We start from the raw sequence: 144,179 nt of genomic DNA on the forward strand, positions 1-144,179 counted from the left end.
ATTTCTAAGCGATGTGAAACTATTGAGTGTGGTAGGAACATAATTCTCTTGTCTAAGTTTAAGGAGAATGAGTGAATCATCCCCAATGAAGGACCTAAGGGACAAATAGTTCAGTTATTGACCCCACATGGGTGTCAATGTTCTGATCCCATGTCTGATGACAAAATCAATGTCAATTACCATATATTCGAGGTATTGTTCGTTTTGGATGTGTGATCCATCACGGTTTTGTCACTAAAAGACATTTCAAAGGGTGTAAGGAGAGAAGGGTATCTAAATCGCTTCAGGACTCTACTTCTAAGCGATACAATATTTTAAGAATGAAAATGACTAATGCAATATCATATTAAATAATATAAAAATTATTAAATAATATTGTTACATAATTAAAAATAAAATAAAAAGTTAAACTTTTTGATGATTATTATTTAATTATTTTAAGTACAACTAGCTTAAAATTATTTTATTATTTAATTATTTTTTAACTTTTTTTGTGTGCATAAAATAAATTATAAATGACAGTTGTATAATCCTTATGAGTATTTTTGTTCTCTAAATAAAATAAATCAATATTAATGATTATTTAAGTTAAGATATATTTGATGTCACAATTAATTATGAATTTTTGTAAGATTCAATTAATTATTCTTAATAATTGTCTGGTTAACAAGACTCTTATGACCCTCTTAATAAAAAATGTTAACCAATATCTTAAAAATACTTGGTTAAGATATAATTAATGATCATCAACATTATTTTTATATTGAAAATTGAAATAATTATTTTCATTGGTTAAAATAATATAAATTAACATAATATATTTCTTAGAGACAAAAATATCTTTTAAAATTTTTAAGCAACATATCTTCAATGAATGAAGTCCCACATTCATATTTAATTTTTTTTTTAACTTTTTAGATGTTTAACAATATTTTTTTATTAATTTAATTTTTTTACGTTTAATTATATTTTAATTTTTAACAACATTAAAATTAAGTTATTTAATTATCTTTTAACTTTTTATATGTGTATATTAAATAAAATATTAAATATAATTGTATAATATTTATGGATATTTTGTCTTTTAACTAGTAAAACTACATTAATAATTACTAGCGTAACACAGGTGCTATCGCGTCTGTGTATGCATTTTTTAAATATACGTGATATTATATTAGTAGGTGATAATATTATAATGTTATTAAGTTAATATATATATATATATATATATATATATTAAAATTATATTTATTAAAAATAAAGTGAAATATATCAGAACAGATAAAAGAATAACCGTTGATAAATAAAGAAGAAGAGAAGAAACAGAGACATATGATTTTATAAAAAGTTTGTAAAAGTAACGATCAATTTTTAAAAATTTAATAAATTGTTATATTTAAAGAATAAAATCGGTATTTTGAAAAGTGAATACAAAAAGGAGAATTCCTTTTATATATTATTATAGATTAAGTAAGAATTTATTTAATATCATAATTAATTATGAATTTTATAAAATTTAATGGTAAATGTACTTGTTAGCGCGATCCTATTTTAATTTGTATTGCTAACTTCTTTTTAGTTTAATTCAACAATTATTAAAAATAATACAATAACTAATTATCTTTATAAAATATAAGTAATAATAGTTAAAAGAAATAAAAAAATGATAAAAAGAATATTAAAATATAAACAATAATAATAAATTAAACAAATTACATCCTAGCTCAAATAAATCATAATATATATATATATATATATATATATATATATATATATATATATATATATTAAAAACTCACAAATAAATATTTATAAAATAAAATATTAATCAAACTATCTTATAAATTACATAAATAAATTAATAACATTTTAAATTAATTTATTCTTTATAAAAAAATATAATACAATGGACTTGGTCAGGTAGACACGTAGCGTTAAGACATAATAAATAGTTATAAATTTTGAGTTTGTCAGTTATTTTTTTTTTCATTAACTTCATATAAATACCCACTATTATTTAAAAATAAATTAAAACGAGGTTTTTCTTTTTTCTTTTTACCTTTGTTTCTCTCTCCTCATTCATTATTTATCTTTATCTTTTATTTGTATTAAATGTTATTAATAAATAACTTTAATTTTAGAAGAAATAGCATGACAGATGGTTTCCTGCTGAGTTTCTAGATTTCAAGAAAGCAGATTATTTTGAACAAATCTACCACTCAAGATATATTAGGTGACACTCATTTTCTTAAATTCAAGAAAAGTTTTTTTTTTCAAAAGTGTTTCTTTAAAACATAATTATTTTAGACATTATTCACTGAAACAAAAAAAATTATAAAAATATAATTTATTTATTTTAAAACAAAATTGAGCATGAATTTTTGTTAAAAAAAAATGACATTATGGAGTGACAAAACTGCTGCAAAAATAAAAGAAAATGGTTTAGAAAATTCTGGTATGAAATTTCTATTGAAAATGTTTCAGTTTTTTATTTATTTGAAAATTAATTTAAGAATGCATGAAAAAGTAATTTACGTTTTACATCTTTTTGAAAAGTAAAAGTTGCACAATTTTGTTTGATTTTTTAATGTTTAAAATAAATGTTGGCATAATTTGTTTTTCAAAGAAATATTCAAACCAACATCTTAAAATAAGTAAAAAATATTTTTTTCCTTTCAAATTGTTTAAATGTTTAAGCCAGCACACCAACAACATCTAAAAAGGTTTTTCTAGTAAATAAAAAGAAGTAATTTTTCAATAAAGAAAGAGAAGCCAAAACAAAACCATAAATGAAGTAGCAAAGCAAGAAGAGGAACTGGTGACTGGTACTAAGCCAGGTGGGGTCCACTTTTTTGACTCAAACATTTAAGAGAAATAAAAAAAATAAATAAATAAGAACAAGGGTAGAAGAAAAGTCTTCCACTCTCTAAAAAGCTTTGCAAGTATTAAAGAGCAGGCACAAAACCAGAGCCTGCCTTCCTTGTTTTGTGTGTTTCTGTCTCCAAGGTATGTTTTTTCTGTTCTTGTTCCTTCTCTTCTCTAGTTCATGCTGATGGGTCTTCCAGTTTCTGTTAAAAAATGAGTCCTTTACTACTTTTTGAGACTACTGTGATTTTCCCTTGCTTGCCAAGAAAAATTATGAAGATGGTGAGAGGTTTTTTGCCTGAGAGTGTTGATTGATGGTGGAAATTCATGTGAACCATGTTAAAAAATTGTGTTTTTTTGCTGTCTCTGACAAGGAAAAAAAAGGACAGGTTGTACATGCCATTCTGTTTCTGTTTGCGAGGATTTCTCATGTTTGTTACCTGGATTGCGGTGGCCGCTTTCCCGTCGCTAGAGCGTTTTCCCAGTGCGCGGAGCCCCAACGAGGAAGGTGTTAGTGGTTGCTAATTTTTATAGCTGTTCGTACCTAATTGTAAAGTACTATCAATCTTTATCAATTTGATGTATGCTTGTTGTAAATAGCTTTCAAAGTCGTTTCTTGTCTCACGAATTGGGAAGAATCTGCCTCTTAATTTGCATTCATCTGTTTTTATTTTGGTTATCTTAGATTGTGTTGTCCTGGCTTAATTCTGAATTTGTTTTCCGGTGCAAATAGCGTGTTAAGCCTGTTTTTGTGCTGTGATTTTTCAGATTCTGCTGAGGTTTTAGGAGAATATATTGCATAACTCCATGTGCGGTGTTTCCAAGGGGAAACCTTCTGAAATGGGTCTAGCGATGGAGGATGACTGTAGAAAAGAAGAGATGCATCATAGAATTTCTGCTTTGCTTGAGTTTTCTGCTGCGGATGATCTAATTGGCTTCAAAGACGCTGTTGAAAAGGAGGGTCATGATGTTGATGGGGTGGGGTTGTGGTACGGAAGGCGTGCTGGCTCAAAGAAAATACGTTATGAAGAGAGGACTGCTCTCATGGTTGCTGCTACTTTTGGAAGCGTTGATGTGTCTGCTTATATTATTGGAACTGGTCTTGTTGATGTTAACAGGGCCAGTAGGTCAGATGGGGCTACTGCTCTTCATTGTGCTGTTGCTGGCGGTTCTGCTGCTTCTGTTGAGGTTGTCAAGCTTTTGCTTGATGCATCTGCTGATGTTGGTGCTGTTGATGCTGATGGTAACAGGCCAATTGACTTGATTGTCTCTGTGGCTTATTCTATCTTCAGTCCCAGGGCCAGGGTGCTACAGGCCCTTCTGGATGGTACCTGTGATGCTGCTGCTGCTGCTGATCAAACATGTTTCTCACCTCCACAAGTGATGGACCAAATTGAGGAACAAAGGCAAGAAATGACCACACCTCGTGTGTCAAAAGATTATCCCATTGATCTGTCCCTTCCAGACATAAAGAATGGGATATATGGCACTGATGAGTTTAGGATGTATACATTCAAGGTGAAGCCTTGTTCCAGGGCCTATTCTCATGACTGGACCGAGTGCCCCTTTGTTCATCCAGGGGAGAACGCAAGGCGACGTGATCCAAGGAAATACCATTACAGCTGTGTCCCTTGTCCTGAGTTTAGGAAGGGATCTTGCAGCAAAGGGGATGCCTGTGAGTACGCTCATGGTATTTTTGAGTGCTGGCTTCACCCTGCCCAGTACCGGACAAGGCTCTGCAAGGATGAGAGTGGATGCACAAGGAGAGTTTGCTTCTTTGCACACAAGCCAGAGGAGCTTCGCCCCTTGTATGCTTCTACTGGTTCTGCTATTCCTTCTCCAAGGTCCTATTCTGCTGGTGCTTCTGCATTGGAGATGGGTGCAGTTAGCCCAATTGCACTTGGTTCTCCATCTGTCTTGATACCAACTTCCTCAACACCACCTATGACTCCATCTGGAGGATCTTCTCCGATTACTGGTTCCATCTGGTCTCAGTCTAATGTTTCAGTCCCCACCCTGCAGCTGCCCAAAAGCAGGTTGCAGACTGCTTCAACTGCAAGAGACATTGATTTGGACTTTGAACTGCTTGGACTTGAAGCTCATCGGCGTAGACAACAGCTGATGATGGATGACATGTCTGGTCTTTCCTCTCCTAACTGGAAAAATTCCATGCCTAATAGTCCATCTTTTCGTGTTTCTATGAGTGATCACATTGGGGAGTTAAATAGGCTTTCAGGGGTGAAGCCTTCTAACCTTGAGGATGCTTTTGGATCTCTTGAACCATCAATTTTGTCCAAATTCCATGGAATCTCACTTGATGCTGCAGGACCTCAGTTACAATCTCCAAGTGGAATCCAAATGCGTTCGAATATGAACCAGCAGCTGGGAGGGTATTCCTCGGGCCTTGCCACCTCAAACATGGTTGGATCAAGATCCTTCAGGGTTGATCCTTCTGCTGAAGGAGCCTCAGTGGCTTTGAATCCAAGAGCTGCTGCTTTTGCTAAGCGTAGCCACAGCTTTATCGAGCGAAGCATGGTGAACCATCATTCTGAGCTTCCTTCTCCAAAGGTCTCTACTTTCTCTAACTGGGGCTCACCTGATGGAAAACTGGATTGGGCTATAAATGGAGATGAGCTGAATAAGCTGAGGAAATCTGCTTCCTTTGGGTTTCGAAGCAGCAACAGTCCTCCTACAAAGGATTCAACCAAAATGCCTGCAAATGTTGATGATGAGCCAGACGTGTCTTGGGTTAACTCACTTGTTAAGGATGCTTCACCAGAATCTGGTGTTGAAGATCAGCCAAAGCAATGCCATAATGGAACAGAAGCAATTCCAGCGTGGTTGGAGCAAATGTACTTGGATCAGGAGCAAATGGTGGCATGATCGAAATTCTCTTTCCCGTAGTAGCAGCTCCTTATTGCAACTCAAAACTTTATTTATTTAATGATTTGTTTTTTGAATTTTATAGAATTTACTTAGACGATGACAATTTGCAAAAAGAACGGTGAAATGGTCTACCAAGGCTAGGATATAGAAAATGGGCAGGACGCAAGTTTTCTGCTTCAGTAACTACCCGTTACTGGGTTAATTGATTCCATTTTTTCCTGATCTTTTCTTCTTATATATGTTCTATTGAGCTGTAAGTTGTAACTTTCCATTGACTGAATCAAACAATGTAGTGGGGGGGATATAGTATTCAATATAATGAGACTGGAGATGTAATAATTTTATTAATGCCCATTCTAAATTTGCATATCATGTACTATTCATGGTTTATTCCTTCTATTATCTGCATAAGTTTCTTGGTGGATGTTTTGTTGTGTTTGTAAGTCATCATTCTTATCAGAGAAAAGTCAGCAACACTTTTTAATATACTTTTTAAAGTATATTATTCTTGGTTGATATTTTCCGAAAACCATTAAATAATCAAGGTTTTATTTATCATGTAGCGACTTTCATTTATGATTTTGTAGTTATAAATAACTTTCAATTATTGTGAAAAATGACTCGGTAAAAGTGTGTTGTTAACTCTTGTTTTCATACTGTTGCACCATTACAATATGTCAGTCAGCGTGTGCATGTTTTGACATTACCATGAGTTCTGATGCTAACAAATGGTGACTCTCATCAATGTCTCTGCGGGGTAAACGGGTGTTCAAGTCCTTGCAACGACAAATAGAAAAAGAATACATTATTCTCAGTCAATATTGGCGATTCTGATTTTTCCCATTAGCCATACACGAATGATTAAGTGGGTCCAATCTAGTTATATCTTAGGTGAGCTAAAGTAAACCTATTAAATGCTGCAAAACTGTGTGTGACACTTGTAGTGTGCAGATATAAGGATTTTGTTTTAGATTTTGGGATTGATGCATGATCCTCCTGAGTATTGTTCTAGCATCTATGTGAAATCTTGTCTATGCTGACTTGCTGATGCAGTTTTCATAGAGTGTAGTAGACAATAAGGATTTTGTTTGTACAATTGTACTTGGCAATTTAAGTTACCTTCTTTCTAAGAAATAAGATAGCTTTATTTTTGTTATATGGTCTCTAACAACTGATTGTTTGTGTTTTTCTAAATTCTTTTTTCCACATGCTCCACCCACTCCTTGGTGGATTCTTCCTGCTACTTTTTTTCAATCAAAGTTTGCATTTATTGGTTCTTTGTTATGAATGTGGAGGATTGTAAAGCACTAAGAAAAAGCATTCCCAAAAGCTAACGTATTGCACTTGGCTTTTATCAATCTTTTTTCCTTTGCTCCTTGAACAGTTTCGCTACTTCAGACCTCTAAAAATATTTTGGCTCATAGTTGTTAGACATGGAAACTTGTTTAATGACAGAGAAGCACTAGGGTGAGGAGTAGAAATAGGTTACGCAGCTTCTAAGCTGCTTTTATTTGACTCATTGATTCTTATAGATTATATTCAACCTAAACTGAAAACTTAAATATCAAAAGAATTGGTTTGTTGGATTCCAAGCTAAGGTAGTAAATATCATTACAAGTTAAATTTGAGCCAAGTTAGTAACTATTTGGAATACACATTATATCTATAATACTGATAATGATGTACAGACACGAAAGAAGTTATTGAACTATCTTTTAGTTTACTTAAATAGCCTTTTTACTAGATTTCTTTCAGATTAAGTAGTTGTATTTAGAGTCAACTCAAGTAAGTTCTTAAAAAAGATACAAGTAAAAAAATATTCAAGAATGATTACCAACACAATAAATATTAATTTTCTGTCTTTAATCATTTAAGCCAACATGAACATCCATGTAAAACTTTGGCTAACATTTACATGCTTAGATTTTTTCTTCATCCATGTATGTTTCTTTGGTCTTTCTCAAATAGCTTTTATATTTTAGTTGGTACAGCATTTGGCCTCTTGTGTACAAATGAAAGAGTGTTATTGTTTCATGAGAGACGAAAATGCAGGAATCTACATGATATACATAAAGAAGAAAGAGACCAAAATCACACATGAAGTTAAAATACAACTCAGCTGGTGACAAATAGAAAAAAAGTGATTTTGGTTTTCGTATTGATTGAAGGGTTGATTTTTGGTACTCAAAATCAATTGTAGCTTTAATTTAATATTTGGTGGACACTGCAACATTTGGACTCTTGTGTAGAAAAAACCCATCTGCACTACACTTGTAACTTCCTCATGGAAATGAAGTTGACTTGCTTGTGCTATGTGAAATGCATTTCAAGATGAACTTTGTTATTTCCACATCCATGCTTTTATAATTTCAATCTTCTCTCTATACTTTTTTCTTGTTAGGAATTTAAAGATAGGAAAAAGTGTCTTCAAGGTCGCTTTAACATAGTGGATACATCATTTTGGCTTATTGTGTAGGAAAAGGAGAAAAAAAAAACACAGAAAAATCTTCGTAGTTGCCTCTTGGAAATGAATTTGACTTGCTAGCTAGTGCCTTGTCCAGTGTGTATGTTAATCTAAGCTTTTATTCCCAAATCCAACATCAAAATGCTTTTTAATCATCTTTACAATTATTTAACTATTAGTAAGTTAAAGATGCACAAGAGTGATCAGGTGTGTTTCTGCACTTCTTTTCTTATATTAAAGGTATAAGAATGATGTAAATAAAATGATGGTTTTTAATTTGTGAGATAAAATATATAAAGCATTTTTAACTTTTCATTAATTATTATATTTTTATTTTTATTTATATGACATTTCAATAAGGCTAAGGTTGTGTGGTCTTGTCTCGTGCCATGTGTCATATTTAGATAAAGCTCGATTGAAACACATGGCAGCATTGAAACTAGCAAAAAGATGAACAATCTTCCTTCATGCAAGATGTGACAGACAGAATCAGAATTTAAAGAAAACGAGAGGGAGAATCAAAATCTTTATACACTTCATTGATTTTCTTCTTTTACAAATTTTGAAGTTGCAATGCTTTCAAGGGATTCCCAGCAAGTTGATCTATGAACTCGTGTAACAATTGGTCAAAAATTTCTGATTCAAAATCAGCACATAAGCATTCAAAATCACCTTGTTTCTTCAATCCTGTCTCTAACTTGTTTGATTCCAATTCACCTTCAACTAGGCTACAAATTTCTCCCCAAATATCTACACAGTCTTGGCTTTGCTTCTCTGTTCTCTTAGATCCTTCAACTTTGTTGTTCTCAATTGTATTAACCTTCATCTCTTCAATCATCATGTTACTATCACAATTCAGAACACAAACCTTGTCATTCTCAAGCTCTGGTGACAATTTTCTTCTCCAACTCGTATCAACACCAAAGGAATCCACATCTACAACCAGTTTATGTATGATAAGTTATCAAATTTAAAACTTGGGGATAAAAACTCCTACCTGACATGATGAATCTAAAGCTAAATACACAACTACTATGACCATACAAGGAAAGTTTCATCAAATTATATCTTCCTACTACTTAATAAAGTATTAACTGCATATTTAGAAACTCTTCAGAAAGTAAACATTTAGTCCAAAAACATGCAATCTGCTGCCATTAACTTCTCATTAAACCTGGAAAATCTAATCTGCAACATGCAATCAAAGAACCTCTAAATAAAAAAGTTACAATATTTAATGTATTGGAAAATTAAACACATTGGTTAGAGGATCTAGAATTATTCAAAATTGAACTCTACTTAAAGAAACAAACCTGTTCCAGGAGCTTCTCGCTCAAAATCAAAGATAGAAACCGGACTTGAATCTTCTGAACTACATTCAGTGTCCACCTTCTTTTCTGCATAACACGTTGTTCCCTTCTTTCTCCTCTTCACTTTCTCACCATTGGTTACTTCCTTGCGGTTCATGTTGTGTGAGAATGTCGCCGTTTCTGAATCAAGGTACTCCTTTTCAAAACAAGCCATGAACAGAGTAGAAGTGTTGGCAAATTGAATTTTGTGTTGATCGCCATCATTTCCAACATTGGCAGAAGACATGTCTGACAAGTTCCCCTTCTCATCATGCACCTTTTCTCTCTTGTTTCTCTTGAACTCGCCTCTATCTTTTAAACCCTTTTCTTTTTTTCTCTCTTTGGACCTGAATTCCCCATCATCACAGCCACGTTCGAAGCTGAGTACCAAGAAGTTCTCATTTTCAAGCAAAGTTGGGAACTCTCGGAATGATGAAGATTTAGCATGATTCTGAAGACCCTCCATTCGCTTGCATTCCCCCAAGTAGTCCACAGAGTTCATGGATTTGCTACGTGAAAGTGAAGAACTTGATTCAATGGGTCTCTCTCTCTCACCCATGGGTTCCAAACCCATTAATCTTTCCACTAACCCAGGAGTAATAGTAGTAGTGGTGGTAGATTCATTGTCTGGTTTAGTCTTCAATTCTTGAACTTTTCCACCCACCTTTGACATTGAATCAAGTTCTCTTAATTGGTCTGATGGGTGTGTTGGAAGGCCACCAGAGCAGAGAATCCTGCGCAGGATGGCAGTGAGACACCCTGCTGTGGCACTTTTGGAGTTGCACAAAGATGGATCCAAGCTGAGGGTGGATGAAGATGATGGGGTTGATGAATAAGATGGTGATATCAAGAGCTTCATGTTGAAGGATCTGGTAAACAAGCAAAAGAGCTAAAGAGAATAGAATGATGAAAAAAGTGGAATGATTTTCTTTTTGGATTTCGAACTCTCCAAAGAGAAAGGTGCAATATGGTTATGAAATGGGAGCAATCAAAAGTGAGATTTGAATTTCGCTATATCAGAGAGAAAGGTGGCGGGATCTGCATTTGAATGTCTGTGAGAGGTAGCAAGTTAGAGTGGGGTAACTACTTTGCTTTTGACCATTGACAAGTCAGTTCTTACTTCATGCCTATATTTGTCCTTTTATTTCCTTGCTTGGTGCAAACAAAAGCCTTCTCTTGGGGCACGTTGAGGTGCCACTTTTACTACCTTCATTCAGGTTGCAAAGGAAAAAAAGAACGAAAAACCAGTGCCCTTTACACATATGGTTTTAGCACACTGATTTTCTAACTATTAGGTGTTTGATTTCACAGACATAATGCTTAATTTTAGACGTTATTTTCAAAAACGATTCTTTTTCTAACTAGTTTCCAGATTGATAAATAATCTTAGTCTTGAAACAGACCATTAGAAATCCAACTTTTAGGTATGAAAATGTTATCTGTTGAGAGAGATACACCGAATTCAGCTAAAAATAGAGTATTGATTTTGATGATAGGTGGTGAGGGTGAGATTGTGTGGTTGGTGTAACTTCTAAGCATAGCAGTGACAGTATAGTTTGTAGTTTTGTGTGGAGGGTGAAACATTGGCAGAATGTGTTTGTTTTTTCATGTCAGAGTAGCTGGTAATGTCAGTGGCCTGGCCAAATTCTCTTGGGTTCTGCAGCCGAAGATACTGACTTTTGGTTGTGTTTGTTCCAACACAAACACTGTTTTGGCCTTTGGGGTGAAGGGTTGTAAGAAAGGAAGACTGATAACAACACTACAATGATGTGGTAAGAGTAACTAGTCCCCACAAGTTCTGCCAACTGTGTTTGCATCTAATTTGGTTTACAATACAAAGTAATGGATTTTCAGAAGCTCTTGCATTTTTGCATTTGTCTTAACAGATAATGTTTTTGCAGCAAAATGTTTATACATAGTGAGAGTTTTCAAGTTTTGAAAATGTTTCCAAAGACACAAAAAGACAAAAAGATAAAACCATAACTCACGTTTCTTTTTCCTTTTAGAATATGGCCATAACTCAAGTTTTTAAATTCTCAAGTTAGAACCTGAAAAAGGTAGGTTGAGAATTTGGATTTCAAACTAAATAAAGGAGTTAGTGACATGTTGCTTTTTAGTTCTAACAACATCGATCTCAGTTTAATTCAAAATTTATATCTTGTTAGCTAAATTTAGTTAAAATTAGGAGTGCTTCAACTTAAACATGTCCTAACTAAAATCGGTAAGGTTTTAAGTAGAACTTATCTTCATTAGTTGTAAACATTCTTAATCTAGCTAATTAAGGTTTGACATTCTCTTTCCAATGTTTTTCATTTATTAAATGCTATAAAAGTATTGCAAACTGGTATTTGGTTTTTAAGATTTTGCTTTTGAGATTATGTCAAGGTGGTTGTCATCAAAATATTGTAAACTAACAAAATTCTACAAGAAAGGTAAAATTTATTTTATAGACAGAGTTAGCATAATTGGTGTACTTTGACGTGAATCCAATAAAAATATGTTATATGTAATAGTTTTCAACAATATAGACAATGAATCTCTTGCCACCTCCATTTGCTGTTGCAGGTTCCAATGCTGGAGGATTTGTAGCGAGCTCACGTGCCTCTGGGTGTTTGTATTAGTGGATCTTGCTCAATATTTTTGCTCAATATTTTTGGAGAGCTAATATAGTACACTCAAAATTTATATATTTAATTATTATGATTAATACAATAAAAGTGAATACATAATTTAGGATTGTTGTAATTATAAAACAAATTACATATATAAAGGATTACCCTTTTTTTATCAGATTCTTGAACTCATCAATAATTGAATTTGTATTAAAATTTTCAACTATTTTTTTTTCTTTAATGTAAATAATCATATTGTCGACAAGAAATTCATCTTCTATTTTATTCTGAATCTTGTTTTGATAATTTTAATTGCAAATGATGTTCTTTCTGTTGTGGCTGTACAAACCAGAAAAGTTAAAATAATACGAATTAAATTATCAATCAAGTAAGAAAGTACGAGTTAAACTAAGACGAATTAAAAGATCAAACAAGGACATGTCATTAACTTTTCTGTTTTTACCAAATATTATATTTTTTATTTTTGTCATCATGGGTAACTTTCCTTTTATCACTTTTAAATAATTAATATATTCTTTTATTTCTTCATCAATATACCTATGCTTAAAAAAATAAGACTAAAAGATAATTTATCATAATCTAATAAAAAATTGAGATACATAATTAATAAAAGAAAAATCTATGATAATCAAGCCACAATTTAAAAACCGGTTATGAAAAAACACTTAGTACATTACTTTTTCTTCTATATTCATAATAATGAATATACAAAATTCTCGTAAGATAAAAAATAATGTTAACTATATTGAATTAATATTTCACCATCAAGTGTGACGAAAAAGAATTACCCTTTTTTTTCAAGAATGGAAGAAAACATACCATGATGAATTTGTATTTTTTTCTTGTAAACAAAAGAAAACAAAACAAGTAAAAGTCTAAAAGTAGTACAATATGTGAGAAACTTAGAAGATAATGAGAGAGAAAATAAATTTGTTTATTTTTTTATTAAATTTGATTTTATGCTTTATTTATTAGCATTAAATGTTATGTTTTAGAAAATAAATAAAAAAGATACCTAATTTAATTTTCATCAATTCTCTGTATATACTCTTATAATTTAAAATAAAATTTCGTACATATAATTTAAAAAATTAAAATACGAATCAATTTTCATATAGCACATATCATTAAAAGAATTCAAAAAATTTGGGGGGCACGACTCCTTATCCTTTCAATGGTCTTGAGTGGGTATAACTTATAAGTGACAAACATTGATTTGAGTTGGAGTTCAAGGTTGAGCAATGATGGAGAAGAAGCCACCATAGGTGACACATGAGAGTGGCGAAGTGGATGAAGGTCCTTTCCGGACTAATTTAATTCTGAGAAATGTTGCAACTGAGAGTGTGAGGAACATGAATTAGTCATACAAGTAAAGGGCCGGGGCGTGGAAGGAGGTTAGTAATGATGGGTTTGATTTAATGGATTGGGCCCTTAATTGGGTCAATGAGTTAAGGAAAGCCTATTTCTTCTCCCACTTGCATGATTTCTTTATTCACCTCCACAGGGCGTTGGAGACATCAAGATTGTCCATGCTTTAGACTTTTTTTTTATCATGGAATTCCAAAACATGTTTCGAATTATACAAAGAAAAATAGATTTCAAATTTCTGAAACATTTATATAATTTGCAATCTAAAATACATTTTTGAATTTTTTGACTATATAATCTGAAACAGATTTTCATATTATATAATTCAAAATATTTCAGTTAAAGCTTCTTCCACCCCATCAAATTTCACCTTCCACACTATTAAAAAGCTTTTGAAAAATGTTTTTCTTGAAAGGAAGGTGTGATTGATTTCGAAAAAAAAATTATAAAATCATTTATTGTGTTCCAGAAAATAAATTTGGAAGTAATAAGAGAGGTGGTAGGGTGTAGGAAGAAAATAATAGAATTGACAAATATTTCTGACCCATAAACAGTTTAGACTTTTTGCAGGCCCATGAAAATGTAGAAAAAAAAGGTATAAATGTGCTAAAAGAAATTTGACTTTGATTAGCTTCGGCCAATACTAAATACTATGGGCCACAAATATGCATTGACTCAGTTTTAAAGTCACAAAATAAAACTAACGAGAAAACAAAACAAAAAATATAAAATAGTATTACTTGATTTTTTTTAATATTTATATAAACAATTGTATAATAAAGATGTCCTAAATTACTTAAATAATGTATATTATTGGACACAGAAGTTATAAAACAAGCGCATTCATTTAAACAGTCGTTGATTCGTTTAAGTTGACCTTTTATTAAGAAAGCAGGTTAATAAATATAACTTGTGCCGTTTATTTAGCATTGAATTTGCAGATTAACAAATCAAATTCTAAACAGATAAAGTTATTGTTGGATTTATGAAATAAATAATGGAAATGAAAAACTAAAATTATTTAAATGAAGAACTAATTAGGTATTTATAAGATACAAGATGTAGTAGCGGCATTCCTTATCTAAATGATCTATTTGAATTCTAATAAGGTAAGCTTAGTGCAAAGAATATGGAAAAATTCATTTAAACTTTTCTATAACAGCATATTCAATACAAGATGTTATAAGCAATTTTTGTGATATCTTTTGAAGTGAATCTCGTCATGTAATATTATTTTTAAGACTTTTTTATAAATTTATTTTAATTGTATACTCTTATAAAATTCCCACTTGTTGTGATTAGGGATGTTAAAAAAATTCGTACCCGTGGGTATCCACGGATAAAACCCGCAACAGATAGAAAATGGATATTAAAAATGGATACCCGCTACCCGTGGGTATGGGTATTTTTGATACCCCCATGTTAACGGGGCGGGTACGGATATCATAGTATCCGTACCCGTGGATACCCGTACCCGCTAAACTTTAATTCAGAAAAATTATTACCCCACAAATGAGTCAAAACATTATGAGTCTTCATTATATTAGTAAAAACTTTAATTCAGAAAAAGTATATATATATATATATATATATATATATATATATATATATATATATATATATATATATATATATATATTAGTAAAAACATTATGAGTCTTCATTCAATAATGGTGGTCAGATTCTTACCCCACAAATGAGTAAATTACTTCCATATACTGTGGAGGCATTGATGTGTCTTTAAGACTGGTTATAGACCAATATGGAAGGTAATGAAATTAACATTTTTACTTAGATATTTTAATTAAATGATTGTTATAAATTTTTACTGAACTCCTTATGTTTTAAGGCTCTTCTAGATTAAAATTGGACAACATGAAACTTTATACAATGTTGCAAGAGGTGGATATTGATTAAGTTAGTAATTTCTTTAATATTTTATTCAAAAATAAACTACAATATAAATTGGTAGTGATTTTTTATTTGTTTGTTTTATAAGAATCAATCGGAGAAAGGGAACTAGTCAATCCAAACAATAATTATGGTTAAATAATTATTTTTTAAAATATTTTTGTAAATACCCGCGGGTACCCGTGGATACCCGCGGATATGAAAAAAATAGACGGATACCCGCATAACGGATACCCGACGGATATGGGTACGGGTACGGGGCGAATATTTATTTAGCGGGTAGGGTACGGGGGAACTACTACCCGTACCCTACCCGCCCCGTTGACATCCCTACTTGTGATTTTCTCTTCTTTACTACTTAAAAGGTTAATTTAATTAAATATATTTTACACATAATCTTATGCAAAATTATAGTATTAAATTTAAGACTTAAATAATGCCAAGTGGAGATTCTTATGCAACTTGACTGAAAAATGCATAGCAGATCCTCTATTATGCAAGTGATTCCTTCCTTCTTATTTCAAATAACATTTATTTATAAACATATAAAACAAGATCTAAAGCATCATAATAGTACTTCTTCACTACAAATTAGAATTCATTTAACCCGAAAGTTTCAAATTTAAAAGTTTTTATTCATAGTTATGATGCTTACTTACAACAATTTTTTTTTTTTTACTTCGTTCACGACTTTAATTTTAACCACTATTTTTTTTATGATTTAGAAGCTAAATTGTTCTCTTCAAAAATATATCTAATAATCAACAAAAATATAATGGAAAAGTGAGAAGACAGAAATGACTTCAAATAGTTGATTCTATGTATATTTTATTTTTTTGGTTAACAAAATATTTTTAATTTTATTTAATACTACTATATTTATTTGTTAGTTTATACTAAACAATGTCCTGATTTATTTTATTATATTGTGATTAATTGTTAAATAAATTTATGACAAGCATTAGTTTTGATACTACAATGTTTTGAAGATTAAATGAAAGAACTAAAATAGGAAAAAAAAAACTATAATGGTCGGAGAATATTAATTACACAAATTTAGTAGTGAATTGAGTTGTTGGAAATAAAATAATAATAATAGCCGCGTGGGTCACATGCCTCTCCTCTGTATTTGTTTTTCTGTCGGCTTTCACGTTTTATGCGCTCATTTTAATTTAACTCATTTTCAAACACGTTGTATTTGTTTATCTCTTTAAAGCAAATTTATTAGAAATTTCACACACGCAAGATGGATTTATTTAAGATTGTGTAAATTTCATTTTATAATTTAAAAGTCATTTCTTAAAGTAATATTAAAGTAATTCAAAATCTATTATAATCCTCATAATCTATGTTTAATTTTATTAGTGTTTTATTTCACACTTAATATATATATATATATATATATATATATATATATATATATATATATTTTGCATAAGAAATGAGTCAAAAATTACAAGATAAATTTATAATATATCTTAAAAAAAGTGTATTATTTTATACGTTTTAAAGGTTAATTTAGTATTTGTAACAAAATACTATTAATGTTTCTTTCATCTTGGTTGTTGTTTTGTGTTGGTGGGTGATAAAGTTAAAATATTTATAGTTGACCATTTTGCATTTTGTTGATAGTTTTGTGTTTGGAAACCCTAAATTGAACGGCAGAGATGAGGAACAAGCAGAGAGAGAGATAGAGGCTCTCGAAAGTTGAGGTGTGACTATAATTTGTCAAAGAAAATATTGTTTTGAACATAGAATGTGCAAAATACAACAAATAATGACTCTTTAAAAAGGGCTAACGTGCAAAAATATATATTTAATTGAGATATCCCATGATTATTATATATTTTGTCTATGTTAAATCACATAAATCATAGTCAGAGTTTGTCGACATGTGATTGAATCCATAATAATATATTTGTCATAGTACAAAATAAAAAACTAGAACAATATATATAGTTCTGTTGATAATAACGATATTAAAAATTATAAAATTTAAGGTTTTGCTTTTCAATTTCATAGAAATTTGAATCAACACTTAAAATATGTTAGGGGTGTATCTTTAAGTTTTTTTTAACAGTAATAAATGAGGACGAGATAGTAGTGTAATTAGTAATGGTAATTACAATAATAATTAGTTATAAATTATTTTAAAACAACCTCTTAGATAAACTTTTTAATAAATTAATATTGATTTTTACATGAGTTAAGGATACATATTTAGAAACAGAGGATTGATGAGGACTAATATTAATAAATGAAATATTAATATTAATAAATTTAGTAATGGTAATTACAATAATAATTAGTTATTGATATGAATTAATGATTGTATGTGATATATTACTCATATGATTGACGCTCATATAATTCATTACTTCTTATGCGTAAATATTTGTATTAATTAGTTGTTTTGTTTCCTATATCGATTACATGATTGTATTTATAAATAAAGTTATCACTATCAATAATAATACAGATAGAAAAGTTGTTCCCTATTCTCTCATTGTTTATTCTTCCTTCTATTCTCTTGTCTATTCTATTATTAGTTTTATTTTATAACACGTTATCAACACGAAGCTCCAACCAACTGAGGACCATGAGGACTAGTGGAAGCTTTTTCTCTCTAACTATAGTGTTCTGCATGTCTCAATCCAGGTTTTTCCTAATCCTTTCTTTATTTACATTTTACCTTATATTCTTCTTGTTGTGATAAGAATGATTTGACTTTATCAATTATCATCTCCGTCTTATTATTTTTAATTATTATGACAATGATTTTTTTTATGGTGATTATTACTAATTTTAAACAGGTCAAATCTTACAAATTTTGAATTTGTCATCTTACTATTACATGGAAGAATTCCTTATATTGGATTTTAAATGTTGAAATACATTTAGATGCAATGGATCTTGGGATACCATTAAAGAAAGAAATAAAACATCTAAGCAACTAATTTGCTCATGCGACAAAAATATTGTGAAAAAAATTCACAAATATTATGAATTTATTTCATATTTATGTATGGCTGGAAAAAGTAATAAAGCTTTTGATGAAAAATCATGAGATCCGCCTAATCTGATCCATTTCCAAAAGTGAATGCAGACAATAAATATTATGAATTTATTTCATGCATTTGTATGGCTGAACAAAGCAATGAGCTTTTGATAGAAAATCATGAAACATGTTTAATTGGTTTTGCTCCATTCCAAAAAGTGAATGCAATAACATTTGATTTATATTTTCATGATCATGATATTGACCATGGACAAGGTTATAAAAGAAATTTCAAAGACACATTTTGTCATCAGAAATGACACGATAATGTGAAAAAGGGAAAATAAAAATGTGAAAATATTGGCAAATAAGATGAAAATATATATTATCATTACATGGTAAAGGTCATTTGAGTTGTACTTGTCGTACACCAAAGCATCTTACAAATAATGAGAAGAACATAGAAACACACCTTACTTATGAAGATGGTAATTCTAATTATGGCCATATGGATGCTACTCATCTTGATATTATTATTTTCTTTGCTAAACCAAATGGAAGCATTGATCACCTCATTGGTTATGAGAGTGTTAAAAAAATCTCATATTGATATTTACGTTTATATGAAGAACAAATGTTTTTGGCACTGGTAATAATGATGAGGATGTGTGTCCTATTGATAGTGCAACAACTTATACAATTCTCAGGAGTAATAATTTTTTCTCTTGAAGGCTCTGAAAGAGCTATTATACTTCTACCAAGAAGTTGAATAGAAACTTATTAAGTTTCAAGGATATTTGTCTAAATAGATATCATAATGAGACAAACAATAATGAAAAAGATATGAAATATCTTTATATCTCTACAATTGAGTTGGAAAAAAAATGTGTATTGAAGAAATTATCAAAATTCTCTTATAATTTACGCATATATTAGTACAATTGAGATATATGTCATGGTAAACTAGAAGTTTATGAATAAAAATGAATGTCATGTTTGACATTATCAGTTGGATGGTTTGTACTACACATATATCAGTACAATTAAAATGTCTCTCATGGTAAACCAAAAGTTTACGAATCAGAATGAATTTCTTTGTTGGCATGATCAATTATTATGATGCAAAAAAAAAGGTTGAAAAACTCATGTGGACACACATTTAAGAGTCAAAAGACTTCTTCAGACCAATGAGTTCTCATGTACTATACGTTCACAAAGGAAAGTTGATAATAAGACCATCATAAGAAAAATTAGAAATGAGTCAATCTCATTTTTTAAATGAATGTAGGGTGATATTTGTGGTCCAATACACCCACCATGTGGATCATTTCATGGTTTTGATTGATGCATCAACTAGATGGTTACATATTTGTTTATTATCAACTCGCAATCAAGTATTTGCAAAGTTATTAGTACAATTAAGAGCTAACTTCCCAGATTATCCAATTAAAAAATATCTATTTTGATAATACTAGTGAAATTACATCTCATGCTTTTCATGAGTATTGTATATCAATTGGAATTGAAGTTGAGCATCAGTATCACATGTTCATACTCAAAATAGACTTATGGAATCATTATTAGAATGTCTAAAATTGGTTGCAAGACCATTAATTACGAGAGCTAATCTTCCAATGGCTACTTGGAGATATGCAATTTTGCATGTTGCATTATTGATTTGCATCAAGCCAATAAGTTATCATAAATACTCTATTATGCAGTTGGTTTTTAGTTAGTGACTTAATATTCTCATGTAAGAATTTTCGAGTGTGGTGTATATGTTTCAATTTCCCCACCAAAAAGGACTATGATGGGTCCTTAGAGACGATTGAGAATATATGTTGGATATGATTCTTCCTCAATAATAAAATATCTTGAACTACCAACAAGAGACTTATTTACAGTTCGACTTTTCAACTGTCACTTTGATGAATAAGTTTTTCCAACATTGGGGGGGGGGGGGGGGGGGAGAAAGAAAACAATTGGAAAAGAATATTGGTTGGAATGAATTATCATTATCTTATCTTGATCCTCGTACAAAAGAATGTGAACTAGAAGTTCAAAGGATAATTCATTTACAAAATTAATCAATCAATTGCCAAATATTCTTATTGATAGAAAGTGTAATCAAATCATATATACCAACTGCTAATGCTCCGAGTATATTTGATATTATTTCATAACACGCTTGAAGCGTGGTAGGCTTGTTAGTTCCAAAGACACGTTTGAAGCGTGGTAGGCGTATTGGTCCTAAAGATAAAAATTCTTGAATGAGAAAGGGAGCTAAAATGCAAGATAACCTAATCGAAAAGGTGAAAATCCCAAAAAATTCATTTGACGTAATGATTTGGTTCTAGAAGAACCTCGGGTACCTGAAATTGTTGAAAATGATGAGATCTCAATAAATTATGTCATGAATCATATAATATGAAACCAAAATGAAGTTAACATTGACGAAACTTTTACTTATAATATAGCGATGAATGCTATGAATGATAATGAGGATCAATAAGCAATGATCATTGAAGATTGTCGGCAAAGAAAAGATTGACCAAAATGAAAATATGCAAAGAAGCATAATTATATTTGTTTGTTAAACGAAAAGTATTTGGACATATAGTTCACACACCTGAAGTTGTGAAACTCGTTGGGTACATATGGACTTTTGCACAAAAATCAAATAAAAAATGATGAAATTGTTAGATACAAAACGCAATTGGTTGCTCAAGGTTTTTCACAAAACATGATATTGATTTGTGAAAAGACATATTCTTTAGGATGCAACAACATTGCAATATTTGATTATCCTAGTTGCACAACAATGTTTGCATTTACATCTAATGGATGATGTTACAACTTATTTGTACGGTTCTCTTGAGAATCATATTTATATGAAAAATCCCTAAAGGATTTTATTTGCCCAACAAGGCAAATTCTAAAGAGGGTTACTCAATAAAATTGAACAAGCCATTTTATTGATTAAAGCAATCAGGACGTGTGTGACATAAACCGTCTTATTGAGTACTTATTAAAAGAAGGATATAGAAATGATCCTATGTGTTCTTGTATTTATATGAAAAGATCCAAAAATGAATTTGCTGTAATTATTGTTTATGTAAATGACATAAACATCGTTGGAACTCCTAATGAGCTCACAAAGACAATTGATTGCTTAAAGAAAGAATTTGAGATAAAGGATCTTGAAAAGACAAAATTTTTGTTTGAGATTACAAATTGAGTATTTAAACAAATGTGTTTTTTATACACCAACAGACTTATATAATTAAGGTGCGTAAAATGTTTTAAATGGACAAGTCACGTCCATTATGCACTCTAATAGTTGTGAGGTTGTTAGATGTTGATAAATGCTCTTCTTAGATCTTAAGAAAATGATGAAGATCTTCTTGGTCCAGAAGCACTATATCTTAGTGTCATAGAAACACTAATGTATCTTGCTAATTATACTCGATATGATATTGCATTTGTTGTAAATTTGTTAAGCAAGATATAGTTTTTCAACTACAAGAAGAAAATGGTTTGGAATAAAACATATATTTTGTTACCTTAAGGGTACTATGAATATGAGCTTATTTCATCCAAATGATTCAGAATCAGACCTAATGGGTTATGTATATGCATGTTATTTTACATATTCTCACAATATCACAATGGTTGATCACAAACAAGATGTTTGTTCACATGTGGTAGCACAATGGTTTCATGATGTATATGAAACAAGCCATAATAGCAACATCGTCTAATCATACAAAATTACGAGGAAAGTTGTGAATATGTTTTGGTTAAGGTCTATAATTCAACATGTGCAAGAAACTTGTGGTTATCCCCAACAAAGATGAAATCAACAACCATATATGAACATAATAGTGTATTGTTCAATTGAAAGGATGATATAAATATCCAAAAATTCATTCATGTGAAAATCTGGTAGGTCTATTTATAAAGTCTTTGCCAAGAAGAACTTTTGAGCAAATGATTCACAAGTTCGGACTTCGTCACTTTAATGATGTAAGTTTACATGAGGGGGAGAAATAGAATATGTGATGAACAATATACATAATGTTGTACTCTTTTTCCTTCACTAGATTTTTTATCCCAAAGTGTTTTTTCTAGTAAGGTTTTAACTTAACGAGACACATTCTCTTATCAATGGACACTCAAGGGAAAGTGTTATGAATTAATGATTGTCCATTGATTTGATAAATCTACCCATATGATTGATGCTCATATGATTCATTACTTTTTATGTAAATATTTGTATTAATTAGTTGATTTGTTTTCTTTATGGATTACATGTTGTATCTATATATATGAGTCTTCTTATCAATAATAATACACAAAAAAGTTGTTCCTATTCTTTTATTGTTTATTCTTCCTTCTATTTTATTCCCTTCTCTATTTTATTATTAGCTTTATTTTATAACAATTATAAATTATTTTAAAACAACCTCTTAGATAAACTTTTTAATAAATTAATATTAATTTTTACATGAGTTAAGGATAAATATTTAGAAGAAACTAATATAAAATAACTTTTACCAGTTACTCCCATGTAATAGTCAATTTTAACATATAAAAAAGAACTATTATTTTTTATTTACAGAGTTTTCTGATGTCTGGATTGAGAATTTATTCCACAGAATTATAAGCATGACAGCATGAATGGGGAGGTGATGAGTATGAAATCGACATCAGTAATTGTTGTGATAATTATGAGAACAGAGAAAATAATAAATTAAAGGTTTAGTTAAAAAGAATGGGAGAAATATATGTACTGTACTAAAGGCAACTGCTTTTATTTTATTATTTTACTTTTAAATTTTATAATTATTTTTTAAAATTTAATTAACTATTATAATAAAATAATAGAAAGGATTCTTTTTTTATTAATTGTGATAAAAATAATTTTATTTTTATTTTTATGGTAAAATAAATAAATTCATATACGCAAATATTACACTAGTTGAAATATAACAAGAGAGAAATATTGTATAAACACATTTTTACATGCATTAATAAAAAAAAACTTTCAATTGTTAATCTTAGCCAGGTGACTAAATGTCTAACATCTTTTTGGAAAGTTAAAAAGAATCATAATTAATAAACATTAAAATTATTTGAATAATATATATAATAATATATATTTTAGACACATTTATATTTTTATTATATAAATATTGTATTATATTTTTTATTTTTTTATTTTTAGTATTTAGTTTATTTTCTATCATTATTAATAAATTATAATAATACTATTTTTATTTTAAAATTTTAATTTTTTTTATTGTGCTATAAATTTTTTTTAGATATTACTTATTAATTTTGCGAGATTTGCTTAGTTGTAATTGGAGTTTTAGACTTAATTAAATCCATTACTATGTAGAGTTTGTAAGTTTAGGTTTAAAACATATTTTCGTAACATCCCAATTTTTAGCAACTTAAGACTAATAAAAAAATAGAGAGTTTCATCATAGTTCTAAAACAGGTAATTCAGTGTACACAATATATTAATACAATCTTACAAAAGATATGACTATAAAAATATATCACTTATACACTTACACTAAACTGATAAAAATATACCTAAACTGACCACCACTAAAGCTCCCACCTAAAATGATGGCTACTCATCCTCCAGAAGTGCATATGACATTGCAACCACATCTGCTCCCACCATTAAGGTGATCATCGCAAAAGGAAACATACAACACGAGACAGAAACACAAAAAAGCAAGGGTAAGCTAATAATGATTTAAAGAAGGTTACATTAGAGTAAGAGCATAATAATAATCAATTATCACAAATTCACACAGGAACATTCCAATACTCATATGCCATTCAACTCTAAACTCAATTATCCGGATATATGCAATTAACATCGGACCTCTTGGTGGCTTGCACCGTGTATGATTCTTATACTCTGCAGAGTTTGGCCTCAAGGGGTTATCACACAATCATCACACTAGGTAAGTCTCCTTCGCGCCAAAGACTTGATCGAGTCCAGTGGCTAAGACTTCCTGCTACTCCTCATGACATAACTCATTATACTCTATATGAGCCTTAATGGTTATTGGAGCGTCAGGATACCAACCAAAACTGAGTCCTTATGTCTTTGCATACCCTACCTCATCCACACTTAGAATTTCTCCATGAAATTTCTCCATAATTCACATACAACAGGTCCATATTCACCCAATCTCACTCAAAGTATACCAAAACAGTCAAAATAATCCATTTCAGATCAATTAATGCAATGAAACATATCAAAACAGCAAACACATGAAATTTGGCAGCCAGCGCTCAGCCTCAGATTCTAACGCTCAGCCTCAGCATTAAAATTTTGTTTCAGACCTACAGGGGTCCCAGTGTTGGGGCACTACTCGGTTGGCGCTCAACGCTGATCCTCTCGCATTTTTCAAGGCTCAGCTTTGAATTCTGAGGCTCAGCCTCACACCAGAAAACAACACATATTCTGGTTTTCGTTGGGAGATGTTTCACTTGATTTCATGACCCAAATTGGCACCTCCATGGCAGTGTTGTCTAGTTTTCAAAATGGTTTTTAAGCAAAGTGAGATGATACCAATTAGAGCCATGATTCAAGTGTTCATTTTCTAACTCAACCTCAATTCACACAATGCAATCACAATTTCACTTATACCAAACATCAAACAATTCACAATCTCACAGCAATCAAACAGGCAGGCCTAATTACATATAATTACATCCACTGAATTCTTTTAAGTACAATCAATTATTAGCTTCCCTTACCTGACAAAGCGACTCTGCAGACCCAAATCGCTCAAAGAACACCAAAACGCATCTAACTCCACAAGATGCTCTATCTACACATAGAAACATCATAAGAACGATCAAGACCTACCATTATGATTACTGATCAACAAAGACTCATACTGATGATTAAAATGTCGCATGCAACAAAAAACAGAAAAAGACTACAAAGATAGCAGAAACTCAACTTACGCGAACGGAGAAACCGATCGGTCCAATTTGAAGAGCTCGCCGAGAGGATCAATTATACGGTCTTGGTTCTTCAATCAGACGACCAAAGAGACAGAACCTCTAGAGAGAAGTAAGAGAACTCTAGAAAAGTGGTTTCTAGAGAGATTGTGTGTTTTAAAATAATGAAACTCGTTTATAACGATTTTATTTATACTAAAATATTTTAATATTAAAATAATCGAGTCTCATTATTTTTAAATCATTATATTTTTAAAACGCCATTTTCTATGGTCCTACAATTTTAAAAGTTAAAAGCAAGGGACACAAAAATCAATAGAACAAATTTTAGAGTTTTAATTTTTTCGTATTTGTTGCCATTTCATATCGAAGAAATAAATCCTTAAGGTTTAATTCATACGATCAACATCAAATCACGCGAATTGAATTTTGCGTTAATCATTCGTCGATTTGATTTTTTTTTCTAATTTTCGTTTTGATATTTGTGATATCACTTTGAGTTCTAAAATTAGATTTCAAATTAATAATAATTGAATTTTAATTTGATAACTAAATATCAATTAGATTAAATAATATTGAGATCTAATTTGATTTTGATTAGTTATTCAACTTGAAAACTATGACTGTTGGATCATTTGATCGTTTAAATATATGGATTGTTTGGTATTGATTATTATTGATCTTGTTATATGCCTTTGTTTTCCAATTTACTTTTATTGTTTTTAATATCTAAAACACTAATTTTAATTTATAGATGAAAATATTAAAGATTAAATACAATTTAATATATTTTTAGTTTTTTTTATTTATTTCACTGATAGTTAAATATCAATAAGCAATCAATCCAACTATATATTGATTAATCTTTGAAGTAAATAATGGTTATTTAACTTGATCAAATTATGTTTTAAGATTAGAAATTTTTTTCTGATTTTATTTTATTGAGTCATCAAATTGTGAATTCAAACAAAATAAAATAAACATGTGAAAGCTAAGTTCAATATAAGGGTGGTCTTTTATAATATTCTTATATTAATATTTCTATATATTTTCTAGAGTACCTCAAACATGTTTCCTATTTTCAGGTCACATAAAGTTATTTGCCCTAAATATAGGAAGTATAAGAAGGTACTTTGGTTTTTAATCACTTAACACTAATCAATTTATACTAATACTAATATAGTTAATGTGCTTCTGAGAAGAAGTGATTTAAAGGAGATAAAGTATTATTATTTTATTATTTAAGTTAAGAATCTTATAAATAGAAAAAGTTAACTACTTAAACTTTATTTTACAAAAATCACAATGTTTTTAAAATATTTTTCCTTTGTCTTCTCTTTATAATTCTAAAATATTTGTTAATATTTTTTTATTAGAGTTCACCTTAGACATCTTAATAAAGAGTAGAATATTTTTTTCCTATCAAAAGTCATTTTTGAGTAAGTTTTCCTTGTCTTTTTATCTTGAGTTGGTTTTATGAAAATGGTTGCATGCCTAGGGATAAGACTTACATGTGTGTGTTTTTTTTTTCGAGAAAATATAAATATCTATTAGTTCAAGAGCATGAGGATGTTTAGATGGTTGATTAAAGTGTTTTATGTACATGTTTAGCCTTTCTTGTAAGAGTAGCAAAATTGGGAGCTTAAACTTGATTTAAACAAGTTAAAAAGGTAAGAGAAGCTACAATGTGAAGCTTATAAGGGGTGGATTCAAATTGTTAATTTTTGAAGTTTGGTCCATAAGAGTAAGGTTAAGGATCAATGTTGTTGGTAATTAAGGAAAGTGTAATTGTTCCATATCATTTGTTCACGTAAAAGATAAATGTGGTGTAACGAGAGAAATTGGCTCACATTACCTTGCGATCAATAGAGAATAAACTCTAATAACTTTGTACGGAGATTAAATATAAAAATTGCACCTAATTTGAATATATTATTTTATCCTTCCATCCAAATTATTGGTTAAGATCTATCACTAAAATGATAGTTATGTTTTTCAATAGTATCTTAGGGTAGATAACATGGATGAGAAGGTAATGTAGTCACTACTTTTGATTTTATGCATGGATTGTATATTGTTTGAATATATTTTAATTGTTTAAATCTTGAGATGAATGTTTAGTGATATGGTGAAGATAATCATTGTGTAATATGATTTAATGTTACTTGTAGAAAATTTGGTTAGCCATGCAAGCTATGCTTGAGATAATAAAGAATTAGAAGTTTTTGAAATAAAATTTATATGGTTTGAGTGAATAGATTTTAAATGCGTTATGCTGGAATATTTCAATTGAGTCAAGTTGGTTCAAGTTGTTATTTTTTGAAAAAAATATTTCATGTTAGACATAGTAAATTAAGAAAAATCTCAAGTTGAAACAATTGAACCACTTGATATATATTCTGCTTAATTTTTTAATTATGCATAGTCGTTGGAAAAAAAAATTCAATCAATTGAAAAACCTAAAGTTTTGATAGTTTTACAAGTTTTTTAAATAAAAACTTCTAGTGATTTGGTTGTTAAGAGAGTCAAGAGTTTTGGTCATTAGGCGAGTAAATTCTTGCTTAACGAATTGTTTTAATGAAAACTCCCAATGGTGCAATCGTTGGATGAACACTTTAGTCAATGGACAAATACTTTGGGAGCGAGAAGAGTAAAATTTTAGCTAGGTGACCAAAATTTATATGCAAGCTAGCGCTTGTAGTCTGGTGAGCAAAATGGTGGCTAGGAAAATTATAACATGTCATTCATTAGGCAAGCAAAGTGTTGGTTGAGCGAAAAAATGTTTTCTAAACTTAGAAAAAAATATGTTTTTAAATGTTCTAAATGCTAAAATTTGATAATCTTTCACTATATTATATATTTGATTAATATATTTTGTTTAAATATTATAATATTGTAATGGATAATGAGTTACATTTTATTAACATTTAAACTAGTTGGATGTATATGTATGAATGGAAATCTAAGATGTTATGGTTGTGATATAAGATGCGATGTCTTGTAAACATATTTATTTTAAGTGAAAATTTTACGTATGTTTAAGGTGTATATTGAATTTGGAATTTGGAATGAGATAATCTTGACTATAGTTATATTTGAATCAATAGAAAAAATATATATATTAGACGATGAGAGTTGAAGGAAGTTCTTATGACCTACTCTACAATGCGAAAAATAATTGTTCTCGGTAGATTATGAGAATTTATATTGTCGTATGAGTGAACTGAATTCTTATTATGTAACTTTTGTTGCAGTGACAAATAAGTGAAAATAATATGACAATTGCAAATTCTCAAGTCTAGTTCAACATACATGTCTTTGAGAAGTAGAGTCAAACATTTGTGATATATGATGTTAATAACTCATGACATGATATGTAGCTTATGACTGAGAAATAAACACTTGATTTCTAATCAATGTTTAGTAAATGAGTTAAGAATATATCCATGAGAGTATATGAATGAGATGTATGAAATTGTTCTTTCAATATATGTATATGGTTTCAATAAAACATGTATAATTTTCTTTTTTAAAACGATAACTTATGTATATCGTTTATCAATTATAATAATTGTATGTTATGTAGAAGTAAATAATGTTTCAAGAGGACTATTTCAACAACCATAGAATGAGGAGATAAAAATATCATTACAAGAAAGAAGACAATTATTTGTAGTCAAAATCCGTTGGTAATAATTGAAATTCATAAATAATTATGATTATTTACGGATTACCTACGATAGAAGATCTATAAATAACAATTATATATAGATTTTACTTACGAAACATATTTCACTAGAGCTTACCTATGGATTAACTCAATAGGTAATTTATTTAAGATATGAATATAATGATAAATTTACTAACGGATCAAAATCAATAAGTAAATATATTTTTATAATAAATATTATATGTTTATGTTTTTTTTAATTTTATGTAAAAAGATGAATTTTGTAACATCCCAATTTCAGCAGCTTAAAACTAATAAAAATAGGGAGTTTCATCATAGTTCCAAAACAGATAATCCAGTGTACCCAATATATTAATACAATCTTACAAAAGGTATGACTATAAAAATATATCACTTATACACTTAAACTAAACTAATAAACTCTGTACTATTGACCACTGCTGAAGCTCCCACTGGAAACCTCCTCTTCAACACTAACACGATGGCTCTTCATCCTCCAGAAGTGCCTTTGACACTGCAACCACATCTGCTCCCACCGAATAGGTGATCATCGCAAAAGGAAACATACAACACAAGACAGGAACACAAAAAGCAAGGGTAAGCTAATCTGATTAAGGAATCATGCAGTTCAATTATAAACAGAAACCACGCAATCTTTCTCATTATCACCAGAATCATATAGACCACCACAACACATTTACATGATTCTAGACTCAATATCCGGATTATGTAAGCGACATCGGATCTCTTGGTGGTCTGCGATGGTTCCCAAACTCTGCAGAGTTTGGACACAAGGGGTTATCACCCAACCACTCCCCAGGGTAAGTCCCATCACCTCTATGGCGGATCGGGTCCATAGATCAGGACCTCCTGCTACTCCCCCCGACGTAATCCATCATACTCTACATGAGTCTTAATGGTTACTAGGAGCGTCAGGATGCCAACCAAAACTGAGTCCTTATGTCCTTACATACACTAAAACATTCCTCTTAGAATTTCCCTTGAAATCCTAACTCTAACATACTTCCATTCACATCAAGTTCATACTCAATTCCTTCATACAGTCCAACATGCATAGGGATCACAGGCATTATCAACCAGCATTATCTTAAGGCAACCAATCAAACATCAAGGAATCAAAACAGTGGGAAAACCAATATTCTGCAGGAAATTTCGCTTAGGCTAGATGGTCTCGCCTAGGCTAGAGAGTCAATCTCGCTTAGGCGAGTTGATCTCGCCTGGGCGAGACATCATACAGTGGCGAATTACAAATCCTGGGCGAACTCTCGCTCAGGCTAGACTGGCTCGCCTAGGCGAGATGTCATCTCGCTCAGGCGACCCCAGCTCGCCTAGGCGAGATTTCGCACGATTAACAGGGGTGAGCTTCTGGTATTTTCGCTCAGGCGAGATCGACTCGCCTAGGCGAAACTACCAGAAATCCTCCCTGTTATGCACATGCAAACTCGCTCAAAGGCATCTACCACTCAATTTCACACACCAACAGTTTCAATCATCAATTACACAAACAATCATGCAATTAAAACACTCACGAATACAATCTACATCAAATGAGTTACAGAATTAGCTTCCCTTACCTGTTATCCTGTTTAGACAGCTTTACAAACGTCAACGCCTTAAAAACGTCAACACCTCTAACTCCACAGGATGCTCTATCTACACATAGAAACATCACAAGAACGATCAGGACATACCGTTATGATCACTGATCAGCAGAGACTCATACTGATGATTAAAACGTTGCATGCAAGCGGAAGAGGGCCTGCATGCAATAGAAAACAGAAAAAGACTAAAATAAAGAGCGAAAACTCAACTTACGCGAACGGAGAAACTGATCGGTCCAATTTAAAGAGCTCGCCGAGAGGATCAATCCTACGGTCTCGGTTCTTCAATCAGACGACCAGAGAGACAGAACCTCTAGAGAGAAGTCAGAGAACTCTAGAAAAGTGGTTTCTAGAGAGATGGTGTGTTTTAAAATAATGAAACTCGTTTATAACAATTCTATTTATACTAAAACCTTTTAATATTAAAATAATCGAGTCTCACTATTTTTAAACCACTATCACTTTTAAAACACCATTTTCTAGGGTCTCACAAATTTTATCTTAAGAATATTTAAGAAAAAAAATGTATATATATATATATATATATATATATATATATATATATATATATATACGTACATTATATATTTTTGGAAATGGGAGATTCAATGTACACAAATGAATAGATAGTTCTAGTAAGTATTTTAAATATACACTTAGAATTTATCTTATATACAACTTACTTTCTAGGATTATTGTCCCAAAAGAAAAAGTGCAGTGAAAAAAAAGAAAAGAAATATATATATATATATATATATATATATAAACTCTCTAGTTATCGTTTCCTACACTCTAGGGGGGGAATTCAATTGCTTTGCTTGGCTGGAAGATCAATATATACTATTAAATTTCTGTAACTCTGCAACCAACCCGACAATGTAACTATTCCTAAAATAAATAAATTGTCATTTACTAAGTCATTATTTAAACAATGACCAGATAAATCCGAACGTTTTTCTGTATATATTTTTAATTATTTATGTTATATATAAGTATCCAATTTTTAATTATTTACTCTGAGATTTTGTCTGTAAAACCTAATTAAATAATTTATCATAATTAAAAATTAATCAATTTAGTTAATAGCAATAAGTTATATATGTTTTTTATCGGCTAGTAGCAATAATTTATCTTAAACTTATATATTTTAAATTGATATTAATATTTATAATATATACCTTGTTATAAACATTTGTATTAGTTTGTATTCTATTAATGTCAAATCATTGTTTATGCAAAACAGCATTAGATTTTCCATGTTAATATATCGAAAGTGTTTAGGAATTGATGTGTATTACTTTTGTATGAAAGATTTCGGGAGGAAAGAGAAAAATTAAAGTCATGTGATGTGGTTTGGGGTCACATGGCTTGCATGATTCTTGAGAGTGTGGCGATTTACGCCATAGGGTCGATTTTGCCGACATTAGATTATCTATAAGTATATATTCGTAAAATAATTTATTTTACATATTGGGTTGATTATAAAGAAAATAAAACATAAATATATATATATATATATATATATATATATATATATATATATCCAGATTATCTTATATATAACTTAATTAAGAAAAATATTATAGTTCTTTTAATTTTTTAAACTATTTTTATTTTGGAAATAGTATATATATATATATATATATATATATATATATATAAGTTTTAAAAGAAAAATTTATCATGTGTACAAATTTATTTGTAAATAATTTTATATATAACTTTTTAAAAACTTTAATTTTAATTTGTTTATTAATTCACTTTCATTTATGAAAAATAATTTTATTATTTATTTTCTAAAACACGTATGCATGCTTAAGAATTTCTTATCAATATAATTTATGTTTTAAAATAATATTTAAAGCAATTAGAAAATAAATTAATCATTCTTAAAATAACAACTTTGTTATAAAATATATTTGACATAAAGTTATGGGAGGTTTACTCGATGCAGAGTTTGGACAAAATATTTAGGAGTGTCAAATTAGATTTTTTTATATTATTTTTTTAATTAAAAAAATTACTTCTTTTACTTAAACCATGCAATTTATACTTTTCAATTTTTAATCTTCCTAATTCATTGAATTCACATAAATGGGTATTCTTATTTCTGTTTCAATTTAAGACTATTCAACTAATTCATTGTATGCAACTTAAAATACAAAATGTCAACCTTTTATAATGTTGGATTATACTAATTTGAGAAAAATATAATTAGGGTTTATGCCAATTTCATAAAAAAAAAAAATCCTAAAATCATAGTTAAGTTTCATACTAATTTGGGAGAAATATCGTAACGGAAAAATCATAAATCTAACATACATGAATTATACTAGGATACTAATTCATGAGATATTGTGAGTATGCATTCTTCGTTCTCTCTGTTCTCCAATTTTTTTTTTCAATCTATCTTTCTTTTATTTCACACTTTCTTGATGACTTATTGTGAAAAATCTTTCTAATCAGATATAGAACCTAAATCCCTTTAATACAATTATCAACCAAGGTCCACCAAATTAATTTTTATTTTACATTTTAAACAATAAAAATAATATAATAATATAAATTTTAAATATATATATATATATATATATATAATAAAATTAAAAACTTGGGGGAGCCATGACTCCCCTCAATCCTAAGCAAGGTTCGCCAGTGACTCGGTGGACAAAAAAACTATCGCTTAGCAAAGGCTAAACTTGAGGTTGACAGAGAGTTGGGTCGGACGAGTTTGCTCTAGCAAACAAATTATTATGCATTTTGTTCCCGTGATTGACTCGTTGGGCGAGCCATCTATTTGTTGAGCAAGTTCCCTTCTAGAGGTAACTCACTAAGAGAATAAGTGAACTCACTAAGAGAATAAGTGAAATCACTAAGCGAATCTGTCAAATGTGATATATATATATATATATATATATATATATATAATATGTTTTTGATATATGAATGATCTTTGAGAAACTATCATGTTTTTGAAGTTATTAGGATTTTAGTGGAATGAAAAAATGCTATTATGATGAAAGAAACTATTGTGATTTGATATATGAACATGTTGTGGAATTAGAAGGTAGTGTGTGGAGTGTATTGATGTAAGAATTTGTATTGAGACTATCCTGACTCTACTATGTATTTGAACTCGTATAGAGGAAAATATTTAGAGTAAGAGTTGAAGGAGATTCTTATCACTAAATTAGGCATGGAGGGTCAAATCTTTAGATGAGTTATTTACACTGTTATATTTTTTGGTATGAGATGTGGCCATGAGGTGATGGTGAGTATAAAAGGTGCATGATTTAAGATTATAATCAACATACTAAGTCCTCCAGCAACCATGTCCGATGTATGTATGATGAGTATGAAAGAGTCATCAGTGCATTTATGATTGCAATATTAGTGTGTGTTTATAATTATATGTATGATATTCTATTATGGCCATAATTTAGAAATGTTAGTATAATCTTAATTAATTCTAGTTTACCCTTTTACTTGTGCATGTTATGGTGTTGTTATCCTTCTGTTAGGATTGTGTTATTCATATGAGTAGAGGATTATGCAAGGGTTGATAGGGAGCAACATTGATGTTGCCAAGGGACATCTAGTGACCTACATCAATACAAATAAGTATAGGAAAAATGTTTTGTACTAGTCTAAAGATTTTTCCCTTATATCTTGAAACACTATTTTGTCAAACTTTTATATTGGAAGACTTGAAACACTATTTTGTCAAACTTTTATATTGGAAGACGGTACATAGTATGTTTCAATCTTTTTCTATAACTGTATGATTTTGATAACTTAAAGTAGGAACACATTTATTGCATTTAGTGCTAAACATTGGATTGGTACACATTGCCTTTTTGAATGATCAAATGATGTTTTTGGTTTGCTATATTTGCTCTCAATTTTTTTTCACAAATCCCACTTAAAAACATCTCCTCCTTTAAGGCTAGGGTTTCAATAAAATGCAATTAAAAGAGTTAAAAGTAAGATTACGTCCAATTCTTGATCAACTTGAGCACGTTTCACTACACGGATTATCACTTCAATAGTATCAATCAAGTATTGTTTGGATCTCAATCATTTTTGGCTAAACAATTGTCAAGTATTTTTTTAGAATAATAGCCACTTATGTCTAAGACTTGGAGTATCTTTTGGAACAACAATCATCCGTAAAACACTAGATCATAAGGAATGTGATCAACATATCACGTATTTGCTAACTAAAAGATATGTAACATCCTTAAACAAATAAAAGATGAGGTTCCTTTTTTAGGTTAGTAGAGAATACTACGAGATGTTAGACTTACAAAATTTTTAACTTGATTGTTTGTAAGAAAAGTTATTCCTTTAAGGATTACATCTACTTATGGAGAGTTTGAGAAGATAGTCATTGTAAATCATTTTTTACTTGTTTTGAAACTTATAATTTTTTTTATTAAGTTATGTTTGTATTGGTATATGTTAAGGAATGCACTAAATGCTTTTCTTAAAATATTTAATGCAAACATCTATTTGAAGAAGTATTATGATAATTAATGTAACTTATTACGTCTTGGTAAGATATATTTAAACCTTTTTGAGAAAAAAGTCAACATCTTGTGAGACTAATGGACTATGTAAAGGTAGCAAATTGTCCTTTATGAGAAGTTGTTGATGTAAACCAACTTTGACAAACTCTTTAAGAGATCTTATAATGTTGATTTTTCTTGTGAGATCCTACTAGTGGTGAGATGAAGGATATTCTCAGCAAAACACAGTATACTCATAATAAGTTAGGAATGTACTATAAAATGTTAAAGACTATAGATAACAAATGAAATCATACTAAGGGTATTGTTTGAGCCTATCTCAATTTTGATGAAAATTCTTGCATTAACTAGTATGAATATGAGTATCGGTAATATCCAAATTTTTAAATAGATATGAGAATAGGAATGTGTATGTACATATCCATATCCATATCCATATCCACTCCATCCTCTTTCCCTTCCTCTTCACCGTCTCCATACTCATTTCATTCCCACCAGTGGTCTCTAATTTAAATTGTTAAAACATATTTAATTTATTAGGTAATATAAAATGTTTATTCATTTTTTTTGTTATTAGTTTTGTAACTTATTTTCTAAAGCACACATTTGATATTTTTATTTTTTTTTAATTATTTTATCATTATCTAATTGTTATTTAATACTCTTATTTGATATTTCCAAGGTTATAATTTATTTTTTGTCATCAGAAAAAAAATGTATCATTTTAATAATGAGTAATTGATAATATCATGATTTATTTGTTGTGATTTTTATCTTTTGTAAAAAGATATATTTAACTAATATTTGAAACAATAAAGAGACAAATATGGACCCATACTCGTTTTCTAGTGTGAATGATAATGGAATAAAAATCCATACCCATTGGAAATGAACATGAAAATGTAAATGAACTTTTACTCAATGGATGGAGACGATGATAAGATAATCAAACCTCCACTCGCCCCGTCTTATTACCATTCCCACTGAAGACAGTATCTTATTGTCTACGAAGCACGAAATTATCATTTAAAAATAATATTACAAGATGTTATAGTAATTTTTGACACAAAAACACATGCGTCTATTTGAAATTAAATACTTAAGATACTTTTATGTTTTTCATACTTTTACTATGTTATAAAAGTAGTAAATCAAAAATAACACAATAATAAAATTGTTAGTTAATAAACTTTGATAACACCAAATAACTCCCTTAATTTATTATCTCTTATAAATTCATATGATACGAAGTTCAGAACATAATCATCAAACCAATCCTTTTTAATTTTTGTCCCACTAATGTTTAATTTTACTTTTAGCACATTTTACCCTTAAAGCTAATAACATAGCGCGTTTACAACCACTCTATTCCTTCTTATGTTAAACATAACATTTATATAGAAGTTAAGGTTACTCAACAATTTATGTACTACTTTTATATTGTATATGTAGAAGTTACATATTTAAGTTATTCAAGTTTCACAATTTTATGCCTTTCATTATTTTCTTATAGAATTCCACAATAAATCATAATAAATTACTGTGTAAGTTAAAATAAATAAAAACAAGATTATCACATTTTGATAATAATGACTAATAAATCCAACTATGTATATTTGATTTAACTCAATTTAAAGAAATCCTTGTTCTTTTTTATCAATTTACTAGTAAAATATCATTTTTAGAAAGAAATAATTATTTGACAATAATTATTATTAAATTTACATTGTAATTTTTCAATAGGGGTGTAAAGTGAGTCAACCCGACTCACACAGTTGACTCATTATAAGTTCACCTAAAAATGAGTCAGTTCAACATTTTGTAACTCGACTCGACTCACTATATATTGGTGGGTTAGTGAGTTGATTTACTTACGAATGTATAGTCTTAAAATTTATTTTATATATTTATTATAGTACAATTAAATAGATTGATTTGAGTTATTATTGTATGAGTATATAATCAAAGTGTTCACCTATTTTATCAAACATTATTATAAAGATAGTAGTTGAAAGTTAAAATATTAATTTACATAACTTGACAAAAAAATAAATTAAACATTCGGACAATTCAAACATTTTGAACATCATTCTGATATTTAAAAAGATTAAACTATCAACTACAATAATTAAAAGTAATAAATAATTTTATAAAAGAACTCATGAAAAAATGATAAAAACTAATAAATAATGGTTGTTGATGAATTGTGAATTAACTCACCTTCGATCTAATTCGCACACGTCACGTAAACCAACCAATTTGACCCACATTTAAAAAATACATTTTTTTCACCTTAATGTCACTAAAACTCTTAATGAGCCAAGTTGATTCAAATTAAAGTCCATTTTGACATTTTCGGAATATCTCAACCCTAAAAAATATTTAATGTACCAGCTAAACAAAGATTAACAAGTCTCAGTAACTATTCCATCCATTTATTATTATTTTTATTACAAAAAGATACATGACACACTTTAAAACATTAATTTAATCAAAAGGTTTATAATGTTCCAAAACTAAGATGCTGTTTTACTTTCAAAGTAACTGAATCCATCAGAGAAACTTTTCTTAAGAGTCAATAGAATAACAGGTCGTTGAATTGTTTGAAATAACTATCCTGGATGTAGCATTATAGTTGTTCGAAAAAGCTTAATTTTTTTGCTAAAAACCATTAACAACGGATACTTAAAGAATGAAAAACAATATTTTATTTAATTCATGGCTAACTTCAAATTTAAAAAAGAAAAAACGAAGTATAAAACTATGAATTACTTAATTCTTTTAGAAGTTTATCTACTAAAATCTACTAAAATAAAATAAAATGAAAGATGAATAGATAAAAAAGTAACGGGACTAGGGAAGTTTATTTATTTTGGTTTATAGAAAGTTTACAATGATGCATTGAGAATATATAATGCTCCCATGTGAAGGGTTCTGTGAAAATGGTGGGAAAGGTGACAAATGAAAACTGACAGTTCAATATTTATTACCACACTAATTTGAAATAGTATTATTCCATTGAGCCCCACTCTATATTCCTGTCTCTCTATGCAAGTTGTTCAGAAAACGTTAAACTCCAAAATGTAACATTGAAGAAAGAAGTAAGTTGAGTAGCTAGAAAACAATAGATGGACCAAAATTTGAAGTCAGTCTTGGTGCAAGTGAGGATCAGTCTGATAATAAACAACGTCTCCAGTGTCACTCACGAAGTGGTCTTCTCTCATGCTCTGCATCAAATACTTTATTAGATGAAATGGAATTGGTGCAGATCTTTCTGGCTCACGGTAATACTCTCCAAGAACTCCTTTTGCTGCCTTTGTCTGCAACCCATTCAAACACACTGTCAATCCCTTCATTTTCTTTTCACTTCAAATAATCTATCTAAACACAATTTATCCTTTCATTTAACAACAAATATTCGAATTTGAATTTTCTGTTAAGTTTTTCTATATTGTTCATCGGTGTATTTTAATAATCAGCAGAAGACAGCACAAAAAACTCATACATTTAGCAGTAAAAACTTGAATTCTGACACAGTTTAAATGCTTAAACCACTTGCCACTTTTTACTTATGCTGTCAAACTTTTCTCATTTACTAGGTCTGCCCTGAACGTGAATGGGAGTTAAAATAATGATACTCACTTTCTGATTATAAAAATGCAAGTGGGTGCAAGGAAATGGTTTAAAAACAAGGGAAAGGTTACATGGAAAAGAGTGAGTAACAGGAGATAAAACAAAAGTAGCAATTGAATAGTGTTTATGGTTTTTGGGGGGAATAAAAAAAGTGTACCGCTTCAACAAGGTTGTAGTGAGGGATTTGAGGGAAGAGATGATGGATAACGTGGGTGCCAATGTCATGGTGAATGTTGTTGATCCAGCCATAGTCACGATCCACAGTTGTAAGACCTCCTCTTAAATAACTCCATTCCTGTCCAATTCAGAACACCACAAACTGTGTTATTGCTGCCTCACAAACCAACAAGTGGGTTATTTCTCTTAAATCACCTTTACCATTTACCTCACCTAATTTCTGCTACGGCTAAACTAAACATATAAAACAAGTTTCAATAATATAAGAAGTGAAAGGATGCAGCAACAGGGTGAACTGAATTTGTTACCTGGCCACGGTACCATGGTAGTTTCCTGGGGTGACCATGGTGATGCAAGTATGTAACAAAGTCCAGCCACATAACAAATATCTGATATGCTCAAACAATTATATAGTTAATGGAGAAGAAGTGGTAACTATTTCAAATTTTCAATTGCAGAGTTGAAAAAAATAAGAGGCATTAACAGTGAAGGAGTGGTGATTTACCCAATATGGAATGCCATAAACCTTGATCACTTGAAGTGGACTAATGATGAAGGATAGATAGATAAGCAGAGAAAACATGATAAGCCAACACAGTGTTGAAATTGCTATTCCTTTTCTCTCATTGGGTGGGAACAGATTGCTGTAGGGATTGAAATGAGACCCTTCCTTTCCGGGGCTTCTTCCAAACTGAAATGAGTTCACATCACAAACAAAACTCATTACTTTGAACTGTGTATTTAGAATAATAACAACGCATTGTTGTCTCAGTTCCTGGTAAAAAAAAGCACTCACCAAATAAATTGGATAGGCAAACAATGGAAATGGCACAGTGAATCTAGCAAGTCTTGTCATGTAGTCTAGATTCTTGTAAATCTTCTCTGTTAACTGAGACAATGACACATAAAGAAAGCCATGTTCAAGAACAGCCACAATAAAGGTGCCCTTTTTATTGGGCCTACAAAATATATGTAACAATTGAATCACTATAGAGGCAATTAATTAATCACATACTGGCACCCATGACTCGTCCTTCTCAATGTGTCCATGGTTTTGATGGTGAGTTCTGTGACTAACCCTCCTGCAAAATCCATCAGAACAAAATCAATTTGGTTGTCAAAGTGTTGGTTACACAGCTCAGATGTGATTTTTCAGGTTCATTAAGAAGTTGAAAGTTGAAAGTTAAAACTTTCACATCCCAGATGTAAGTTTTACTCAAATGGGTTTTCAAAACATGCTATCAAATCTTAAAGAACTTCCAATCGAAGGACAAATGAAGAGGAAAAGAGATGCAATGAACCAACCAGCCATGATATGGAACAAGAATTGAGGAATGCAAGATGTGTCCCACCAGGTTGTTGAAGAAAGAGCTGTTTGAAAAGCTTCCATGGCCACTGTTGAATGCAGAAAGAAAAAACTTTACCATATAGAAAACACAAACATCCAAAACAATGTGCGAGACAGATAACAAAAAGAAGACATTACCAATCATGTCCAAGCACAAAAATGGCCCAGAACATTGTGCCCTGAACAGGCCAATAGAGGAGCCAGATAAACCAGTTGTCGAAGTGAATTGCCGCCGCCGCCAATGCAGCAATAACCACCACATCCCTGAAAACATAACTGAGAGATCTCCAAGGGTTCTTGACCCAGCAATGTTCTGGTATGGCTGCTCTTATTTCAGCAATCTTGAATGGCGGAGGAGCACTAGCGTCAAAATCTTTCGGGTGCCCATTTGCAGCATAGGCTAAAGGCTCTGTGTCTTTAACCATTGCTGCTAGGTTCAGTGGTTTTCGGATTCAGGGATGTGTGGTGGGTGAGTGGGGTAGTGGCTTTATGCTCTGTAGTGCAAAAAATCCCAACAAGCATAAATCTTTGAAAAATTTACTTATGGGGTAGCTCATTTATATAACCGCAGGTTGTAACAGTAGTAATAATACTATAATAACACCGAAACATTCTACTTTTACTTCGTTTGCTTCTCCACTATTTACGTTGCTTTGCCTGACCTAAAGAACTCACAAACCAAGACGGATAGTTCTAGAAAAACACAGATGATACATGCCATCAATTGTGTTTCTCATGCTTGATTTCATGTGCAAATCCTCATTTTCTTCTTTTTATTTTGGATCAAACTTATTTTGTTCTACAAAATTTATTTCACTGTTTGAATTTTCTACCAGGGATGAAAGATTCATTGAACATTGTGTTTGTTTCACACAATTAATGACTCTATTTGAATCTCACATGCACATAATAAAAAATTCATTAAATGTTGATGAGTACTACCAATCACACATACATTGTATATAATATCACATTTTTTATTATTATTTTGAATTTGACTAATTCAACCCATTTGAAAGTTATTATTTCATACAAAATTTGAGATTTGTCTTAAATTAATTTCTAACTCTTTCGGTTCAGCATTTAATGACTATTTTAATACTTTATGTCACTTTGCAAATATGTTCATCAATATGTAAACTTTTTAAAAAATTCTATAACAGTTTTGAAATTGTCGTGGTACTTTTTTATCTGTAATTTTTTTTCTTTGGTATTATAAAAAGACTAAGGAATTTATTTGGGCCAATGAGAGAAAAATTAAATGAAATTATTTGAAAGTAAAACTACCTTATATAAAAGTAAAAATTAAAACTTTAAAAATATGTATGAATATATTTTATAATTTAGTTTATGAAAAACTATTTCTATGATAAATATTGAAATTTTAAAAATCACATTTTGTAAATTAAACTAACAATACAAAGAAATCTAGTTTAATTTGTTGAAAGTGAATATATATATATATATATATATATATATATATATATATATTTTGTAAATCGGTTTTTATCTATTTAACTCCTACTAGCAAACATCAACTAAAAAGCTTCAATGTTATCACCCTTCACTTGTTTTGGGCTTCATTATTTCGAAGTTATTTTTATGGTATATAAATTAAATTAAAAATAATAGTGTTTTTTTTTCAAAAGAAGTTGAATAAACATGCTTCATAATATGCAATGATTTGTTTTAGACCACGATTTTATTTATATATATATATATATATATATATATATTTCTTTTTTTTCATATTATAATTGACGTTTTTTACAAAAACTATTTTGTATGAATTATAAAAAATATTAGTTTTTCTTCAAATACATCAAGTGTTATTTATTTTATACCCCTAGTTTATTATGCAATGTATTTACAAAACATATCTTTGTATCCACATTAAAAGAAACATATATCTTAAATGTTCATGTTTGCAATTGTTATCCACCTATATATGAAGTAAGAAAACAAGAGACATTCAACTTTCTAATAATTTTTGATAAGTAGTGTGACAACATTTCCATTTTTTAATCTGTTTTTAAATCCAATTATTCAATCCCTTGAACCAAACAAGAAAATCCTGATTAGATGAATCATATTCATAATCACCGATAGAAAATTTGATGTATGAAGCAGCCAATTAAGAATAGAAAGGAAGAAAGTGAAAAATATTATGATAAGAAAATAACTTACCAAAGGATTCACCGATCTTGGAACGTATCAAAACAGAGTCTTTAACTGAAGATAGGTTTCAGTTTCCACCCAACGCCAGCCTCCTTAGAACATACAGAAAACCATTGGTGAAATAGAAAAGAAACCTATTGTGTAACCAAGAAAGAACAATGTGATTCACAATAAGAAGTAAAGAAACAAATCACCACTTAAAAAGTGTTTGTTTCTAATTCTGAATTGAACAAATGGTATGAAAGTTTACTAAATTTGGAGCATCTTTTTTGGATCCAAACACAAAAGGAATCGGTATTTGTTCATATAAATAAGGAATGATCAAACTATTTAGAATTATTCACACGGAATTTGATTACTTTTAAAATAAATTCCAATATTTTTGAAGAATTAACAAAATATATAATATGTAATTGTTGATTATATACATATAAAATATATTTAGAAATATTTATATATTTCAACCAAAAACAGACATATATCTATCTTATCTATGTTATTTGGTAAACTCATCTCCACATATTTATGGGAAACGCAAAGGAGATAAGGGTATTTGGGAACCTTGGCAAACAAAGAACACGATGGAGAAGAACCTTATTATTCTACACAATAAACCATGGCCTTCTCTGTTAATACCTTCTCACAGTCCCTCCCAATTGGAGTGGCAGGGCTCAACAAGGGTCCATGCAAGTTCCAACAATGTCTCTATGATCAAATTGTCACACCCAAAATTGATAGATACCCAGTTGAATAAACTATGTGTCAATGGTCAGCTGAGTGAGGCTGTGGCAATTCTTGACTCCTTGGCCCAACAAGGGTCCGAGGTGAGACCCATGACCTTCATTAACTTGCTTCAGGCTTGTATTGACAGAGACTGCATTTGGGTGGGTAGGGAGTTGCATGCCAGGGTTGGGTTGGTGAGGAAGGTGGACCCTTTTGTGGAGACCAAGTTGGTTAGCATGTATGCTAAATGTGGGCTCTTTGAGGAAGCACGGAAAGTGTTTGATGAAATGCGTGAGAGGAATTTGTTCACTTGGTCTGCTATGATTGGTGCTTGCTCGAGAGACCTTAAGTGGGAGGAAGTTGTGGAGCTTTTTTATGATATGATGGAAAATGGGGTTTTGCCTGATGATTTTTTGCTACCAAAGATTTTGAAGGCTTGCGGAAAGTGCAGGGATTTTGAAGCTGGGAGGTTGATCCATTCGATGGTGATCCGTAGAGGAAGGTGCTCTTCTTTGCGTGTGATCAATTCAATTCTGGCTGTGTATGCTAAGTGTGGGGAGATGAGTTATGCAGAGAAGCTTTTTAGAAGAATGGATGAGAGGAGCTATGTTTCCTGGAATGTGATAATAACTGGATATTGTCAGAAGGGTGAGATCGAACAAGCTCGGAAGTACTTTGATGCAATGCAGGAGGAAGGGATTGAACCAGGATTGGTAACTTGGAACATTTTGATTGCCAGTTATAGTCAGTTGGGGCATTGTGAGATTGCAATTGATTTAATGAGGAAGATGGAGAGTTTTAGGATTACTCCAGATGTATATACTTGGACTTCTTTGATTTCTGGGTTTACTCAAAAGGGAAGGATAAATGATGCTTTTGAGTTGTTGAGGGAGATGTTTATAGTGGGGGTTGAGCCCAACAGTATTACAATTGCTAGTGCAGTCTCGGCATGTGCATCAGTAAAATCACTAAGTATGGGATTAGAAGTCCATTCTATTGCTGTTAAGGCAGGTTTGGTTGATGATATGATAATTGGTAATTCACTGATTGATATGTATGCCAAAGGTGGCAATCTGGAAGCTGCTCAACGCATTTTTGATGAAATGTTAAAGAGAGATGTATATTCTTGGAACTCAATTATTGGAGGGTATTGCCAAGCTGGTTTCTGTGGCAAAGCTCACGAGTTATTTCTGAAAATGCAGGAGTCTGATTCACCACCTAACGTTGTGACATGGAATGTGATGATCACAGGATTTATGCAGAATGGTGCCGAGGACGAGGCATTGGATCTTTTTCAAAGAATTGAGAAAGATGGGAATATTAAACCAAATGTAGCATCATGGAATTCTTTAATTTCTGGTTTCTTGCAGAGTGGACAAAAGGAAAAGGCATTGCAGATATTTCGGCGGATGCAGTTCTCCAATATGGCTCCCAACTTAGTTACAGTGCTTACCATCCTTCCTGCCTGTGCAAACCTAGTGGCTGCTAAGAAAGTGAAAGAAATTCATTGCTGTGCAATACGTAGAAATTTAGTGTCTGAACTTTATGTATCGAATACATTCATCGATAATTATACTAAGTCAGGAAATATAATGTACTCCAGAAGAGTATTTGATGGATTATCCCCAAAAGATATCATCAGCTGGAACTCTCTTCTTTCAGGTTATGTTTTACACAGCTGTTCAGAGTCTGCACTTGATCTTTTTGATCAGATGAAGAAGGACGATAGACTCCATCCAAATAGAGTTACTCTTGCAAGTATTATCTCAGCTTATAGTCATGCTGGAATGGTGGATAAGGGAAAACATACTTTCTCCAACATGAGTGAAGACTTTAAGATCAGACTTGATCTGGAACATTATTCCGCTATGGTCTATTTGCTTGGTCGTTCGGGTAAGCTTGCCGAAGCACTGAAGTTTATTCTGAACATGCCCGTTGAACCAAATTTTTCTGTATGGGCCACCTTTCTGACTGCCTGCAGAATTCATAGGAATTTCGGAATGGCTATCTTTGCAGGAGAACGTCTGCTTGAGTTGGATCCTGAAAATATAATAACTCAGCATTTACTTTCACAGGCATATTCTTTATGTGGGAAGTCTTGGGAAGCTCCAAAAATGACGAAGCTGGAGAAAGAAAAGTTTCCAGTTGGGCAAAGCTGGATTGAAATGAATAACATGGTCCATACTTTTGTTGTTGGTGATCAGTCAAAACCATATTTGGACAAGCTACATTCTTGGCTAAAACGTGTAGGTGTAAATGTGAAGGCACATATTTCTGACAATGCGGTTTGCATTGAGGAAGAGGAGAAGGAAGACATTGGTAGTGTACATAGTGAAAAGCTTGCGATTGCGTTTGCTTTAATAGGTACTCATCACACACCTCAAATTTTACGTATAGTAAAGAATTTGAGAATGTGTAAGGACTGCCATGACACAGCTAAATACATATCGTCGGCATATGGATGTGAAATATATTTAAGCGATTCAAATTGTTTACACCATTTTAAAGATGGTCATTGTTCTTGTAGGGATTATTGGTAGAACAAATAGACCTGAAAGAGAATCAATGGATTCAGAAATATGTAAATCTGTAATGTTGTTTTAATTATTCTTGATGTACATGTATCTTTTGGTGATATCTACATGAACAAATAAAGGGACAAGATCAATTGACACCACGTGTCAATTTATATGCTTAAACAGAAACATATCATTCATATCAACCTTTAGGCTGAGAATATTATTTGTGCTTGCACTCTTTCAATTTAAATGCAAATTGCAACCCGATTTTAAGGGGCTTCCACCGATTAGGTAGCTGATACTAGTGTAGTTTTAGAGGGTTGTGGATTGTGAGTACATGGACACTAGTGGAAATTATACTATAATCACCAACAAAAGTTAGAAAATATTAGTGACCATAAATGGAAGCTTTAGAAAAGTCTCCCCAAAAAGATTAAGACATCTTTCTTTGTTTGGCCAAATGATAAACATCACAATTTTCATTGAAAATTTTGGAAATAAAAGAAATTTGTTTATGTAAAACATGAAGATGTTTCCCAAATAATTGTCCTAATATAAGATGTCAAATGTTGTTCATGATTATAGGACTAGTGATGGAACAACGGTTAAGATTGAAGGTTCCTTGCCGATTACCAAGTGTAGAGACCTTGTTGTAGTTTAGTCAAACCAATCATCCAGAAAGAGTTTACATCCTTTATTAGGCAAGAATCATGAGAACAAGCCAATTTATAACAAAGACTAGAAAACAATTTGGAAATAAACAAAATATTGAAATCAAATTTTCAGACATAAAGACAGTGTATATGTATGGGGAAGGATGTGTGTGGTGGCAAAAAAAATAAAAGTGATACTCAAGTTGTAACCGGGTGAGTGGATTGGGCTCTTTAGAGAGAGATTGATAGTTTTTGGACTAATTATTGGGCGCCTTCTCCCTGCACCTCCAAGAAATCTCCTGTACCCCCAAAGTTTACGTTTATGCCCTTATTTAATATATTGTGAGAATGGGTGAAAGTGGGTACGGACGCAGTAAATTTCATTTACTGCGTCAACGTCTCTGCACCCCCAAAACGTTATTATACGTTACTATTTAGTATTCTTCTACTCCGTTTCTTCTCCATCATCCAGCTTTCATTAAAATTTTTGCTCAGTTTCATTGTGGTTTGTGTGGTTCGTGGTCGTGAGAGCTGTATGGGAAACGGAATACAGAATTCGTTTCATAACGTTTTGAAACGGATTCTGTATTCCGTTTCAAAAAAATTTGCAATTTTTTTTATGAAACGGAATACAGAATCCGTTTCAAAACGTTATGAAACGGATTCTGTATTCCGTTTCATAAAAAAAATTGTTTTGAAACGGATTCTGTATTCCGTTTCAAAAAAATTTGCAATTTTTTTTATGAAACGGAATACAGAATCCGTTTCATAACGTTTTGAAACGGATTCTGTATTCCGTTTCATAAAAAAATGTTATGAAACGGATTCTGTATTCCGTTTCATAAAAAAATGTTATGAAACGGATTCTGTATTCCGTTTCATAAAAAAAATTGCAAATTTTTTTCTGAAACGGAATACAGAATCCGTTTCATAACGTTTTGAAACGGTTTCTGTATTCCGTTTCCTATAAATGGCCCATCAATCATGCACACACCCCACTCTTCCCTTAGGCTGTGTTCCTTTACCAATTCAAATTCAATCATTAATACTCTTCTCTCCACCTGTCCAACCACTTTAAAACACGCTCCACCTCTCCAACCAGTTTAAAACACGCTAAAGTGGGTTTCAGAAAAACCAAAAAAAACACCAAACGGAATACATATTCCGTTTCAGCACGAAAAACATAAACACGAAACGGATTCCACAATCCGTTTCGTTAAAAAAAAAATAAAAACGGATTTGGAATTCCGTTTCAGCTCTGTGCGAAACGGATTCCACGTTCCGTTTCATTAAAAAAAAAAACAGAAACGGATTTGGAATTTCGTTCTTTTATCTAATTTAAAGTTTAATTATCATTTAGTTTTATTTATTTTTATAATTACATTTATTTTTGAAAAAGTTATTTACAAATCAAATTATATATATATATATATATATTACTTTATTTTTAGATATATATTAAAATATATGAAAACATAATAAATAAACAAAACAAAAATTAAAAAATATATTTAAAATCTTGAAGCGGATTCTGTCATCCGTTTTGGCATTTTTTGGGAGTGCAGAGGCCTACAACAAAAGCAGATTCGTGTTGACTGGGTGTAAGAGTGCAGTTAATTTTTTTTTACTGTGTTTTCTCTTTCTTCATTTAAGGGTAAAATTGAAAACAAAAAAAGTTTTGGGGTACAGGAGAAATGCTTTGGGGTGCAGGGAGAAGCCCCCAATTATTGTATAATGAGCCCAAACTACCAAAAGAAGAGGAGTGAAAGCTAAATAACCAAGACAATTACTTTATGGACCTCATCATTTTCTTCTTTCATCCTATCAATTCTGGAATTTATTTTTAAAACACAAAAAACAATTTTGGAATTTTTTTTTCCGAAAAATAAATGTCTTCCCCTTTTACGGAAAACATTTTTCGAAAGGTTTTTCATGGAATGAGAGAAGAAATTAATGGGGTGCACGAAGTAATTACCAAGTGGATATCCATGAGCAAAAGAGTTATATACAAAGCATCATATATGCTCATATATTTGAAACAAAGTGGATACCATTTTGTTGGATATATGTTGATTTACTTAAAATGTGGATTTAATAAGAATATAATATATAGATAATTCTGTGTCGGAAGAAAATTCTACAAATTAAAAAAATTGAAACAATCAAATTCTCTAAAATTTTAAAATAAATCATCCAGGTAATACACACTAATATTTTTTCTAAATGTTTATCATAGGAGTATGTCTACCTTAAATTTCAAAACATTTGTCATGACAAACAAGGACTGAAATTAGCAACTAGGTTCCTTCAATAGACCTACTCAATAAATGGTTTTAAATTTTTCAATTTTTTTATATTAGAAGCAGTAAATTACACCAATGACAACTATTCTAGATTAAACATCAATTTAATTACATTTGAGATAAATCATAATTAAGCAAGGTGATGAAAGATTAGCCACTTAACACTCAAGAAAATGTCATCATAAGAGAAAATTTGTTTTCTTTCGACTATCCTCAAACACTTTACGTCATAGTGGTAAGATCATATTTACGAGACACAACTAATTAACAAAAACTAAGAGTATAGTGCAGAATTAGAAAAAACGGATTTCTGAACCAAACACTTAAAACCCCAAAAAAGTTCATATAAAAAGAAAAAGAAATAATCTATATAAATAAAGTATTTTTTTTAAAGGAAAATAGTAGCAAAACACCCAACAAAAATGAAGCTATACGTCTTATTCGACAATCCATGTTTTAGAGGTTGTATTCTCATGTTTCAAGGCATTAAATCAAATATTGTTCTGGTTTGTCACAGAGGTTGGTTAAGGAGGAAAATGAAAAAATCACAAAAGAGGCCCTCAATAACTAAAAGTAATAGATCATCATTCAAAGATGCTTTATAAACTAATGATTGGGGCGACAAAATTCAATCTGGGGAAAAGATTGGGAGAATACAAAGTATGGCATGAGCAAGCATCCACAAAAGAGTATTAGATTCTTCCTGGAATTGTTTATAGAAGCACCTTATGAGTAAGCATGGTGTAAACTTTTAATACAAAGACCATAACCAAAAATGTTTAAACAGAGAAATATAAGAGGGTGTAGAATATGATATCATCATCAGAAATCAGATTCAAAGAAATCTGTACCACTCATGGCACCAGTCCATTAATAAAGTCTAAGTGCTGCTGACTAAATTCCAAAACTCGAATTTAGCAGAAGACATGTTCCTTTCCCTTTTCTCAATAATTTTGTACAAAATATGATAAATCAAATGATTGATCTATTGAGAATGAAAGTATAAGTCTAAGTCTGAGTCTCGTACTAAATAGAATTGTAAATTTATTGTCTTAAGATTTTAGGTTATAAATGATGTTAATTTCTTATATATTGTATTGTATCTCTTCGGTAATGTCTCTTCTAAAATACCCATCTTGTTCCCTAAAAAGTGCAAGAAACTTTGTCTAACAAAAACAAGGGACTGATATATGTGGGGGAAGTTGATTCCCTGCCTTTTAATCCTTTCCCTCCATAGTGCAACTAAAATTAGCTGTTTACATAGTTCCTCGTCTATATTATTTTTGTAGACAAATTCCCCTGTCAAAAACTCAACCTCTTCCCCCATAAATTCTTCTTATGCCTCCCCATAACTGCACCCACATTAACACTAGCATTTTTCCTAGTCCAAAGTCCAACATTATTATCCCCAAAGTGGAACATGGTAGTACAAACATACAACAACTTATGTTGCATTACATATGACAAAATTCATAGATGTTTATGTTAAACAGGACTAAATGCATAGATACCTCAGTTTATGTTCAACAAATGTATGTTTTTACCCTGTTTTTAACAGCTTTGCATGATGTTTTGTGTGCAGAGTTCTGAGGATTCCACAAAGAAACCTCAGTCAGTTGGACCATGGGGAGGGAACGGAGGGTCTGTTTGGGATGATGGGGTATACTCAGGAGTAAGACAATTGGTGATAGTTCATGGAGCAGGCATTGACTCAATCCAGATTGAATATGATAAGAAAGGAAGCTCCATTTGGTCAGAGAAACATGGTGGAAGTGGAGGTCGTAAAACTGACAAGGTAAAGAGTGAGATTATGGGGTGAAAACTTTTTTCTTCTTGTGATAAAAAGAGTAATATCATGTTAAGGCCCTAGTTAGAAGCTGATACTAATTAACTTTGAGAATATAATAACTAACTACTAATGACTGTGTTGCAGGTGAAGTTTGATTATCCAAATGAGATCCTAACCAAAATCCATGGATACTGTGGCAGCTTCAATCACTTGGGGCCAAACTTAGTTCGGTCACTGAGTTTTGAGAGTAACAAGAAAACTTACGGACCATTTGGTGTTGAACAAGGAACATATTTTTCAGTGCCGTTGACTGGTGCAAAAATTGTTGGATTCCATGGCAGGTGTGGTTGGTACATAGATGCCATTGGAGTCTATCTGAAGTCCCTGAAACAACCAAATCCATCCATGCCTTTGGCTCATTCCCAGAGCCCCATTACTCAGTTCTCTGACAATTTTGGCTATTCTGTGATACAAGGAACTGTGAACGAACACTACGATATTGTTCTTGCTCTAAAACAAAAGAATCATTTCAATGATCATTTAGCAAAGAAGGTCCCCGGGAAATATTCTTTTGTCCAAGAATCCAACAATACTGAGCACAAACAAAAGGTAAGTTAGCCTGTTCCTTAACTTTCCTTTCTAGTTCTATCTTGGAGATCTCACATCTACTAAAGATAAGGAGAGTTTATATTATATGAGTAGTGCAAATCTTGTTTTACAAGTTGATTTTGTGGGATTGAATTAGACTTAAAGTTCACTTAATATGATTTTTTTATCCTGTCTTCTTTCAGATGGCTCATGTGAAAGAGTCAATCCCAAAGGTTGGAGGTGTGGTCACATATGGACCTTGGGGTGGCATTGGTGGACATGTTTTTGATGATGGAAGCTACACAGGAATCAGGCAAATCAACTTGTCACGCAACGTTGGAATTGTATGGATTAGAGTTTTGTATGATTATCATGGGGAAGCCATATGGGGACCCAAACAAGGTGGAACAGGAGGATTCAAAACTGAAAAGGTGAACCAAGAACAAACAGGCAAACTTACCTTACTACTCTACTTAACAAACATGGAAAACCAGACTAATTTATAACCTTTGCAACATCATTTTGCAGATAGTGTTTGATTTTCCTTATGAAGTCCTGACACATGTATCTGGCTACTGTGATCCTTTGATGTACATGGGGCCTGTTTTTGTAAGGTCACTGACTTTCCACACCAATAAGAGAAAGTATGGACCTTATGGGGATGAACAAGGAAATTCTTTCACCACAAAAGTGAAAGAAGGTAAAATTGTTGGCATTCATGGGAGAAAAGGTTTGTTCCTAGATGCTTTTGGAGTACATGTTGTAGAAGGAAAAGTAACAGTGCCTGTGGGAACCCCTCCCAAGGAAATCAACCCTAGAGAAACAAGTATTGGAGATGTAGGCAATGCTCAATGGCCTAGCAAACTGGTACTTGCTAAGTCATCAGCAGCTGAAGAGGTATGGCCCTTTAATAACAACAACTTTTAGAATTCAGAAGATATTGAAGACATATTTAACAACATTTTCAATCTCTTTTGTGCATTAAACCATTCACTCTGCTCACACCTTTCTTAGGTTTCTTGTGGTGTGATGAAAGAACCAGCTCCATGTGGACCAGGGCCATGGGGTGGTGATGGAGGTAGACCTTGGGATGATGGAGTCTTTTCTGGGATTAAGCAAATTTATTTGACAAAAGTGTCAGAAGGAATATGTTCTATCCAAATAGAGTACGACAGAAACAGACAATCTGTGTGGTCTGTAAAACATGGTGGAAATGGAGGAGACACCATGCATAGGGTATGATTGTGAGCTTCCACTTTCACATTTCACTGTCTTTCTTACTTCCTTAAACCAATATTAAGCTAAAGCACTCCCCATGTCAAATGCTGCAAAGCACAAATGCAAAATGTCCATGACATGAACATTCTTAAACATAATCAAAGTTTAAATTGTTGTGATTTCAGATACAACTGGAGCATCCACATGAAGTACTGACTTGCATTTCTGGCTATTACGGGTCAATCACTAAGGATGATCAGCAGCATACAATCATAAAGTCACTGACTTTTTGCACCAGTCGTGGCCAGTATGGTCCATTTGGTGAAGAAGTTGGGAAATTCTTCAGCTCAACCACTACACAGGGCAAGGTTCTTGGTTTTCATGGTAGGAGCAGCTTGTACTTAGATGCCATTGGAGTCCACATGCAGCACTGGCTAGGAAACCAGAAAACTTCAAGGTCCTCCCTCTTCAAGCTATTTTGATCACTGTTTCTCACCAAAACAACGACTTGGCATTTGGACTAGTGTTGATGAGAGTTTGAAATCTTGATGTGATAACAGTTTGAAAATTTGATGCAATAATAATACGTTAAGGAAAGTTGTATAAGCAGATGATTGATAGCATCTTTGCTTCTATACTTGAAACAGCCATTTGGTAGTACCAACAGAACATTTTGGTGTACTATACAAAAAGATGTTAGTTTTCTTTTTCTTTTTTTATAAAAATTAACCAAACATATCATAAAATATGTGAAATAATTCATAAATGGGAAATAAAAATAATTAAGTAAAAAAATATTTAAATAAATAACATTTGATGATTAAAAAAAAATGAAAACATTAAAGTTTCCAAAACAAAAGTAAAGGTGTGAGTGTGCGATTTGTTTCTGAAGCCACAGTGGAAAACCACACCACACACTTCTCTTCTCCTCAGAATCGCATAATTTTCATTCTTCCATTCCATCTTCCAACTTCACTGGCTATGGATCGTGCTCAGCTTCTCTTGCTTGGTCTTCCTCTCTTTCTTTTCTGTTCTGACCTATTTTCCCTCTTCACTCCACCACCACCGCCACCTCACCACCACCACCACCACCATCACCATCCACCGCACCACCATCACCACCCGCCGCACCACCATCACCACCCGCCTCACCACCACCACCACCATCCACCCCACCTCCATCACCACCCGCCCCAACACCACTACCAGCCGGTTACAATAGAGTTTCCCCCCAAGGTAATTTTTTTTTTCATGAAAATCCCATCTTTATCATTTTTTCAATGTCCCATTAACGGGTCTCTTCTGTTCCTCTTTTCTCAGAAAACCACCAGCAGTATTGCAAATGCGGGTCTCGGCAACACTGTCAACATCAATTTCTGCTCTTCGTGTTCTTACAGGTACTTGTTATTAGTCTTATGGGGCTGCTGTTTTTTTAACGTTGGTGGTTTTTTATATAGAGAGAAGAATTACGAAAAAAAAGGAACGGCTTTTGAGATTATGGGGGAATTGACCTAGAGAGATTTTTTCTGACTTTAGGTTTTTGGTTAATTCATCCAGATTGTGATATCTTATCTGGGTTGAATATCATATCATGTATCAGTGGTTAGCCGGGGATTGAGGGAAGCATTGTTCCAGATCATTGCTTTAACTTTTTGTTCGGTGTTTCTTAAATGAAAAGAAGAGAAAAGTTAATTGTTTGGTACAGGGGAAAGAAAATGAGAAAGATAAATGTTTGAATTTGCATGCATATGGTTGTGTTGTTTGTGTGTAGGGGAACAGCTGTGACAATGAAGAATATGTTGGAGATTGCTTTTCCTGGAACTGAGGTTGTTCTTGCTAATTATCCCCCATCGCTTCCAAAGCGTCTGCTAAGCAAATTGGTTCCAGTTGTTCAGATTGGTGTTATAGGAATGGTTGTTGCTGGGGAGCATATATTTCCAGTATTGGGTTTTGCTGCACCTCCTCCATGGTATTTCAACTTGCGTGCTAATAAATTTGGAACCGTTGCTACTACTTGGCTTCTTGGGAATGCCTTGCAGTCATTCTTACAGAGCTCTGGAGCATTTGAAATTTACTTCAATGGTGAACTGGTTGGTGCCTTCCTTCCACCTTCTATTTTCTTTTAATTATTAGTACACAGTTCTTTGCTAGTTGAGCTTGTGATCTTCATTCAAGTTCTTATCTGAACCATCATTTGATCATGCCCTTGCCTCTTCTGACTCTAGAATTACTGTAGTATATGGAATCTTCAATGCTTTTGAATTTTTACTCATACCTTAAAACTCTTCTGCCCTTGAAGGTTTTCTCTAAACTGAAGGAGGGAAGGTTTCCCGGAGAGATCGAGTTGAAGGATTTGATTACCAAAAAGATGACAAATTCTATAGGTGTTAATGGTGTGTCAGAATTAATGTCTTAGTGTATTTGGTGCAGGCATATTTTGAACTGTCATAAAATGTAACTGGATCTGACATTGCACTGTGAAGTAAGAGGTTTGTATACATATGTCTTAGGAATATCATGTTGTAAGGTTCTGCCAGGTGCATAAACTTTATGTATTGAAAGAACTAAGTAACTGCTGAAGGAAAAACTCAGTTAATAGTTTGTGCAGAGTTTAAATACTCTAATTTGTTTTCACTGTGATATCTTTTTATTATCAGCTCCAATAACTTCCATATACACTACGTTCAAAATTGAAGATTTAATTAAGTTTCTGTTCCCTAAGAAATAGGGTGTTTTAGTTTTGGTTTCCAATTAAAATACCAAAAACTTAATGGTAGGATAAGGCAAGTTTTGCTACTATTCTTGTTATAGTAATGTATGGATAAGACTGAGTTTGTATACTGTAGCAATGTGTCAAACATGCATGAGTAAAGTACACATGTGTATCAGAAGAACACGAAGACACTAAGCAATTTAAAATATATCAAAAGAAATTACACTTAAATAACTATGGTTTGTATAATAGGCTTGAATACCTGTTGGTTTTATTATTTATTTATTTGTATTCAATTTACTTTATTTATTAATAAAATATTCAATCAAGCAATTAAGTCCTTCAATTTTAATATATAAGTTGTGACCTTTTTAAGTTCTAATCATGTCTCTTAACATTTAAAAACATCTTTTAAACACTATAATTAATGTTATTAGCTTTATAAGTGTTTTTTATAATATAATATTATGTGTAAATTAAACTTATTAGTAATTAGTTGTTAACGATTTCATTGTTAATTAGATAAAAGATTTTACTAACGATTCTATTTTTAATTAAATAAAAAAAATCACATTGTTATGATTTTGAAAATTAAGAAATTAAATTAATTTTTTTTATTAATAGGTTAAAATAAATAAATGATAAATTGAAGAAATCAAGCTTATATAATAAATACGTAAAATTGTGGTGATTTTTGTAAGAGCTTTTTTAGTAAGTAATATGTTGGGTACAAATTTCATCGATTTTCATTTATATCACTGCATTTATAAAGGGAGTTTATCCACCAGAGAATCCGTTCACAATGTAATATTATTTCAAATGTGATCATGCACAATTTGGGAATCGTCAAAACATTAAATTTGCTTTATTATTGCCCGATAATCAATGTTCCTGGTGCTAAAAATCGAATCATAACGTGTATATGCTCTCTATTAGGAAAAAAAAAATACCAAAGACAGCAAACTCTAATCTATTGCCTTCACCCTTCAAGGAAATTCCCGAGTAATCTCTTTGTCGTTGCTACTGTTTTAAACAAATGGAACGTGTAAACAATATCTTCTGCACATCGACATTCATCTCTTGAGATATTACTGGCTTTTTAAACATGCTACTAAAAAATGATCCAACTAAATACACTTCATCATCTCATTGTTTTCCTATTAGTCTGCAACGCAACCAAAAGAAATCGAAGTATTGTAAGGACCTATTAACATTTCTAAGTCTTAACAAATATTACCACGCAGAGAGTATTTACCTTAAGAAGTTTTCATATTCTGCTTATATCACGGCCAAACACAAAAGTAGTAGCCCAGTTGATGGCTACATAGAATCTGTTCCTCCAGCTGATGACACGTGTTAGGTATGCTGAGCGCCAAATAAACCAACTGACAAAACCAGCCAAAGATAACCCTTTGGCCTCCTGTAGGAGATTACGTGAATGAATCAAACCATAAGTTTTTAAAGCACTAGTAAAAGCTTAGATATGAAAATCACCTTGCTCTGTCTGAGGTCGACTAGAGCCTTATAACTCCCTATAGATGCCATGCTTCCAAGGTGCTTGTAAACAAATTGTTCCCCAAAGTCTAAGTCCTTGGCACTGTTTGCACGGCCTCCATTTGCATTACCTATTTTGTTTAGTAAGATTGCTAAATATTTACCTTGCCTTTCTGCTACCTGTGGTTCAATCCAAACGGCAACGCATTAAGTTGGTAAGAATAAGCTTTCAGGCACATGTGAAAAAAAAATGCAACATGAATTCACTCATGACTAGTAACAGAGTAAATTAGCAGTAACACATTCAGAATTAAATCTGTCAGGGACAAAGACCTTAGTGAAAAATCAGAACTACAAATTGCAGGAATTTAAGAAATTAATTTGTATGAGAAACTAATGAATCCAATGTCACGTACTTGGGCTAAAGCTGGTAGTGCTTGTTTCCCAGTACTTTCTACAAAACCACTGCAGTCACCTATTGAGAAGATATCCTCTACTGTAGGAACACGAAGCCACTCATCAGTGCCAATCCTGTAAATAAGAAACTTCAAAAATTTGCTTTATGGAAATACACTAATCTATAGTTACAATTGCCATGAAATAAAAGAAATGATAACAGAAGACATGGCACATCAATTGTGTGTCAAACGCGTGGAAACTTGATACATCTGACGAGAGCTTATGGTGGACAAATGACTAAAATAGTAAAACATAACATAACTAAAAATACATATCGATTTACACCTCAGCCTAAACATATTTTAAACCATATAACTACCTGCTAAATCTAATCATTGACGTATATGTATTTTACACAATGATTTTCGTGCCAAAGTTTGGAAGATTAAAATATATGTGGGTAATAAAATTATTGATATTTTCTTGTAAAGCCTGAAATGAACTTTCAAATGCAACCTTGAAATTGAAAACTTCATCAGATGTTATTCATTGGCTTAAGATTTATTTTGATCTATGCCTAATTCAGTCTCCTTAAATAAATAAATTCGTACAATGAGTGATGTCTTTGGGAAAAAGTGACCCTACTTTCATGATAAGACAGATCATGTCTATTCATAGAACAGGTCCTAATATGTAAATTCTAAACAGCTGCCAATGGAAAGAAAATAAGTGCAATTATGTTGAGTAACAAAGAACAACCTTCCACCAGGAGATTTAGGGAAATCCAAAGACTGAATAAAAGCTGATGGACCAACTCCAGTCGACCATACGAGCAACCCATATGGTACCTCAGTTCCATCATTTAGGATAATCTTCTTCTCCTCGACATCTTTCACAATGCCACGGACTAGTCGGACTCCTGACTGAAAAAAATTTCAATATGAGGAGATATAAATCCAATACTGATTTGAACAGCTGAGTTTAGTTGTTCTTTGTTTCTTTTTCATTATTTTCAGAAGTTCGGAATCAGCAGGAAAAGGTTGAACAAACAGAACAGAAGTTCCTTCTGACATATAGCTCACCTTTGTCAATTGATTGGTGGCATATTGCCTGAGTCGGACATCAAAGGAAGACAGGATCTCATTGGCCTAAAATGGCATGAATAAATTGGTTAAAAAACAAATTACCTTAAAAGAAAATTTTGGCACGAAGAAAAATGACAATGGTGTTTCTAACCATTATGTTGGCAATAATTGTAATTTGTGAGACAGAGATATACAATGGAAAGAGTAAGAGGTTTGTTGCGATAAGCAAGAGTTTTGCTGCCATAGGCAATACCAAAAATCTAGTCTATTTGGTTGTATCACATATCTAACGCTACTAAGCACACCTCAATTAAAGTAACGTGGATGTAGTCCTTCACATGAGAATATCTCTCACGGACATCTCTTACGATAAAATCACTAAGTTCACCGCTGAATTCAACTCCAGTGGGACCGCCTCCCACAACCACACAGTGTAGCAGCCTCCTTTTTTCCTCTTCTTCAATCCCTGTATCCAAATCAAATACAGATTGCATAGGTGATGTATAATAATCATTATTTTCAAGTGACTTTATATTAAGCTAAAATATCAAAATTGTTGTAAACCTGGAACATCAGACATCATTAAGTTCAGAAGCAACTTCCGACGAATTTCCTGTGCATGGTAAACTTCACGAAGAAAAATTGCATGCTCATAGACTCCATGAATTCCAAAAGTGGTAGGTTGTGCTCCTAATGCAATTACCAGCTTATCATATGCGATCGTAAACTTCCAGGGATCTAGTGTCTGCGTTCCTTCAGTTACAGACTCACATTGCACCTTCAAAACCATTTTACCAGATTCTCCACAATTAAACCACGTCATGAGTACCAATATTTAAAGTAATACCGGTAATTCTCCAACATTAAGACACATTGTCAGTACTACCAATAGTTCAACTAATACGAGTATGATGTCGTTTTGTTATGTGGAGAAAGAGTATGAGAAATAGGTATGAAATTGAATTTTCCTTGGGGCTTGGGGCTTCAGGTTCCAGACGTTGCTTTGATAGTTTTAATTCCAATAAAACAATAACAAGCTTTGTATTACTAGACAGGGTTTCGATTCCAACAACTCTGCAACAACCTTTATCTTACTATATGGAGTAGACCAAAAAACAAGTGGATCAAACAAACATCTTACTTAGCAATGGTTTTTCAATTTTGTAGTTCTCAATAAGACTGTACCCAATAAAAAGTGTGCTACTACTACTAGCTCTCCTATGCCACACTATGTCGGCTGTGAATTTTGTTGTTAGAAGTTCTGACAGAGTTGGTATCAAGGTCACGCAATCATATATGTTACCTTAAGCCATTGCTAAATCCCTGAAACATAGTTGCATATAAAGAATCTCTACATACTGTAAGTTACTGAAACGAATGAAAATCAAGAAAAGTGATTATGATGCACGTTGTTCACACTCCACAAATGTCCATTATCAAGTAACAAACTAAATCACGCTCAATTTGACGACATTTAACTGGAACAGTGGCGCCAAAATAGAAAGAAGAGAAGTGGATAACATACGACATGGTTGAGAGCATCAATGGAAGTACAATTGGCGAGGAAGAAAAAAGAGCCAGGTTCACGGGAAATGGCGGGTTGGATCCTGGCGATGGGTTCGGCAACGGTTCTGAACTCGAGCGTTCCGACGCACGTGGAAGCCAAGAGGGGCGTGAAGACCATGTGGTTGCGCGGTGACACGCAAACGATGTCGTAGATTTTAGGGTCCAGGCCCTTCATGAGCCGGCACCCAGCCCATCCAGAGCCCAGCACGACCACACGAGGCTTCTCGTGGGCTTTCGTGGGGCCCAGACCCGCATGGTGAACCGGGCTGGTGGAGGTGCTGAACCGGGAGAGAGAAGTGAAGCGGCGCGTTTTGGAGGAGAGGTGTCGGAACCAAGACATGGCGAAGGTGTGAAACTAAGTAACTGAGATTGGTGTGTTGAGAAACAAAGAAAGAAAAAACAGAGAAGGAGAAGAAGACGATGAAGAGGTTTTCAATTATTTGGGGTTTGTTTGGATGGATCAATTTGACTTGACTGATGTAAGAGGCTGCTTTCGCGGAATGGACCGTTGACGTTGTTGTCACGTGTTATGATGATGCAGACATGTATCAACAATGGCGCAATGGTGGCTGCTACCGTGAAATGTAAACGTGTTATCACATGGCCGCTCAAACGTGCTTCTGCACAGCTTTTTATCCCTCCAATCATTTACGTCAGGTGCTTTTTCTTAACTTTTTTATCTATTTTGTTTCCTTTCACATATAATTTTTACAAAATTTTGTTCCAAATATGATTAGATTAAACGCCGATGATTGTTTAATTTCAATATATCACTTTTGAGAATGACTTATTTTCTCCATTAGACCAAACCTCCTTTGCTTCTTGTGTGTTTATACTCTGTCTTTCTTGGGAAAATTACATCCGTTTTATTTTGCATTGTTTGAAACTTTAAAAAAAAAACGGCAGAAATTATAAAAAAAAGAAAAAACTCAGCAAAGATATATTGATGATTTTTTTTTCCAGAAAATTCTTTCTGTATTTCCATATTTTTTAAAATTTTAATTAGTTTTAATTTCTATATTTTTTAAAATTTTAATTAGGTTAGAAAAAGAACGGTAAAATTCGTAATACAAATTTACATTTTTGGATTATATAATATATAATATAAATTTATATTTTAAATCGTACTATTTATAATATATAATTATATTTTAGATTGTATAATTCAATGTAATTTTATATAATGAATTGTATAATCTAAAATATACACAAAAATTGTAAAATTCAAAAATTACATTTCACATCTTTCATCGATTATTCTCGTCTTCTTTAATTTTACACTATTTTAATCTTTATGGAGGTACTATAAGAGAAATGGAAGACAAATTTAATCTTCTTTAATTTCACACTATTTTAATCTTTATGGAGGTACTATAAGAGAAAAGGAGAAGAGAAATGGAAGACAAATTTAACTTTTTATCTTCCGGCATTTACAATAATAAAACATGGTAGTACAATAAGAAAACATGGGTTGCAGCCTTTTTTTTTTCTAATCTTGAATTTGAGTCCTTTATATAAAAGAAAAATACTAATTGTAGTTAAAAGAAAAAACTCAAACATTAACAATTCACCTTGCTTAATAAAAAGACATATTATAAAATAATTCAAAGTAAAAAGAAAATAAATGTATGGTATTAGTGAAATAATAAATACGAAAAATGGTAATATTCAATAATACATGAAAAATTATAAATAACAATAAAAAAGTTATGGTCATAACACAATATTTGGTATCATTGACATTTCTCATTTAAAGGAATTTTTTGTCATTTTTTAACAAAAAAAATGCCTATATATAGAAGGTTGTATTTCTTTATTCAATATTTTACTAGTAAATATGAAAATAGTATTATATATATATATATATATATATATATATATATATATATATATATATATATATATATATATTGATAAACATTGTATCTTTGTTCATTGCTTCCACATTGCTTGTATTTCTAGGTTAGTTTTGAGATCAATTGATTTATTAAAAAGATTTTTTATTTGAACGTTGTCAAATTATACATTTCTACTAGAGTTGTTAAAACGGGTAACTCAGTCCAGTCCGGCTCAACCCACCAGGGGTTGATCACTTAGTAAGTCAATCTAACCTGACTCACTTATTAGCGAGTCAACAAAATTCGAACCTGACTTGGTCCACCGCAGGTTGGTGGTTTAAACAGATTGGCTCATAGACTCACTTAATTAAAAAAATATTTTTTTAAAATTTTTTTTAGTCAAAACTAAATTCTAATTCTAATTAAAATCTAAATAAACTTTAATACAATCCAAATACAAACCAAAATCACAAAAATACAAATTATTTATGTGTTCACTAAAAACAACAACCTAATCTGACCAAAATGCAATGCCCGACTTAACAAAAAAAAAATACTTGTGTGACCTTTATTTGTCCAAGTTTTGTCATAGCTTTCATCGGCTACTTGTGTTAAATGGAACCCTGCAAGAATGTGCTATTTTTAAACATTAAAATAAAGCATTTTAAGCTTTTCAAAGCAGTACGATTGATCTACAACCTTAGAAAGTAAAGGCAAAATTTGATCCAATCAATATTTCTAGTTATTAGTACAGTTGAAGCTTAGATTTTCTTGATATGTAGTACCTCTGATCTAAAAGTGGAATTAAAAATCTCAAGTAAGAGACGAAGTTGCATAGGTAGGAATATGGCCACAGATAAGCTTGCAATGGCGATGACAAAATTCACTATTTTGTAATGTCCAGAATCCCGAAGCATCAAAGAAAATGCAGAGCAAAATGCAACCATCATGGACAAGACTGAACATAAGAGTGAGAGAAGGCCAAACATCAACTTGAGTGGCAAGGATTTAAGGAAATCTCTTTCAGCATAACGAGATGTGAGAATTGCAATGAAAGTCATGACAGAAGTGGAGGAAGCAAAGAGTGAGATAGCATCAGACACAACATAGGTAGTGAACATAGTTTTGTGCAAAAACATGGGAATGCCAGTGCTTTGGTCGTTCCCTCCAGGAAGAGTGAATGCTGCTGCAAAAACAATGGTTATGATAAGAGTCCCCACAATTGTGAAGGATGTTGCTGTCTCCTTTGCCCATTTCTCTGCATCCTTCAGCAACTCCTCATGTCTCTTGGTAAATAGTTCTTTAGGCTTCATACCATCTCCATTTACAGCTTGTTGAAACTTTGGATGCAAAATCCTTTTCACTGCCTGAAACATTTGCATCAAATATGAGACAAAGGAAAAGTTGGCACTATGAAGCAAAGTAATTAGTCTTGAGTGGTGTATGGCATTATATAACTGCAGTTTGAGAAAATATAATAACCTTAAACCATTGAAGTTCTCTTTGCATTTGCAAAGCTGGGCCAGATTTGCGATCAAGCTCTGCTGTGGGTACTGAACTCCCAATCAGATGCAACAAGTTGTTGCCAAATATATCTGTCCGAGAAATAATCACTTTTCCCTGTCCTTTCAAACCATTTACGAGGTTGAAAATTTTTTCTCGCCGATACAAAACGGCATACGAAAATATGCCTCTTTGCTTTTCATCAATAACCCAATAAAGATCAGGATTAGCTCGAGTCAACGTGATTATGAACTCTACTATTCCACTTTTGGATGCTTCCAATAGGGACTCATAAACTGAGGCTTCTCTCAGCTTTGCTTCATCAAAGCCCGTAAATCTTTTAGCCATGCTATTGAGAATCTCAACTACACGCCAGTGAGTCATTTTTTTCTTATGTGTTTTCCTTATCACTGCACAAGGAACAACAACACTGATAAAATGACTATTAGTGATAAAAAAAACAACTACTAAATTACTTTTACTAATATATACAAATCATGACATGAATGCAATAAAGTATATAAAACTAATATACGTGCCATACCAGGAAGACAAAGAAATATAGTAACCACAAGAAGCCGTAAACGAGACAAGAGACCTGAAGGGGTTTGAGAATGTGTGAGTATAATACAAATGTAAACATTGTGTTATTATAGACATTTAACTTTCAAAAAATGCACTTAAAACCATTCAATCCTTTATAATTTCAATGCTCACCAAATGTTTTCCTCTCTCCTTCACACCTTCATATGATCTTTTTTAACACTTAGTATAAAGACTAATTTGAGACGCACCTGACTTATTCCTTCCTTTGTCTTCCTTCATGGTATAAGGAACCTCCTCCTCGATTTTGGGCGTGACTACAAAAACAAGTTATGAAATCCTATAAACAATACTTTCATAAAAAATCCACTTAATTTTATGATTAGGAAGTAAATTATTTTAGTATTAGTTTAAGAAAAAGTAAAGAGAGGAAATAAATTATTCTAACTTGTACCCTTTTAATCTCAACTCCTAAAATTAAAATCACAGTTTTGAAGTACAACCTTGAAAAAATCTGTACTTTTTCTCCTTGTTTTTTTTAACAGTTATGAAAGACTGTCTTACCTTTGTAAAGCCACTCTAGCCAGAATTTAGGTGGATTTACACTAGGAAATGCATAAGGTTGTTGAACCAATGCATATAAAGGAGTAACGCCATCAAATTTCATGGTGAGGGGTACTTGATATTCATGGAGCAGATCCAATGCAACGTCTGATTAATTGTGAAAACAAAATCAATACCAAAACATTGAAATAAATAATCATCAGTAAGAAACTTGTATTTCTAATTAATCTTTCTGTGATGAAAGAAAGTGTAGGCTTATTTTTACAAGATGAATTCATCTTGTAAAAAAGGACAAGTTCTTACCAAAGATCTCACTAGTGATGCATCGAGTAAGAAGTAAAGCACTGGTGTAGCCACTGTCCTCATTGAACACCTGACTAGGAGTTCTATGATAAAGATATCTGGCCATGTTTTTGTTGCCTTTAACAGCAGCCAAAACAACCGGTATCATACCGTCATTAGTCTTGATTGTTAACAAATCTGTGTTTCTATCAACCATGCATTTGGCCACAGAGATGGTGTCACTCAACTCTGCAGCAAGAGCAAGAGCTGTGTACCCTCTTGTATCACGTTCTAACAGAAGCCGTTTTGACGCTTTATTTACCAACTTCTCCACCATATCCTCTTGTCCTGTCTGAACTGCAACATGAATATCAGTCTTGCCCAACTTTGAAGTTTCATACATTGCCCTACGATTGTTACCCACAAAAGTGCTTCCAGTGTCCCAATCACCCCTTTGTAGACCTCTATGTAGTAAAGGAAGACCTAGCATTTGGTTAATTTAACCATGGAAAAAACACAATAAGAATCTTTGAAAATATACTGAATAAGTAACATGTATATATATATATATATGTAAAAAGACCTTTACATGGTTATAAATTATTACATATGAAAAGTATCAGATAAAGTAAACTCCTCTCTATCAAACTAAATTATTGCATATCGTTTATATAGTATAGTATAATTTGGTCGGATTTCCAAACCCTTTGAAGTTGAGTATCGAACATCTTGAGTGCAGGAATATAAGGGACAGATAGTAACTAACAGAATAGACTCAACAAACTACTACCATCTTAAAAAAAAAAGTACGCACTTTGAAGTTTTATTCAACTCAATTGGTAGGATGATTACTTAATAAGCAGAAATTAAACAGTAATTTAAAAAAAGAAAGTAAAACAGAGAAAAGGGTTGGATTACCTTGTTCTATATCAGCATTGGCTCCTAGTCTAGACCTATACAAGGAGGCCAAGGTGTTCCAGGCACTTTTGGCTGTGGTACTTTCTTTTATCCGAGACAAAGTTTCGGATCCGCAAGACATCTGAAGAATATGCAAAGCCTTGGCATTGTTCTTTTTCCTTTCTTCCTCTTTTTCAGGAGTTGTTCCAGCTTCAGCATCTTCTATGACGCTAGTCCACAGATCTCTGCTCAACAGATAGTTCTTCACCATAATGCTCCAATCCTCGTAGTTGTCTGGGGTAAGCACCTCCGGAACGATGCCGTTCGGAGTAGCAGAACTTGCCATAATTGATTCAATCACTGAAAAGGAATAACAGATGTTGCTGAAGAAGAAAGGTTGACCTGGGTGAAGCAATCGTTGGTGAGAGATATACTGTAAAATAGTTCTTCATGTGTTAGTTTCTTTCAGCTCCTTCTTCTTACTCTCTTCCCCATTGACTACTGTTCTGAAACACAACGACACCCTTTCCTTCCTGTCACATTTTGTAATGCAGAATAATATGTCGAGAATATTACGTCCGTCACATATAAATACTATATAAAAATAAAGTACTATAATATTATTGTCTTAAAATTTGAAATAATAATATTATTAAATATTTTATATATGCAAGAAAGAATATATATATATATATATATATATATATTAATAATTATAACCATGAAAAAATATATAAATCCAACATAATATAACCATTTTCAGAAATATTTTTTCTTCAGTGCTATGCACAATTTTGTAAATGGTTTGAAAGATCTTTTATCATTATTCAAAAATGACTATTTGAATATTTAACATGATTAATTTTAAAGTTTTGAAAATGAATTTTAGTTAAAAAAATTTAAAATTTATTTATTATTTTCTAGGAGAAACAAAATTAATCACTGCTCTTTACTTTTGTCCTCGCCTTATTTAGGAATGGGTCGACAAAGTTAACATATAAAATAATATTTTTAAAATAAACAAATTTAAATCGGAAATGTAAAATATGTTAATAACTAATCAAATTTTCTTGAAATATTAGGGTTTAATTAGCATTAGAGAAAATGAATTTGTAAAATACATTTTTGTTTTTTTTAAAACAATAAAATCTTTAAAAATCATAATAGTTTGAATTTACCTTTTTTATATAATAGTTATTTTCTTTATTCTGCGTGAATACTCGTTAAAACATTTAACTTGATCATCGTTATACTTTTTTAGTGGAGAAGTCAATTATTATATTTAGATTATTTTACTACCTTACTTCTTCTTTTTTTTACTTTGATGTCATTGTTCCATATTTTTTAGCTTAATTTTAATAGTGAGGTATTTGCTTAACTTCAATCATCGTGTCATTAAGGTTGACCACGTCAAAGCTATAAGATGTAGTTCATGTCAATAATGTTTTCCACTATATTTTTTTATTCACGTTAACTAGGATTAATTAGTTTTATTTATGCAAGTCTATATTGTTTTTCGATTAAAGTTGATTAATGTTGTTTTTTCCTAAGATTAGTTTTTATCTAAAAGTTAAAGTTGAAGATTAGTTTTTAACTAAGGTAAGTTAAAGGTTTTTTATTAATGTTATCAAGGATATTTTTCGATTGATATTCACTAAAAAAAATTTATTAATATTAGATGAAATATTTTTTAGACATGTAAATCAATATTTTTCAATTGATATTTATAAGAGTTATATTTTAATTGACATGATTTTGATTGTTTTTCAAAATTGTAGGCAAAAGATATTTTATAATCAATATTAGTCTATATTTTTAGTCATTATGATTAGGATAATTTTTGTTTAATGTTAAGTCTCAGAGAAAAAAAAAATCAACAAAATTTGTCCAACGATCCAAACTTCGTCCCCTAACCCTAAATTCTCTAAATTTATACAAAAAATTTTTGTTCAGTGACAATATCAAGCAACCACAATCTTATGGCCAAATCCATTACATTTATTTAGTAAGTATATTAATTAAAGCTCTTACTCGTATTTAAGTTTTTCACTCTCACTTAGTGGGTAGTGACTCACCCAACAAGTATATCATCTTATGAGTGTTTTGTCTACCTACGGATAAATATATTAGTTTGATATTATTGACTCTAATTCATGTTTTTCTCTCTTTGACAATCAAATAATCCAATTCTAAAAGATGTCGCCTTAAGTCAAACAATTTCAAACTAACATACATATTCTATTGTCTAAAGCTCTCACTACATAATTATAGAAACCTCCCAAATAAATTAGTTTACCCATTTGCCTATTTTGGGTATTTTTACCTATTCCTTATGGTCAAAATAGCAACATTCAGTTCAAATTTTGTCTCATATAGAATCGATTGACTCAATTGATACATCTCAAGAATTTATACCAACATTCCATAAATCAAAAATTCAACAAGTTTCACTCACACAAAATCATTTAATTCATCACATCAACCAAAAATCAACAAAATAGCCAACATCATCACATCCCAATTTCAAACAACATTACAACTCATCATACATGTTTTTCACCAAATCAAGTCAACCCATCATAACATAATAAATAATTTAAATAACTAGTTTCCCTTACCTAACATGAACTTTTATCTTAGTTAATTTTCAGATACTTTATCTCACATAGGATACTCTACCTACAAACAAAATTCAAATTAATTATCTACACACATATTAAAGATAATCAGATAATCGATAGACAAAGATTCATCTTGAAGTCAAAAGAGTCAAATACAAACAAATACTCCCCCTTATACAAGCAAATCTGCAAAATGACTCAAGAAAATGCAAAATATGAACTTACTTTTATGAAGGTTTTGATCGGATATAATTACAAGTTCTTTATTATGCACTCTAATTTTCAAACCAATGGATATAATGGTTAGAATTGTAAAGAAAATATAGAAGAAAGAAAATGAATACTTTTAGAGATATGATAACTTTTACAAAATAAAACTCAATTAGCTAATTTTCTATATATAATTCAAATTTTTAATAATAAAATAATGGAATTCCACTCATAAAAAATACATTTACTCTTAGTATTTTATGGGTTTTACACTTTTATCTATGTATATGTTATAAAGAAAAACTCCATTTATGTATTATATAAAGTTGTTGTTGAAAAATCACGCACTGAGAAAATAATTTCTTCAAGCAAAAACACACTACAAATAAGAGCAGAAAAAATAGAAATAAAAACACACAAGAAATTTAACACTCACAAATAAGAGCAGAAAAAACTATAAATAAAAGCACACATGAAATTTAATGTGGTTTGTCACCTCAGGGCCTACATCCACAAATACTCAACAAAAAGTATTATCACTCAAGTATATTTTTTTTTATGAATCAAAACTACAAAACCCTTCATAGTGTAACTTTTCAGGCAAAATTTGCAAATCTTCCAATGACACACAACTATCAAGCCCTCATACATACACCCAAGAGACATATTGAAGGTTGGTGACAACTACAAAAACAACTATTTATCTATAACAATATATAAATACTCTCTTTTGTGTCCACATTTCGTGATTTCAGTTTTATCCTTAATTATTATTTTAAAAATTAATTATTTTATAAATAGTTTATCTTTAACCGTTATTCTAAAAACTTCTTTTGTTTAAATAAACACGCTCTCATGGGTATTGCCCGAATCCGTTCCCGTTTTGACGAAAAATCCCCGCATTGACTGTGTATGGGTATGGAGAATCCCGACTTTTTCAATTGACTATGGGGATGGGTATGAGGATGTATATATCTGTCTCGTCCATGTCCCCATACTTGCCATAATACTCGTCACCGTTTAAATTATTAAAATATTCAAAGTTAATTAAGTAACTTTATAGCTAGTTTTTATAGTATTTTTCCGTTGCTCTCTTTTTCATGTTACTCGATGTGAAACTTTAGTCAATACTCACTTGAAAACCAATAATTGACCCATGAGGCATGTGCCATTGTACCATTTTTTCTGTTCCTCTACATTGTGCCCATCACTCATCCTATCAGTATTAGGTTTTAAAGTAGTGTTTGGATTCAATAGAGGATTTGAGGGAGAGTGGTGGATGGATTTAAGGGTGTTAAAGGGTTGTTTAGATTAAGGGATTTTAGGGTGTTATAGGATTGTTTGGATTAAGGAATGGATGAGGAGATTTGAATAAGAAGTTTGTGAGAGTTTGTGAATGATATAATAAGTGTGATAGATTAAAAAAATGTTTTAATTGATAAAAATATATGTTTGCCAGTTTACTCCTATGATGAAATATGATATAAATTATAATGTAAGTGATGAAAATTATATTAAAATAAAATTGAATTTATTATTTATAATAAAAAAGTAAATTGGAAACATAAAATAAATTATGAATAAATTATCTGATTATTTTATTTTTTAGGCATAAATTAAATGAAGTTAATTTCTAAAATCAGGTAATTAAAATTGTATGTACTAGAATATCTAAATATTATCTTAATGAAATACAATACATGTCACAAAATTAATATGAAGTTACGATTTTTTTCTAATTAAATTAAATTTAACTAAATTATAATTATGTCATACTAATTAGCCAACTAAATTAATATATATATATATATATATATATATATATATATATATATATATATATATATATATATATATATATATATATATATATATATATATATATATATATATACTGCATTCAAAGTTAGGGTTACTTTTGTTTTCACATGTGAGGGTACCATAAATAATCTCAGATATCTGAATTGGAGTGTGGATGAACATCATGAAAACAAACATTCAACAAAATTGATCATTGTTCCTCATACAACATCTTAGATATGCATACTGAGTTCATTGGTGTGTATTTTTTCCTGCCTTAAAATATTAAATGCTCTAATAATCAGGTCTTTCACTGAGTTCATTGGTCTTTCTTGTTTTTGATACATGGATTTGTGGAAGCTATGTTTGTCGCTTGTGTTTTTACACATCACAAAATCATATGAACCACATTTTTTTTATGATTTATCTTGCTTCTGCTTTGCTTTGCTTTTCCCAATACGTATGCCACTATCTCCAATCCCAATTTACTTATCAAAGAGCGACGCAATTCATGACCAAAACATCTATTTCAAAATGCATTTAAATTTCTCAACTCTTATCACTACATTTATTTAAGATTTCATTCACCTACCCACCTAAATCTCATTAAAATTTTCAAATTTTGCTACATTTTTCACTTAGCAACAAGGCCTTGGACTAGGTCATTTTAAAAATCTGCAAGCAAAATATACACCTGTATCAGGGATATATTATTTGAATTTGTTCTAATGTTAGACCAAATATGAATATAGACATCAATAATATCCAACTTTTTAAATAATTATAAAGGTAAAATGAGTATTTTTTTTATTTCCATTTTAAATTATTCAACATTCTAAATTTATTATGTATTTTATTTTAATATTTATGTAATTATAATTTATTTATTATCATCATATATATCGAAAAATATGTATGTTTCTTTTTATAACAAAAACATTTAATAAACATTTAAACCAATATCATACACGAGTATTTTCATTATTCGACAGAAATAAAAATAAGATACAAAATTCAGGAGATCATGTCAGAAATATTTTAATATAATTTAAAAAGTAAATAATTAAAATAAAATTCTATTGTTACTCATATTTTTTATAGACTATTAATTTTATAGGTTAATGTTATTTATGATTAACGGCTATATTTCTTATCACAATTTATTTTTTGTATGTCTTCCTTTACCTATACATACCACACAGGTGCATGAAAAAAGACACAACAGAGACAGCAAAAAAACACTAAAGTTTTCTCAAGAATGTTCTTATTTTCTTCTCTATGCTATCTCTTAAAATAGTGGTATTCATAAGGTTCGAAGATCCTTCGCTGCACTATCGATCTGACGGATTGTTGTATCTTAGGAGAGAAACACATATGATTTGAAACACACAGATATGATTGTGTATTTATATTGCCCTGTGCACTGGAGGTGTTTTATCTTTAAGGATAGTGTTATGCGTACCTCAACCCAGACTATTTTTACTCCTTACCTCATTTAGTATTTATCTATTATTTATTAGTGTTAATAGTATTACTGAATCTCTTATTAATATTCTTTGATTCATACACATGTCAGTATTATTATTGTTCTAATAATTATTATTATAATATTTTGATTATTAATAATATTTTTTGAGTAATTATTTTCTAACAGATAAGATAATAGGAATATATATTTGTGTGCATGTATGTATGAAAAATTACACTTTCTTATCATATATAACAAAAACATATTTACTTTATAACATTTAATAATATACTAATATTTTTTAATAAGTTAGATTCAAGTATAAACTAAATGTATTAAAATATTAATATGTTAATTGTTAAGTTAATGTAATCTTTAAGATGTGTAAACATATTTTCTCAGTATATTAATATGTTTTTGTTTTTTAAATAATTTATTAGATATCTTAAGGACCTAGAAAATAGTTAAGAGTAGTTGTGATCTTAAAAGATAATACTCAATTATTTTATTATTAAAAGTAAGACTATAAATAAAATTTTTTATTAATCAAATTTTATTTTATATTAACTACTATCTTTCTGAAACTTTTTGTAAAATATTTTCCCTATTTTCTCTCTAAATCTCTTACTCCATATTTTGAGGTATTTTACATCACATAATATTCTTAAGGATTAATTATGTTTTTTGTCCCTAAATTATTAAGCGATTTTTGCTTTAGTCACTCATTCAAAGTCATCTCTAATTAGGTTTCTATCCTTTCAAAAATTTATAGAATTAGTCCTTAATGACTATCATTAGTATTTTTTTAACATGACAAATAATATTTCACATCAACAATTTTGTTTAAACATGCGACAAATTATTTAATTAAAAAATATGAAGATCCTTTGTGTCTTCATGTTTTGCAAAATAGAAGGAGAAAGAGAAAGCTCTGATGGAGATTTGCCGAAGAAACCTAACCTAACAAAGAAGATGAGGTGAAAAATCATTTTTATTTTTTGATTAAATAATTTGTCAAGTGTATAAACAAAATTTTTGATGTGGAATATTGTTTGCCACGTTAAAAAGAAAAACTAACACCCTTAGTTGGAGGCAGAATATAATGGTGACCCCAACTTTTTTTTTGTTTTTAATTTTCTATATATTTTTAAAAAATATATTTATTTATATTAATTTAGTTTAAAAAAACTTTTTCTAAAATTTAAAAATCATATTTTCCCTTTTTATTATAATTTCTTTTACTTCTTTGTTTGGTTTTTCTTTTCTTCATGTTTCCATCTCTTTCTCTTTTTTATTTCCATCTCAATTCTCATCATCAATTTTTTATTATTTTCAAAATCAAATTGTACCAGGAAAAAATGGAAAAAATTGAGGAGTTAAGGAATATTTTGGACTGAACAATTTTTTCTTTTAAGTAAGTTCATTTTTTACCCTTTTTTTTTAAGTAATGTGTTTTCTTCTTGTATGTATGTGACTTTTCTACATTCTAGGTATATCTCTATCTGTTAGAGATCATAAAGTCATGCTCTAATTGTTGATCAAACTCTTCTTTGTGTAGATAGAGCTATTTTAGGCTTTGAAGTTGTGTAAGGAAAGAATAAGATTAGGAATCTCTAAGGTAAGGGAAGGTAAATCATCTAGAAGTTAGTAGTTTTCTTAGAATATTGAGTCTTGGTTCTAAGATTTAATTTGGGATATTCATAATTTAATATTTTTCTAAATAGGAGAGATGTGACAAATTTATATTAGAAAAATTATGGTAAAGAGTAAAATAATTGATTTTTTTTTTCAAGTGGAAGGCTTATGATGAAGATGAAAAAAGTGCATCTATGTCATATAAACTTGAGAAACTTTATGAAAATCCAAAAATTGAAGAAAATAAAAATCAACTCTCTAAGGTTCCTAAACTTATATATAATGAATTTGAAAATGATTTAGAACTTGATCCCCAGAAGGTAACTTTTGCTTTCTTTTTTTAATATATTATTGTTAATGATAAACTTTATGCTACTCTTTCATATATATTATTGTTATATTTTTTGGATTCTATTGTTATGAGTGCTTGTTTTGAATAAAGAAATTGATGTGAGGAAATGAATTTTTTTTAACTAGAAAAAATAATTTATATATAACAAATATAATTTGGCCCCCTAAAATTTTTGTTCAAGTTCCGAACTGCCCTTAGTTATTAAAGACTAATTCCATGAATTTTGAAAGGACAAGAACCTAGTTAGAGCAAACTTTGAAAGAGGGACTAAAACCAATTTTTTTTAATAATTTAAGGACCAAAAACATAATTAACCCTATCCATAATTATACAATTGTTTTCTTCTACTTTATGTGATTTCATTCAATAGTGTCTATCAAATTGTTTCTAACACACACATTTGACTTCTTTTTAATATTTTTATTTATTGTTTATTTTTATCTTGTATAATAGTGTTTTGATGTTTTTAATATAAATGTTTGTATTTTCTAACTCATTATCATAAGTGTAATTCTATAATTACAATTGTATAAAAAATGATTTACTATATTATGATAATTTAATGTCATTGTCATAAATTTTGTTATCACTATCCAACATATATCGAATTTCAAAAGATGAAAAATGTATGCTAAATTTCAATTATCATTAGTTTAACCTTTGTTCTTTGTGTGATTTCATTTAATTGATGTTTTATAAATTTTACTAGTGTTTAAAAGAAAGATATTTCATTGGAATTTAACAAATGAGAGTAAAGAGACATTTAAAATATTTTTAAATTTAATTATCTGATTATTTTTTTTGTAATTTTTAAAAAATATTTTTAAACTTAATTATCTATTGTTTTGATGTTTTTTATATAAATGTTTGTATTTTCTAACTCATTATCATAAGTGTAATTCTATCATTACAATTGTGTACAAAAATTGATTTACTATAATATATGATAACGTAATGTATGTCATTGTCATAAATCTTGTTATCACCATCCAATTAGGGGTGACAATGTGAGCTTAGCCTGGTGAGCTGGCTCGCAGGCCTGCCAGCCCGCCAAAAAAATGTGGGATGGGCTGAGATATTGAGCCCGCTTGCCCACAAAAGTCCAGTCCCAATAATTTGCAGCCCGCGTAGTTGGCCCATGGCCCACATAAAAAAAAGTAAGAAAAAAAGCTAACACATGTGTATATTGGTTACTTTTCTTCTAGACTTCTGCATAAACGTAACGTTCCAAATTTTGTTATGAGTGAAAAAAAAAGTATTATGTATTTTTGAATGTGCTAAAATTTGAAGAATACATTGTGTATGTCAAAGTACGAATATGAATATGATGAAAATATTGAATTATCAATTTATCATTCAACTCCCCAAAGTCTTTGCTTAATTTCATGAACTTGTTAAAGTTTCTCAATTTGTTGAACATTGAAAACTTTATTATAAGAATTTAAAATAAATAAATAAATAGATAAGCGAGTCAACTTGCGGGTCCACACTTATGCAGTAGCAGATCTAAACGGGTTGGTCCGGCCTACATTGTCACCCCTATCTAACATATATCGAAGTTCAAAAGATGAAAAATGCATGCTAAATTTTAATTATCATTGGTTTAACCTTTGTTCTTTGTGTGATTTCATTTAAGTAACGTATTATAAATTTTACTAGTATATAAAAGAAATAGATTTAAGTATAATTTAAAGAATGAGAATAAAGAGACATTTAAAAAAAATTAAACTTAATTATCTAATTTCTTTAAGTAATTTCTTAAAAATATTTTTAAACTTAATTATTTGTTTTCTTTTTGTAATTTTAAAAAAAAATATTTTTACATTTTATCAATTTTGTTTCATCAACTTTGAAAATTTTAAAAATGCTTTGGTCTCATGAAATGTTATTTGGTACTTCATATTGAAATGTATACAATTATAATTTTTTCTAATATTTTTCTAAATTTTTGATATTGAATATTTAATGATGTTAAGTTTCATTTGCAAGAATGTATTATTATTTTATAAAATTTAATTAATTAATATAATAACAATAAGAAAACATATACAGGTATAAGTGTATATCCGTTACGTGGTGGAGAAAAAGACAAGAAAAAAATTTCATACCATTGAATTTAGGTAAGGAGATAGGAAAAAAAATTCTTTGAAAATAAATATGTAATAATAAAACACGTCCAGATTCATCTCTTGCCATCCATGTAAACCATATATTTTTTAAAAAAGAAGTAAAGATATAATATCTTAGGATATAATAGAGCTAATCTTATGTGAAGTTGTTAATTAATTGTTAATTAATGTGAGAGACAAATTTTTTAATTAAAACTAAAGGTATTTTGAGTAAAATATAAAGATTGATATCATATACTTAATACTTTATTACAAACCATGATTAAATAGGAAAAAAAATCACATAAAGTTAGAAATTAAATACACAATCAAACTTAATCCTTCATGCTCATATTTACACTTTTAGCACCAATCAATATCACTTGAAAAGTTTTACTTATATTATTTATTTCCATATTTGTGCGATTTCATTTGATTGAGAATAATATTGTTTCTTTTTAATATTTTTATTTGTTGTTTATTTTTATCATGTAAAATATTATTTTGATATTTTTTATATAATTAATTTTATTTTCTGACTCATTATCATAAGTGTAATTTTATTACTACAATTGTGTAAAAAAAATAATTTACTATAATATAATAATTTAACGTCATTGTCATACATTTTATAATCACCATCCCATATATATAAAAGTTTAAAAGATGAAACATTTATGCTAAATTTCAATTATTATTAGTTTAATCTTTGTTCTTTGTGTGATTTCATACAATTGGTGTATTATAATTTTTATTTGTGTATAAAAAAATAGAGATTTCATTATAATTTAAAGAAAGAGAGTAAAGAGACATTTGAAATATTTTTAAATTTGATTATTTATTTTCTTTTTATAATTTTTTTAAAATTATTTTTAAATTTTATCAATTTTATTTTATTAACTTTGCAAATTTAATAAATGTTTTAGTCTCATGAAAATTTATTTGGTACTTTATATTGAAATGTATACAAATGTAATTTTTTGCTAAATATTTGATATTGACAAAACATGAATACATCATTTTGACATTAAATATTTGATAATATCAAGTTTCATATGCAGAAAAGTTTTATTATTTTATAAAAATTAAATAATTGATATTGAAACAACAAGAAAACATAAACATGTTACAATTACAATGCATACCAATTACCTGATAGAGATAGGGATGAGACAAAATTTCTTACTTATTGAATTTAGGTAAATGGATGAGAAAAAAAAAATTCTTTAAAAATAAATATGTGATAACGAAACACATCTCGACCCAACTCATCTTTTGCCATCCGCTTAAACCAAAAGTTTTTCTTAATATCTTAGGATATAATAAAGCTAATCTTTATATGAAGTTGTTAATTAATTGTCAATTAACGTGAGATATAAAAGCTTTAATTAAAACTAAAGGTCTTTTATGAATAAAATAAAGATTGATATTATATATTTAATGTTTTATTACAAACACCACATTATGTGTGATTAAATAAGAAAAAAAATCAAATATACAATTTGAGTAATTAAACCTAAATGAAATATATAATCAAACTCAATATTTTTAAGGTGCTCATATTTATACTTCTTGCACCAATCAATATTACTTGAAATTTTTTTTCTCACTTATAATATTTTATCTCCATATTTGTACGGTTTCATTTAATGGTGCATCAAATTGTTTTTAAGACATACGTTTAACTTCTTTTTAATATTTTTATTTATTATTTATTTTTATCATGTAAAATACTCTTTTTATTTTTTATATAATTATATGTATTTACTAACTCATTTTCATAAGTTTCTATCACTAGAATTGTGTAAAACAATTGATTTGCTATAATATGATAATTTAATGTTATTGTCATAAATATTATTATCACCATCTAACATATATTGAAGTTTTAAAAAATTTATGTTAAATTTTAATTATTATTAGTTTAATATTTATTGTTTGTGTGATTTCATTCAAGTAGTGTATTATAACTTTTTCTAGTGTATTAAAAAAATAAAAATTTCATTAGAATTTAAAGAATGAGATCAAATAGTCGTTTAAAATATTTTGAGATTTGATTATCTGTTTTTGTTTTTGTAATTTTTTGAATATATTTTAAATTTTTATTAACTTTTGCTTTAGCTTTACGAAATTTTATTTGGTAATATATTAAAATGTATACAATTATAATTATTTTTTAATATTTGATATTGACGAAACGAGAATATATAATTTTGATATTGAATATTTGATAATATTAAATCTCATTTTGGAGAATGTTTTATTATTTTATAAAAATTAATATTAAAATAATAAGAAAACATATACCGATATGAATACAAGTTTATACCAATTATCTTGTAGAGATGAGGATGAGACAAAAATTTCATATCCATTAGGTTTAGGTATAGATATTAGAAAAAAAATTATTTGATAATGAATATGAGATAACGAAACACATTCCCAACTCATCCCATTGTTATTCTACAAAAAAGCAGATATTTTTCTTAAAAAAATAAAGTAAAATTATAAGGTCTTTAGATATAGTAAAATTATATTTTAATAACTAAATTTTAACATTTTTATCTTACAACTTAATGTATTATCTTTTAAATAATTTTTTATTTTTCTATATTTCAAAATCACTTAAAAGATATCAATTTAGATCGTAAAAAAAATCAATTCAGATCGTAAAAGAAAGTTGTCAATTAAATATAATAAAACTAATCTTATGTGAAGTTGTTAATTAATTGTGAATTAATGTGAGAGTGAAAAACTTTAATTAAAACTAAAGTTCTTTTATGAGTAAAAAAATATAAAGATTGATATTACATATTAATTACAAACATCACATTATGTGTGATTAAATAGGAAAAAAATCACATGAAGATCTTAATTAAATACACAATCAAAGTCAATCATTTTTAACGTGCTCATATTTACACTTCTCGCATCAATCAATGTCTCTCGAAAAGTTTATTTTCACTTATAATATTTTATCTCCATACATTGTATACTTAAGTAGCAAAACAGATCTAGAATTCTCCCAAAGTGATTCTCTCTGAACAAACGTGTGTTTCATGATCTCTATTCCCATCTCCCTTTACCCATAAACTAAGAAAATGAACAACTCGGAGTCCTACCCTCCCATTCTCCGCCACCTTAGCCACCCCCGCCACCACCAACCAGACGGCGGCGACCCGATCCGCGAGTCGGAGCCGGATCCACTACCACTCATAGATCTTCAACTCTTAAGCCATGACATGAATATGCAGAAGGTCCTTGAAGACGCTTGCAAGCATTGGGGGTTGTTCCGTTTGGTTAACCATGGAATCCCATCAACCCTATTGACCCAACTCCAACACCAAGCCAAACAACTCTTCTCTCTTTCCTTTGAGTCCAAACAAGCCTCATGTAATGCTGCTGATCCTGTCACTTACTTTTGGGGCACCCCTGCCCTTACTTCCTCTGGGACACCCCTAACAACTGCCCCTCAAAACATCAATTGGTTCGAAGGTTTCAACATGTCTCTGCCTCATCTCTCCCAATTTCAACCTCAACTTCCTCAGCTTCACTCTTTCAGGTAAACAACTTCATTTTCTTCTTTCAAACTTTTTACTTTATTACAGCAAAAAGTTATGTATTGGGGGATATTTTACTCTGTAATATGAGAGCCATGCATGCTACAGTTTTTAACTATCAAATCTAGGTCCCATCACAATTTATCCTCGTACTCTACACATGACACTTAGCCTCTTGTCGTAAAATGGCGTCAACTTCCTCAGATCAGTGTTCGTTCAATCATGAAACAATTTTTACTTTCTGTTTTCATGTTGTTCTTTTGTAACCAAATTTTTGGTTATGCTGCAAGGTTAAATCAGTGAAAAACTGGTTCAGTAAAAACAAAAGTAATAAATTATCAAATTTGTTTTACATATACATGTTGAAGTAAACCAGTTTCAATATGATATTTTATTTAAACTTTTATATGTATTTTAAATATTATGTTTTATTTAAATATTGTCATCATGATGTTTTGTCTGATATGTATTTTGGCATGTTGTGGTTGGGAAGAGATACGGTGGTGGAATATGGAGAACATTTGAGCAGAATTGGTAGAAGATTGTTCGAAGCAATGGTGAAGAAGCTTGACCTGAACATTGAAGCATCGAGTTCTTACGTAGCAGAAAGCACTGGAATTATGCGTATTTATCGTTATCCAAAGTGCTCAAACTCTGACGTTGGTTTGGGCATGGAGGTGCACACAGATAGCTCTGTATTGTCTATATTGAGCCAAGAAAATGAAGTGAGTGGACTTGAGCTCCTCAAAGATCATCAATGGCTCACTGTTAAACCCGTTTCCAACACACTCATCGTCAACCTTGGAGACATGATGCAGGTCAAATTTTCTTATTATAATTTAGTTTTTTTTTTTTTTTTAATTCTTCGTCCATTTCAATCCCTTTAATCTTAAAATGGGTTAATAGTTTTTTTTTTCTTTTTATGTTATATAAATTATTTAAAGAATTATAATTGACGCATTTAAAATAAAATTAGGTTTAATTAATAATTTGATTTTTATATATAAACATTTGGTTCGATTTTGATTCTGGTGTATATATATATATAAAATCTATTTTTTTAAAACTACACAATATGGTTTTTTTTATGTAAAATTGGTGTTAACACTTTTTGAAAATATCACGTATCAAAATTTGGATTATTTTTAACATGGTGTCACTTTTATACGATATTAACAATACACATCGAGTCGTTTTACAAAATTAGATACTGAATTGAATCAAAAATAAATATAAACCACACTATTAATTAAACCAATAAAATTATAAATTAGTTCCTAATTTTAAATTAGAAACTAATTTATACACCACTTATTTGATAATTAAAACCTTGACAGGAATATTAGAGATTATTTTAAACTCTAATTACAAATCAATTATAATATTTATTCACCATAAAAATCAAATACTAATTATTTTTAATTTATAAAATAATATATAAATAACTAACTATTTGTTGTTCTAAAATTAATTGTTATTAATAATTTTCTTTTTAGTCTTTAAATTTCTAACAAAGAGTGTTGAAAACATAAAGATTAATGTTATTTTTTCTTTATATTACAGAAATATTTTAAAATAATATTCAAAGGGCCAAAATGAAACCATAGATATATCATAAATCATATTTTATGTTGCAATATGGATTATTAATTTGTATTAAAAGGGATAATGTTTTTGTTTAGGCAATAAGTGATGACAAATACAAAAGTGTGACACACAGAGTGAAGCTAAACAATGAGGGAGAAAGGATCTCATTATGCTATTTTGTGTTCCCTGATGAAGAGCTTGAGATTAACAGTTCCAACTACAGACCCTTCACTTACAAACAATTTAGGACACAAGTGCAACAAGACATCAAAACTGTCGGCAACAAAGTTGGGCTTCCAAGGTTTCAACACACTCCTCATTCTTCCCATGAAAACTTGCAGAAGTAATTCAAATATTACATAAAAACAATTTCCTTCAAATATATTTTAGTTTATTTTCTCTTGTTATTATCATGTAAGAAATATATTGAAAAATAAAAGTAGATTAAGTAGTTTAATTTAATTTTTAATAATTTGATCTTGTTATTACAAGTAATTTTAATAATTTAAATCTGAAAGAAAATGGACGAAATCATAATAAAAAATCAAAACTATGTGAAACAAAAACATGAGGATTGGGTGAAGTCTTTGATATAAAGAAGGAGAATGCTAAGGGCAGTGGTTAAGGAATAATAAATGTGCTTTGATATCATCATTTTTATATTGAAAACTGAAATAATTAAATACAGTAATTAAAATAGTATAAATGTACATAATAAATTTTATAAAGACAAAAACACCCTTTTAAATGTGTAGACAATAATTTACTGTTACAAAACAAGTTTTTGAAATTTTTAAAGTCTCTACTAAAAAGAAAAAAAAATCAATTAATTCTTAAATTGACACTTTAATTATTCTTTTTTTGTAACATTTTTAGATGTTTAATAGTATTATTTTGTTAATTTTTCTGTTAATTTATACTTTTTTATGTTATTTTTTTTAAGTTTTAGATGTTTAACATTATGTTTTTGTTGGTTTTATGTTAATTTAAATTTTCTTATATTTAATTTTTAGCAACATTAAAATATAGTTATTTTATTATTTAATTAGTTTTTAAATTTTATTTGTGAACATTAAATAAAATATTAAATACACATGTACAATATTTATGGACATTTTTGTTTTTCAAAGAAAATAAAATTACATTAATGGTTATTAGGTCTGATTTTATTTAATATTACACTTTTCTATGTATTTTTGTAGGATCCAATGTATATTAATTATCCTTAACCAGTGCCCTTAGGGCACTGGTTAGCAAGACCCTGTAAAGAAATTATTTACATAAAGAATTTCAAGTAATGTTTTTTTTTTTTTTATTGAAAGTTGAAATATAGGCAAAGGTCTCAATTGATGAATGATCAATCGTGTGAATATATAAAGAGAAGTTACCCAAAGTGTCTATTGATAAAGTGCTTATAGTAGAGATTATCAAGATATACCAAAATATACTTTCTACTACAAATAATGGCTAAAGCGAGAAAATAACAAATAGAAAATTAAAAAAAACAAATACTTTTAGCCACCAGAATTTATGGTTTTCTTTTAAATACTTTTTTTTTGGTAATTTCTTGTTGATATCTTAAAAAGCTTTTCTTTGTTTTTTTCCAAATTTTTACGGCATTTATCAGTTTTTTGCAATTTTTTTTATTATTTTTGTAAAAACAGCATCGACATATTTTGTGAACGTCTATAAACTCATATAAAACTCATTTATTTCAGTCATTAAAGAAAATCAGATGTATTCCTTTAATATAATTTTAGGAATTAAGGATATTTTAATTGACGTGATTGATATTGATGAATGTGTAAGAATTACAGAATATCTAAAATAAAAGTTATAATAATAATAATAATAATATACATTTGAAGATATAATAAATTTCCATTGAAAGATGATCATGCAATCTTCATTTGATCACTACTCCTATTGCAATTTGTATTCTTGGTTTTTTTAATCTTTTTGGATACTTAAGTTAGATTTGACTATTGCATTAATAAAGGTTGAGGATAAATATATTTTTGATACAGTAATTTTAAGTTAAAATTGAAATTAGTTTTCAAAATTTTGGTCCTGGTTTTTAATTTTAGAAATATATGTATTTAATTTTTTTAACAAAATTTTATTAAGTTTATTTGATATTTTAAATCTATCGTTTTATAATAATATTTGAATTGTTTATATCATTTAATACAATTTTGTTTTAATGTTAATTATATTTAAAATAAAAATTGAACGAAAATTAAAAAAAAAAGTTCTAATTTTTAGTTAAATTAAGTGATAAAAATATATTTAACCTATAATATTAATATATTAAGTCTATGTACTCTTGTCCAAAGTACACTCTATTTGTACATTCTGGGCTTCTTTAAGTGGAACATGGTGAAAACTAATAAAAATGTAATAATATTATAATAGAATAAAAGGAGAGAAGAGAAATGGTTTATGCACCGTATGCTTATCTCTTTCCTTTACACAACCATATTTTATTCTCGCCTTTTTCTATTCAATTTCTTTCCAAATACACCTTTATTTTATATTTAAACATTACTATTACGATGTCAAAAAAATTCATACCCGTAGTAAAATTCGGAACGAATAGAAAATGGATATTATAAATAGATATATACGGATAACAGGTACAAATATTTTTAATACCCACATGTTATAGGTATCATAGTAGCCATATCCGTGGATACTCGTACATACTATACTCTAATTTAAATTAAAATAAAAATAATAGAACATGATTAAAATATTAACATAATATTAATTTTGAACGAGTTCTTCTTTTATCAATTAGTTTAAAAAAAATCATTTCTTTGTAAATTGTCCTTCAACATTATTTAAATGGATTATTTGGAATTTGTTTAAAATTTATGAATGTTATGTATTTTATTTTATTTGAATTTACATTAAAATATGTTGTTAAATATTTATTTTTATTTTTTGTAAATACCCGCGAGTACTCGTAGATATCCGTGAATATTAAAAAATTATGTGGATATCTGTATAACGGATACCTAACGAATATGGGTAGGAGTACGAGACATATATTTATCTAGCAGGTAAGGTACGAGAAGCTATTACGCGTACCCTACCCGTCCCGTTGACAATAGCTTACAATAGCTTGAGAGTTAAGGATCACTTCAAACTGATAGGTTTTTTATACAAGATAAATTTTTATTCATTTTAATAATTTGTTTTTCTCAAGTTTTGATAGTGTTTTAACTATCAAATTGAGCAAGGACATCGGAGAAAAGTGATTATCTCAACTCAGTCTACCTTATACTGAATTTTTGTCTTGTTTGAAAATTTTGTAATAGGTCTCTAGTTAGGAGTGACTCGGTCTATTCAGTTGTAGAGTTTTAGTTTTGGACAAACTATTTTGAGGTAAGGAAAACTAATAAAATTTAAAATATTATTGTTTAAATTTTTTATGATGAAGAATATGTTGTGATATTTAAACAAGTATGTTATACATGAGCATTTAATAGTAAAGGTAGGAAGGATGTGAAGCAATAAGAGCGTTGATGATCTATTAATGAATAGTTGTTGTATAGGTATACAATCTTTATATTATAGATCTTCTCATTTATTGAAATTTTATATATTTTGAAAATTTTACTAAGAGTTTCATAAAAGACTATAAATACATAATATATGTTTATGTTGTTGTTCATGCATAATACCAATTATGTAATGCATTAATTAATTGTGAGAACCTAGAAAAGGACTTAAGAGCAGTGGTGTTTTTTATAAAAAGAGAACATTATATTATTTTAATAATAAAAGGTTTACACTATAAATAGATTTCTAATAACTGAAGTTCATTTTATATAAAATCATTTCTCTAGAAATCACTTTTCTAAAGTTCTTTGTCTTCTCCCTAGGTTTCTGATCTTCTCACTCATTTGTTTGATGATTAGAGACCACCTTTGTGATCATAGCGTCGATTTTCACAAGGGTAGCCGATTAAAATCTCCAATAGAGTAAATTGGTCTTTTACCCTTCCTCTTTGTGGTTGTGGTTTCCTCTTTCTTTACATGGGATCATCAGTTGGTCGCATGTGGTGTTTTTTTACTTTGTGAGTATTTATTGATCAATGATCATAATGATATAGTTTGACCATCTTTGTGATGTTTCTATGTATAAATAGAGCATCATGTGGGGTTGAAGATAGTTTGGTATTTAATAGCACCTAGAGTTGTTACATCAGGTGAGAGAAGCTAATTTTAGCTTTTATATGTTGTGTTTGTTCTAATTGTTGGTTGTAATTTGAATGTTGTGATCTTTGAACTCTAAATTATAACTTTTTTTGGCTTGCACTATGTTTGATTTGTTGAATTTGTTGGATAAATGTGAATTCTACATTGAGTTGTGATTTGCATGAAAATTGTGATCTGGTGTTGATTGGGAATGCCTTTGTGTAAGTCTTGAATTGAGTAATATGACATTGATTGAGTTAAGAACCTTAAAATTTCAAGTATTGGAATGTTTATCAAGTGGGAATTAACTTACGAGGTGTCAAATTACTCAAATTAAGCTCAAAGAGGGATAATTTGAGTTTTGGTATAGCATCGAGCAACATTGATAACGTTGGGTGCCACCTAGCCAGTGGTTCTCTGTGTTGGTTGTTACTGGGTGCCACCTAGTGTGACTGGTTGCCACTTTCTGGAATTAAATCTTGGGAGCTCAAGTGGTGTTTTTGTTGCGCACGCATTGGGCTCATTGAGCGAAGGAAATGGCGTCGAGGGCCATTTGGTTGGTGTTGTGCGAGAACCTTTTAGAGGTACTTTTGGTTGAGTGGTGCTACACTGGGAATTGTTGTGTTGGGCGATATTTGATGCTTTTCTTTTCTTGTTTGGAATTTCATAAGAGGTTAATTAATATGTATGATGTAAGTATGATGAAGTATGATGAGTGTAGTTATAGTATGTGCCGTTGATGTAAAAAAGGTGAATTGAAGTTGTTTTGGGAATCTTGATCAAGACGGTATTTATACTTTTTTGAGAATGCATTGAAGTAGGGATACAAAATGGAAGTTATCCTAACACGCTACTAATCATTCAAATTCATATAGAGGAGGGTGGATTACGTAGTGAGAGTAGTATAAGGTCCTTGTCTAAGAACAATTTGGATTTTTCATGACAAGAAAAGGACTAACTTTGTGTGTGGAAGATAGTCCATTACAAGTGCAAAATTTTCAAGTAAACCGACATCAATACGTTTTATTTGGATATTTGAGTTTTGAAAAGTCTATTTGTGTGACTTGTGTTGATTGATGACAAAATTGGATTTCTTGGTACATTAACATAACAAGTTAATTGATATATGACGTTTCCTTTGTATATTAGCTTATCTTTGTGTGTTTGTTGATTTTGTTCTATTTTGTATTTCTTCTTTTTGCAATGATCATCTTATTAGTGTAAACATATGAAGATGCAAGTTTAGATGCACTTAAATTATGAGAAACCAACACTTTGGGTCTTTATGTGTAATACTAGAATTACTCTATAACTTAATAAGTCCTTGAATGTATATATATATTATGTCAACATGGTTACTTTTCCTATGGATAATTGTACTGATATATTATATACTTTGATTTATCTCTTTTTTGTTATTTTTGGTTATTGACAATGGAATGTCTAGTTTTTATTAGTTTTATTTTATCAAAGATGGGGTGTTAAATTAATTAACCGTGCCGTCATGCTAATTTGGGTGTTACAATTACCACAAATAACTAAGATTTTGAACTTGTTAAAAAAAATTATTTCCTTTTTAGTAAATATTAAATATTTTAATTGGAATATATTGAAAGAATTTATATTACGATCCAATTATAAGCTGTCTTGAAAGATTTGCTTTGGTGGTTGCTTTAAAAATAATTTAATTTTAATTCATCATCAATAATCATATTTTTATACGGTAAAAATCATTTTAAATATGACTTTTAAAATAATAATTACGAAATTAATAATCTTACTAAACACAATAAAACCATTAATATAATCCTTAATACATATTAGTGAACTTTTTATTGAAAATTACTGAATATTGCAATTTTTAAATTCTTTTAATTATTTCCTTTTTGGTAAATATTAAAAAAATTAGTTGTAAAACATTCAAAAACTGTATATCACTATCTAAAGTCGAAATTCCTTAAAATAATCCAACTTTAATATATGATAAGGAATTGCTTCTATGGGTATTAAGCGAGAAAACGTAAATGTTAAACTAAGAATTATATTTATTTTTAAATTATATGTTAAATAATTTTCTTATTCATATCTCTTCATTTATTATATTCTTAAAACTTTTTCTCTAACTTGTTATCTCTTAGCATTTCAAGAGGTTTTCTTCCTATTCTTTCTTTCAGCTTTCAAAAAAATAAATTCTCGAAAAAAATCTTGATCAACTTGTGAGAACTTCATTAGGGGTAAGTTCTTCTTTATTTTCTTTCTTGGACCTCATGTTCTCTCCTCTTTCTTGTTGGCATTGTATTGAAAAATATGTATTTCCTTGCTTGTATCTAGGGTTTGGTGGGGAAACTAATGTCGATCTTAATTTAAATTACTGTATAAATTTAGGAAATTATTTAAATTTGTGTAGAGAATTTTGTACGTTAATGTTAGGTTATGAGGAGTTATATTTTTTGTTTAATTAGTCGGATGGTATTCATTTTCATTCAAATGTGTCACTTTGGTGCCCGCTTTTAAATATATGTCAATTTAGTCACAACTTTTAAAAAAGTTTCTCAATCAGGTCCCTTCCAGACAAGAATTACTATAGCCGTTAACTTAATTCGTGACTTTTACCACTAAATTTTGATATAAATATTAATACTTAATTTTGTAAATCATTTTAAATATCAATACCGCTAACGCTGTAAATAATTTTTTGCTAAAAATGACCTAATTGAGACAATTTTTTAAAAGTTCAGACTCAATTGACACCTTTTTAAAAGCGGGTATTAAATTGACACATATAAATAAAAGTGGGTATCATCCGACTAATTAAACCTAAATTTTTTAACTTTATAAATGTTGATTGATAATATGATTGATCTATGAATTTAATCTATTTGTTATGATAGTTTGTAATTTGATTACTATTAGGTTATCACAAGTTAGACCTTAGAAACCTACTTTTTTTTCTTATTATATTATTTGATTAGCTACATGTTGTGGTGACTATGTTGAACTGGAACTCTACCATATCATGATTGCTTTAACTAAGAATTTGGAAGTATTTGTGTTAAAAAAAACAAGTTTAGAAAAAAATGTAAAATGATACCATGTATAACAATTGAATCAGTGATGTTATTGAATCAAGATTTTGATTTTAGGTGAAAATTTAGTATATATTATACATAATATTGATTTTCGTTTAATTTTTTTTTTTTTTTTGCATAATACGTTCAGCAGATCTAAATTCATTTATTCGACGAAAGATAATCTGAAAAAAAAAAAATTATCTAGGCGGCTTTCGCTTGAGATTTATCTACAAAGAAGTTAATTTTTTTTAATCACTTACTGAAATAAAATTTCACTCGACAAATTAAAAAAAGAAATACTGGAATTAATTTTATCAGTTATCATCTTATGTTTTCAATAAGTGTTTTTTATACAGTTTTAATTTATTTTCATAATAATATAGACGTGTTTATAAATGTGATATATTTTATTTTTTAATTGATCTATTTAGTTATAACCGAATATGTTACATAATATCAATTCATGGACACTATTTTGTGAACTGATAAGGTGGTTTAGTCCTTAAATGAAAGAAGAGGAAGTAAAAGTATTTCTGTTAACTATTTGGAGAAATAGGATTGATGTAGTGAGTTTAGGACGGAGGTTAAATGTTTAATTCTCACTAACAACTAACATTTTTTTGATAAAAAATAATTTAATTATTTGTTAGTATAAAATATTCAAAGTTAATATAATTTTCAAGTAAATCATTTAAAACACATGAAGATTGATATATTTATTTTAACAAATTAGTGTAGTATAATGTGAGTTACTTATTTGAAGTTAGTTTATTCTTATTAATTTGTTTATTTAGTTTTTAAAGATTATGATAACAATGTAGTTGAAAAGACAATATTTTAATTACAGAGAAACATTTAGCGTTATATTGAAAGGTTGTATAGATGTAGAAATATGTAAATTTTTGTTTAATTGTTTTGTAATATTTATATTTTATACAACTGTCTTATTTTATTTCCACTAATAGTAACAAAAATCGTTACATATATTATCAATGCTAAGAATTTTAGATGGCGAATTTGAGTTCTCAATAGATGTTAATTAAAATCTAGTTAAAAATTATTGACCTGTGTAATTGACTTTTACAAAATCAATATTTTATAAGTTATATTTAAAGTGAGACATATCCTAATTAAGATTCTAAGAAGATAAAAGATGAGTTTGTTCTTTTATACCTAAATTCCTTTTTTCTATACTTCTTAATGCACTAGTTCATAATTTCAATTATCTTTATTTCCCTAATTAGTCGTATAAGGACACTAGTTAGTAAAACTTGAAGAAATTCTTAATTATTTAAAGTATAAAAAATAAGCACCCACTAGTAAATAAATGACATTTATAACCATATATGCACTAAACAAAAATATAAACAAACAAAATACTTAATCTTTTATTTATTACCTCATCTCTCTTAACGATATCACGACAAATATGCATAACTACTTCAACATAGGCAATATTTTAATCCACTCAAACCTCCAATCACTTTTTATTTTCATTCTGGTGTTCAACTCATTTAATTTTCTTATAGATAAATCAACGCTTTAATCGAATATATTTTATTTATTTTATTATAATAACAATAAAATTCAGTGAATTAGTTTAATGTATAAAAATACTTTTCTTTGGCCTCAAGTACATATAAGATTATAGTAGGGTCCATTCCTAGGCAGATATCGCCCACACGGTGCACCCTCCCGCACTAGACCGCTAACTATCTAACTCCTTCCCCATCAATAGAATACCGGTTAAGAGTGTGAAGAATAGAGTGAGGACGGAACCACGTTCTCTAAGTGGTTTCGTGAGTCCCGTCATTCATTAGTGCCAGCTTGGACCAATGAGAATGGAGGACACAGAGTGAGCACGAAACAGGAGATTCTCGCGGTTCCAGTTCTATATTGTGGGAAAGTGATCACAGTTACACAGAATAACACACAACATAACAAAACACAACAGTGAGAACCAAAGAAGAACTGAAGTGAGTGTTTTTTCCTTTTCCCATAAAGAACCATGGAGGATGGTGAGGGAACGATAATTGTTGGTTTAACGTAGAGGACTGTTGTGGTGTGGTTTCGTTTGACTTGTTCTCGAGGCTTCTTGGAGAAGGGTGTGGGAGGCATTCTCAGTTGTCTGTCACCATGTCTCAGGATCATTCTCCCATGGATGTTGATGGTGGTGAGAAGTGTTATGAGAGCACTAAACGTAAGAGAGGGTCCAGGAAAAAAAAGCTTCTTGTCAACGACAGAGTCGAGGTAATGCCACGTCTGAATCTTCTCTTTTGTTTTTTTGTAATGACAATCTTTATAGTTTATGGATTTCTGGCTCTTCCTTTGATGATGAGTTGCTCTGTTCTTTGTTCTTGGTATGTCGATTGTCGAGCGGTCTGCGTTTTCATGGGTTTTGTTTTGTTTTTATGTTTTTGTTTATCTTTATGATCCTTTTGATGTTCTGTTGTCGATTTTCGGTTTTGATACGTTTACACGATTCTACACTCTCCAAATTGTTGGTTTCTTGGTTGAAACCTCGTTCACGGTTTTCTTTGAATTCTCATGAACCGTTCATGCAAATGGTGAAAATCGAAACGAGGCACATTTCATGGTAACATCACGTGGAGTCAATGTTATTTGGAAGTCCTCGGAATTTTTTTCTCATTGCCATTGTGTGAGAGTCCTGGTATTTTTTTTTTCTCATTGTCTCTTGTGTGTTTGAATTACTACTCTGTTATAAACGTGAATGCGGTGATAGCTTCATCTGAAATTTGCAGTTCAAGAAATTAAACTTTCTATCTTTTTAATCTGATTTTATTTTATTTTCAGGTAAAAAGCGTGGAAGAGGGTTTTCTGGGTTCATGGCACCCGGGGACGGTGGTCCGTTGCGAGAAGCAGAAGCGTTATGTAAAATATGACAATATTCTAGATGATGATGAATCAGATTACCTTGTGGATGGGGTGTGTGTTTCAGCTGTTTTGGATGGTCACAGTTCTTCCGATTTTAGCAATGAACAAGGATTCATCAGACCTTTGCCTCCTCCGTTTGAGTTTGGGGAGAGGGACCTTCCGTTTGGTCTGTGTGTTGATGTAAATTATCAAGAAGGCTGGTGGGAAGGAGTTATATTTGATCACTGCAATGGAATGGGGGAGAGGAGCGTGCTCTTCCCAGATTTGGGCGATGAAATGAAGGTAGGAACTCATCAATTGCGGATAACTCAGGATTGGGATGAAGCTACTGAGAATTGGGAGCCACGAGGGAAGTGGGTGTTCCTTGAAGTAGTTCAGGAGTGTGAAAAGGAATCCTTTGTTGCAGTTTCAGTGAAGCAAATATGGTATGATATAAGGACTAGGGAGGATTTTGACAACATAAAACATTGGACTTGTAATGATAAGGATTTGTGGAGAGCCCTTGTAGAGGAGGTGGTTGGTGACTACTATGTTCTCACACTGGAAGAAGTTTTCCCTGCTTTAAACCTTCCTGAGGATTTCCTGAAAGAAACACCAGAACTGAACTCAGTTGAACCTACTGACAACATTCACTGTGATGCTGCACACACTAATGCATTTGGTTCTGACACTGGAGTTTCTGATAGCCCTATGGAAAAAAGTGATAGCATCATTTGCTTTAAAGAGGAATACGATAGAGATCCTTTGATGGATGGGGCATCAGAGAAGAAAATTATTGTGCAGGAGGAACCTGTATCTGCTGTTCAGGAGATGATGACTGGTGCTGGTGAAATAAAGCAGAATGGTAGTTGTTGCTCAAAGAAGAGAAAACGCAGAAGCTCAGTGTCCGTTAGTTGGAAACCTGTGGCACTGACCAAGGTTGAATTCTGTCCTGATGTTGTTAACCAGTATTTACTTGGATGTGGTAGCAAGACCATTAGGGAACTTTTGAAGATTAAGGTATGGAAGCATCTAGCATATCTTGGATGGAAAATTGAGTGGACAGAAGATAGGCATCATCCTGGAAGAGGACGCTACAGGTACATGTCACCTGATGCACAGGACGAGAAGCTTTACTATTCAATTATTCAAGTTTTGACACATATGCAATTGAAGTCCAACGTGAACACTATGCATCCCCAAGTTGACCACAGTAGGATCGGTTCTGCAAATGGCTCTAACAATTCACTTTTGCTTTCAGACCAGGATCTAGATGTTTGTCCTCCAAAGGGAAGTGTTGGGCATGTTGATAGTGATGATCTATCGCAAACCTTGTCCCAATTTCTTCGAAAAAAGCCTGAATTGCGTAGTGCTTCACCAGCAAATGTATCAACTGAGAATAGAAAACATAAATACTCCAGGAATTCAAAGGCCATCATGCCAAAGTGTGACAGGAAAGGGTCACGACGACCACGACCAGAATGTCTAAGATCAAGCAAAAGGGTGCTGTCTGCTCCAACTCTGTCACAACAACGACCAGAATGTCTAAGATCAAGCAAAAGGGTGCTGTCTGCTCCAACTGTGTCACAACAACGACCTCAAAATGTTCTGTCTTGGTTAATAGATAGGGAGATACTGATGCCAAGATGTAAGGTCTATTACTGGGAAGAAGGAGGAAGTAACACTGATTCAGCTCAGGGGAGGGTTACTTATGATGGGATTAAGTGTAGCTGTTGCCAGAAAATATATGGTATTCGGGGCTTTGTAAATCATGCTGGTGGAAGTGGTGAGTGCAAGCCTGCTGCCAGCATATTTTTGAAGGATGGTAGGTCACTCTTAGATTGCATGATAGAAGCAATGCACGATGATAGAACAAGGGAAGATATGAACAAACCATGCAATGATCTGTTGAGAGGAGAGAATGACGACATTTGTTCTGTCTGTCAATATGGTGGTGAACTTATTTTATGCGACCAATGTCCATCCGCATTTCATTGGACATGTCTTGGTTTGAATGTATGTTAACTGTTTTTCTTTTCAATCATGCCAATTAACTGCTATCTTAGTGTTCTATTTCCTCTCCTTTTTCTAATTTCTGGTTACTGCAATTCATTACTTTCATATATGAATAACTGGTCTTGCATTTGGCTGATTTTCCTCTACATGTGTAGGATATCCCTCATGGTGACTGGTTTTGCCCATCATGTTGTTGTGCGATTTGCAGCCAAATCAAAACAGAAGGGTCTGAGAATGTACCTTTTCTTACTTGCATTCAATGTGAACGTAAATGTAAGTTGATTTGCATATTTGGTTCAAAATTTCCAAAATTCCTTTCTTAAGTTTTGTTCTTGTGGATGACGGTAAATGTTGATCAATAGTGTAATGTTTATGCTATCTTTTGTCAACTCTATGTAGACCACGTTGGATGCTTGAAAAATAGAGAAAAGGATAAGTCAAGAAGATATATGGAAAATTGGTTGTGTGGAGAAGAGTGTGAACAGGTACATCAAATCCACCTCTTTTTTCTTCTATAATTAGGAGAAATTTAATCTTAATCTGCATGGAATTAATTAATCTTCTTTATCTCTTTTCAGGCTTTCTTTTCTTTCCTTTTCTGCTTTTCTATTTATTGTGGTTTTACATTCATTGAAAGCATCACCCTATTTATATAAAAAGAAAATTGAATTGTTGTCGATTCTTCCCCATATGTAATTCTGGTTAACATTTCAACATGAGATTTTGTTTGAACTGATGATTTCTTGTCCAAGAGTGAGTTCTTTATCAGGTCACGTGTGCTTTAGTATATAGTTTGCATTTTAATAACTAATTAGGCTGTCAACAATGGAAGATTTACAGGATGTGTATGTGTTGTTAAGACGGTATGTCTTAAGACATGGCAAGAAGAACACAGTTATATTTAAGGCTCGGTGTCTTCATTATATACTGCTAGTAACATTCACTTTTGTATATTTGTTGCAGATATATGCAGGCCTACAAAGTCTATTAGGAAAGCCACTTATTGTGGGTCCGAACAATCTAACTTGGACACTGGAGAAGCTTAACAACTCTGAGAGTTCTGATGTTGGCAGTTCTCTGAATGACTTATTGGCAGAGAAATACAGCAAACTCAGTGTTGCACTTTCGGTGATGCATGAGTGTTTTGATCCCCTAAAGAACCCTTTCACTGGTAGAGATATCATTGATGATGTTATATTCAACTCTAGGTCTGACATTCTTATCATTTTATTCATGTTCATTATGTTTAAAAGAATTATGTGCGTATATTGTGTTTGTGTCATGCTCAGTTCTTTCTTGTAGCATCCTGAGTTGAATATGTAAATCTTTGGCTTAGATTCCATTCATCACATTTCTATATTAGCTGCTGGAAGCTTTTTTCAAGAGTAAATAGCAGTGGCTAATTTAGGTATACATAATTTTCAACTAAAATTTCAAGATTTGGTTATCAATGTGAATTAAACAATGCCTTCTGTCCTTGGTCATTGTGGAATTCTCTGCTCATCATTGTGAATAGTTAGCTAGTTTTTGAAGACTAAAGCAAGGATTTACTAATGGATTTGTTCATTACATTGTTTATGTTCATGATTTGTTATATCCTCAGAGTCAGTGTCTGATATCTGTATTTGGAAATTTGTAGGTCTGAGCTCAATCGATTGAATTTCCAGGGTTTCTACATTGTACTTCTGGAGCAAAATGAAGAATTGATTAGTGTAGCAACTATTAGGTGAGTGAAGGATTGTGCTACTACTAAGTATGAAGCAGTGATTTTTCATGAAATGGAATTGCATTTTTGCAGTTTTTATACTTGGTCTTTTCATGGTCTTCTGACGTGCCATTTCATTTTATAGGGTGTTTGGACAGAAAGTAGCTGAGGTACCACTTGTAGGTACCAGAATACAATATCGTCGACTAGGAATGTGTCGCATTTTAATGAATGAGCTTGAAAAGGTAACATAAAAGGCATGCAAATGTATGCTACTCTGCTTATTTCTCTTACAGAAGTTACTATCACTACTGCATTGTTCCGGTTCAAATTAGTAATAGCAGCTATAAAAAAAAGTTCAAATTAATTACAATGTGAGATCTTACATGAAAGTTTAGGATCATTTTCTCACTTGAAATTTTCTTTTATCAGAACCTCATGCAACTGGGAGTGGAGAGGCTAGTTTTGCCTGCTGTTCCTGCTGTGCTAGAAACTTGGACAAAATCTTTTGGCTTTGCACAGATGTCAAATTTCGACAGGTCACAATTCTTGGACTGTGCTTTCCTAGATTTTCAGGAAACTGTCATGTGCCAGAAGTTGCTGACAAGGATTCCCTCACCCCAGTCAGGTGTAACAAGAGGTTTGCACTTGAAAACAGATTTTTGTTGGTTCTTCTTGTTTTATCTATAAAAGAGATATACCATGTTTCTCACTACGTAAACTAAAACTCTGATCTTTCATGTTGCAGAAACTCAACGAAAAGCACACGATGTTTTTACTCTTAGATGTAGAATTGAGTTTGAGAAGTCCAGTTCAGCATCAGAAGTAGACCAAGCTGAAGAGATAGAGAGAAGTAGGATGGATCAGCAAGTGGTGGAGTGTGTTTCAACTCTTCCAACTTCATAATCTGATATTTACAAAGATTTTTATAATGTAGTAATTAGTTGATATTGTGGAAAAGGAGACTAAATAAAATGGAGAAACAAACTCAAATTTGGAATATTGTTTTTCATTTGTTATCATAAACTAGAAGTGTATGATTAAGTGTAAAATTAAGATGTCAAAATACAACTACTTTTTCTTAAGCATAGTGTCTTTGTCAAATCTACACGGATATGGGAAAAGCTCTTATAAGTAGATTTGTTTTCTTCTTATCAAAGTTTTTTTTTACTCTGATGTTTGGTAAAATGATCAACGGTTATAAAATAGGTTTTTCTGTTTTTCTATCCAAAGTTAAAATGTCCCATTGTTTTCTAGTCAACTTAAATTTTTATATTACTTTTTTTGTGATTTTACTATAATAGTGACTTTTAAGACAAGCACACAAAAGGTGGCTAACGTTTTTTTTTTTTTTTTTTTGTTGATGAATAAACCGCATTAAGTTCATATTAAAGCAAGGAGATTATTGTTAATAAAAGCTTTAATTAGAAATTAAAAGGGTGTATAAAGTTACTATAAAAAGAAATAGTTTACGCAGTTTTTAATTTTGTAGATTTTTTTTCCGTTACAAAATGCCGGAATATCTTTTGTATCGAGGAATATGTTGTAGAATCATAAGCACTTTTATGAAAGATATTTTACAATTTTAATACATTTTTAAGAGTTTATTTTTCTTATGTGCATCTATTGAAACAACAACAAAAATGATCGTAGTTTACTATAATTAATTAATAAAAATAAAAATAAAAGATTAATAAAAAAATAGATGAGTTGATTATTTTTTTAATTTATATAATCTTGTATAAAATGTATTAAATATGATAACAATAATTATCTGTGGGAGTAACTTTAGAATCAATACTAAGGATGATAACGACCTATATTGGTGGTTTACAAAAAAATAAAGTGAGATAGACCGAAAATCTTAACTTATCCTATAGTAACTTACTGAATTTTTATTTTATTTGTTACTGTAATTCGTTATTATATATATATATATATATATATATATATATATAATATTAATACAGTTATTCAAAATAATAACTATAATAATATAAAATATATACAGAATCTAAGAATTTTTTTAAAAAGAAAAAAATTACATCTATAGAACCTTAATAACCCTCATCACTACTCAGCTGTTTCACTGATACCCATTGTAGGAGTATCCTTACATGCACTCTTCTCTACACACAATTAAGTAATCATTGCAAAAGAGACAACCAAACACAAGCAAAACAAAACACACAACATGATACGCTAATGCGAAAAAAGAAATATATGCATAAAAATTTAGATCATACCAAACGCCTCCTATCACAATATAAAACATGTCTATGTTTATAATTAACAAGCAGTTGACACTAAACTTAATTATCCAAATACATGCACTTGACATCAGACTCACTGGTGGTGTGTACCTGTAGTGGTTCCCAAATTTTGCAGAGTTTGACCTCAAGGGATTATCGCCAACCATACACAACGTAAATCCCCTCCGCGTCTAACACCAAACAAGTCCAGTGACTAGGATATTCTTCTACTCTCACCACATAACTTACTCTATTCTACTCTATACACTAAAAATATCACCACTTAAAATTTCTCTTTAAAATTCCTTCAATACCATAGTATTCTACTTCAATCTATATCAACGAAAATTATAAAATCAAATTATCATCAACCACAGAACTTCCAAAAATAACCAAATTAGGATAACAGGCAAAACAGGGCATCTAGCGTTTAGAGCTCAGCACCATAGAGCCAAAAATGCTCCCAAACCTGCAGCACTAACACTCAACAGTATTTGGGCTACGCTCAGCGCCAAACAACTCAAAACGTAGCGCTCAGATGTGAAACATGCCACTCAATGCCATACCAGATATCAACATTTTCATTTTTGGATTTTTGGACAATCAGGACGGTTTCATAGCTCAAATTGGTACTTCTCCTTTAGGTATTGATCCAAGATGGTTTTTAAATCATAGTAGCTAGTACCAATTTGATCAATGACTAAAATTCCATCTTTCCCCAATTACCATAAAATCAAACAATTAAACATACCCAAATGATTAAACAAAATTCAACATATCACAAGCATATAAACAAAATAGATCTACCACAACAACTTAGTTTAATCATCAAAGCTCAAATCAACCACAAACATGCATCATCAAACTCACGCGGGAAGCCACTAGTTTCCCTTACCCTAAGGGATCAACCCCAAGATTCTAAAACAACAACCATCCTTCAACTCACAGGATACTCTATCTATACATAAAACATCACAAACATGATCAGATCATAACATGATTTGTGATCGACAAAGACTCAAAAAGAAAAATGAAACACATGCAACCATGAGATAGCCACATGTAGGCTGGATCAAACAGAGACAACAAGAATAGGCGAAAATCTAACTTATCACAGACAAAGAAATTGATTGGTTGATCTTGATCAGTCGTAAGGAACAATCCTAGTGTTTCTGATCTTCAAAAAGGCGGACGGATGATGAAAAGACCTAAAGACAAGGAAGAGAGTTCTTAGAAAGAGGTTTTTAAAGAAGTGAAGTTTTTCTAAATAATGAAATTCCTTTGTGAAATTTCTATTTATAGTTAAGCATTTTATTATTAAAATTAATAAGGTTTCATTATTTTAAAACACTCTCACTCTTAAAACATGGTTTTCTAGGTTCTCATATATATATATATATATATATATATATATATATATATATATATATATATATATATATATATATATATACTTATTTAATAAAAAAATTAAATTATAGATTAATTTATAAGTTAAATTATTTTATTGTAATTTATATCTAAAATTTAATTTATAAACTTTAATGATTTAATTTATAATACTATTGTATATTTATACTTTTAAATAATATAATAACAAACTTAATTTTTTAATTTTAATTTTCAATTTGAAAAAAACAGACGGATGACTAAATTGTCATTATGCTTTATGATTTATTTGATTAATTATTTCAATTAGGATGTCTAGTGTTAGGGTTAAGTGTTTCATTAATTAACTAGGCATTTCATTCCTAGGAGTTTAATTATATTAATTTTTGAGTGTGCGTAGGTTTCCGGCGTTAATTTGTTAAAGTCATATTAGGATGAGTTCCATTAATTAACTAACTACTTAATTGGGACTTTTAATACTAGGAGTTTTACTTTATAATTTTTTATTTTTCATCTTAGCTTTACATCGTGACATTTTTAAAATGAAAATATTGATTACCTTTAAAACTATACAATGAAAATAAAATTTAAAATGACCAATAAAACTAATTCAATGATAAATTTGCATTAAATAGAAAGGCTGTTAGCCTCTCTTTTTGTTATTGAAAAAATAAATAAAGGTTGCAACTTAGTCCTGTTGTCTATTAAAAGAAAAACAGAAAACTTATTATGGTATTTGCATGAGTTTATATTAAAGAAAATGGATTATTATAAATAAAAGCTTCAATTACAAATTAGAAGGAAATGACTTTAAATAATAAAGTGTAATTTAATAAATATAACAAAATATTTTATGAAATTTCTAGTTTTGCAGTTTTTTTTTCTATCAAGTAACTCTTTTTTTTTTCGTTATTACTAGCAAAAAGTATAAATAATGCGTTTATTCAAATTTTTAGAATTTAAATTAATTAATTTATGATTAAATATTTTAATTAAAAGATTATGAGAGGTGAATTCATTAAAATACATTTTATTTATTTTTACTATTAATTTAATGTTATTTAAAATTAAAAGTTGAATGAAATAGTGGTAAAGAGATCGACGATATCTATAATATTATACAAAGATATTTTCCTTGATGTACAGTTTTTTCTTAAATAAAAATAATTATTTTATCGATTTTAACCTTTAAATTGTATATTTTTATTTAATTTTTTAAAATTAAAATAATTATCTACAGTTTTACAGTAAAAAATATTATATTTATTTTAATAAATTAACGTATTTAATATATAAAAGAAATAACTATACGTAAGAATAATATATATATATATATATATATATATATATATATATATATATATTCTTATGAATAATATTAATAAAAATAAACTAATTTCTTAAAAAAGATTTAATAAATTATTTTTACTCTCTCATTGTGATATTATTTTTTTTCTGTTTCCATATACATTTTTTGAAAATTATAAATTTAACTCCATTTAAAATTAGAAAAAACTTAGGCATTTAATTTGATTATTAGAATATCTCATAATATGATACAGAGTTATTAAAAATAGGTCAATTGGTTCGATATTATGGATTTATCCTTTAAAAATTTATTTATTAATGAACTCAAAAAATTTAAGTGTAATTCAATCCGTCACAAACGAATAATCCATCATGAATTGATAAATTAAACAAATTAACTTAATTAAAAAAAATTACGACTTATTTTTCTTCTATTTATGTTCTAGAGTTTATAGGAGGTGCAAGAAGTAAAAAGTAGGTATAAGAAGAAGCCACGGTCAATTAAGACTGATGTTTTTATTTTTTTTATAGGTATGGATCCAATTACGGGTTTAATCTAAATAAATTAAATTTAATTCATTACGGGTTTAATTTAAATAAATTAAGTTTTTAATAAATTGAATTCATTTTTAATTTTCAGTATCTTACTCGAATCCATAATAAACCAGATTTATTAACGAATTTTAACCGTTCTAATATAATATACTATCATAATTAAGGATATTAAGTTTAGCTATACCTATAAAGTTTAGCTCTAGAGTTCATGGGAGGTGCAAGAAGTAAAAAGGTAGGTATAAGAAGCAACAGTGAATTAAGAGTGATGTTTTTGTTTTTGTATGTGTGGGAATAAATCGAATTTTTAATGAACTGGATTCATTTTTAATTTTTAGTGATCCACTCGAATCCATGATAAACCATATTTATTAACGAATTTTAACCGTTCTAATATAATAATTAAGCATCACTTTATAGATATATTTGGAAATGTGCTTTAGAATCAATTAATTATCTCGTCGTAACTGAAGCAATGCTAAGAGTTTTTAAATTTTGATATGCTTCATGGATTTCGTCAGTTAATAGGAGATTTAGTCAGCAAATTAATGTCTTAGTGTTAGGTTACTAGTTTCATTAATTAATTAATCAAGAATTTTATAAGATAAGGAGTTTAGTTTTATTAGTAATGTTTTAGCTAGTGTTCATAGGTTTCCATATTAATTGATAATTAGGGTTACGGAGAGTTTCATTAACTGATGGGATTTTTAATCCTAGGAGTTTTACTTTATTATTAATGTTTTGTGTGCATTAATCAACTACCAACATTCTCTGAAATGCAAGAACGTTATTTTGTTTAAATATATTTAAAAGATATTTAAATTACGATTTAAATAAATAAAGTATATATAGTATCTATTTCAAAGAAGTAAATTATTATAAATTAAATTAAATAAATGAAAATAGAATCAGATGTGATTTAACATAAAAACTAATAATATAAATTAAAAAAATTAATGATATAATCTTTTTAATATAAATATTTAATGTTGGTAACTTATGTGTCACAAAGAACAATAAATGTTATCTGTTCTTAATTACAAAATTTAAAAAACTAAAAAATTATAATTCTTGTTGAGTCTTACTAGCCACACAGAATGAAAATGTCTACTTCCTTCATTCACCTTCCTTTAATATTTTTAAGAAAAAACAGCTACTGTTTTTTCTTGTTGTAATTTAATATATGAGTTTATAAAAAAAAAATAGTAAAGAAGAACTAAATAAGTAAGGAAATAGTAACAAAAAAATGTTTTTGTTTAACAATACAGGAAAATCGTTTATATTTTTATTTCAAAATATTTATTATCTTAAGGTGAAATAATATAAAATATAAAAATTCAGAAGTAAAGTATTAAGATATAAATGTAAAAGATTATATGAGAAAAGAATTCATGATTTAATTTTATATATTAACTATCGCAACTAAATTATGTAACAATCCAAAAATTCGAGACAAACATGTAATAATATAATATATAGTGTTTAATTATTATATGGTTCCTACAACATTAACAGTTACGTGTGTCTTTACATTACAATTCTTAATAATAGAACTGAGTTCTTGTAATAGAAACTCAATTTCTAGTTTAACATTTTATTAATAAAATATTTATGTGTTATTTTATTAAACCTTTTATAGTTTCTTCAAATTTTATTTTCTTTCTAATACATTTTTTTTGTTCTTTACATTCTAAAAGATATTTCAAAGTACATTAAAATATTAAACTAAACACACTGATACTTCAAAATATGAGTTAGGACTTAATACAATTTTTCATGAATTTATTATCTTTATAACGTTCTTAGACTAATTTATTCATTTTCTCTATCCAACTTCAATACTAGTATCTCTTTCGGCTCCTATTTCTACTCTCATATATATAAACACCAAATATGCAAAGATAAATTAATTTTCATAAGAATAATCTCAATATCTTTTAATAGGTTACAAATAAACATTTGATATATATAAAGTTTTACAAAAGAGGTCAAGGATCAAACATTTGACTACCATAACATATCTAGGCTTTTGCACCTATCATGCATGTTACCAAAATCCTTCATTGATGTTCAATCACTCAAGACCAAGGTTTCCAAACCAAGTCATGACAGAGTTAACCTCATTAGCTCCTAAGTATGATCTATTTCATATCATACCATCTGCCATGTGAAACCTCCTTCAACTCACACCACTTAAATGTTGTACTTTATGTAAGTTAGACACTAGTTGAATCAGGATAGTCTCATCACCTAAACTCCCCTTTAATACACTAGACACACTACACTGTAATTTTTTCCTTGAAAATAGCTAATAAGGCTCAAACTTCACATTATCAAACCAAACAAGTTCACTCAATTATATATTTACAAACATAACTCAATACAATCATCATTACAAGTTGTGATATGACAAGAGAAACTATAATAAATTATAAGTCACTTCTAAAAAGTAAATATTTCATCGAGTTACTACTTGACACCAATTAACCACTAGAGCTCAACGGCACATAACCGCTCAGAGGTAGTGAAACAAAGGTTATACTTTCCAAAATCCCTGTAGTGGTGCCCAACGCTAGGGCCCTCACACATAATGATTCCCACGAATACAAAAAAATAATATTCATATGCTATATAATTTTCTACTCTCAAAACATATTATTCATTCAGTTAAGTTGTACAATTCATTATCATACTAATTCCACACCATTCTCTAATTTCTTTCTCTACTATAAAGATTACATAATGCTATTCCAAATCATAGATAATGTTACAACACACATATCAGTCTCATTTATAAAAATTCATCACCACAATCTCTTTTTTCAGTGTTGTAGACATTGCACTCATTTAAGTTGCATCATGCATTGTTCTTTTCATTAGTTATGGGTAACCATTTAATTCAAAGTCCCAAATCTCTAAATACAAAAGACCGTGTTGAATAAACATGTCTTCCATCATGAAGACACTGTCTTTCTCAATTTCACGTCAATTTCACGTCGTCACATTTTCTCACCAAACTTTCATCATTTATAAGTCATTATGCAACTCTAGTACAACATTCCAACATCAACACTATGTTTCATTCACATTTATTCAATTTTCATCAACAAATTAATTCCATTGCCTCAATGATAGTTTATCATAATAGTCTATCAACAATATTTTCTACTCATAAATTCACATAACAACAAGAACAAATTAAACATTCTAATCTATCATTTTTGCAAAATTTTCAATCTTGTTTTTACTCACCCATACCCGTAGCAAGATACACCCAAAACTCAAAACCCCCAAATTTTGATTCAAATCCTTGACTTCACAACACAAGACAATGTTTTTATTTGTTCAAATCAATTTTAGAAACAAAACTTTTAATTGCATACCTTTAAAGAGCTACCACTGTTCTTCTTGAGCACCATCACACACAACATAAGTTTGTCCTATAACACAATCAACCCTAGCGATGACCAGTTTGAAATTTCATGACCATAATTAGATGAGAATTCACCTAGGGTACCAGGGAACCACATGCAAACCCATAAAATTTGCATGCACCAAGAAATCAAATTGGTTCTCAAAAAGGGCAAAATTCCTTACCACTATAGATTGAAATGTTAAAAGTTCTTAGGATAGCTTTTCCCCCAAGTTTGCTCCAATGGCTTCCACTCATTAAGAAAAAAAATGAGGGAGAATGATATATGACTATCCCTTGATCCAATACAAGAAGAACTTGAGGAGGAACCATTGCAATTCAAAGGACCTATGACAAGGTCAAAGAGTAAAAGCTTCAAAGAAGAAATCTCCTTAAGGCTCATGATGCTCCATGCAACTGGGAACTCAAAGGAAATAAATATCATGGTTTGAAGCACACCAGAAGAATAATTTGGCACTTAAATAGTGTTTTTAATTTCTCTTTTAACTAGTTAAGCAACTTGATTTGTTGGGCGAGTGTTTATTTCTGAGTTATTACAGTTTGTAACTATCGTTGGCGAACAACATTCAGTGGGCAATGAGTCGCTTGGTGAGTTCATCTCATTGGGCAAAGAATCCATTGTCTGCAACTGAATTTTGTGTTATTTTTGCGACTCAATGTCTTTGGGATTTCTTTTAGGGTTTCTTAGGTTGCTTAACATTTGAGGTCTATATAAACTTGCACCAAAGACGGGTGTAAACACCTTTGATTTATATGAAATTGGTTTTCATTAAAGACAAGATTCTCTTAGTTCATTTTTAGAACATTGATTCTTATCAAAGATTGCGATCTTTGTTTCAAATCTTCCTTGACTTATCAATCTTCTAGATTGTGGCGTCTCCATCTCTCTCTTAATTATGCTTTCTTCTCTAATTTTCTTTGTTTAACTTCCACAAGATATCAAATCTAGAAATGATTGTACTCTTTCCTAGATATGTTCGTATTAGAGAAAGGTAAATTTCCGAGGAGGTAAGGATGAAGGAGAAGGGATTCAAAATAGAGGAAAAATAGAATGGGTTTTAGTCGTTCACACCTCTTTGCTTTGATTCTTGGCTTTTAAAAATTTTTCTTACATTTTTTGTAACATCAAAGAACATATTGTTTCTCTCACTTTATACATACATATACATACATACAAACACACACACAGAAAGGCACCCACACAGACAAACAAACAAACACATAGACACACACACACACACAAAGACACACACACACATAGATAGATAGACACACGTATATACACAAAGATAGAAACACACACACACACACATAAAGAGAGACACACAGAGATACACACACACACACACACACCCACACCCACACACACTCACTCACACACACACACACACATATATATATATATATATATATATATATATATATATATTGATGATCAAATGTTTGTTATTATGTCTAAGTTATAAATATTTTCATATGATTACCTAAATTGTCCAATATCTATTTATTCATAATCCTAGTCAATCTCGGTGTCACACCCAAATATCAAGTCAATCACTTATCCAACCTTCGTGCATATTCTTGAATCATGAATCTTAATCGTTGTACATATTTCTCGAAGAAAAGAAAATTACGTCCTAAACATTTATTCCCTGAGTCTGAAAACTCAATCAAGAAAAGTACCATTGTAAGAAAATCACCTACTCTTGATAACCATAACTCGTCAACTCATTGACAAACACCAACACCAACAACATCTTCCAACCCACCTCTTATTCCAAATATGCCACCAATACAACCTTAGAGGGATTATTGTATCATTGATATGATGAAGGCAATTGTAAACGAGGTCCTCACAAAGAACGTCTATTTACGCTTCAACTGTTCAATCATTTCAAGGATAGACAAGCCAAATGTGTTAAACAAATCGCAGAACAAGTGTCCATCCATTTTCACAACATGTTTATTGACATGTTCTGCCTACAAGTTTTTGTCATCCCCATCTGTTGGAACCCCATGCCCCCTCAACAGTGATGATTTCTTTCTTTCTTTCCTTCTCCTTTTTTATTGATGACAAAAAAAAGGGGGAAAGAAGAAAAGAAAAACAAATGAGAGAACAACTTCAGTCAAATTTTGAAGATTTTAAATTTCTTCAAACATTATTTTTGTCTTCTGTAGTTCGGATTATTGTTTTTCATGGTTTGGCTTGGGTCGACTTTGTCTTAACCCTTGACCTGAGCCAACTTAATTTGACATTTAGTATGATTCAACTCGACTTGACTTTTAATCTGGATTGAAAGTTATTTGGAAGTTCATTACAGTCTTGTAGTAGGGTCAAACCCACTTTAGTCGTGACCCTAACCCAATTTAAGAGGAAACTTTGGATGCTAAAGCTTTTTGAGATCCTTCAGTTAGTGGACCAACAACACAAAAGTTTATTTAATAGTGAGTTGGAACTAGTCCATGAACCTTGAGTCAAATTGACACATATATTAATGAGAAATTTATTCAACTCTAAATTACACACTTTTAAAATATTTTTTAAATGGATAAAATTTACTAATCAAATATATAAATTAAACAAACACTTCAAATTTTAAAAAAAATTATTTATTTCATTAAAATAATTACTTATTCAAAGAAATAAGTACAAATGTTTATTTCTTGTAATAAGTATAATTGTTTATGAGAAATTAATTTTTCAAAATATATTTTATTTATTTTCTCCTTTTGTTATTTATATTTTCTATTTATTTAATGTTATTAAAAAATAAAAGTTAAATGAAACTACTTAAAAAAATTAACGTTATGTACTTTATATATATATATATATATATATATATATATATATATATATATATATATATATATATATATATAAAGGATATGGAGAAAGAAAGACCGTTAAATATGACTTTAGTTACTAAATTGTTATGCAAATTTTGAATTCGTTTTTGTCTCAAATTTTGAAATAGTTCTTTTAAACTAATTATGTTAATTTTTTTTGATGTATTAAAGAAACATAACATTATTAGATTAAAAGGACTATAATAATTTTATTTTAAAAGTTTTTAGACCAAAATACATCAAAATTTTGAGATATAACAAATTTTAATTTTGGAACAAAATTTAGAAAAATACAAATATATATATATATATATATATATATATATATATATTAATTTTTTTAAATGACGTAATATACTATTCTTACTCTCTCTCATTTCAACATTTATTTCCATATTCATTTATTGAAAATTTAGAATTTAACTCCATTCGAACTTAGAGAAAACTTAAGCATTTAATTTGATTATTAGAATATACCATAAACTTATTATCCTAATATCATAGGTATCACTTTGTACATATCTCGGAAATGTGTTTTAAATCAATTAACTGTCTACCCAGCTGAAGCAATGCCAAGAGTTTTTAAATTTTGTTATGCTTCTTCCATTTCATCAGTTATTAGGAGTTTTGGTCAAGTACAACTAAATTTATTCTTTATTTATCAAGAACAACGGTTTCTTTTAAACTCTTAAACCATTCAATTCTTTTTATGTTTTTAAAATAATTTCCGTTTATTTTCCTTTTCAAAGCTGATAGGTTCATCAAATCAAAATTTTGGTTAAAGTAAAATTTTCTTTTATCTGCCATCTCGTGTTCTTTGATGCATGTGAGGTTTTGTGATCACTCTAATTAGAAAATAAAAATGAATATCTATTATTATAAGTTTATAATAATATGTTTTAGCTTCTTGAATTAGATTTTCTAAAAGTAAGGCAGAGTTTCTAACATTCTCTCTTATGGTTTCCTTTAAATCAGGTCATTTCAAAGTAACAAAATCCAACTTCATTTATTTAACTATAGTTTATTACAAAATGTAACACAGTTTGATTTTTTTGCAATTATTTATTCTCAATGTAGACTAATTTATTAGGATTTTATATTAACTGATGTCAGTGGGGCTATTTTTCGATAGATGTTAGTAAAAATATTAGTTGAAGTTTTTATGTTGTTAGTGTCATGTGATGATAATTTTGTATTTGATTGTAATTGAAATATTCTATCTAAAAAAAGAAATAAAAGTTCAATAAATTGAATTTCTTTATCTAAAATTATATTTGAACAACTAAACAAATTAAAATGAAAGCAATTCAAATTTAATGCATTTTTGAGTTTGTTTAAAATTGTAAATTTTTCCTAGAACCTGACTATTGGAATCCAGTTGACTTAAAACAAGTTTATTTTGAGCTTTATCATTGAGAAAATATTTTGAATTAAAAAACATTAGATTTTGCCTCAATTGAATAAAAAACAATGTGTGTTGATTATGTATCTTTCCCATGCATCAGTATTCTGGCTTCAAATCCTGTACTTTGAGCTGTTATCCATTTTTTGTTCTTCCCATGTGATTTTCCTGTGACAGTCATCATCGTTTTCGAATGTTTGAAAATCATGTTCTAATCATGAAAATATTTACTTCTTCATTTTCAATAGAAATAAAAACATAATTTTTATATTTCAAAATATTGTAATATAATCACACTTTTATGAAAATAAAGCACAAAATGTCCAATATCCAAAGGTGTGACCAAGCATGAAGGTCACAATTTTCCTCTTAATCATTGAAATTTACTGAAGCGCGTAAAAAGGTTGCATTTTGTGACCAGTGCTTCATCCATTTCCAAATTTTCCCAAGATTTTCAGTCAGAACTCAGCCACGTCCCCACTTTTTTTCTATATACATTCGAAAGCAGTTTCCACTTTTGTTTGTGCCTTTCTGCTTTCACCTTTCTTCTGTCCTCTCTATGCAATGGCCCTTCTTGGCTCTCGAAACTCTTGTGCTCTTTTGGCCTCATTCTTGTTTCTTCTTGTCCTTGTTTTTTCCCTTCAATGCCGTTTAGCTTCTTCGGCTGTGGTTTCAGGCATGAAACAGCACAATGACCATGTCAGCCACCACACACCACTGGTTCAAACCAACCAAAGCACTTGTTCATTGTTCGTGGGTGCTTGGGTCCGTGATGAAACTGAAACATACCCTCTTTACCATTCTTCCAGCTGCCCAATCATAGACCCAGAATTCAATTGCCAAATGTACGGTCGTCCTGATTCTGGTTACCTCAGATACCGTTGGACGCCCCTCAATTGTGAGCTCCCAAGGTACGAACACCAATACTGAAAACAACATCTCGACAAATAAAACGGGTCCTGATATTATAATTTGTCAGTGTTCCTGAAGTTTTTTTGGCTTTAACATAGTCCAATACTATCACGTGATTCATATATGGGATAAGACTTTTTGTTGTTGTTGTTGTTTATGTTTTCTGAGTGGTAGTGTTGTGTTCTTTGATGTAACTGCATTTGTTTGTATGTTAAGCATGATTTGAATGGTTTTATGGCATTAATATGTCATGGTAGGTTCAATGGGGTTGAGTTTCTGCTGAAAATGAAAGGCAAAACCGTGATGTTTGTTGGTGACTCGTTGGGAAGGAACCAATGGCAGTCTTTGATTTGTATGCTATCAGCTGCAGCACCTCGGACACGCACAAAATTGGTCACGGGAGATCCTCTCTCAGTCTTCAGATTCTTGGTGAGTCAGAACAATTTTTTTCATGGCAATACTTGACACTTCCATTCGTTGCAAGATTTAGGTTATGTTTTGCTACAAATACTTACTGAAGAAGAAATAAAAAGACAAAATGACTCAAATATGCAGTCCTACTTATGGTAACTCTCTGGTTTAACCTGTCTAAAGACTGATTTTAACTTATATTTATGTTAATTTTAATGTATAAAAGAAGTTTACAGAAACAAAACTCTTTTGGGGATAAGGCGCATGCGCAGTTTTTTTCTGGATAAGAATCAGGTATTGGTAGGACAATAAGAGGTAAGAACAACAAACTTTTGGCAGCAGTAAATGGTTTTTGTTTTTCCCACTTGGTTAAGTTTCACTAAAAATAATGGTGGCTGGGGTCATATATTTGTAATAGGACAAATAATGTGCTGAAAAGGTGTTTGTGAGAAAGTGTCAATTAGAACAAGGATGTAGCTTTCTATATTAAAATCCCTTTGTGAGGGGACCCGGAGTGTTGTCATGGCATTAAATTTGTCAAGTGGATGCAAACTTCAGCCACATCATCTTCATTCTTTACCCTTACAAGTTAGAATAATACATAGACCATGCAGAGTAAAAATGTATTTTTGAGAAAAGGTCCAAATTGGGTTTGATATGGCATATGCAGGATTATGGTGTGAGCATTTCATTTTACAGAGCTCCATATTTGGTGGAGGTGGGTGTGGTCCAAGGAAACAGAATTCTAAAGCTGGAAAAGGTAGATGGGAATGGTGACGCATGGAGGAATGCTGATGTGCTGTCTTTCAACACAGGGCATTGGTGGACTCATCAAGGTTCTCTTAAGGGGTAGGCCCTTTTGTAAGTTTATTCAAGAAAATACTAAACAAAATTAAAAAATAACATGTATATTGACTTTTATAATAGTTATTTATTTCATGTACTTGATTGCATAAATTATTTTACACTAAAATGCATAGAAGTTATTGAGTTAATGGTTAACAGAAATGTTAGCAATAAAACCTTGCAGGTGGGATTATGTAGGATTAAGAGGTAAGTTCTACCCTGATATGGATCGCTTGGCAGCTTTGGAAATGGGTATGAAAACATGGGCTAATTGGGTGGACACTAACATTGATAGAAGCAAAACCAGGGTGTTCTTTCAATCAATTTCTCCCACACACTACAAGTAGGGACCCTCCATCTTTCACTATATATTATCTTTTACTGCTTTCTCTCTCTTGCATTATTTTGTTGAAACAGTGTAACTCAGTATCTGATTTCATATCGATGAAGCATAATAACTAATAAAGTTAAAATATTGAAGATTGATCATTAATCAGAAACATGAAACAAAATTTCTATCTTTTCCCCCCTGGCCCCTAGTCCAACTGCATTTGCATTTGATCTGATGGATTGTATATTTGTATTAAAAGATGAAAATGGGACCCTTCTTTGACCAGTCCTTGACAGCTTGCACATAGATTATTACTAGCAGTTTTCGGTCGAAAAGGTTTTTGCAAGTTGAGTTTTCTGTTTCTTGTGAAGTTGAAATTTGTGGTCTTGTAGGTGCTGTCTCTGTCACAGGTTGGGATTTAAATCGCACTTTTTCATGACATGGAACTAATAATCTACTTAATACCAAAAAGTAAATTATTTACCATTTTATAATAACTGACTATATAGTAGTAGTTCGAAAAATTGCCATCATATTAGCCCCTTAATTTTCACATCATTAATTAAATCATGCTGCGCTTTGCTCTGTTCACAGAGTTTCGGTATTCCTCAATCACATGCTTGTACACTCTCAAAGTCTTATTATTGTACAAAGTTTTTCTGCTAACATTCATCTAAAAATATTATGATACCAAAACTTAAATGGTAGTGTTGGTTGCTCCTCTATTTCCTTTCATCAAGTCTAGTTTATCCAAATTATGCAGAGGTGCTTTTCTTGGGGCCTCAAAGTCATTCATGGTCACATGAGTTTGCTATTGGCTCTTTTATTGCCTATCCACAAAGTTTTTTCTGCTAACAGTATTATGACACCAAACTTAAATAGCAGTCTTATTTGCTCCAATATTATTTCATTTATATCATAATCTATGTTATCCAAACCATGCAAAGGTTCTTTTCTCGGGACCCCAAATTCATTCATGGTCACATGAGTTTGCAATTGGCTCTTTTATTACCTTACCACAACAAACCTGTCAGATTTTGAGAACTTTGATTTTGCTGGTTCTGCAGGATCACCGTGTTGCATGTCCTGGTAGAAAAAAGTGTCGGTGAAATAAAGCATACATGATACACATCCCATTAATAATATCCATACACATGAAAATAGTTCAACAAAACCTTATACTGCTTTCCCCCCACCCCCCAATGAGGTCATTATTTTTATCGGTACATGTCACGCATGATTGTGTTTTGGTCTCTCAAAAGATTGTATCTTGCATTCTCCCATTGTAGAAAACCACAATATCTCGTGATCAATAAATATCCCAAGTAAACAGTTTCAAACAACATACATTTAAATAAGATATGGGCCAAAATAAATGTGCTATACAATCCGATGGGGCAAGACTGTTTCATAGCACATGGAGATGTCCATTGTTCATCCGTGGATGACATCATTGCCACCACATGTTCCAACTAACTTTAGTAGCATTAACCATTTAAGCTTTGACATTGTTAAGGACTGCTAAATACAGTAAAAGGCAAAACAGTGATTTGTGTTTTTGAGTTCATTAAACTGAATGACATGTTTCAATCTTTGAAACTTACATGATCTTCTTGTCTTTGGTAAGAGCATACTTGCCTCTTGAAATAATATCATACAGTGGTGTTGAAGTTATATGTTTTTGATTATTTAGTTTATGATTGTCTCAAAGTTTTGTATGACAAAGTTGAAAACAAGTTAACCAGATGGTAATAAATACAGCCCAACTGAATGGAATGTGGGTGGAACAACTGTGATGGCAACAACAAAGAATTGTTATGGTGAAACTGCCCCAATTAGGAGCACAACATACCCTGGAGCATACCCTGAGCAGAAGAGGGTTGTGGATATGGTTGTAAGAGAAATGAAAAACCCTGCATATCTTTTGGACATTACAATGTTATCAGCATTGAGGAAGGATGGTCACCCTTCAGTTTACAGTGGTGAATTAAGTCCTCAGAAGAGGGTTAATCCAAATAGAGCTGATTGCAGCCATTGGTGTCTTCCTGGCCTACCTGATACTTGGAATGAACTATTCTCTACTGCATTACTCCACTAAATTTTACTTTTGCTGGTTAATTAACATGTTCATGTTCACTCATTGTATTATCTTCAGTAGGTGATGCATTGTTAGAGGGTTGCATGATCGCAACTCGTTGCAATTGTGAAGTTATATGTTAAGGAAAAGTACAAGTTTCTCTGTTGTTATATAATATAAATGTAAAGTGTGAATTATAAGATTATTGTATAAATTCTACCAAAGGTGTTAATTAATGAGTTTCAGTTTTTAGTGTGCATCAAAATGGAAGTTCCAGTGGGTAAAAGGATTTACCTGGTTATCATTTCCTGCTTATGACAATTGTATAACTTTTTATTTAATTTTAGTTGTTCTTAATTTATCTACATACATAAATATTAATCCCATCCTATATTCTTGAAAAAATTGATAGTTTCTGTTCACCTTTTTTTTTTTAAATAGAGATACCTTAACTAAAATATAAATTTCTTATAGAAACTATTAAAGCTAATTTATAACCTACTTTTACGATACCCAAATATATTCTTAGAAGTAGTTATATCCTCTAAATTGATTATTATTATTATAGACTAAAATAAGCTTTGAGTTCTTAATAAATTGATACATTTATGCTAATGTTTTCAAATTTTTAACGTCACGTAATACATCAAATTAGGGACGGATGACGTAAATTTACATTGAATTAAAACCTTAATGTACGTCAAATTTAATGCACGTCAAATTTAGATGAACTAATTTAAATAAGTACATAATACATAAAAGAAAAAATCTAAAATTTATGTTATGCACACTATTAGAGATAAATATACTCTGACTTGGTCAAATTAGACATAAATTTTAGACATATTTATTTAAAATATTATTTGATTTTGACTTCAACTAAAACCTAAAAATATAGAAAATTCCCAATACAATGTAACTTTTAATTATTTCAGTAAAAGAGTCTAATCTAGCCTATAAACAACCAAACAAGAAAATAACCTAAACTAATGTAGTATATATGTTAGACTTAAAAAAAAAATTAAATATGTTTTTGGTCCTTTAATTTTAAGTGAAAATTAGAATTAGTTCTTCTTAAAATTTTGAACTAATTTAGTCTCTCATATTTAGAAATGTGTGGAATTAGTCCTTTAAATCAAAATTTTTAAAGTTTATTTAACATTTCAAATGCGTTTCTTAATTAACATTGAAGAGAAAATATGGTGTAAAAAAACTAAAATATTATAATGAAATATGTTTGAAATGTCAAATAAACTTCATAAAATTTGATTAAAATGACTAAATCCACACATTTACATAGTCGAGAGACTAAATTTGTTCTATATTTTTTTAAAAATCAATTCCAAATTTCACTCAAAGTTAAAGAATAAAAACATATTTAATCTAAAAAAGAAAAAAAAAATACACTTTGATGCACCTGTATGTGTCCAAATTATGATATAATAGTCACATTCAAATAAATTATACATAAAATGATTATTAAGATCGATCCATATAAAAAAAATGTACAATTTCACTTCTCCCTTACATTTTAGTAATCAAACTTGAAAGAAGATTATTTAACACACATATTAAATTGTTTTGAAGTTTGTGGTGCAAGACATTTTTTTCTTTTCTTTATTGCTTAGAAAGTATTAAAAATTTCACTATTTGAATATTTTTTATGATGAAATAATTTTACCAAAAGTTTCACTATTTTCATAAAAAAATTAGTTGTGAAGGTTTTTGTTTAATATAACAATGTAAAATTTACAAACTGTTTAACAATAAAAAATTGAAAAAGTTATTATAAATTATGTAAATTGTATTTATGGGTTAAAGAAAATTTTTAGAACTTTCTAAGCATTATTTCCATTATACTCCATTATATTGTTTTTTAAGGATTTGATGATTAGTTCTCCACTGTCCATATATATTATCTTCATAAAAACCATCAAGGTTCTAATGTGGAGAGAACTTAAAAAATATTATCTTCATAAAATCATTCAAATTCTAATAGGTATAGAACTTTAAAGGGCTTAATTACCATTTTGGTCCCCTAATTTGTTGGGTTAGTTCATTTTGGTTCCCTTATTACTTCTTGGTTCAATTTGGTTCTCTAATTCTTGAAGAAGGTTCAATTTGATCCATGTCGTTAAGTCTATGTTAACACCGTCTCCGTACATGCCACGTGTCATTTTGTGGAATTTTTAATTTTTTTAATTTTTTTTAATTATTTTTTTTAAAAAAATTTAAAGTGCCACGTGTCACCTTATGGTTGTGACACGTGTCAATTTGAGATTTTTTTAAAAAAATATATTGCCACGTGTAGGTCACGATTGTGCCACGTATCAAGCTAACATTGGTTGTTTTCAATTTAGTCCCTCTATTTATAATTTTGATTCAATTTAGTCCCCCAATTTTTTAAAATGATTCAATTTTGTCCTCTCTAATTTGATAACAAATTAGTAATTAAGCTTAATTTCAACTTATATATACATATTAAAATAATTTTTATTATATTTATAAATTAAATTACTCCATCTAACTATTCAATTTTTTTTTTACATGTATATAAAATATCAACTGTAAAAAATTACAAGTGAAAAATGTAAGAAATGAAATAACATGAGTATTTAGGGAGTGATTTGATGTATAAATGGTAAAAAATTATTTTAACATGAATATATAAATTGTAATTAAGCTTAATTATTAATTTAGTCTCAAATTGGAGAGGACAAAATTGAATCATTTTAAAAAATTGGGGGACTAAATTGAATCAAAATTTCAAATAGAGGGACTAAATTGAAAACAACGAATATTAACTTGACATGTGGCACAATCGTGACTTGCCACGTGGGAGTATATTTTTTTAAATAAAAAAATCTCAAATTGACACGTGTCACAACCATAAAGTGACACGTGGCAGTTTAATTTTTTTTTAAATAATTAAAAAAAATAAAAAAAAATTAAAAAAATTGAAAATTCCACAAAATGACACGTGGCATGTACGGAGACGGTGTTAACGTTGAACCTTTTAAAGAATTAGAGAACTAAATTGAACCAATAAATAATAAGAGGGGACCAAAATGAACCAACCCAACAAATTAGAAGACCAAAATGATAATTAAGCCAACTTGAAAGTGTAAGATTTTCTTATAAACTTTATATTTAAAGAAAAAATAAATTAATTAAGTAATCTAATTATTTTAAAGTAAATATGAAGCATACAATATCTCTCCTAAATAGTTCAACACAAGATGTTCAATATTTGGGAAGAACATTTGGTACAATATCTCTCCTTGAAACTAATCATCAAAATCCTATTTTAAATTATTAAATCTTTATTTTTATATTAATTCTAACCACAAGGGTAAGTTTGTAATTTTACATTTTAATTTATTAATTTCTTTTTATATATCATCAAATTATTCTCAAACTCTCACAAATTTTACCTTCAAATATTTTTACTTTAACCTTCAAATCTCTTAAAACAAATAACACAAATTTTATTTTCAACTGTCAAATTCATCCGTTCACTTTTCTTAAAAATAAACACATAGATTCCACAGTCATGTGAACACTATCACACCCATCATTGATCATAGAGGGTTCAAGTTCAAAAAGTCTAAATCACATCAAGTCATCAATTTGTAAAATATATCCATACCTATCCAATTATGAATTTTTTACATAGACTGTGTAATTTTTCTTTTACCAAAATAGCATACAGTAAATTTTATTTATCCTAGATAATATGTTTTTACTGTGTTAATTCAGAATTCAATTTTCGGAAAATAAAATTTTACACGTATGTTTTTGGGATTTTTGTTAAAAGTATGCTGTTAACTTGTTACAAAATCATGTTCAAAATTCGGTTTTGTAGAAATCAAATTCTGAACTAATACAGTAAAAGTGTGTTATCTGAGTAAATAAAACCTATAGTATACTATTTTGGTAAAAGGAAAAAGTTCATCCAATTGGTTTGTCGGGTTGATTCATCGTCTGGTTTGTTGGAGTTGATGTTGTTTAAGTGATTGATAATGGTTTGGGCATAAATTAGGTCAAGTTCTAATTCTAACCAAAATAATTTTTTTAAATTTTTTTTATAAGAGTTTATTTTATTTTATTTATTGTAGTTTAAAAAAAATCAAGAAAGAACATATTGATGTGTGCGGCATCATCACTGATAATCTTTCTCAATGGTTTATGAAGTTGAGGTCAATTTGCAGGTTTACGTCCAACCCTAGCAATACTTTTGTCACCCACCTTTAATAAACAATTCTCAGATAAAATTATGCTTAATCTAATTGAAAGTCTAATAAACAGTTCATAACTAATAAAAGAAACACTCTCATTAAGAGTTCAAATCACAGAATTGAAGGTAATAATACTACACTGAACACTTCTTTCAGAAAGCCTTATATATATATAAAGCTTTGCGAAGATGAAATTACACAGCAGGCGAATTTTTCATCAGTGTTTAGCTTAATGATCTTCATTCTCGCCCAATTATTGTGAGTCACAGAGCTTGATATTAGCCCTGGATGGCAACTCCAAGAGGAGCAGCATCCATAGATATAATCTTCTCAATTTCTACACTTTTGTTGGCTAAATTGTTCTGCTTCTCATAAGCTGAAATGTGCACTCCAAGTGCTGCTCTACCAGAAGGATCAAGGTTGCCAGACCAAGAAGCATCCCACTCAACAGCCTTTGCTGTGCTGCATGCAACACTTGCTCCTCCAGGAACAGTGAGCCTTGCTGAGTTCTGCACAACCAAACCAACAAACACATTTTTCAATCACAGATAGCTTCTGGGGTTCTGTTAATTTAGAGTTTCTTCATTAACTTGCCTGAGGGAAGAACCTCTCAAAGATCATTCTATAGTAGTATGCTTCCTTGGTTACTGGGGTGTTGTGAGGGTAGATGTTACCAGCATTCAGCATCATTCTGTCAGTCACCTAGGGAAAGAAAATGTCAAAAACCAGTTATAATAAGCAAAATCATGACCACACCAAACTCCATGGAAGTCCATGGAAGAGTACTAAGAAGTGTACTTTAAAACTTAACCCAATTCCACAAAATCAACTTGTAAGATAAGATTTGCATTCACTTATATAAATTAGTCTTATCTCTAATAAAAAATGAAACTTCCAACACAGTCATATAAAATGGATTCAATACATGTTTTGTAGCATGAGCCTTAAGACCATCAATCCAACTATACCCAACTCCATCACTGAATTGTTCTTTCTGCCTGTATAATATGTGCTGCACCAAAGTAAATGTGTAGATGTTAGTTTAACCAACCAATTTTGCAGATATATGTATGTATATATACACACATACATACACATTTCGATAAATAACATAGTACCTTTGGCAGATACGGATGTTCTTCATCATCAAAGGCTCTCCTCAGAATCCACTTCTCAATTCGTCCTTCATCTCTTTTTATCTGAAGCATTCAAACAGTAAACCAGTTTTAGTAATGTTTTCATAGATTTTTTCAAGTGATGAAGTCACATTTTTAACTTGTACCATTTTATACTCGGGATCAATGTTCATTGCAGCATTGATAAACTCCTTGTCCAAAAAGGGTACTCGGGCTTCGAGACCCCAAGCAAATGTTGATTTATTTGCTCTCAAGCAGTCATATTGGTGGAGTGCTTTGATCTGCACAACAAAAACATTACTATTATTATTCTGTCATCAACACTTGTACAACGAATGAGCCTGATAAATGTATGACCTTGCGGCATGTTTCTCTGTGAAACTCCTCCTTGTTGGGTGCCTTGTGGAAGTACAAATACCCTCCAAAGATCTCATCTGATCCTTCTCCCGAGATAACCCATTTCACACCCAGTGATTTAATCTTCCGAGACATAAGAAACATGGGCGTGCTTGCTCTAATTGTGGTCACATCATATGTTTCAACATGGTATATAACATCCTCAATGGCATCTATTCCATCCTGCACAGTGAAGTGAAACTCGTGGTGGACAGTGCCCAGATAGTCAGCAACTTCTTTTGCAGCCTTTAAATCTGGTGAACCCTACTCAACATAAGATGGTGACAAAGGATTAATGCAACACGAAATGTTTTCATAAAAGTGAACCATTCATGATTTTGATTTGATGGTACACCTCAAGTCCTACGCAGAAAGAATGTAACTTTGATCCCCACTGTTCAGCAGCCTTTGTGTTGGCCAAGTAGCGAGAAGTGATGGATGCCACCAATGATGAGTCCAAACCCCCAGAAAGTAGAACACCAAAAGGCACATCAGTCATCAACCTTTTTATCACAGCCTGAAATCAACCACATTCACTTTACTCATGAAAAAGTTATCAAACAAAGTTATTCAAACGCGATTTTAGACTTTTTTGTGAAACTTACCTGCTCAAAAGCACGTCTCAAAACTAAAGGGTCGTAAGGAGCAGAAGGAATAGACTCAGAGAACCATGGAGGATTGTACCATCTGCGAAAGCCTCTCTCTTTGCTCGAGTACAAGTGACCAGGTGGAAAACATTCAAAATGTTCACAATCATCGTTCAAGCCTTTCATCTCAGACGAAATCCAAACAGAGCCTGAACACAGAGTGGTGCCAAACTTGTATTTATCATGTTCTTCATTTCATGTATTCAATTCAAAATTTCAAACAGAAACTACAAAATGTTCCACGAGTTTAATTCAAAAGTGAGACATAGTATAACATTATTACCATCTAATCCCCAACCAATGTACAAGGAAGTGACCCCTATAGCATCTCGAGCCACTATAAAACTGTTGTCACGAGTATCCAGAAGAACAAACGAGAAGATACCATCCAGCATGTCCACAAAGTCTTCTCCATGTTCCTCGTACTGTTTCAAAGATAAACACAATAACTTGAACTTGTTAAGAACTACACTTTATTCAACCATGAGTTCTTCAATTTCTAGCTAAGATTCAGAAAAAATTGCACTCATCGAAAGGAATGGTCATCAAAAACCTCTTTTCATTAAGTGAAATAATCTTACTGATTTGGCGTTAACGTTAAATTTTGGTCACATAATTATATTAGTATAATCGAGATTTAAAATTATTTAAGGATAGTACTTAAGAAACCTATACGTGACTTGTATATATATTTTAACTTATCTAACATTTTTGCTTTTGTCATTTTCATACCAAAACACTCCTCTTACTTACATATCATGACGTGACATCAACTAATCTTCACGGTATAATTTTAAGTAAATTATTTTAATCAAAGTGAATCTTAATTATTTAATTAAAATTAAGGAATCTAAATTAATAAACTGTTTTGTATAAATCTTTAAACACAATCATTAGGAAGAATCATATTTAATTCAATCAAATAGAAAGTGTCTGAAGTAGAAGAGTTTTTTTTTTTACGAAAAATAATCAAAGAGATTGTTATTAGTCAAGATTAATCATTAATAAAATTGATTATTCTTGATGATTTTGAGTGGAGAAAAATACATAAAAGATGACTAACCAAGTGTGCTATAACATCACAGTCACTTCCAGTTCGGAACTTGTGATTAGGAAGTTGTCCCCTGAGTTCTTCATGGTTGTAAATCTCTCCATTCACCTGTGTTTGAGTAATCATTTACATCCATTGTTGAATTAGTAGAAGAAGATAGAAAACTTATAATATTTTTTTTTTGAAGATTCAAGTTGATTAAAAATAAAAGTAAAAAAAATTGGTTATTAAATTATTATTGTCATTCTTTGATGTATCTTTACTATTTGGATGAAAAAATTTCATACTAAGATCATGATTATGTTTATTTATATAATTTATTTATTGACAGTGGATGTGGTATCTTGTGAATTCCATCGAAAATAAGATGAAAGAGATGAAGAGAGTATCGTGTAGAAGTATTATTGCTGAATGAGGTTATGGCCTACCGTGACAATGACGGATTTGTCCTCGTTGAAGAGAGGCTGATCCCCAGAAGCTGGATCTACTATCGCTAAACGTTGATGCGCCAAAAAGCAATCACCATGTTGATGGAGCCCACTCCAGTCAGGCCCACGGTGCTTCAATCTGTTTGTGACCTCAACAACAACAAAACAAAATTCAATAAATATAAATTCTCATTATTAACCCAATCTATTTTATGACAAAAATGTTAATGTTTTATTCTTGCTATGATTTTCAACATATTTTAGTTTGTGGTTGAATATAAATATATTTATTTTAGTTATGATTATTTCGTACCAATACTATATTTGTATAAGAAAATACAAGTTTCTTCTTTATTGTTTCATAATTCAATCATAAATTAACCTGTATAATACTTTTGATCAGTTTGAAATAAATAGTATGAAAATCATATTCATAAAAAAAATACGTATAACTATTTGATGATGTAAAATTATTTATTATAATAATATATCATTGTTAAACTTGAAACTTAATTTGAGTTTCATATTGTTATCTTGATTCTAAACTATAAAAGACACATATTTGTCTTTCGTTAAGATAAATTATAATAACACTATTATATCAATGAGTTATGAACAAAAAAAGAATTTTTTTTTTTTTTGTGTTACTCAAGTTTTTCAATTTTTACCAATATATCTTTATGTAGTTGTACATGAAATGTATTTGAGGCAACTTCTAAAAGTTAAAGTTTTTTAGTAATTAAATATTCTTATAAATGATTATTTTCGTGTGAATACAAAATTAAAATTTCTAGACAGAAAAAGGTTATGCAAATTTGAGAGACAGAAAACATTAAAAAAATAATTTAATTTTTTGGTTTATAAAATTTTTGTTTTAAAAAATTAATACTAAATTTCAGTTCATGTTATCTTATTTTTGAGAAAACATGTTTTCTTTTTCCAACGTACTGAAATTAGCATAGAAAACAACTAATGAATCATCTCATAAAATTAAATAGCAATTCTCCACGACCAACTAATCCCTTTCAATTATTGGATTTCAATCGTCATCACTTTTTGGAAGCTTCCCACCAAATATAACCAATAATTGCATTTTCAATCAGATCCCACACAACACAACTCACTTTCTCTATGGATTTCGGAGACGAAACTAAATTAAATTAAAATTGATAAAAAAATATACTAATTTGTAAATCAACTAAATTGTACTTTTAAATGATTTTTTTAAAATATAACATATTAAGACAATATTCAATAAAAAATAAAAATTAACGTGGAATTTGAAGACATATTATGATGCATAAACACAACTAACGGTGTGATTTATTTTACAGTATATTATTCATTCATAGTTGCGCACTTACCTTATCAATCATAATTTCTCCACTACAAAGTTCAAACATGGAAAAGCATTTCGTCACCTTGGTACCATGTTTTTCTTTATGGTCGTCCAAATTAATACTTCATTTTCCAATAAATAAAACATTTTACTAATTTACTAAATTTTAAATACAGCTGACCATTTCTTCGAATTTAATAAATTTTAAAATCTACAAAACCAGCAAATACAGTAGCGTCTTCTATTTCAAGATATCTAAAAAAATTACACCACTAAAACTAAGATAGCTTATAAATTCTTCTCTCTTTTACATCCATAAAAAAAGTACATTTGTTTTTATATTTTTATTTTAATTTTTACGTTAATTATTATAAAAGTTATGATATTTCTGATTGAGTAAACATGTGAAAACACTATACGGATCATGCATGTAAATTAAACTCAATTATGAATTCAAATTATATAGAATAATAATAAAAAATTATTGCCTGCGAGAGAGCTCTAGGACGCGAACCCTTTTGGCTCGAGAGTCATCAGAACAACCAAGAACAGCAAGAATACCACACATTGTGATGTGTTAATGGAATCAAAATCAGAGGAAGAAAAGAAAGAAAAGAGCAGAGAGAAGAAAAAGAAGAAGACTACGACGACGTCGTATAATGAGAGGAGTTGAAGGAAGAGCTTAAGAAATTTTGGTATACACAACGCTCCCCAAAGACACGTATTTATATGCATAATGACGTGAATAACGTCAATAATGATATGACTCCACCAAGTGGCTCCATGAAACGCCGTCGTTTTCCTTTGATTCAGTGTACTGTTACCGTCCACTGGCTGGTACCGAACACTCCACACTAAACACTGACCTATAATTGCTTCCTCCTATCTTTCGACACGTGGTCGAACGTTGTTCTTTCTTGGGATTCATTGTTTCTTAATTTTATTTTATTTTTCCATGTCTTGTACTTATATCATATAGTTAATATTTTTTGTTTGTTTTTGTGTTCACAGTTCACCCAAGTACAGATTTCCTCCAACAAATATCTTCTGGCTTTTTGTGTTTCTGCTTTTAAATAATGAAAATAACTCCAGTTATGAATCGGAGAATTTTATAAAATGGTATATTTGAAATAATATTTAAAAGAATTTAATTGAAATACACTTACAAACACTTTAAATACAATTATAATCTGTTTTAAAAGAAATAATAGTGTAAATATACTGATTAAAATTAAACTTCATTTAAAATTAAAAGTATTGGAGGTTTCTTCCTCTAACCATTCTAATTGTTGTATAATTAGATTCCATTTGTTTTAATTAAAGTATACTGATGATTACGACGGAATTCATTTTAAATTGTTGAATTTGTGGTTCGTATTTAAACCAATCTCAACTAGAGGTTTTATAATGAAGTGTGTGTGCACAACAACGAAAGAATATTTCTAAAGTGAAAGACAAAGAATCTTAACTTGTTTGTATGGAATCTCTTTATGGATATATAAAAAAAATATGAAGGTTTATACATCAGCGAAAATAATAGATCTATATCGGTTAAATCATGCATAATAAATAATAAGAAGATAAAAAAATGTAAGAAAAAAATACCTTATTTGATAATGATGGTTCTAAGAAATTTTTTGAAGGTCTCACGCATGTATTTAAGTTGAGATAGGTCTTGTTGTGTAATAATTGATCCGTGGAACCAAATTCTCTGACCACTAGAAAACAATTGAAAACTTAAAGAGAGAGCTTATGAAAATAATAAATTGTTGCACCCATTTATTAGCACTAATGCAAAAAAAATAGTTTTTGATGAAAGTTAAAACACACTTTCTATTACAACTCTTAAACCATCGGTATATAATCTTAAAAGTTTGTTCATAACAATTGTGGTTTTGTACCCGTTATTAAAAGTTTTTCACCACATAGTTCATTATATCATATTTGAGTGTAAATGATTATTAGAGTTCAGGATACATTTCTTACTTACGTCTCCTATATCAAGGCAAACACATATGAATATTATCACCAAGAATTTGCCTTGTAACTCTTTAAACATCATAACTTCATATGCTCACACATCATTTCATACCAATTATTATCTTACATACCCACAACATTTTTACATCAATTATAATAATAAAAGCCATAAAATATTCTTAGTACCAAATTACATATCATTAAAAAATAACCAGATAGGAAAACAGAAAAAACAAGGCATTTGGCGCTCAATGCCATATGCCTCGTAAAAACTAACGCTCAGTGCCAGCATACGTTCAGCACCCTAGAGCTAAAATTCTCACAAAACCTACAGTGCTCACCAACGCTCAACGCCACCTGGCCAGTGCTCAACGCCAATCAACTTGTAAAAGATTGTGCTCAGCGACACCATTATGGGGCTCAATGTTATATCAATGTTGGGCTGTTGAAAATAATATGTCGTAAAAAATCTCACATCGCCTAGAATATGTTAGGGAGTGGGTGTAGTGACTATATAATGGACTCTAAGTCCATGATGTTCCTTACCCCAAGTGAAAGGCACTTTGAGCTATTGTTTGACTTTTCTTATACTCTTGTAGTAGTGTGTTGTGAGATGTAGTTAAATTCTTGCTCTAGAGGGTGTACTTGGGGTCAAAGGATTGAGAGTGTTTTCTGTATGTTGTAAAAATTTGAACATAATGATTATTCTCTGGTTGTCTTTGGACAATGACCGTGATTTTTCTCCGTATTTGAAGTCTTCACATTATATTCTTGTGTTCCTTGTTTTTATCTTATTTCTCTGTTAATAAGGTGATTCCTAGGGTGAAGACGATAATGTTCTTAATTGATTATATGATTTTTTTTTCCAACAAGTGATATCAAGAGCTAGCTATGGTTTGGTATGATTTTTTTCTTAGTATGCTTTGTGGTTGCAGCTTAGTCTGATCTTCCACATCAATAAAGATTAATTATTTGTTGTGAGAGAATCATCCTTATTTGTTGAAGTTGCAATGAGAAATTTGATGGAAGAATCATTGTCAGCGTCTTGTTGACGCAATGGATATACAGGTGGGTTCGTGGACCTACAAGGACTATGAGTCGGGTTGATATGTAGTTGAGTTCGCATTTTTTACGAGTGTGCTACTGGATCTGTAAAGGAGGTCGCTAATGGTGCTCGCGTGGCTCAATGAGTGATACACGATGGAGTTCTAATCTGTGTGAGTTATGATGTGCGACTGGTTTGTGAAGGGAGTTCTCTATTGTTTACAAATCTACTATGGTAATTCGTGCGGTGTAGCTCGTGGACCTGGGCATGTGTGATGTGCACTTAGAGGTTCAGTGGTTCCTCAGTTCATGGTTCTGCTCGTGTGAAGGTTAGTGATGTAGGTTGTTGTGATTTTCACCTGGTTGTTCGTGGTGGAGACCTGGTTTTGTGATTTACTGCTCCAATCGGCTTTAGGGAAGCGTACACGATGCGATGAAGGCAAGATCTGTTTTGGGATTTCGCATGAAGGGTTTTGCGAGGGTCTAGTTGTTGGGTCGTTGTTGGTTGGTGTTTGTGCAGTTGCGGTTTAGATTTAGCGTGGTGGTTCATGCAACTCTGATGATGGCTCGCGATGTAGGTTTCACATGGGGTGCTAGTGCGACACATTTTGTGGCACGATCTACAGGTTTTCGCGAGGTGGAGGTTGCATCTTTGGCAAGGGTGTCGAATGACGTGGTGGCTCTACAATTAAGAAGACGAAGCTAGTTGTTTATTTTTTCATATCTGCCTGAGGAAGAAAATGATAATGTAACAGCTCTTAGTTGGGTGGATTGTGGTATTAGCATCTCCTGATTGGTCAAATTTAAAGTGGAAGACTGTGACACGTGGCGAAATCTATCGAGCAGATTGTGAATGCTAGAATGAATATTTCATAGGGGTAATTTTATACACATACATTGGCTAATATTGATGCAAGAGGCATAGGGATTATGCATGGGCATTGGTTAGCATTGATGCATGGTATATGATGTTTATGCGTAGGCATTAACTAATATTGATGCAAAGTGTGTGGTGATTTATACATTAGCATTGGTTAGCATTGATGCAAGGTGCATGAAAATTCTTGGGATTGTTTAATTCCAAGTGAGTATACTCCCTATGGTGGAGTATGATTGTTGGTATAAGTAATGAAGTTGTGTTTATTTTAATCATGGTGGAGAATGTTGAGCTAATGAAAATAATACGTCTTGAAAAATCTCGCATCACCTAAGATAAGTTAGGGAATGAATGTTAATGACTATAAAATAGACTCTAAATTCATGATGTTCTTTGTCCCAAGTCAAAGACACTTTGAGCTAGTGTTTGACTTTTCTTATACTTTTGTAGTAGAGTGTTATGAGGTGTAGTTAAATTATTGCTATGGAGAGTGCGGGTGTACTTGAGGTCAAAGGGTTAAGAGGGTTTTCTGTGTGTTGCAAAAATTTACACATAGTGATTATCCTCTGGTTGTCTTTGAACAACGGTCGTGATTTTTTTTCCGTATTTGGAGTTTTCATGTTATATTTTTGTGTTCCTTGCTTTTATCTTATTTTAATAGGGTGATTATTGGGAGTAAAAATGATAATGTTCTTAATTGATTGTGTTTTTTTCTCTAACAATCAGAAAATAAAAAATTTTGAGTTGTGATTAAGCGAAATTTGACCTGTCCAATTGATCAATTTGGTATTCCTTTTCATAAGATAAAGCTTGTACCAAATTGCTCAATTGCTCATATTTCAATTATCTCATTCACACACCAAAACAAATTACAAACACTCAATACAATTATGACCAAATTATACAAGATCACAACAATCATACACATTATACCAGATTCATCAAACACAACCAAATTTCATTCCCAACGCAAGAGAGGAATAACATGTAAAACATCAAAGTGATAAAACTCACACAACTGATTAAGATTAGCTTCCCTTATCTTAATAGATCAACCTCAAGGCTCTACAACAAACACCTTTCACCTCACCTCACAGGATGCTTTATCTACACATAAAAACATCACAAACATGAGCAGACCATACCATTATGATTACTAATCATCAGGAATTCAAGAGGAAGACCAAACTTCACATATGACCAAGATAGTGTCACATGCAAGTTAGATTAACAGACAAGATAAAAAAAGGCGAAAATTAACTTACACCAAGCTAAGAAATTGTTTAGTTGGACTTGAAGATCTCGTCGCTAGGATCATACAAGCAGTCTTTGATCTTCAAATAGAGAGATGAAGTGTTTTTAAGTAATAAGATCCCTTTATGAAATTTCTATTTACAGTTAAGCGTTTTATTATTAAAATAATTGGTCTCATTATTTTAAAACATTATCCCTCCTAAAATAAATACTATTTTCTAGGTTCTCATAAAAGGAAAACAAATATTTTAAATGTATGTACACTTCAATTTTTTAAAATTCTAATGAAATCTTTTTTTTAAACTAATAAAAATTATAATACATCACTTGATCAAAATCACACAAAGACTAAATATTAAACTAGTTATAATTAAAATCTAACATAGATTTTTTATCTTTTGAACTTCAATATATTGGATGGTAATAAAAACAATTCATGACAATTATATTAAATTATTATATTATAGTAAATAATTTTTTTAGACAACTATATTGATAAAATTACACGTATGATAATGAGTTAAAAAAAATAAAAATAATTATATAAAAAATATTAAAATATAGTGTGCTACATGATAAAATAAACATCAAACAAAAATATTTAAAAAATGACCAAATGAAAACTCTTAAATGAAATTGCACTAAATAAAATAAGTGTATAACTAAGGGTATGATAAGATGAAAAAGACCTTAGAGATTTAAGAAAGCTTTTCAAATATTAACCTGGCTGAGAATTTTTCTTTTTCTTTAAGCGAAAGAAATGAGTTCTTCAAATAAAACAAAAAATTAAGAATAATAGAATAAAGAAAATAAGTTTTTTGTATTACCTATTAAATGAAAGGTTTATATATACAATAAATAAAAATACAAGAAAATAATAAAGATATTCAAATATGAGAAATAAAAAATATTTAATTGACTTACATCATTTAAATATAATTACACAATCAAACAATAAATATTTTTATAATTTAAATGAAAAGGAATAAATGTAGAATATATATTATTAAAGATATAAAAAAAATAAATATGTGCAATTCATCCCGATCTTCGTATCCAATTAAAAAAAATTAAATATGCTCATATCCCATCGATACATAAATTCTCAATCAAATATACTCACATCCGATCAATAGATAAATTTTCCATCAAAATAACTAAAATAATAACTATGGATAAATTTATTTGCCTTCATGTACCTTTCCGATGAATATAATAAAATTGTTGACCGAGACACCATCCCTTTTATGCTTCTCTGACATGGCTTACATTAGAGACAAACTCAAATGCAAAACATTCAAGAAATGAAAGCAACCGTACATTTATATATAACAATTAAAACTAATATTCATTTAATTATTGATTAAAAAGTACGATTAAATCGGACCTCATTTGCTAAATGGAATTTAATTAGGTAATATATAAACAAAGGTTTAGGCTTAAAATATTTTTTTTCTCTATCTTATATTTTGTATTTTTTTTGATTTTGACCTATTTTTTTGAAATTAACATGAGTTTTTAAAATATTTATGATGATGACATTGTTAAAGTAATATATAGTATTTATTATTTGTATTATAGTTTACATCCATCACCACTATATCTTTCGGTATTTATATCATACGTCATTATTTTAATATCTAATTGTCAATTTGATAAAAGATAATATATTGGATTATTTTAAAAGAAATGAAATTAAAAATATTTAAAATAGTAATATAAAATTAATCAAATAATAATCTATAACTATATATAAAGGGGATTCCCTCTTTTGTGTCCACATTTCATAATTCCAACTTTACCCTTTATAATTTAATTATTTATTAAATTTTTAAAAATTAACGGTTACTTTTACAAGTTTTTATAAAATTATTTACTTATCTCCTTTCTCTTTTTTTCTCTTACTATTCATCAACAGTTATTTTTCTCTTATTTTCTCCGTACATTTTATTTTATTTTTTATAAATATACTTTTATTTTGTTTATTAAATTAATAACATTACAATATCATCAATTATTAATATAATTCAAAAAATGCGTACACACAGGCGCTATCGCGCCTGTGTTTACACTAGTAATATTAATAATGATAACAATAAAAACATTATTAAACCAAAAGTCTATCATGGATTAAAATTCAGCCCTATTTTCATCATTATTTTGGTAAACGTTGGTATATTACAGAAGTTCCATATTTTGGAGAACGAGGACAACTTGTAAGCACTGATGTCTTTTCTTTCTTTTTTTTTATTAAGTCTTTTAAAGTTTAATTAGATGATATGGATTGATACGTAACAACTTTTAAAAGTCAAGACTAATTTTTTTAATATATGTCTATTCAACTATTTTTTAAATAGATTTAAATTTGTGGAAATGAAATTATTATTGACCTCTAAACTATTCTTTTCACCAGGGTATTGGAATTCCAAAAAAATTAAAGTGAATAGTTCTTATATAAACCAAATAACTTGTCGCTGAAAAAGTGGTTCATTAAAAGAATGTTAAACAAGATATATCAAAATTCCAGTTGAATATGCAACGTGATATTGTGAATCCTTGAGATAATATTTAAATATAATATTTAGATATAAATGTTGAAAGATAATTCATAATTATTATTATAAAGAATTTGAAATATTTTATAATAAAATATGTAATTTAAATAAAAAGTTTTAAGAATGTTAAAATTTAAAGTTTTAATAGAGTAATTTGATTACTTAAAGTTAAATACTTTTATGCAAAAACTAAAAGTTTAAAATTTTTAATATTCTCAAATTTACATTTCTTCTTTTTACATATCCACTTCTTAGTAAGGTTGTTAATAACATATTGTGAAGTTGGCTTTCATTAAGAGTAAAGATTATAACAATATTCGTAGTCTGTCTGATAAAATTTGCAATAAATAATCAAAATCTACTGATATTTATTATATGAGTAGTGAGTATTTAATACCTATTTATAAATAAGTTAGATACGAGTATCATATTATTCGTATTTGTGAGTATTTGTTACTCGCAAAAAATTAAAATTAAAATTTAATTTGTTTCTTAAATTAAATTTATATTTTTTAAATTAAATTAAATTATAATTAAAATTTAATTATTTATATTTATATTTTTTAATAATTTTATTTTAAAAATTTATAAAGTATTTTTTTAAAATATTTGTGGGTATCTACAGATAGATACCCAAAAATACTTTAAAATACTCGCACATATTGAATACTTATAAATAAATAGACAGGTAATAAATAGATATTTTTTTCAGATCAGATTGTAGGTAACATTATTTGTGTCAACCCGACCCCTTAGCATTTAAGATGTTGTTAACTCAATTAAGATTGATGATAAATAATATTTTTTTTTAGTAACATGTTTTAGAATTTTTTAATCAACGATGTTGGATGTTTTTCTCATTTTTTTTTTATAATACTATTGTGAGTATTCATTTGTCGTATAAACCATAATTATATATCAATAAATATGTGTGAGTTTTCTCCATCGATGTTAATCAAGTTCTTTTGCGTTGTCAACCATATCTTTTCAGATAAATGTTGTAGTGATTAATATTTTTATACTAAATGTATTATTTAATGTTACTGAATAATAATTGAAATACTATTTTCTTGTTAGAAACATTAATAATTAATAAATATGAAAAATTTTATCAAAGCAAAACATTTACAAAATTTAATAATTAAAACAAAAATATTCAAACTTGATGTATTCAATTTTCTTAAAATTATAAAATTTTGTTTCCATAACTTGGAATCAAAGAGTGCATTCGTGGTGTATTTCGAAAACGAGAATATGCCTTAATAATTTTTCATCATGATCTTCCTATTGCAATTTCAATAATTATCTTTCTATTACAAGTAATGTCAAAAAGTTCAGGTAGCATGATCGTGAGTTTTAATTATGAAGTTTTGTTTTTATCTGTAAGCAAGCACTGATTAAAAAGGAAAATAAAGAAGATGATACTATTATTCTTTGACTTTTTTAACTTTGGAGGAGTGAATTTTTTTTTTTAAGTAGGAGTGTCAAATTATATCACTCTATTCTATTTTGATCCAGACCTCTTTCACTTATAAAATAACTAAGATAAATTGATGCGTTATAATTTGTATGAGTTAAAACACTTAAAAAGTGGATTTATCTATCTACGAAAAAAGATTGTTGATAAATTTACTCTAGTTACGAATTTTAAAATTTTTTATTATTAAATATCTATCAATAATCAGTCTGTAAGTAAAGTTTGTGATATAATCTTATCCAAATAGGATTACAATCGTTTAGGAATTTAAATTCTCAAGAAGTACAAACAAAAATAAATTAGAAAAGAATATGAAATAAGACAAAGAAGGAAAAACTATAATCTAATAAGTTGATAAGTAAATAAATATTCGTCACAAAAATTGTCATATTTTGATAAAAACTAAAGTTTGAGACACTACAATCTATATAAATCAAGAAAAATTCGCCACAAATAATTCAGTTTTTGATAAGAATCAAAGTTTTAATCCAAGAACCAAGAGAATGTTCTCTTAATGAAAAACCAATTTTCATATAATAATCATTCAAGGTGTTTACGTATGTATTTAGTGTCCCTCTATATAGCCACAAATGTTTAAGCTACCTAAGAAACCTAAAAGAAAACTTATAAAGACACCGGGTCCAAAAATAACTTGAAAATTCAAAATTAGAAATTAAGAGAAAATTATAATTACTTTAAATTATCTAAAACTATTTTATTAATGTGTTCCCATCTATGATCTTCTTCATGTCCTTTGAATTGTAAAGGATACTCAAAAGTTCTTCTTGTATTAAATCAAGAGACAATCATTTATCATTTCTTAAAGATAATTTGTCCCAAAATTTATATCATTTAAAGATTCACGAGATATTCATCTATCATATCATCCTCGTTGAAAAGAATTTGTTCTCAATATTTAATGATAACCCAAATTTGTTGGTAATTTTAAACAAATATTTACCAATGAATAATTATCATTGGATTTTAGTTGTTGATAATTACTTATTAATAATTATCGATGGCCAAATATCTATCGATAAAATTATCACAAATTTTTTGTCATTAATAAAATTACAAACAAATTTTTTATTGTCGATAATTATCGACAGATAAAAAAAATCATTGATAACTTTTATGAACGAGTTTTTTATTTTTTAATTTTTTTTACTATTAATAAAGGACACTGATATTTTGACACCATTCTTTTTTTAATTACCATTTGATACTATCCCTCATAACTATTTATTTTCTCTTTCTTCTAAAAATATAAAAGTTAACTTTTATTAAGACTATTTTATCCTTATACAAGTTGTCAAATGCTCGTTGAATAGTGTCAAACAAACTTTTTTCATTAAAAAATTATTAATAATTTAATTTGTTAACGAATGTAGTAGTTACCTACTGATTTTGCCTCCGAATCATTTTTTAGTGTAACTAATTAAGATAAATAACAAAACAAAGTTGTAAATGATATTTTATATATATATAAACATTTTATCATGGACAAAATTGCAAGTCTCAAATAGTTAATTCATCTTTTAGACGGATAAAACATAAGACTATTGGTAGAACTTGCTTCTAGGAGTATTAGGATACTAGGTTTAAAGTAAATGAAGAGTTGTATAATCGTGTTTAAAGTTAATTGTATAAAGAAACTAAAAAAAACATTCTTCAATTTTGTGATGTTTGAGGAACTCTCATTTTGCAAGATGAAGCTCACTATACTTTACCTTGCACTGTTATCAAAAGAAAATTATATACGGTACCCTCATCCAAGTTTTCTCTTTGCGTCCCAGGTTTATAGTTTCTGTCACCAATCTCCAAGAGTTTCTTATTCATCCCCATTCTACAAATCCAATATTAAAGACAATGGAAATAATTTTACCAATTAATTACGTGTTAATCTGATAATATACCACTCCTTATGGAATCCACACACTTATCTGCCATAGTAATGAAAAAAAGGTAACCCTTCCTATAATATCAATCCACAAAACTCATAGAAAATAACTAAAAGCCAAACTTTATTCTCTTAATAATTTGTATTATTATCAGAAATTCTTATATTATATGATATTTTTTTTGTAAATTTATTAAAAGAAATTATAAGAAAAAGAAATTTCTGGCATTATTTTTAAGAATCTTAATTGATAAATAATTTTTTCATGAGTAATTATTTTTTATAAAATTATAATTTGTAAATATTTTTTACAAAATTTATTGCGAAAAATATTTTATACAAACTATTTTGCAAAAAAATTGATAACAATTTTTTAGAAAATAAAGTTCATAACAAAATTTATAAATATTTTCAAAAGAAAATTGATAGAAAATAGAAATTTTTTTAATAGTGGAGATCTAGGAGTGTCACATGTTCAATACAAACATTAGGGCAAATAAAATACAATATTATATATACCACCTTTATGAAATTCACACATGTATCTGTCACAAAAAAGATTAAAAGGCAACGTTTATTCTTCTGTTTTTTAATAGTTTATATCTTTATATTGTGAGACAAATAATCGTGGGATATCTATGACAGAGTATATATACATTATATAGCTAAAAAGATGAAGCCAATCAATTGGCAGACATCTGAAAACTGCACATATGCAAAAAGTGGCTATTTACAGATCATCCTCTTCCACAAGCTTATCAAAATAATGCATCACATGCACGCAGACACATTTGTTGATACACACTATCTTATCCAATCTTCACATCCTTTCAATTCATTGTATATTTGCCGCGTTTTCATGCCGAAAAGGATAATAATCTTAACTAATGTCTTCTCTTTCGAATAAAAGTAATGCAGAATAAACCAGACAGAATCTCATGCAAGCTTTGTTCTGATAACGTTGTTAATGCTATTGGAATTCTCTAATTTAATATAATGAACAATCATATACGTTATGATGATTGTAATAACTAAAAACCTTAGTTAAATCAAGTATATACACTTTGCATCCATGGTAGAAGAAGAAAAAAAGAATCTTAGTTACACAAATTCATCACCACCCTTCATGTGGGGTCTATGCAAAACATCTCATGTGCAATAAGAGTTTGTGATTTGTGAGATGAGTTTACACAAAACCATTGTATCTGCGGCTTTTAGAAGGGTCTTAGGGCTCATCTTTGTGAATGTGCAGTTAAAGAATGGAAGTTTGAGGCCCTGATTTGTAGTGACTTTTGGGTTACTAGGAAGGCCATAATTGATTGACATATATTTGGTGTTCGTTTTCATGAAGAAAATTCAAACTTTGTGCTTCCAAAACCTGTGAAGTCCTTGTCCATAGAAAGAACTTCGTCTCTTTCTATCTAATATATGGCACAGATGCAAACTTCGTTTCACATACAATGTCGTTGTTTTGCATCCATTTTCTTGGTGACTTTTAGAGGTTACAGAGAGTTCTTTTGGAACGTGAAGTCGTGGTTTACACCTTCCAAGTTTGGTTTATGACTTTTGGTATCTACGTTAGGTCGCTCTTCTTTTTCCCTTTCTTTTTTTTTATATATTTTTCGTTTATGCACATGACTGAAGCGTTTGATTGATATGGACCTTTATATTGTTCAAGTTCAGAATTGATCACCTTAATGAATAAGAATTTTATTGGCATTCCATAACGAGAGTTGTTTTTTTCTTTTTCCTTTCATGTAGAAGAATTTCACACAATTGAGATTGATTTTGTTTTTTTCTTACTAGGGAAAGTTCTTTGTTCTTTTTTGAGAAAATAATTCACACTCTAATAAATTTGTAGTTACTTTATTATATTAATTGTTTAATTTCAAACATGGAATATTCCTCTCGACTCTTAACAACAGAAATAAATATAACCACAAAAAAAAAAAAAACATATTAACGGATATTGAGGTGACATTAACAGAGGAACTAAAATTTATATATACATTCACTCGATAACTCAAATATTAATACATTATCATAAATTATTAATATATATTATATTGATAGAACATGAGTATTTTGTTTTATACGGTAACTTTTCATGTATTATTTTTTTCTTATGGTGAATAGCTAAACTTCAAGGATTAGTTTCATTCTAATTTCTTAATTAGATTACGAGGTTAGACCGATAAATTTGTTTATTCTTTAAATTCTTGTTATGATTTATTTTTATTTATGTCTTTTTATTTCTTAATCATGTAAAAATAATGATTTTTACATCACACAAAGTTAGTACAATGTTAAATCTGTATAACATAACAATCAAATGAATCCAAGGATTTTTAAATTTTAATTGAGAAGTTATTAAATTTAGAAACTTTTATATATTTGAATGAGTTTTTACCAATAATTAAGAAATTACTTTGATTAAAGGTGAAAATTTAATTATTAATCAAGAAATTACTTTTGTTATTTAGTTTTTTACTATATATATTAGAGGTAAAAAAAATAAACATGATTAGTCATAGTAATATTTATCTAAGAAGTTACTTTAGTTAAATTTGTTATGATTAATCTAAAAAGTTATAGCTTTTGATTAAGAAATTACTTTGGTCAGAAATGAGAACGCCAACAAATTAATTGAGAAATTAATTAATTTTTAAATATTGGACAATAATTGTAAAAGTTTTACTTATTTTTCAGTGGCTAAATTTAGGTTAAAATATTGAATTGGTCATCCTTTTTGTATCAAATCTCAATTAGGTCCACATTTTTATAAATGAATAACAATTAGGTTCTTTTCGTTAATACAAAACTAACACAATTAAGTGTGTATCACATGTCACCTCCTCGTTTTTTTAATTTTTTTTAATTTTTTTAAATATTTATGTCACGTGTCACGTTTGTTATGTCATGTGTCAATCTAGTATGATAACAAGTGTCAAGTTATGATATGTATTTCAATTTGGTTCCCATATTTGTTAATTTGATTTGATTTCAATCCTAATTTTTTTTTTAAATTTTCAGTTTCATGCGCTCTAAATTTATACTAAATTTAACTTTTATTTAGATGTTATGATGATATTTTTATTAAAAGTGATATTTTTATACATATTTTTAACAATATTAAGTTTATTAAAATTTATATTTTACATTTAACTCTATTTAAATTTCATTTGAAAATTATAAATATATAAATCAAAAATTTATATTCGAAATATTTTTATAATATTATATATCAACAATTCCTATACAAATGTTAGAGTTGGCTTATGAAAAAACATTTTATAAATTCAAATGTACAATTTTAAAATAATTTTATCACAAGTTAAGGTAAATATATTTAAAATTTTAATATTAAATAAACTTAATATTATTAAAATATTTAATAAAAATATCACTTTTAATAAAAATAATCATAACATCTATATAAAAGTTAAATTTGATATAAATTTTGGAGCGTATGAAATTGAATTTTTTTAAAACATTTGGGAATGAAAGTAAATCAAATTAACAAATTCGGAGACTAAATTGAGATTCATACACTATCTTAACACGTGTCAAGATAATAGATTGACATGTCTAACATTACATACGTGACATGTGACATAAATATTTAAAGAAAAAACATAAAAAACAAAGAGTTGACACATAACACCTATTTAACTATGTTAGTTCCGTACTAACAAAAAGGACCTAATTATTACACATTTATAAAATGTGGACCTAATTGAGACCGATAAAAATATGAGGACCAAATTGAAATTTTGGTATAAAAACAAAGACCAATAGAGTATTTTAACTTTAAATTTAATATAAAAACATAATTTTAGTTTTTGTCATGATGCATAATCCAACCAAATTTCCACAAAATCCAGTTTCAATTTTTTTATTTGTTCTCACTTTGACCAAAAGTAAGTTCCACTCATTCACTTTGAGGATATATATATATATATATATATATATATATATATATATATATATATATATATATATATATATATATATATATATATATATATATATATATATATATATATATATATATATATATATATATGAGCTCTAACATTTCGTAAGAAAAATTCTTAAAATTTTATCCATGTGGTCACAGTTGCCTTAATGTTTGCCTAAAGAATGAAACTCGTTCAATAATGTGATTGGAATATGTTGAATATACTTTGTACTTTCTCATTTTTTTTTTCCATATTGAATAGCTCATGTAAGCTGAGTTTGTTTCATTTACTTATAGGGAACCTTTCACAATAAAAATGTATCACATTTTCTTGACTTACTTAACCTTTTGGCTATTTTTTTTTTAAAGAACACAATATGAAGGCATTTCATGCTTTAGAGTTTAGCATTTATATTTATTTGTATTAATTTTTCCCAAGTAATTGTCTAGTAGAAAGTAGTTGTCATTCTCCATAACATCCATGTTATACAACCCAAGGAGCACAATACTCCTTATGGCATGTTGTAATTCATTGATGTCTCAATGATATAATTTGATCTCAAACTTTAAAAATAAATGTAATCTTTTTAATTTAACTGCATTATATTTTGTTATATGTCAAATGATATTTTAGGTTAACATTTGAGTTGTTTATACCATTGAACATTTCTCAGCTTAATTACTAACTTGTACGTAAAAAAAATTAATATTGTGAATTAAGAAGACTATATTTATGTATTTTTAAAGTTTTAGATAAAAGTATATTAAAGTGCGAGATAAAAACAAATTATAATTTTGTATCCAAGTTTAGAGTACAAACATATATCTTTAAATAAAGGTAATATATTGACTTCATCATGATCTTCGTTATTCATTTCATTTGTTTTGTTGGATTATTTTTTTCTTGTTCTGTAAAGAATTGACTCCATTAGATTAACCAATTGAAATGATAATGTATCTCTCAAATGAAATTGAATAAATCTTTAAAATTCTTTTATAAGACATTGTGAGTAAACGTACGTTCTAGAGAGATTATCTTCTGGTTCAAAAAATTGTTTTGAAAATATTTTTACATAATTCATGAAAGGATAACAACAGTTAGTATTGAATGCAATAACATAGACAAAGAAACATTTAACTTTTATATTTATTCACTCAGATTTAAACAAACTCCTAAAGGTTTTATTATGAGTAAATATATTAAATAAGTCTTCTCAATATCATTTACAGCTTAGAATATAAAATGATCATTGATCAATCTATTTATTTCTCTGAATAAAAAGTATAAGTATTTTTTAACATCATTTCAGATGTTTTAAATATTTTGTATTGCAATAAATATTATTCAAAATTTACAAAATAAAAAAGAAATAACTTTTTTAATATACACATAGAACCTCACATAAATGTTAATTATATATTTAAAAGAAATTACACTCTCTTTTTTTGTGTATCTTTTGATGTCCACCTAAATTGCAAAACTCTTACGGAAACCATACACCGACCGAAAATTCTTGTTAAGTTAGAACTTATCAAGCACGTGCATATACATACATATATATATATATATATATATATATATATATATATATATATATATATATATATATATATATATATATATATATATATATATATATATATATATATTAAAAAAATTCATTAATCAAGCATACTCATAATTCACATTAAGTCAATTCAAACGTCATATTGATATATAATAAAGAAATAGTTAGAAATACATCATATCATGAACAATATTAGGCTGTGATTTTCGGGATTATTCTAAGCCCCATCAATACCAGTAATGACGGATTTAGTTTGTTCATGGATGCAATTGTTTTCCTTATTGAAGTTTATAAAAATTTAATTATCAGTGGATTATATGATATATATCACAAATCCTTTTTTTAATTACTTAAAGGATTTAATTTAAATGCGTTGGTAGAGACAATACATTCTTTTTATTAAAAAAAAATGCATTCTCTTGATGTTAAAACTGTCGATTTTTATAACAAATATTTTAAAAGTCATAAATATGATGAGTTGATTAATCACAGTGTAAAAAGTTATTTAGATAATATATGATATTAAAGTATTATTTTCACAGTTTTTATTTTAATTTCTAACTATGATGTATGAAGTTTTACAGCATTATCTAATCTTCATTAACACCATATTGAGTTAATTTACAGATATTTACTACTATAAGTAAGTTCATTAATTACTGTGATGATTAATCATTAAATATAAAAACCAACCTTCAATTTGAAGTGACAAGGTACTGTAACTCCAATATGTAAAATTTGTGCAAGCATTTCATGTATTCAGTTTTCTGGAATGATTTCAGCAGTGACCAACAGAAAGTGACGATGTAGTTGTTACAGACAACATTAATATATAATGTTACATCTTACTTCATCAGCATTCAGCAACAAGAAAAAAAAAAAGACAAAGAAGGAGATACTGTTTTTTTTTCATGAAGATATCTTTCGTCAGTGCTTAAGGCATATGGAGAAAATAACAGAGGATATATATCTCCGAAACAAATTTTGTATTTGTTTTTTAGTTTGTTACATTAACTTATAAGGAAATTCATTCTATTTTCATATATATTTTTAAAATGATTATAAAAAGTTGCTTCAAACGTACTGATAATAATGAATGATGAGAAAAAATGAAGAAGGAAAGTGGTTTGGTGGGGTGATGAGTAAGCGCCAACACTGCATAATCAACTTTTGAATAAAAGAATTTATAGAGTTCTTGAATAAGGTGTGTTTGGTTCAACTTTTCATCTTTAAGTTGTAAGGGATTAAGGAAGTAACAGACAATAGAGAAGCTATAACATGATTAGGCTTCGTTAACAATAGTAAAATGGCAATAATCTTTTATGCTTAGTTTGGTTTCTGTCTCTTAAAAGTGTTCATTAGGGTTATCTCCAAAACCCTAGAACCATAATAAATGAAGGTCGATTATACATATATAAATAGGATCGTTTTTCATGAGAGCCACGAAAGTTCAACCGGACAAGTATGTTTGGACACCATCGTAATCAAGAGAAACAAAACTGCAAACAAGTAAATTATTATTATTTTTTTTATCGGCAATAAAGTAAATTTACAGAGCCACAAATAATCTTACATTATATGAAATACTAAATGTACAGATGGAAGATTACTGAAGATCGAAATCTGTCGATAATATCATAGTACAGACAAATATAGAGTCCTGAAGGTACAACTGCACCCTTTCAACTTTTTTTATTAAGTTTTTTTTTTTTATAGAAGAAAATAAGTTGTTGTCTTTTTTTATTTTTAATTTCTTCTCAAACTCTTTTTTCAAAAAGTAATTTTTTTTTCTCTTTCTCGTTCTCTTTCATTACGTTTTCTCAAGTTTTCAAAAATAAGTTTTATTTTTCTCTCTTTCATTACATTTTCAAGAAATAAGTTGTTCTGGAAAATTTCCAAAATACATTTCATGTATAAATATTCTGAAAAACTAATTCCGAAAGGTATTATATATGTTTTGGAAATTTAATTTGATTCTGTAAGTTCTCTTTTGAAAATCTGATTCCGAAAATCTTATTTCAAAAATTATGAAAAATCTCTTCCGGAAGTGCTGGAAATTATGGAGTAGGAAAAATTATGGAAGTGCAGAAAGTAAAACCCGGAGCCCGAAGCGAAATAAATTCGAGTTGCTACAATGAGCCACAAATATTGGACTTTTACTTTTTGCACGCCTATGATTTCTTCGTGCAGTCCCATTTTAAAAAATGATTGGTTTGTCTTCTTATTTTAGTTTATAACAATCATCAATTTTCAGGTTTTCAAAGTTTTTTCGGTATTGTATAATCTGAAATTCTTTTACATTGACCATTTTGGAAGTGTTTGAAATTAAGCAATCTGAAATTATAATTTAAGTTTTAGTAGTTAGAGCAAAATATATGTTCAATTACAAAATCTGATAAGACACATACCATTGAAAGAACTCCCCTTATGCAATCTGAAAGTATAATTACAAATTTTAGATTTTGCAAATACATTTTTTCACTTTTAAATTTACCACTCCGAAACTTTAATTTTACTTTCTTTTACATGCTCTCAATTTGGAAGACATTTTTACTGAAATATCTATCAGCAATTGGAAATCTTTTTGGATTGAATGTAAAATATGATGTTCCGTACAACTAATAGTTTTATATTATTTAAAATTTGAGGTCAAGGATAATTTAAAAATATTTTTTCATTTAATTTTTACGTACATTTTAAAAGAAAACTCATTTCAAAAAAAAAAACATTGTTCTAAAAATATCATTCCAGAAGTTATCATTTATGTTCCAAAAAATTTGTTTGAAAAAATTTATTTCATAACACATTGCATGTGTTTTTGAAAGATTGTTTTGGGAAAAATTGTTTCGAAAGGTGTCACATATATATTCCAGAAAGCTTGTATTGAAAATTTTGTTCTAAAACTGGTTATATTTATTCTGAAATATTTCCAAAAATAATGTTTTGAGAAACTTGTTCCAACAGATTTTCAGATCAGATAATTCAAAAGTCACTTTAATAAAGGATAAAATAGTCATTTTCAAAGTTATGGGATGTAGTTAGAAATTGGGAAGGTGCAGAAAGAAAAAGACTAAATTTGTCGGTGAGTATGGGCCCAATACTTCATGGAGATCCACAGAAACACAATCCAGGTTGATAAAGGTTCTGGAGTAAACAATGATATCAGATAATTCAGGCGTTTAAAATAGTATATAGACGGTGTTAGATTAAACAAAATTGACCAATTCTTCACAAAATGAGATTATGGTTTTAACTTTAGAATTTAAAAGATATGTGTTGTTTGTTTAAAAAATGAGACAATAAAATTTCATTATCAATATGATTATATGACTATGTTATTATAAAAGAATTAAGAAAATTGTTATATATGATCATTAGTAATTAGACTATAGCATCAATTTGAAATAAATTTTCTTCATATTGACGGAAACAAATGTTAAAGTGGAACACGGTCCCTCCAAACTTTTTCATTCTTTCAATTTTTTAACTTTTTTTTAAATTATATATGTTTAAAATTTGTTAATTAATTATTTTTAAATTTTTTTAAATGCATGTTTTTTAAATTAGATAATAGTATATTGAAAAGTTAATAAAAATAAAATTAGGTATTTTATATTTCTATTATAGAGTATAACATTTAATGTTAATAAATTATAAAATATAAAATCAAATATAATAAAGAAAATAAATTATTAAGATAAATTTTATTTTTTATTCTAATTTTCTTTTTAGTTTTTCACATGTTGTATTTATCTCTCATTTTTACCTAATTTCATTTTGTTATGTTATGAAGAAACAAAAAAAGTTAAGAAAATTTTTATTATCTATATCCTATTTTTTATATCTTCTCCTCTCATTCTTAAAAAGGAAAAAAAGTATTTTTTTCCGGTTTCACTTGAAATGCGTTTAATATTTACCACTATCTTTTTATCTCATGACCATTTTGTGTGTGTGTGTATATATATATATATATATATATATATATATATATATATATATATATATATATATATATATATATATATATATATATATATATATATATATATATATATATATATATATTTTATAGACAATTTTTAATTGTGACTTGTTTATCGTAATTTTTTAGTAATTATGTCTCTTAATTATTGGTTATATTATGATAAATTATTTTTTAGTCTTAAACTTGTTTTTTAAATAGGTATATTAATGAAAAACAAAAAAATAAATTTATTTTTTAAAATTGATAAAAAATGAGTGAAGATTAAAACATGACAATACGGTGACTCATCACAACAATATGTTAAATAGTGTAGTTTATTTTATAGTTATAATTATACTAAAGTATTATCCATTTTCATTGAATGAGTAATAATAATATTAAATATATAAATTTTAAGTATATTATTTTGGTTCCCCTAAATTTTAATCAAGATCCGCCAAGTGGTCATAAATTTTAAGATGAGAAAATATTATTAATATTTTTTTTAATATATACAAGAGGAGCATCTGTCCAACTCGTCTATCATAGTTATTTTATAAATAAAAACATGTTATGAAATAAAGCGAATAACATAGAGAATGACGACAAATAATAGAGAAGAGAAGAAACAAGAGAGAATAGAGAATGATAGAATAGGGAGCAACTCATGTGTGTATTATTATTGATAGGAAGAGTCCTACTTATAGATACAATATGTAATCCATAAAGGAAACAAATCAACTTAGTTAATACAAATATTTACCATAAAGAATAATGAATCATATCAGTAAATGTATCAAATCAATGGACAATCATTAATTCATAACACTCCCCCTTGAGTGTCCATTGATAAAGAATGTGCCTCGTTAAAACCTTACTAGGAAAAACCCTTTGGGATAAAAAAACCTAGTGAAGGAAAAAGAGTACAACATTCTGTATTCTTTAATACAATATTGTTCACCACATATTCTATTTCTCCCCTTCATGTAAACTTACATCATTAAGGTGACAGAGTTCGAATTTGTGAGTCATTTGCTCAAAAGTTTTTCTTGGCAAAAACTTTACAAATAGACTTGTCATATTTTCAGATGAACGAATTTTTGGATATCTATATCATCTTTTCAATTGAACAATACATTATTGTCTTCATATATGGTTGTTGATTCCATCTTTCTCGGGGATAGTCACAAGTTTCTTGCACATGTTGAATTATAAACCTTAACCAAACATATTCACAACTTTCCTCGTAATTTTGTATGATTAGACGATGTTGCTACTATGGTTTGTTTCATATACCTTCATGAAACCATTGTGCTAGCACATGTGAACAAACATCTTGTTTGTGATCAACCATTGTGACATTGTAAGAATATGTAAAATAACATGCATATCCATAACCCATTGGTCTGAATCTGAATCATTTCGATGAAATAAGGTCATATTCGTAGTACCCTTAAAGTAACGAAGTATATGTTTTACTCTAAACCATTTTCTTCTTGTAGTTGAAGAACTATATCTTGCTTAACAAATTTATAGCAAATGCAATATTAGATCGAGTATAATTCGCAAGATACATTAGTGTTTCTATGACACTAAGATATGGTGCTTCTAGACCAAGAAGATCTTCTTCATTTTTTTGAGGTCTAAGAAGAGTCTTTATCAACATCTAACGACCTCACAACTATTGGAGTGCATAATGGACATGACTTGTCCATTTAGAACATTTTAAGCACCTTAATCATATAAGCCTCTTGATGTATAAAAATATTTTTATTTAAATACTCAATTTCTAATTTCAAACAAGACTTTGCCCTTCAAAGATCATTCATCTCAAATGATTTCTTTGAGTAATCAATTGCCTTTGTGAGCTCATTAGGAATTCCAACGATGTTTATGTCATCTACATAAACAATAATTATGACAAATTCATTATTTGGATCTTTTCATATAAATACAAGAACAAATAGGATCATTTTTATATCCTTCTTTTAATAAGTATTCAAAAAGACAGTTATGCCACACACGTCTTGATCTCTTTAATCAATAAAAGAGCATGTTCAATTTTAT

At 29.6% G+C, this 144,179-nt stretch overlaps 11 protein-coding genes and 1 pseudogene across 14 annotated transcripts; 7 read left to right on the top strand and 5 right to left on the bottom strand.

Moving 5' to 3' along the window:
* The first annotated feature begins 2,853 nt into the window (after window positions 1-2,853).
* Window positions 2,854-6,123, top strand: LOC114194149 (zinc finger CCCH domain-containing protein 66 pseudogene; annotated as a pseudogene). 2 transcript variants are annotated; one of them, XR_014984239.1, is made up of 3 exons: window positions 2,908-3,006; window positions 3,240-3,373; window positions 3,634-6,123. The product of XR_014984239.1 is annotated as a zinc finger CCCH domain-containing protein 66 pseudogene, transcript variant X2 (transcript). The 2 variants fall into 2 exon arrangements; XR_014984238.1 differs by lacking the exon at window positions 3,240-3,373 and having other exon boundaries at window positions 2,854-3,006.
* A 2,607-nt stretch (window positions 6,124-8,730) lies between these two features.
* On the bottom strand, window positions 8,731-10,773 carry LOC114195356 (uncharacterized). Its single transcript, XM_028085787.2, has 2 exons — window positions 9,529-10,773; window positions 8,731-9,151 (listed from the first exon to the last, which is right to left on the bottom strand). The coding sequence occupies exons 1-2, from the start codon at window positions 10,421-10,423 to the stop codon at window positions 8,769-8,771; spliced, it is 1,278 nt and encodes a 425-aa protein (XP_027941588.1). The 5' UTR covers window positions 10,424-10,773; the 3' UTR covers window positions 8,731-8,768.
* A 27,376-nt stretch (window positions 10,774-38,149) lies between these two features.
* Window positions 38,150-42,798, bottom strand: LOC114193336 (omega-3 fatty acid desaturase, endoplasmic reticulum). The gene is made up of 9 exons (XM_028083086.2): window positions 42,658-42,798; window positions 40,609-40,964; window positions 40,428-40,517; window positions 40,138-40,204; window positions 39,919-40,011; window positions 39,628-39,813; window positions 39,431-39,511; window positions 39,103-39,240; window positions 38,150-38,632 (listed from the first exon to the last, which is right to left on the bottom strand). The coding sequence occupies exons 2-9, from the start codon at window positions 40,893-40,895 to the stop codon at window positions 38,459-38,461; spliced, it is 1,116 nt and encodes a 371-aa protein (XP_027938887.2). The 5' UTR covers window positions 40,896-40,964; window positions 42,658-42,798; the 3' UTR covers window positions 38,150-38,458.
* Window positions 42,799-43,153: 355 nt separating this feature from the next.
* LOC114193427 (Pentatricopeptide repeat (PPR-like) superfamily protein) lies at window positions 43,154-46,043 on the top strand. The gene has a single exon (XM_028083221.2). It carries the CDS (start codon window positions 43,230-43,232, stop codon window positions 45,909-45,911), a length of 2,682 nt encoding a protein of 893 aa, XP_027939022.2. The 5' UTR covers window positions 43,154-43,229; the 3' UTR covers window positions 45,912-46,043.
* Window positions 46,044-50,395: 4,352 nt separating this feature from the next.
* Window positions 50,396-53,150, top strand: LOC114194730 (jacalin-related lectin 3). The gene is made up of 6 exons (XM_028085108.2): window positions 50,396-50,641; window positions 50,780-51,244; window positions 51,427-51,654; window positions 51,752-52,120; window positions 52,238-52,459; window positions 52,627-53,150. Exons 1-6 carry the CDS (start codon window positions 50,411-50,413, stop codon window positions 52,921-52,923), a joined length of 1,812 nt encoding a protein of 603 aa, XP_027940909.1. The 5' UTR covers window positions 50,396-50,410; the 3' UTR covers window positions 52,924-53,150.
* Window positions 53,151-53,303: 153 nt separating this feature from the next.
* Window positions 53,304-55,075, top strand: LOC114194733 (selT-like protein). Its single transcript, XM_028085110.2, has 4 exons — window positions 53,304-53,677; window positions 53,762-53,838; window positions 54,213-54,531; window positions 54,741-55,075. The coding sequence occupies exons 1-4, from the start codon at window positions 53,423-53,425 to the stop codon at window positions 54,855-54,857; spliced, it is 768 nt and encodes a 255-aa protein (XP_027940911.1). The 5' UTR covers window positions 53,304-53,422; the 3' UTR covers window positions 54,858-55,075.
* A 922-nt stretch (window positions 55,076-55,997) lies between these two features.
* Window positions 55,998-60,267, bottom strand: LOC114194763 (internal alternative NAD(P)H-ubiquinone oxidoreductase A2, mitochondrial-like). Its single transcript, XM_028085161.2, has 9 exons — window positions 59,658-60,267; window positions 58,697-58,910; window positions 58,438-58,598; window positions 58,130-58,195; window positions 57,807-57,970; window positions 57,065-57,179; window positions 56,649-56,828; window positions 56,410-56,574; window positions 55,998-56,319 (listed from the first exon to the last, which is right to left on the bottom strand). The coding sequence occupies exons 1-8, from the start codon at window positions 60,036-60,038 to the stop codon at window positions 56,422-56,424; spliced, it is 1,434 nt and encodes a 477-aa protein (XP_027940962.2). The 5' UTR covers window positions 60,039-60,267; the 3' UTR covers window positions 55,998-56,319; window positions 56,410-56,421.
* A 1,969-nt stretch (window positions 60,268-62,236) lies between these two features.
* On the bottom strand, window positions 62,237-65,880 carry LOC114195693 (uncharacterized). Its single transcript, XM_028086243.2, has 7 exons — window positions 65,347-65,880; window positions 64,450-64,911; window positions 64,147-64,293; window positions 63,834-63,899; window positions 63,584-63,637; window positions 63,019-63,449; window positions 62,237-62,903 (listed from the first exon to the last, which is right to left on the bottom strand). Exons 1-7 carry the CDS (start codon window positions 65,669-65,671, stop codon window positions 62,298-62,300), a joined length of 2,091 nt encoding a protein of 696 aa, XP_027942044.1. The 5' UTR covers window positions 65,672-65,880; the 3' UTR covers window positions 62,237-62,297.
* A 12,654-nt stretch (window positions 65,881-78,534) lies between these two features.
* Window positions 78,535-81,138, top strand: LOC114195290 (gibberellin 2-beta-dioxygenase 6). Its single transcript, XM_028085709.2, has 3 exons — window positions 78,535-79,081; window positions 79,573-79,897; window positions 80,762-81,138. Exons 1-3 carry the CDS (start codon window positions 78,621-78,623, stop codon window positions 81,011-81,013), a joined length of 1,038 nt encoding a protein of 345 aa, XP_027941510.2. The 5' UTR covers window positions 78,535-78,620; the 3' UTR covers window positions 81,014-81,138.
* Window positions 81,139-89,771: 8,633 nt separating this feature from the next.
* LOC114195068 (PHD finger transcription factor) lies at window positions 89,772-95,561 on the top strand. Its single transcript, XM_028085462.2, has 9 exons — window positions 89,772-90,192; window positions 90,757-92,832; window positions 92,988-93,105; window positions 93,232-93,317; window positions 93,796-94,040; window positions 94,472-94,558; window positions 94,683-94,782; window positions 94,970-95,177; window positions 95,286-95,561. The coding sequence occupies exons 1-9, from the start codon at window positions 90,079-90,081 to the stop codon at window positions 95,441-95,443; spliced, it is 3,192 nt and encodes a 1,063-aa protein (XP_027941263.2). The 5' UTR covers window positions 89,772-90,078; the 3' UTR covers window positions 95,444-95,561.
* A 12,570-nt stretch (window positions 95,562-108,131) lies between these two features.
* LOC114193361 (protein PMR5-like) lies at window positions 108,132-112,562 on the top strand. 2 transcript variants are annotated; one of them, XM_028083122.2, is made up of 5 exons: window positions 108,267-108,631; window positions 108,890-109,061; window positions 109,714-109,892; window positions 110,074-110,232; window positions 111,982-112,562. In XM_028083122.2, the coding sequence occupies exons 1-5, from the start codon at window positions 108,285-108,287 to the stop codon at window positions 112,316-112,318; spliced, it is 1,194 nt and encodes a 397-aa protein (XP_027938923.2). In that variant the 5' UTR covers window positions 108,267-108,284; the 3' UTR covers window positions 112,319-112,562. The 2 variants fall into 2 exon arrangements, with proteins under 2 accessions (XP_027938924.2, XP_027938923.2); XM_028083123.2 differs by lacking the exon at window positions 110,074-110,232 and having other exon boundaries at window positions 108,132-108,631.
* Window positions 112,563-116,609: 4,047 nt separating this feature from the next.
* Window positions 116,610-122,232, bottom strand: LOC114194393 (asparagine synthetase [glutamine-hydrolyzing] 1). The gene is made up of 12 exons (XM_028084579.2): window positions 122,021-122,232; window positions 120,194-120,332; window positions 119,778-119,873; window positions 118,998-119,139; window positions 118,673-118,863; window positions 118,423-118,584; window positions 118,029-118,331; window positions 117,818-117,952; window positions 117,654-117,734; window positions 117,461-117,547; window positions 117,130-117,237; window positions 116,610-117,044 (listed from the first exon to the last, which is right to left on the bottom strand). Exons 1-12 carry the CDS (start codon window positions 122,098-122,100, stop codon window positions 116,814-116,816), a joined length of 1,755 nt encoding a protein of 584 aa, XP_027940380.2. The 5' UTR covers window positions 122,101-122,232; the 3' UTR covers window positions 116,610-116,813.
* Window positions 122,233-144,179: the final 21,947 nt, after the last annotated feature.

This window comes from Vigna unguiculata, chromosome 8, assembly GCF_037176805.1.
Source record: "Vigna unguiculata cultivar grain cowpea cultivar isolate G323 ecotype 2 chromosome 8, ASM3717680v1, whole genome shotgun sequence".
Taxonomy (NCBI): Eukaryota; Viridiplantae; Streptophyta; class Magnoliopsida; order Fabales; family Fabaceae; genus Vigna; species Vigna unguiculata.

Bases quoted from the DNA above. Each gene is read 5' to 3' on its own strand.
- LOC114193427 (XM_028083221.2), top strand. From the start codon at position 43,230: ATGGAGAAGAACCTTATTATTCTACACAATAAACCATGGCCTTCTCTG.
- LOC114195068 (XM_028085462.2), top strand. From the start codon at position 90,079: ATGTCTCAGGATCATTCTCCCATGGATGTTGATGGTGGTGAGAAGTGT. The intron at 92,833-92,987 runs GTATGTTAACTG...CTACATGTGTAG, and splicing joins GGACATGTCTTGGTTTGAAT to GATATCCCTCATGGTGACTG. The intron at 93,318-93,795 runs GTACATCAAATC...TATTTGTTGCAG, and splicing joins GTGGAGAAGAGTGTGAACAG to ATATATGCAGGCCTACAAAG.
- LOC114195356 (XM_028085787.2), bottom strand. From the start codon at position 10,423: ATGAAGCTCTTGATATCACCATCTTATTCATCAACCCCATCATCTTCA. The intron at 9,152-9,528 runs GTTTGTTTCTTT...AACTGGTTGTAG, and splicing joins GCGAGAAGCTCCTGGAACAG to ATGTGGATTCCTTTGGTGTT.
- LOC114193361 (XM_028083122.2), top strand. From the start codon at position 108,285: ATGGCCCTTCTTGGCTCTCGAAACTCTTGTGCTCTTTTGGCCTCATTC. The intron at 108,632-108,889 runs GTACGAACACCA...ATGTCATGGTAG, and splicing joins CTCAATTGTGAGCTCCCAAG to GTTCAATGGGGTTGAGTTTC. The intron at 109,062-109,713 runs GTGAGTCAGAAC...TGGCATATGCAG, and splicing joins TCTCAGTCTTCAGATTCTTG to GATTATGGTGTGAGCATTTC.
- LOC114194393 (XM_028084579.2), bottom strand. From the start codon at position 122,100: ATGTGTGGTATTCTTGCTGTTCTTGGTTGTTCTGATGACTCTCGAGCC. The intron at 118,585-118,672 runs GTAAGTTTCACA...GGTTGATTTCAG, and splicing joins TGAGACGTGCTTTTGAGCAG to GCTGTGATAAAAAGGTTGAT. The intron at 117,548-117,653 runs GTACTATGTTAT...ACTTTGGTGCAG, and splicing joins AACATCCGTATCTGCCAAAG to CACATATTATACAGGCAGAA.
- LOC114194763 (XM_028085161.2), bottom strand. From the start codon at position 60,038: ATGTCTTGGTTCCGACACCTCTCCTCCAAAACGCGCCGCTTCACTTCT. The intron at 57,180-57,806 runs GTTGTTCTTTGT...TCTTATTTACAG, and splicing joins CCTAAATCTCCTGGTGGAAG to GATTGGCACTGATGAGTGGC. The intron at 56,829-57,064 runs GTACGTGACATT...ATTGAACCACAG, and splicing joins CACTACCAGCTTTAGCCCAA to GTAGCAGAAAGGCAAGGTAA.
- LOC114194730 (XM_028085108.2), top strand. From the start codon at position 50,411: ATGATGTTTTGTGTGCAGAGTTCTGAGGATTCCACAAAGAAACCTCAG. The intron at 50,642-50,779 runs GTAAAGAGTGAG...ACTGTGTTGCAG, and splicing joins GAGGTCGTAAAACTGACAAG to GTGAAGTTTGATTATCCAAA. The intron at 51,245-51,426 runs GTAAGTTAGCCT...GTCTTCTTTCAG, and splicing joins ATACTGAGCACAAACAAAAG to ATGGCTCATGTGAAAGAGTC.
- LOC114193336 (XM_028083086.2), bottom strand. From the start codon at position 40,895: ATGGTTAAAGACACAGAGCCTTTAGCCTATGCTGCAAATGGGCACCCG. The intron at 40,518-40,608 runs GTAATGTCTTCT...TGCATTCAACAG, and splicing joins TTTGTGCTTGGACATGATTG to TGGCCATGGAAGCTTTTCAA. The intron at 40,012-40,137 runs GTATGTGATTAA...TCATTGTCTCAG, and splicing joins AGGACGAGTCATGGGTGCCA to TTAACAGAGAAGATTTACAA.
- LOC114195290 (XM_028085709.2), top strand. From the start codon at position 78,621: ATGAACAACTCGGAGTCCTACCCTCCCATTCTCCGCCACCTTAGCCAC. The intron at 79,082-79,572 runs GTAAACAACTTC...GTGGTTGGGAAG, and splicing joins CCTCAGCTTCACTCTTTCAG to AGATACGGTGGTGGAATATG. The intron at 79,898-80,761 runs GTCAAATTTTCT...GTTTTTGTTTAG, and splicing joins ACCTTGGAGACATGATGCAG to GCAATAAGTGATGACAAATA.
- LOC114195693 (XM_028086243.2), bottom strand. From the start codon at position 65,671: ATGGCAAGTTCTGCTACTCCGAACGGCATCGTTCCGGAGGTGCTTACC. The intron at 63,900-64,146 runs GTAAGACAGTCT...TTGTTTTTGTAG, and splicing joins GCTAGAGTGGCTTTACAAAG to TCACGCCCAAAATCGAGGAG. The intron at 63,450-63,583 runs GTATGGCACGTA...TTCCTTGTGCAG, and splicing joins TATATTTCTTTGTCTTCCTG to TGATAAGGAAAACACATAAG.
- LOC114194733 (XM_028085110.2), top strand. From the start codon at position 53,423: ATGGATCGTGCTCAGCTTCTCTTGCTTGGTCTTCCTCTCTTTCTTTTC. The intron at 53,678-53,761 runs GTAATTTTTTTT...CTCTTTTCTCAG, and splicing joins CAATAGAGTTTCCCCCCAAG to AAAACCACCAGCAGTATTGC. The intron at 53,839-54,212 runs GTACTTGTTATT...GTTTGTGTGTAG, and splicing joins TGCTCTTCGTGTTCTTACAG to GGGAACAGCTGTGACAATGA.